We start from the raw sequence: 118,007 nt of genomic DNA on the forward strand, positions 1-118,007 counted from the left end.
AGGGGCTGTTTGTCCAGATAAAAGAAGTGACCCCAAAACAGGGCCAATTAACTCAGAGGGTAGAGACCAGTTGAATTGACTAGAATTGATGGCATGCGTTGTTTTGTTTAATGCAAGTTTGAATCGAAACAACACGGATTAGACTTTGTTTTACTGTGAATTTAAGATGTCCCTCAGTTATTTATTATTAAGGATGAGTGCACAGACACACACACACACACACACACAGGGCAAGTCTCCACCTGTTCTCCTCTCCCGCCTGAGGGGACTAGTATGGTAGATAACAGTTTGAGTGGGCCTGCTGCAAAACACTAATCAGACCTAACACTGCCTAATTAGCACAGAGTCCTCTGATTGGCTTACAGCAATAATTAACACAGGTGAGAATAATTAGCTCCCCATAGACCTGTTTGTGCCTGTGTGTGTGTGTGTGTGTGTGTGTGTGTGTGTGTGTGTGTGTGTGTGTGTGTGTGTGTGGAGGATGTTATTATGCAGTCTTAGTCCCCAGTGAGACTGAGGAGGCAGAGAGAAGAATCAAACTCATTACTGAAACCAGGCCAACCTGTGTTAGGTGCTCTTCTTTCCCACACCCAGAGAATTAGCCACAGAGAGAGAGCCACATCCCATCTCTCCCTCTTCATGTGTGTGCTTACTTTCTCTCTTTTCTTTCTCTCTCTCTCTCTCTCTTTCTCTGTCTCACTCTCCATCCCTTTCCCTTCAGCCCTTCTTGCCGATGAGTGAAAGTGCGTTTGAGGAATCTCACCGCTAGGTGAACCTGCTAAGATAAGATAAAACACAGGCACAGGGCATCTTTCTATCATATCTCTCTCATGGTCTGCTTCTCTCTTTTGATCCCCGCCCAGCCCACTTTCAATCTCTCTTCAGAATAGTAAGAACAAATTTGGGGAGTGAGGGGTGGCACTGTCTTCCTCTCCATATAAAAAGCCTGAGCATATAGCCTCTTCCTCTCCATAAAATCGTAAACCATACACTCCACGAACTACTACTTACCACCTGACTGTTTATAGAATATACTGAATCATGCTCAGCCAACGCCTCGTGTTGCCTTTCCAAGAGAGAAGGAGATAATGAGAAAGACAAGACAAAGAGAAGAAAAGGAAGGACAGTGTTTTGCTGAGAGACTGGCCGTCGTTCATCAGTCTGTAAGCAGCATGGTGTCCTCCATCTCACTCTGCCTGGTTATTTTTGCCAAAGTGCTGCTTCTTTGATCAAGCCAACATCACAGGGAAGAAGACGGGCACACAGACATTGAGAGGGGGGTTAATATTGGAACACAATTGACGGCTTGTCACTTTTAGCTCCGAGGCACCAACATCGCAGAGTAGTTAGTTAGGTGCCGGAGAGGGAAATAGAGGGGGGTAACACACACACAGACACACACACACACACACACCTCAGAGAGCTTTTTGTGCGCTAAATAAATAACAAGCGACGATGTAAATTGGTGTTTTCCTGGTGTGTGTGGCTGCTTCTGGGATGTATTTTTCATGTCAAGACATTTTAGAGTGGTTTAGGAGTGCAGGGTGTATGGATAATGAATTTAACCCCCACCCAACCTGTGCACAAACACAAGGACAGACAGTTTTGCTCTCATTACATACACATCAGGAACTCAAATATTCACCTGACCACAGGTGCATGGCAGCATCAGTGCGAGGCACATTCCCCCCCCACCTCCCTCTCTACACCATTGTTCTCCACTCAGCAGGGCCCGGGGAGGTGCCAGGGGTGACATCAGCCTAGAACCATACACTGGTAGAGACACAGTGGGAGAGGAAAGCTCATTGTTTGCTGACTGATCTCCAGTCTCGCACTGACAAGCCTCCCATGTACGCTAGATTTGTTTTTTCTTGTGTTCGCTCCTGGTAAACACTTGCCTCTCAAAACAGGCAGCTACTACCTCTGTCACACCGAGGCTGTCAACACAGCGCTCTCTTGCACTGCACTCCGCATCACACTGAGCTGTACGAGGCACAGACACACACACACACACACACACACACACGGAGAGATGTATATACAAGCTAAATGGATGTACTCAAAGGCAGCTTAAATGCATATAAGAGCTGTTAAAGCAGTGTTTATGGCAGCCATTTGCATAGTGTTCATAGCGCTTTCTGCCTACTGTCGCCTTCGCACACACACACACACACACACACACACACACACACACACACACACATTCATAAGCTGCACTTTTCCCCCTCGAATACTCTCAACAGGCCTTCCTGACTAAAGTAACAAAATGAAAGAAGGTTGATTGAGGCAAAACAAGGAAGGTTGTTTTTTTTCATATTTCCTGTTTCAATAATTAATATGCATGAGTTTTATGGCCGCTTAAGATGCGATCAATTATTCATTAACAGCATGTTAATTGCATCCACAGTCGTGAATATTTAACCAAACACTAAATCAATGGGGTCGAATGAGCAGCAATATGGACATTTTATAAGCTTTGCCAAAATTAGGTTAGGCTTTAATGAAAACGGCAGAGAACAGATTGAAAAGGGACAAATGTGAGGAGAGAACTGACTTCACGAAAGGATGGAGGCTTGTGTTTAAAGAGCAGACGACGTGAATAAATACGAGGTTGTTGATTTGTAATAGTACAGTCAATGACTCTTAGCCTTTTCTTCTGCTTTGTCTCTTTATTCTCATCTCCTCCTTTTTTTAAATGGAGAGGATGTAATCTCTTCATCTCTGCCCACTGTAGCCAGCCTTTCTTGCTCTCAAAGACTCCAGACTCCTTTGTCCTGGATCTGTGTGTACTTCTGTGTCTATGAAGCTCTACTTTGTGTGTGTGTGTGTGTGTGTGTGTGTGCGTGCGTGCGTGCGTGCGTGCGTGCGTGTCACAGCGGTGTCTGGACGTTGACATTTCTCTGCTTGGATAACCATCGCGCCCTCTGTCCCTCTGTCCCTCCAGCCATGACGCAGGGTAATGTCACCTGTCAGTCTGAGACTCCTACTTACAACCGCTGTCCCCCTTAACTCCCCCCACCCCACCCACATGGAACACCACCACCGCCACCACCAGTCCACCAACCTCTCACCCCGAACCTAACTGCTCCTCCCTTGGACCTGGGAGACAAAGCCCTCACAATCTCCCTCTTCCCACTTCTTTTGTCTTCCTCTCCAGTACCTCATATGACTTCATATCCTCCTGCTCTTTCGCTGCCTTATATCCAAATGGCAACCCAACCCTTCCTCTCCCCCTACATTTACCCCCAGGACTCCAGAATATGGAATGGGAAGACAGCACATGTAGTGAATGTGAAAGTCAGGGGTGGGAAGTTGACTTTTTGTCTGGACCCCAGTGCGTTCTGCGCCTGTTTTCAATTACTCTCCCTGCACAGGCAGGGTGGAGGTTTATGCGTTATATGGGAATGTAATTGACTATAACTGCCCTCTTAACATTAACCAGGTGTACTAGTTGAGTGTGTGAGATTAGGCCCTGGGTCTTGGCTGTTATGGTGTGTGTGGACTGTCTATGTGTGTTGTTGATGTATTTATACCCTGCTCCTGTGAGGTGGTGCCCATTAGCACCGCATTTTAATCTACCATTTTTCCTGTGTGTTTCTGTGCACACGTGTTTATGTGTGTGCATACTCCTACTACTTGTCCCTTTTTTGTATGATTCATCATGCATCTGCTTCTGCGTGCATATGAATGAAAGGGAAAGTAAAAAAGAGGCAGGATACAGATGCAGCCCGCTTCAGGGGGGGGGGCTGACTTTACAAGGACAAAGTCAAAATGGGCCCATTCACAAGGCTGACACTCTGTGATTTGTATGTATAGTGCTGTGCAGCCTGCGGGGCACTAGCCCAGGGGCTATCACTGACACCCAGCCCAGTGCAGGATCATGGGGGAGGTGGTGGAGGCGAATGGAGACTGTGTGTGTGCAGAAGGAGAGGGTTGTGCGTGTGGTGGAAAGAGAAGCATCAACAGGCTGTCAATCAAGCCCCGGCCACAGCCTGTCACTCCTTGATAGAGCTCAACTGGGGGAGAATGGAAGTCCCTGGGACCCTGAGAGGAGAAAAGAGGGGAGGTGGAGGAAGCAGGGAGGAGGTGACTGTCTGCCTGTCTCAGTGACTCTGGCTTGATTTGATATTTGATACCGAGCATGTGGCATTTGAATGCAAATCTATTTTGATTGTCCCACCGTCTGATAGGGTTAAGAGGAATCTATAGGGGATATGGATGTATTCATGTGTATCAGAGAGAACTGGTTTGGAGACACACACACATACAAAATGATACAGAGAATTATTCAGATGGATTATATTACTTACCAATTCACTTGCATTAGGCTGTTTTTCCCTGAAAGCAATATAAAGATATTTAATCAGAATAAATATAAAAGATAATGGGTCAGAGGTTACAAAAAATGTTTTGTGTAGAGGTTCTCGCCTTCTTGTTGTTAAAGTAGTTCTCTTTATGTGGAAAAAACTTGGCAGTGTATGTATGTATACATCCTGTGCATTACTGTGTATGGGTACGTTTGAAAATGTGAGCGTGTGCAGTATAATTATTTCCCCTACGTGCAAGTGGAGGATTGTGTTTAAAAACAAGCATGCCGAGTAGGTAGACAGACGGACAGATAGATGGGTGGATAAAGCCGGTATTACTGCAATATGGAAATGTGAGGCTCAGTTCCCTCCCAATTAGAGCAGGGACTTCTGAAATGCCATAATACCCATTAATTAGCAGGCTGCTATTTTCTCAGTGATATGGCTAATTAGTCTGCAAGGCTCTACACTATCTGGACCATTATTATTGGGTTGAAGCCATGCAGACACACTCGTACTTGTACACACACTCATGTTCGAGTTGATGCACAAACACCAGCGTGCTCTCGTTTATATACATACTATACAAGGGGGAGAGATGCAGCACACATTGCAACAATTTCCCACAGTTGAGTGACCCTAATTTAAGTGACACCATTATACGCTTCAGTAGCAGCATAGCACAGCATGAGAGAGTTAATGGTGAAGAAGGGGATGTTGATGAACAGTTCCAGACAGGCTGCCCTCTTCTTCAACTATATGCTCCTCGTAACATGTTATTATATACTGATAAAACCCAGCAAACAGCATCGCTGCCCACCCCCCTGTGGGAAACAACAGGGAAACGTTTCAGCCCCCTGAAATGACTTGGCACATGTGTGTGCGGCGCTCTCTCAGCCTCGACAGTCCATCAGTGTCTCCCACCGGACAGACAGGCCACTGACACAGCACCACGAGGCCTTGAAACCTTTTCAATCACTCCCTCACTTTTTCCTCTCTGTCAGGTGGCAGAAAGGGGTGATTGATCTGTTGTTTCTCCACGGCGGTAAATGAGTGGAAAGAAGTTGTGTGTTTTTTTAAAAAAAGGTCTGGCATGTGTGACAACCACTTTCATAAGTTTATTAATCATCTTCATCAATAATGCAGCCCTGGTCCTGCTGTTGGTTGTCATGCAGTTTGTGTGTGTGTGTGTGTGTGTGTGTGTGTGTGTGTGTGTGTGTGTGTGTGAGTGAGTGTGTGTTCACACTCTTCGCAGCCCGATGAACTTCATAAGTGTCCCATCACCACTTTAATCAAATTACTTATGAACCAAAATTGACAGTTTTCATTAATTATAAAGGATTATTCTAATTGCGATTCAAATTTATTCATTTAGAACAGACGGCATTCAGTAATGTTTCAGGAAATTTGCATATTAAATGGAGAGGGAAGGCCATTAGCTATGCTAATGTATGCATGATTCCTTATTCTGTGATTGGTGGGCCATATGTAGCAGGCTGGGGGTGTGCAGGTGAGAAATCTAGAAGGAGCTGTAATATGTTTGATAAACACAGAGGGATGCAAGGCCAAAACACACATGTGCACATGTCCACATGCACACACACAAACACACACTGTAGGAAGCCATACGTCTCTGTTCAGTATCAATCTCTTTGCCCCGTCACACACACTCTCTTTGTCTCACATTTTCTCGGCCTCTCCCTCTCTCTGCTTCCATAGTCCTCCCTCAAGACCCATTGGAGGGAACAACTTTTCACCCGAGAACAAACACAGCACACTAATTAAGTTTCTGAATTCTGATCCTGCTGCATTTGGAAACATAACCTTGAGCTTGTATACACTCACAGTCATAGTTATGATTTAATACGGTGCTTAAATGGAACAAAAAGAAAGAACTTTTGCAAGCGGCACATTCATCCCCACAATGTATGGGGCTGGTCTCAGGTTGACACAATGCTCTTTATCAAGCTATATATAGTCGATGCATTATGCATTAAGTTTAACATGTGCTTAAATCAACACTATTCAAAATGAATACATCAGTCTTCAACTAAGGTAGAGAGGAGAACAGTTAGGGTAAATGACTGCGCGGGGAGGCACGTAGGCGGGCAAAAGCACGCGGTCACACACACCCTTCGGCATCTACCCAGGCTGATGACAGGGCCATTATTCACTGGTCAGTCCCATGAGGGCAGGGCTGGGGCTGGACAGGGTAGCAGAGCGTCCCAGCATGGCAGGACAGCGCTGAGGTGAGAGGGACCAGGACCCTTCATTACTCCTGTGGTCAGGGGGCCTGGAGCTTTTCTCTCTCTCCCTCTCTCTCTCTCTCTCTCTCTCTTTCTCTCTCTTTGTCTCTGTCTCCATCAGATTAATGGGCCAGGCCCCGACAGAGGAAGTGTTTCAATCAGCACCGCCTGCCAAGCTTGTCCATCACCCAGACAGCCTCTTATTCGTCATGGCTTTGATAAACACATACACACACACACACACACACACACACACACACACACACACACACACACACATGCACAGATGTTTATTTGGTTGCATTATTTCCCCTGTGCTCTGGTATAAAGCCAGGCCACAGGTAGTGATCTTATCAGGCTACAAGTTGTTGAACCCAGTGCTGCTTTCTCCTACGCTGTTCCCATGCAGGAGAGATCTCATTGCCTGTCTTTCAATGCACGTTGAACGATTTCTCAGTTGAATTTTGAATGATCCTTTTTGGATGAAATGGATGAAACACAATTGGTTAAGTGTCTCTGGGACTTCTGTCCCCAAGCTGGGACTGGAGCTCCGGCTTCAGGGGAAGCGAGGAGCGATCTCCCCCAAGTGGGGCCTCTCCCTGAGCGGTGAAGGCGCAGCGCGGATCTCCCTTGACCCACCGTCTCCCTCCTCCAGGGTCCATTTGTTCTGAGAAATATTTAACAACGGGGGAAAATACTGCTGACATGACATGCACACGCATTGAGTAGATACAGACGAGGAGGAGGATGGGACGATGCACGGAGCGAGCTGAAAATGAATTTTTCAGCGCAGTGAGATGTTCTATTTGAATAAATCATGACACTTAAGATAGACATGAGGGCAATATAGAGGTGCACGCTGCTACTTTAAGGAGTAGCACTCCAAAGTAATGGAGCGAAATGTGTGTGTGTGTGTGTGTGTGTGGGTCTCCCTTTGGTCTGTCTACCCCCATGTTTCTGGATATTCGATATGTGATTTTGCATGTTTTCTTTTATGTTTTGTAAGTTATCTATCTATCTGATATTAGTATGGCATGTAGAACTGGATGTTTCTCTCCCAGTAAACTGGGCCACTGTCTGTTATAGCCTGGTGTCCGAGGCCCAGGGCCAGGCCCAATGACAGACCTGGTTCTGGATTATTAATGTTCCCCCCCTATGGAGCCAGGCCCTCCTCCCCCATCCAGTGCCCCCCTACACCCTTGGGGTCAGCCTGCACGGCTCCTGGTGCAAGACCCCCCTCATAAATCTCCCTAAATTAGTGTGTGTATGTGTGCATGTGTATGTGTGTGTGTGTTTCCACGCTCAAACATATACTGCAAGCCGGGAGACAGGTCACCATGAAAACAAGCCAGTCAGGCTCTTGGTTGAAGTGTCAGTGATGCATGGCGGAAAGAGCAATAGAAAGAGTTGCAGAGAAAAGAAAGACTATGAGAAATGAAACACAAAGGGAGGAAAAGAAAACACACAAAGCAGGAGTTCAGGAAGATATTTGGTTCTCTGAGAGCGCCAGACTTCACTTTTAGTTTGGTTGTCTATTTGTCACTCCTTTTTTTCCCACTGTTACATTATATTTGCTTACAAATAGTTACACTTAATTTGAACTTGTCTCTGACTTCATTAGGATCGATTTCCTGAACAAATCTTAATGCTTAATTGCTGAAGTGCAAGATCTTCCATTCCTCTACCTGCCTAGATTAGTTCAACATGTCCCACGGTGGTAACAGGCATGGGGAAGTGCTGTTGTGTCACTTAGTTAACCCCCGAGACAAATGGCTCCCCTCCGGAGCACAGTGAATTACACACCTCATGAAGCATATTAGAAGCCAGACACAGTGCTTTTCTTCTGGAGATGATCTGTACGGCAGAAATGGATGGAGGGAGAGGGAGAGGAGAGGGTTGAGTTATGGCATCACCCACAGCCATTTTTACAGCGCCTCGGCATCAGAACAAAACCGAGAGAGCAGAGTGAAGAGGGGCAAAGAATAAAAAAACGAGGTACAAACAGGTACTGAACTACATGTAACAAAAGACTGAAAAGATGAATAAACTAGAACTACCCAGGAAGATAAAACCACACAGTTCTAAAGTTATCCATGTTACATTTGACAGGGAAAACAACTCTTTACCTCATTTGTTGCTAATGTAGGAAAATTATTAGAAAATATAACTGAATTGTCCCTCGGAGGCTTCCTTGCTGTTAGCTAATCGCATAGACAATCTTTATCACCACAGTAATAATATTTAGATGCTACAGGGATTACTTAAAAGTTGTGTTATAATTGCTTTCCTTGTTTTGTTTTTTATGGGCAGAGGGTGATTTTGTGTTTAATTGCTCCAAAGTGACAAATAATGCCCGTTATGATATGATGAAAGTGTGAGATCATTAAATTACTACGGCGACCGGCTGCATGTGTTTATTCGTTCGTTTTCGCTGTTACAAATTTATGCCATGAGGCTTCAAGAGGCCAAGCAGTTATTTACACAAATTCACTTCCACAGCCATTCCTGGATTTGGGGGTAATTACGTGAGAGCGAAATAGTTTTATTTCATTTAATCCGGCCAGCACAGCAATTTGCCTTGGTAATATTTGTGGTTGTGGAGTGTACACAGTAAAACAGCTTTAAACCAGCGAGAGTCACAAATACAAACAAGGTAGAGGGGTAATCAAAACAAGGATTTGTATAAGAGAAAATATTGTCTATATTAACTGAAAATTTATATTTTGAGATAAGTTTTGAGACATAAGAAAGAATTTGAAAACACTGTATGCAAGGCCCGAGGCCAGAATATAAGGTATACTGAGGAGTCAAAATGGCTCCCCACATAAATGTTAGATTTTTAACAATTTTCGCACAATTTATTAAGTTAACTTTTAATCAATATTCTGTACATTTTATCTCACCACATCAATATTCTGTACATTTTATCACACCACATAATTATCTGAATGCTGTTCTAAAGCATTCTTTTTCTTTTCTTTTTTTCTTTTTTTCGGTCTAAAAAAACTTAAAATGCCTTCAAAAACAACACGTGTAATTTATGTATACAGTTGCTCCTAAGATTTTTAAATTCCAAAAATTGTACCAACCTGACCTCTGTGTCATGGGTATAGAGTCCACATTGGAAATAATGAAATATTACTTTGGCAACTCATTTATTGATTTCATTTACCGTTTTCTGCTTTAAAAACTGGTTGTAGCATTGTGTATAGTATTTGTCAGGAGGATACATGGAAACATCATGGAGTAGCTAATTAAAAACACAATTAGAAATTATGATTGGATTCAAAATACATATCCACTTATTTGTGTTTAGGAGGAAAATAAACATCCATATAGGATTACACCTTGTGTGACGCAAATCTTTAGTTCATTTTGTGTCACCTGACTGCCCAGTACATACTTCCTACGCATTTAAGGCATGCACACTAGTTAGCAAGTGAGCCGAGAAGTAGAGCTGAAAGAAATGGATACTTCAAACCTGACCAAAGTGACATTTTCAGACACTTTAATTGTATGAAAGAAATACTGTAATACTCAGGTACCAGAGCTCATCAGATGTGGGGGTGACAAAAAAGGTTGGGAACCACTGCTGTAAAGTTAACAGAGCAACAATTGTCAATAAATTATCTTGATCATTGATTAAAAAAAGCAAGGAAAATATGATATTAGAGAGCTGAACAGAGAAAATCTATCTATCTGTCCATAATTACTGGTCAGCTGTCAATCAGATTACCCATAAATCCTTATGGTAATCTCTTTGCTATTGCACACGCACTACCCCCCCACCCACCCCCGCACACACACACACACACACACACACACACACACACACACACAGTCTGTTGATCCATGAATGTGTGCAGCGGTGATTCCAGTCCCACAGCTCCCGGGGAGATGAGATAGAGCACTGAGGAATGAACATGCGACAGTTTTGTAATGTTTCCATGCGACTGACTCCAGACACCTTAAGTCATGTAAATAATGAATCAGATGATCCACGCGTGCAGGAGATGGAGGGGACACGCTGGTATATGGCAAAGTGAATGAAGCATGCTGACTTTCTGACTTACGGCCTTCATCTCTTTTTCGCCCTCAATATCTCAGCACACTCTCACTTTTCCTTTTCCTCACCCTCCTCTTGCTCCTCTCCCCAAACCAAACTATAATATTTAACCTCCTGATTTGGTCACCCCTGACTCTGGTGACCCTAACTTTCCTCTATCCACTTATTCATCATCCGTCTATCATGAATACCTCCTAAAAGGAGGAGAAGGACAGCTGGGGAAAGAGCAGATGAATTAAACAGGAGGTGCAGTGAGGAAGGTGGGGTTTTTTGGTGGATGTAGTCCACAGCTGTCTGCGAGGCTGCTCTCTGACCTCGAGGAGATAAGAAAGTTGGGAGACCCTCAGCCTTTGGGGTCCAACAGCCACAGTAAAAAAAAAAATTCATCGCTCTGCTTCATGAATTATTGAGATATTGGCCTACAGCTTCTAAAATATACAGGAGGGTGGTCTGTCTCTCCTTTCGAATTTCACATACTCTCTACGTCGACCCTTCTGTCCATCTTTCTATCATTTTTCTCCTCTCACTTTTCTACTTCCATCCCTCTCTCTCTATTTTTCCTTCCCCTCCTTCTCATTCAGAGTTAGCCTCTTGCTCCAGCGAGACCGTAAATCAGAACACAAACAAAGCAGAAGAAAAAAGAGGGAGAGAGAGCAGCAGAGAAAGACAGTTTGTTATTCAGATCATAAGAGGCTTTTTCTTCTTTACTTGAAGAAGAGCGTCTAACCACTAACCAGCTGTCATGCATTTAAAAGTTGTCAGGGATAAATTCACGAGTTCTTGTGTTACATCAGATGCTTGTAATGCGCACAGCAGTAGTCTGGCCCTTGAAATGAGACAGAACTCTGGTCCGTCCATTTATCTTCTTCGCTCTGTTGTTGTTGGGGTTTTTTTTCTAGATGAAGCAATTGTCCAAGGCACGCTGCTGCTTACTGTGTTTCTCTTGACATATCTCTCTATGTGAGCGCGTGTGTGTGTGTGTATTTGTGTGTGTGATGCGTTTGTTTCGTGCATGATTATATCTAAGGCAGTTGGCTCCAAACGCGCTGCCCAGTGCAGAATCCTAGCCATAACAAATGAACAGAGGGTAGAAAATAAGACATATGAAAGAAAAGCTGAGCAAAGGAGTGATTCTCTCTCTGGCTGGTGGAGATCTGTATTGTAAGCAGTTTCAGCTGTCAGCACTTCTTTGAGCTACCTCAAAGGGAGGAGGTGGAGAAAGAGAGAGGAGGAGGTAGGGTTTGTTGTAGTTTTATTTCCCCCCTTTTGAGGGTTCCTGTTTATTTGTACACGGCGCTGTTTATTTTTGCGGTTCATTTGATATAGTTTTTTTTTTCTTTTATTTTTCAGAGAGACAGACAAAGCAGAAGAGAGAGTAGAGATATGTACAGTACTGTAGTTTCAGTTGAAGGAGAAGTTGTCAGGCCTTGGGGTGGGGCTGGGGAATATATTGTCAACCGTCCCCTTTCTGCTTTTCAGGCCTCCGGTTCTCCCCCCCAACACTTCCCTCTTTACTCCTTCGACCCTCCCTCCTCCCTCCCTCCCTCATTAAGTATTGATGTGGGTAGCCATACTTGCCATCTCAGCCTATTAATAATGCATGGCAGGTGCTGTTGATGTGGTCTCTCACACTGAGATTGAGAGAGGCAGGAATGGCAACACTGTGCTGCATAGTAGCTACAGCACAACCTCCGTCACACGACTCTGCAGCTGGGGGGTGGGGGGTTGCGTCTGCTCCGGTGAGTTTATGGCAAGCTGTGACAGCAACTCGGAGATGGATATATACAAGGTAGCATCTTACTCGATATCCCGGAGCTGTTTTTACATAGAAAACTGCCTTTGTCATAAACAACTGATGGATGAGGGTGGGATAGTGTATGAGCCTTGTCTGCCACTGCTGTTTCATTTGTTTTATTTGTAGTTTGTTGTTTTGTTGAAGTAGCTCATGCTGGACTATCAACAACAGACAGCTGCTCTTTCACTAGCTCATTTGTTTTTCTCTCTGTCTCTCTGCATCTGCATCTGCAGGTTCTTCCTCAAGTTCTTCCTGAAGTGCAACCAGAACTGCCTGAAGAATGCAGGGAACCCTCGAGACATGAGGCGTTTTCAGGTGAGGCAGGGTTTTATTTTGTTTGTTTGTTTGTTTGTTTTTTGCAAACACCAGACAATGACAACAGCATAACCTCCCTGCAGTTGATGAGAAACAAAGTATTTACAGGTTCTGTCTCAGTAAATGCCCTCTGTGCATTCCCAGTCCAGAGAGAAAGGAAGCATAGTACGCACTAACACTGCAAAAGGGACAAATACAATTCTCTGTCATATTTTACAAAAGAAAACATCCATGCATAAACCTGCATACCTGCACTTGGAGAGAAGCAAAGCATTCACAAAGCATAAATACTGTCTGTGCTTTGGAAACACCATGAGCAAAGTTACAAAATCTCCCATACTAGTCAACGGTCCCAACAATAAACGCGTTACAACTTACACAGCAGCCCTGCCATCAGCATGCCTCAGCAAACTTCTAATTAGCAGATGTATGCATGAATTTAATATTACACTTATACTACCAAAATGTACATATGTCTATATATTCACTTGACACTTACTAAAAGGAACTATAATATTATACAACAATGGGTCAAATGACTGTGAAATGGGAAAGGGAGCGTTTGTAGCGATGAACCCACAGAGAATTATCACCCAACTCTGCAGTTATCCTCAGCTCTGTAAAGCACTTTAGCATCTTTCAGCTCATTGTTTTGATTCCAGCCCGCAACTGTTGGTTCACTACCACAGCTGTCATAGTCGTTAACGGCTAAACTTGGAAAAACCTGCCCAGCACCAAACTGCAGACAACCAAAGTTAGCGACTAGCAGAGTTGAGCATTTAGCAACTGAGGAGCCAAATATTATCTTCAGGAGTCAGTGGAGACTAAAACAGAGCTAAAAGGAAAGTGAATATTGGACTTGCATTCATCAGGTGGCCAGAAACATGAACACTATTGTTGCTCTGTGTCTTCTGAATGTAACAGGCAACTGTTTGGTAACAGGTTTGCCATATCAAGCTGCCAGCAAATCTTTTATTGCAGGTTTAAAATAACTCAAAACACAGAAAGTAAACAGAGATACTATCCCAGGTAAAAGAATTTCTAATACCCTTTTCATAACAACACACATAATTTGCAGGTGTCTGTATCAAAATGAGGCTTATTGTAGTTTACATCGGTCTTTCTCAGGTGGTTGTGTCGACTACGGTGAGCGTGGAGGGTCACGTCCTGGCCGTCTCCGACAACATGTTTGTACATAACAACTCCAAACACGGGCGCCGAGCTCGAAGGCTGGACCCCTCGGAAGGAACACCGTCCTACCTTGAACACGGTATTAAAAGCAGGAACAAAACACCCAGGCTCTCTCGCCAAGCTTTCTTTGTCTTCCTCACTTTCTTTCTGTCTGTTCAACTCCCCTCCCCTCCCTCCCGCTCTCACCCCCTTCCCCCCTGTCTGGCTCCGCACTCAACCCCTCTTCTGTCTCCGCTCTATCCCTCTCAAACCTGCTCTCTTGCTTTCTTTCTTATCTCCCTCCTGCTTCCTCCCGGATTCTCACTTTTTGCTCTTGTAGGGTTTCTAACTCGAACTAAGAGAGGAGAGAGTGGTAGCTCGTGAGTCTCTCGTCTCTCCCTTGTGGCTTGCTCCCCTCAGGTCTCTGCCTCTGGGCCTCCTGCTCTGCCTCGCATAAGCACTATGTGTCTTATGAGGTCTGTTCTGCTTAAAGCCAACACTGGCTTTATTTCCTCGGAGACCTGCTTTTATCCTCCAGCCCTCCATCACTCCCCATCCCTCAGGTTTTCAAACACACCCATCCAGACACTAAAAAGCCCATGTACACACACACACTCGCACGCACACTCAGACCCAAACCTTTAATACTTCATAATGACATGTGCACATGATTTAGGAGCCCGCACTGATTCCCAAGTCCCTAATCCAGTTATTTTCTCATTTCGATTTCCCAGACATTGAATAAGAGAAACATATTTTTTTTCTTTGAGGAAAGTCAACCTCAGGGATGATAATGACAAAAAACTAAGAAGGGATTTACATGATGGCCTACAGTAGATTGCATTAAGATTGAATGTTGTGGTTCAGTCTTTCTAATGACTAGTCTCCAGAGGTAAGGTGGACCACTTGTCCCTGCAATTGGTCTCACAGACAATTAGAAAAGTTAACAAAGACGGGACATATTGGAGACGTCAGCGAGACTTGGATCTTACACAGAACGAAGAGTACACACACTGCGCAAACAGATGTTCCCTGTGTCAGGGAGATTTGTTTGGGAATTTCCTCTTCTCTGATTTTTCTGTTCTTCTGATGACGGGGTTGGAAGGAGAAAGAACAAAACAGAAGGGGGGAGATGGAGAGATGTAGGCGCGATGAGAGCAATGGGTAAAAGTGCATGATACTATAAAGAAAAGATGAATTCATAAGGAATAAGACAGCGGTTTCTTTTTGTTTCGAGTGTGTGTGTGTGAGTTTGTGTGCAGGATACACAACTTTGGGGGCCCATTTCAGGCGGTAATAGATGAGCAGTGCATAGAGTTGAACAGATGGCACCGAGGAACACCCCAAAGTATAATCCTATCACATGGATTCACGTTCCACCATCTGGTTAATCCACACTCACACACACACACGCAAACACACACATCCACACATGCACATGGAGCGCACATAATATCAGCGGCTGTGAAAAGGAGGCATCTTAGGCCGTGATTACGGCCACAGATTGCTGCTTGGTGAACGCTGATCTCTGCAGGCGTATCAGGGGGCTAAATATCATTCCAGCTTGTTGGGGAGGATCAACAGAACAGGGAGTCAGGCAAAGAGCAAAGGCTAGGCTGCAGGGAAAAAAGTCAGCCTAGTCTAAAGTGGATTATGCCGCTTTACAGAATTACAGCATGTCTGACAAGCTGCATATCTGTTAAGGAGAGGAGATTTAGCTTGTATAAACATGTATTTTCCCAATGTTGTTCTTTTCTTCAATCACATCCAGTAATCTCCGAGTCCATAATACAAACAGATAAGGTCAAAAAGCACATTGAATACCAGTTATTGAAAATGTGGTTTATTGTTGTTATTCCGTGTACTTTGTCCGATAAGACATGAAGAATATGCTTTAGGAGAAAACATTGAAAGCTTACAAAACGCATTACAAATGTCCAAGCAGGGGCTGAAATGACCCCGTGTGGTCGCGTGCTCAGTGGCCATGCGCTGAGATAGCTACTCAGATATATGGAGCAGACAGCTGAGCAAGAGCTATGCGCTTGGTTAATGAAGACGGCGTATTCATAGGGCAGAGCTACTGTTGGCTCTGCTCTGCTCCCCGGTCGCGTGGCCTTTGATCAGACACTCAGCACACCTGACATTTACACGCCAGGACGCTTTGCCACGTGTCATAAAACAAGCGCACCACCGCTGCCCTCACACACAGGGCAGGGGTGATGTTTAATAACAGGGTGAATATAATCACTCTGATTAGTATTCCTCACTCGCCCCCGACCCCCAGGAGAGAGGAGAGAGGTGATGTGTGTGTGTGTGTGTGTGTGTGTGTGTGTGTGTGTGTGTGAGAGAGAGAGAGAGAGAGAGATGGAAGGAAGAAAAGGGGACTGTACATGGCGCCAATAGCAAAGACCTTCATGGGCTGTCACTATTTTGTCTGTGAATCTTGCAGCAACCCCCAGCATCAAAGCCATCAGCCCCAGTGAAGGCTGGACCACAGGGGGCGCTACTGTCATCATCATTGGGGACAACTTCTTTGACGGCCTGCAGGTCATCTTCGGAACCATGCTGGTCTGGAGTGAGGTGAGTCCCCATCTGGTCACCTGAAAGAACAAGTGTTTTTTAAGTGTACAAATTATTAAGACGCTTTTCAACTATAAACCAGTGGTTCCAATGGTTTTTTTGAAAGCCATGTAAAATGAGGCTCTGTTTGTGACCCCTTGTCCCAGGTTATGGTCTTGGTGTGGCCATGAGTGGTATAAAGATGTGAAAGTATGCAATATTTCATTTGGAGAAAAAAATAGAGAAAAGTCAGGATATATACATCTGCATAATAACAGAAATATTTCAACTTCTTAATTGTGAAGATTTTCATCAATAGGTATTATTATTATTTTTTACATTTTACAGACTAGAAAATGTAATCAGGTAACTGAAAAAATAATAAATAGATTCATTAATAATGACAATGATCATTAATTGCAGCCATACTGTAAACCCATATCAAACATATTTCATACTCTGAACATCCTGCTTTCTTATTTCTCTCTGTAGCAGTTCTTATTTTTGTCATGTCTCTTTTCAGCTCCCTTCCTGTCTTTTATGATGTTAGTATCTGCCTTCTTGGAATATGTGCACACAGTGTGTACAGTGTGAATCTCTTTGTAAGGAGCATCTGCCACATGACTAAAATGTAAATGTAGTGTATGTGTGAAATTGAAGGTCAGTGAGCAGCACAGCTAAACAGCTTTCTCTTTAGTAAAGGAATAATTCTATAAAAAGCTCTTATATTATCTCGCTGAGAGGTGAGTGGGGCCAGACAATGGTAGAATGAAAGCGTAGCTAAGTGAGCAATGAAAGGGACAGTTAGAACAGCACACACAAACACACATGCATGTGTATGTACACGAGGCATTGGCAGCAGCATTGATAGCTTTTGAGGGCTGCTAGCTTTGAGTGCTAGTTCACTATAGTGTGTAGAAAATGAGCACTCAGTGAGGTCTCATCTGTGTTTTGTCTTGTTACCGTTTTCCTTCAAAGACCCTTCAGCATACACACAGACATACATGGCGAGTAAGCTCATCAACCACACTAAGTGAGCCTGTTTAAGACACAGTGGTGCTTTAATGTGGCTAACGGGAGCTAGACATTCTCAGCTGACAGACACAGAGACAGGGGCAGCAGAGATGAGCATATTATACGTTCACTTATACTGTGTAATAGACAGAGGATGGTGTGTTTTATTCATAAACAGATAACTGCTTTTGAACCCCGCTTACAGAGTCCATGTCAGCACTGATAACCATCCTAAGCCTCACAGTGACATTGCCTCAGGCTACGAGGCCACCTGAGGGCTTTAGCGCTAACACATCATTTTCAGGCTGATTATACAAAGAAAGAAAGTCAAAAGCTGCAAAGGAAAGGTCTGAGGCAAGCCGAGAATAGTCCCCTGAGCATTTGTTTAGATATGAAGTTTCATTTCATTAATCTTTCTGCCCTCTCTGCCTCTCCATAGCTGATCACCCCCCATGCCATTCGTGTGCAAACTCCACCCAGACACATCCCCGGGGTGGTGGAGGTCACGCTGTCCTACAAATCCAAACAGTTCTGCAAAGGCACACCTGGACGCTTCATCTACACAGGTATTACCTATGCACTAACACTTACTAATGATGCTCATTTACAGTGCAATCTAAGGAGATAATGAAGCCCCCATCTGCCTTCATCTGCTGACTTTTCTCATGCAATTTTATCCCAGATTCTCTCATTTTCTACAAACAACAACTTGTCTTTAGAGGAAAAATATAAGCTATAATCACATAAAAAATGTCACATAGTTGCTTTATTATTTATTATTTATTATGACTGTGTATTTGGTAAGATGTCATTTTCCCTACACTGTTGCTGGAGAAAAATGTGCATGCTAAACAATTTAAAATTCATTCAATAACATGACTCAATAATTCAGTGAAAATGCCTACTGATCAGAGAAGGAAAAGTGCTTGCCCTCTTTTATGAAGCAGGTGAAGGTCACAGCGTAGGTTTAACCTTTTGATTAGTGGGATTATTGAGATTTAACCCTGTCGAAGGCGTGACTAACAAAGGAAGAGGTCCACGAGGAGAGTGTGATTTTTGACAGTGAGTGCAGCGGTATGAATAGCTGGAGTGTTACACCAGAGTGTATCAGCGCAGAGTTATAGCCATGTGGTGAAAAGAGCGGCAGAGAGAGTGAATGTGAAGCGGTGATTAACCAATGCGAGGCCACAGGTCCCCAGGGAGTTGGTGAATCACATAAATCTGTCTGTAATCTCAACCACTGATAGACTTAGGCTGTAAGCCCCGGCTGGAATTGCCAACATTTGACAAAATCACAACTGAGAGAGAGCGTGTGCGTCACATCAGCGGCATGCATTTTCTGCATCTTGTATGTGTCCTAATTACTGTGCATGGAAAGAATCCATGTCCATGGGTTATAATTATGACTCTGTGTTTGTGTACTTACGGGAAAAGGCTGCGATTGGCTGACTGTGTTTGTTTGTACGTATGCGTAAATGTACTCCAAGCACACACATGCACGTTGACAGTAACTGCATTACTAAGACAGAGGGCAGATGGGTGGGCAGCCTTTGCCATGCCAGAGCTGTCCAACAGCCCGCACTCTGCCAAACCCATAGAGCTGTGTGTATCTACGTGTGTGTGTGTATATGTGTGCGCAGCCTTTTAATGTGCCAGACATGTGGGAACCGTATGCATAAACGCCCTATCTCTTCCCAGTCCCCCACTCCTTCCCCTTGTCACATTCACTTATTCAAAACTTGCTTCTTTGAATGAATTCATCCCCCCTCTCTCTCTCTCTGCCTCTTGGCTTCTTTGGAGGCACATAGAAGAATCTCAACAGGTGAGAGGTAGCAAGGGGTCATCCACTGGGAGCTGAACACACACAATGCGATGCTGCTTGCCAAGCGCTGGTGCCTTCACGGTAACACAGTCAACCGTGTCGAGGCATAGATCCCAGTTCTTCTCTTCACACACTTCACTTCAGCCACTGCTCTGTACCCTCAGTGGGTATTTGTACCTCTTCCACAGCTCCCTTATCAGCCCCCCTTTTTTAATGATCATTTTACGTTTTCATAGCATGGAGGAACCTGCTCACATTCGGTATCTTGAATGAGAGGCCAAGAACAGCGATAGCATGAGCAGACAGAGTATTTTTCAAAAAAGCAATTGGTGAGAGTGGAGAGCGAAAGGGGAGGATGGGAGAGAGAGATGGAGGATTACCATGGACCATGTTGCCCTCCTGGGTCTGTTTGGCACCAGTTTGAGCCCAGTTGCCAGTGGGTACTAATCATGGAGGATTGGCAGCACTGCGTGGCAGCTGGCAGCTAGTGCATACACACACACACACACACACACACGCATCAGCACAGCCCCACACTCATAGACATGCATATACTCATATATTACTTGTGCACGCACAGTCACACACACATGCACACACTGAATTACATTGGGGACAGCTGGCTTTGCTAATCAACTTCAGCTGAGGAGAGGAAAGTGAGCAGCTCACAGACCTAATTAAGTCACCACATACCCAATACTACTGCTGCTTCTACTGCTACTTTGCAAACATACCCAACGAATACACACACACACGCAAATAACCTGTCTATAGGCTTACACCCCACCCCCCACCCCCTCCCACCTCCTTCTGTGCATGATCACTGATACTCCACTGCTGCCCATTGCTGAATGGAAACATTCCAGCTGTAGTTCAGGACAGAGGAGACAGGCAGGGGACTTTTGGTGCAGAGGAGATTCGGCGAGAAGCTATTACAGTAATGTGTCCTCTGCTGTCTCTGAGGACTCCTCTGCCATTAGACTTCAGAAAGCTCCAATTAGACTCATCAAAGGCAATTAAGCTCTCCACTGATAAGAATAAAAGAATGTTTTTTTTCTTCGTTCTCTGCTCTTCCTCTGTCTTTTTATCCCCTTATCCTCCTTCTGTTCCTCTCTCTGCCCTCTGCCTTACCCACCTCTGGGGCTGAGAGTGTTCCCTAATCTCTCCCCCTCCCTCCCTTATTATCAGGTCATTGCCCCCCAACCACCACCTCCTGTACAAATGCATCTCCATGTTTGGTTGAGTATTACCTTTTACTGGATTGCTGCCTTTGTAACATTCATCAGAGAAGCTCTCCCTTTTCTTTTCCCTATGCAATATAGAGTGATAATACTCTCTGCCAGTAGGTCCTGTGTGTGTGTGCGTGTGTGCGTATGTTTGTGTGTGTGGTGTGTGTGTGTGTGTTTGTGTGTGTGACACAGGGATACAGGCCATAGATTGGGGGAGTTGATGAATCACCCTTGTCGTTCAAAAGGCAATCCCTCCCTCCTCAGTATGCAGCCTTGTCTGCTTAGTGCTTCCTCTACAGCTTCTGCTGATATTAAAAGGCTCTGCTGGCTCACATTAAGGCCGGCACCATGCGCACCGACAGGCATCCGCACACACGCACGCACAAACATTAGGGGTAGTTTTTCAGTGCTCAGTGCAGATTAGGTGTGTAGGAAACATCACTCAGTTGCTGGGAATAGTGAGGGGAAAGACAAAAGTCAAGAACAGAATTTAAACCAGCCGGGATGCTGCTGACATTTCCCTCCATCTGTCTCTGCCTGCCTCTGTGCTCCAAATTAGTTTTAGGAGTGGAGAAAGACTGTCAGTTGTCAGTCATTTTATACACTACAGACACGGGAGTGAAACACAGACGATGCCACAGTATGTGTTGCCACAGCATGAACATGCTCTGTAAAGTTTCGATTTATTTTAGCCCTTTTTAAACTGTTCGAGATAGTGGTGAAATCTTCTTGTCCCACACACTGAGAAAGATTATTTTACTCAGATGCTGCCTGAATACTTCAAATAAGTAACATATCTGATGCTGACTGTGTTGATGTCATGATGTTGGCGCAATTTACCAGAGAATCTATTTTTCTACAGAAACAAAGTTAACATAGACATATATATTCTACATTATTATGCACATGTGATACACCTACATTCATGCTTGAGCACATTCACACATCCAGACACACAAATGCAGCATGAAGTCATCTGGCAATAAAAGTGGGGTGCAACCACGAGCTGGTCAATTACTTGTCTTGCTCCTATTTGTGAATGCTGTCTTTTATTGAGCTTGGGTGGAGGCCTGCTGTTGATTAAAACGGCTGGTCTCCAGCTGGAGACGGGGCCAGCTGAGATAGCTGCACACATTCACATTTACTGCGTCTTAACAGTGAGGAAATTCACACCTCTATTTGAGATTGAGATTAATTTTCTGCACCATGTGGCCTGTCTTCCCTCTTTAGCATGCTCCATTCTTATTACAGGAGCATCTGGTCCATGATGATGATGTAAATGAATTTCGAACGTAGATTATTTTATACCCCGCTGAAATGAGCGCCGTTCACCAGGGGAATGATTTCTTACATTTTCTTAGGTGTTAATTCAAGCGTACAGTTTTCTTCCAGATTTGCAGAATTTATATTCTCCCTGTGTGGATCCGTGCTGTCAGGTATTGTTAACTGTCGACATGCACTTTTTGCAACAGATAATTAGAGCTTAGGTTGTAGTAGCATCCATACCTCCATTGATTTGTAGAATTTCTTAGCACCCCACCACCACCACCCCTTCCTCTGTCAGCCTCAGCTTCTCCCTTCCTTTAGGAGTAAAAAGCTCTACTCATCTGTTTTCTGTGTATGAATTTCCAGCCATGCATTAGTCTCTCTGACATGTTCAAGCGATGCTTTATTTAGCTTGTCGGATTCTGCAAATAAACGCAATCTCTGGGTTTATGGAAAAATGGATAAAAATTAGATTGTAAGGTATTGATCTGGATTGTGAGTAGTCGGTGGGGTTGTTTTATATGTGTGTGTGTGTGTGTGTGTGTGGTGGTGATGTGGGGGGGTTAGGGGGTGGGGGGCAGCTCTCATCTGTGTGTGTGGAGGGGGGGAGAAATGAAGCCGTAATTCAGAGCTATTGAACCCCCTGCCACTGGCGGCATCGATCGCAAGGCAGCGCTTATGAGATCACACCTGAGCACTGGAGACTGCAGAGGGGAGGGAGAGAGGGGGGGAGGGAGAGAGAGATGTGAGGAGGAGGAGGGAAGACGAAGGAGTAGAGAGTGAGAAAGAGAGAGAGAGAAACAGAAGGTTTGTGATATGATCAGCTCCTTACCCACTGTCTGAGGGCCAGTTAAGGTGTTAACATCAAGCCTCAGAGCCAATTACCTAACCCTGCAAGTACACTGCCCACTCACCCTCCCACCCACACACACACACGCACACACACACACACACACACACACACACATAGTGTTGTGACACAGGAGGAGAAGGAGACAGGGCTACCGGACACTTCCCTCCTCCTCCATCTCTCCTCCTCCTCTCTTGTGTGGACGACTCCACCGTACTGACCTCTCAATTATCCCTCATCCCCCCACCTGCTACTCTTTGCATCCCCCCCTCCTTTATTCCTCCCCTAAAGCTCATACCTCCAACACCCCTCCACCCTAGCCTTCTCTCCTCCTTCTCCTACCCCCTCACCCCTTCATACACACTCCCCCTGCGGCTCTGTGGGTTATTATAGTGAAATATGAAGCGGTGTGGATTCTAGGCTTCATGAAATTTCCATGAGCATTGATCTGATCTGATGTGGGTGATTGCTAGGTGAATCCCTCCAGTCCAGGGCTGTTGCTCATCTATTCATTTATTTATGGCAGTTATGTTTTACTGGCTTTGATTTGCTCTTCTGGAGAGCGACAGCTAAGGATTATAAATATACCTGTATAGGAGAGTGTGCTTTGAATCCTGGAGTGTACCAGCACACCACTCCTCTTTCGAGGTAGGACAGTTTTTTCTTTTTCCAGTACTAATTCCTGTTCTGAAATGTGAGATATTGAGCATAGATATAAGAGCGTAAAATACCAAGATAATCCCCAAAGAGACAAAGCCAGGTAGTTAGTGGTGCCGTTGTCCCCCACATACTCCTCTTCTGGTTTATGGTCCTTGAAAACGAGCAGAGACAATATCACTTCCTCTCTCAATTACCAAAATTGTCTCTTTATTTGTAATAGGGGGTATCGCTCTATGTCTTGGGGTTTTTATGCTATTGTTCACTCGAGGCTCATTTGGCGCATTGTGGAGAACTGATAAAAAATTCATCATAAAAACAAAAGCCTTTGAGACGAAAGAGAGGATGTTGTCGGAACAATCCCCTCTTCAGACTGCAGGCCTAATCCAGGGCAAATCCTCCTTAAGGCTTTAGAGAGATCAGAGAATAGGGAAGTAATGTCAAATATTTGTCCTCAGAAATAATTCATACTTTATTTGTTGCATGTGATCATCTCATTGTTTTGGCTTATTTTATCAGTGGACCAGCTGGTGTGTCATTCTTCAGAAGTTGATCCTGCCTCTGGCATCTCTACTCCTACTTTTTTCCCCCTCTGTACTGTCTTTGCTTCTAGCCATTCACCTTTCCTTTCTTTCACTCTTATGGATTACTGGAACGGTCCGCTGGGAGAGCTGTCCAAATACGTTTGTGTTGCCAAAACAGAGCATCACCCATTCCTGCTCCTTTGCTCTTTTTTGGTTCGTGTGATTGAGTCGAGCGGCTCAGGAGGAGCCATGGTGAAGACACTGGAGGTCCAGCAGGACAGCTTGTACTCATAGCCTCTAGGGGCCTTTTTCTGGGGGCCGCCTAGTCAGCCTGGCTGCTCAGATGTGAGGCAAGCAGGGCATCAGCCCTCAGGAAACGTCCAAGCTGCGACCCACAGGGGAAACAGACGGACGGCACAGACACATACAGGCATTCCTCACGCATAATGGCTCCTTCTCTTTAACTTTTGAACACATACAAGTACGAATACAGGCATGTTCAATCCACAAACTATACACAGAAGCAGCATCTTATAGGCTGTAGCCCAGAGAAGTAGTGAAGACTGTTATCTATGTATGTGCATTGACTCCCCAGGCAACCCACAATGAGACACAGGGGGGAGGAGGGTAAAAGACAGGGAATGGAGAGAGAGTACATTAGGAATGAATTATGTGGAGAGAGCACTTATCCAACAATCCTCCTCTGAAGTGTTTGTACTATAAGCCTCAGATCTTCATTGTATTTATTCTAATGTTTAAATATTCATGGTAAATCTTCTCATATTCAATTACTGTAGCACGACCACAGCATGCCTAGAGAGTGCTTTCTCCCTGCTGCTGACTGTGTGTGAGTGTGTGTGTGTGTGTGTGTGTGTGTGTGTGTGTGTGTGTGTGTGTGTGTGTGCGTGTGTGAGTATATGCGACTGTCTCCGTGTGTGTGTGTGTGTGTGTGTGTGTGTGTGTGTGTGTGTTTTTAGCTTGTTCCCCGGAGCGATCAAGCCTTTGTTATATTGAAACCAGGCTCTGTAATTGCTTATATTAGTAGCTGATCAACGCAAGACCACAGGACACACACACACGCATGCACACAAACACACATATACTCTGCCTGATTCCTGACAGTCTTTTTATTAACCACCAAAGCAGGCGACAGAGAGAGATTCATTACATCACAGACAAACAAAGACACACACCAGACTTAATAGAGAACACCCACATTTTTGGCATGTTAAGTTTAATGTTGAAATATTCATGCAAACCTGTGCTTCATTCAGTCATTTCTACCGTAGGAGAGAATCACTCGTTTCTCAAGCTGGATCTCTCAGTTGCCTTTGAACAGTAGGTGTTTTCATTATTAAGAATCAAGCATTCTCTCTTTCTGTTTGTGCTTAGCACTGAACGAGCCAACCATAGACTACGGCTTCCAGAGATTACAGAAGGTCATCCCCAGACATCCCGGAGACCAAGAGAGATTACCCAAGGTACGTGCTTCCACTCCTCTCATGTGTCTGCGCTCATGCTGGTTGCAATTATTTTATAGGAATTTGTCTTGGTAACACCGGTACAGAGAGGTATTGACAGCTCCTAGAGTTTCATAGCATATATGGATATACATGGCACAAGGGCAGCATGACCTCACATACAGAGGAATTACTGTTTGTTATAGACAGTAGGCTATACATGACACTACGCAGCATGCACATAAACATTTTTATCATATGTTCATGGTCATTTTCTGCTCAAACAAACACTTTATTTGCATGGCAAACGCACAAGCCACTCTATTCATCCTTCCACTCAGTATAAGGTCATTTAGACTGGCAAAGTGGGAGAGGAAAGGGATAGATGGAGGGAGGAAAGGAGGTTGAGGGGAGAGAGAAAGAGAGCAGAAGCAGGTTAGGTGATCCATCATAGCTGTCCAGTCTTACCTCCTGCTGGGTCAGTGGATCGAAGTCAACCCCGGGTGGACTTTATTACTTCCAGCATACACACACACACACACACACACACACACACACAGACTTTTCTGTGCCTGTACGTGCGCACACATACACAGTCAGTGGAGGGAAGTCACCATGAGGCAGAGATGGAGAGCCCAGGTAGATACAGAAGGAAGATAGAGAAATCACTTGTCCTCACTGTGTGTCATGTCTGGTGGATACAAGACTTGTCCCGGTGAGTTCTGGTCTTTAGCCCATCAACCCCCTGTATCTCTCTAAATATCGTTGTATCCATCCATCTCTTCTCTTCTCCTCCTCTTCCTCCATCTCTCTGCGGTGTCTCTTTCTCTTCTAAATGAACAGCGGTAGCTGGCAGGCCCGGTTGTTCATTTCAGCTCTATTGATTTGTGCCTTTATTGAGGTAATAACAGTTTGTTGACCACCCTTCTCTCAACTGTTGGCCTCAATCATGAGAGAGAGGGGCACACACTGGCAACTTCTTGTGCTACAAATGTCCATTCATGACTACTTTGGCAAAACCTCTTTTCAAGTTGTCCCTCAGTCAATTTTTAATAGAGACTAAATTGATTGGGAATATAATATATTCCATTCTTGTGGCACATTTTTCAAGGGGATTCTTAATGAGCACCCCCCATACACACACACACACACACACACTGAGAAGGGAACCAAGCAGGATATCTGCCAGTGCCTGTTCTATCTCTGTATGTTGTGGTAATGGTCCAGTGTCCAGCTGAAAACAGCCCCCATTCTGTGCTGTGGCTAATAGTCAGGCAGTCAGAGTGAGGAGGGAGTGCTGGGTAGCTCAGACACAGCCAGACTGCAGGGTGTTTAGCTAAGGCTGTGGTGTAGCTGGGGGTCTGGGGCCAGCTAATGAGTGACCGCCCTGCCAGACGGGGCCAGGCTCTGCTCTGGATCAGGTTCCCCTTCCTGTTGACGTCTCTGTGGGCCTGACTTTACGGGAAGAGACCCTGCGCCCAGGAAATGGTCTCCCCTTACAGCAGCAGAGCTAGGGAGGCAGCACGGCGCTAACCACATTTATCTGTTTATCAGAACGACTCTGGAGCGCTGCCTAATCGCGTTTAGCTACTGGACAGATCCCTTTGCTAACGAGAGACTGATAGGTACAGACAGGGCACAGGACCACGAGAGAGTGATTAATGGAGTGAATGGGGGAGAGGAAGGAGAGAGAGAGAGACAAGAGAAAGTAGTTTTGAGACACAGGTGAAGAGAGAAGGAGATTAGAGATGGAGATGCACAGACAGACAGTACAGGTCCTAAAGAGATGGAGCCGAAAGGCTATGTGACTCATAGCTGGTGAAGAGAGAGGCAAAAAACATCTTTTAGATGAAGTGACTAAGGTTTCACGTGTCCTACCTGAACACCGTTACACTCCAGCTGTGGATCTGTTTGAGTCCTAATGCCTCACACTTCCCTCATTTCCTCCTCCTCCTCCTCCTCCTCCTTCCCTCCCTCCCGTCATCCATCCATCTACCTATCTAGCAATCCCTGGGAGGCATGGGGAGTCGAGGAAAAGCAGAGAGAAGGAAGCGAGGAGCGGTGCATACATACTAAAGAACCACTTACCTTCCTAGGGCCTCTACATCTCTCAATCACCGCGAGCAGGCCTCCTCTCTGGTCTCCCCTTTTTCCATCTCTCCCCCCGCGCCTCCCTCTCTGCCTCCCCCAGATAGTGCTAGTAATGGGAGGTTAACACAGAGGCAGCGCTCCCATTATTGAGTGAATTTAGCACCTCGGACAGCGCTCTACAATCTTTATTGCTTTGCTGACCCTCTCGTCATGTCCTGGGCGTGCTCGACAGCCTCCACATGTGCGTGGCTGCGTGGCTGCGTGTGCGGTTGCGTCTGTGTCTGTGTGTGCATGTGTGTGTGTGTGTGTGTGTGTGTGATATGAGGTCTGATTGAAAGGCAGTGTGTCACGGAACAGAGAGCACACATGCTCCAGGGCTTGTTCACAGCGAGGGATACACTCAGGAGGGTATAGCGCTCAGCGTGTGTGTGCGCGAGTGGAAGAGAGGGAGGGAGGGAAAGAAACGAGGGGAAGGTTGGAGGGGAGGGGGCAGCAATTTTCTGGTTGTCGCGCCTCCAGCATATATCCTGGCCCCGGCACATTAACTTTTAAAAAGGGTTTCGTACGGCTGTAGGTGTCTACATCACACACACACGTATAACGACTGCCTGGAGTCACACACTCATACACTCAGGGAGAAGAATAGAGACAGAGAGAGGAGAGAAAGGAGGGTAAGTGGTGGAAAATGAGCACGGAGAAACGGCAACACCACGGAAGGATAAATGTTTGATGTGGGAAATTCCACTCGGCGGTTTTCACCTGAGCAATGATGTTCTACATTTATCACACAAAGTGGATGCAGGGCTATTCACTTGGATCATTACAGGGTTAATGCAGGGCAGGAGACGGGTGTGTCCCAGTTGACGAGGGGAGTTGTATAGCCGTCAGCCTGATGATATGTTGTGTTAAATGAGATTGATGGGTGATCATGTGTGGTAGATTCATGATCCAGCAGTGACAGTAGGGAGGAGTAGACGTGGAAGATGGTTGACTGATAAAGAGATATAGGCTCATGTTTTATTCACAGATAACAGTATCTTACCTCTGCTCTCCCAAACTGCCCCGGCAAGTAACAAAGTGCTGGGACAGGCCCATTTCTCTTCGTCTCCCTTCCTCCGTCTGCCTCCTTCCTCTCTTACACTCTCTGTTCTGCATTCACAGCATAATGTAAGATGTGAAATGTAATAAAAGTGACCGAACTCTTTGAGCCGCCACACTCGTGATCAATCCCTTCCCTCTGTCTGCGCTCGATTGTAGGAGGTGATCTTAAAGAGAGCAGCAGACCTGGTGGAGGCTTTGTACGGGATGCCGCACAATAACCAGGTAAACACTCACACAAAAAGCATGTACACAAACATCAATATCTGTTCTTAGATGAAATCATGTTTGTAGGTTCGGACCACTGGCAGCATCAAAGGCGGCGTCTCCGCCGGCCCAGCAGCACCCTGCTGTGTTTATGCAAGATCTGGGACCCACAAGCACACACAAGGGAATAAGTTAGCGCTTTTATCAGCTCATATGTTGAGGAGGAAAGGAGGAGAACTACAATGAAAACTAAATGTAGAGGGAGGAGAGGGGGATTGGAAGAATACAGAAGCAGATGAGGAGGAGGAGGAGAAGAGAATGGAAACACGGAGAGGAAGAGGCAGGCTAAAGATTTGATGAGTCTGTTAATGAGGCTTTCCTCCATTTACTGGAACTAATCCCACCACTCCCAGTGACCACTGATAAAAACCTCTCAGCCTACTAGGTTTACATGCGCAGTATTTCAAGTGGAAATCTAGCATTCTTGTGAGACCATAAAGCTTGCATAAAGGGCATATTTTCTCTACTTCTCTTCTCTTCTCTTCTCTTCTCTTCTCTTCTCTCCTGCCTCTGTTGCTGACCACAGCTCTTTCTCTCTTCTCCATTGCCAGGAGATGATTCTGAAACGAGCAGCGGATATCGCAGAGGCCCTCTACACAACAGTGCCACGAGGGCACAACCAGCTAGCCAGTCTTGGCAGCGGCTCCGTCCATGCTGGAATGATGTCCGTAAACTCCTTCGCTGGGTCAGAGGTGGCACAAACAGCCAATCAGGGTGAGCGAACTCAACGGGGAACAATTAAAGTCTATAATCACTGGAAATGTGCTGGTGATTTATTTCTTTTTCTCTTTTTGTTGAAAGAGGGATGGATAGTAAAGAAAAATTGTGCGATAGGGACATTTTATTCTTCATGTGGGAAATCCAGAGGTGATTTAAGAGCATGGGGCAAATAAAGAAGATTCTGAGAACAGGAAGGACAGGAGGAGGAGGAGGAGGAGGAGGCGGCAGTAAGAAACAGGGAAAACTTGAGACGAGGAAAGAATGAAGGTGAGAGAGTGAAGAATGGAGAAAAAGAGAGCCATGGATGGAGTACGATGGAGAAATATGAGTGGGTCCTAGGGGTGTGTATATTAGACTGGGGTCGGCCCCTGTCTGACAGAGAGAGATGTGGGTGCAGTCAGTGGTGATTCATCACATGTATCAGGGGAAGGGGAGGGAGAGAAGAGTGGATGGACCGGCCTGTGGATATGTCTCAATACTTGCAACGAGCTTCCACACCTCTTCCTCTGTCCTTCGTCTTCATCTGGAAACATGTTCAGATGTGGAGAAAAAAAACACAGATATCAGCTGCGTGACTTCTCGGCTACAGTTTGCAACTCATAACAGATGAGGATGGGGAATAGGTGGCACCTAATTATCAAGAAGGTGGCTACTAGAGTAGAGAAGTGCAGCCCTTGTTGCACTAAGCAGAAATTCCTGATGTTCAATTCCAGCTGTTCTTTTTTTTCTCCAGTGTCAGCGCGTTGGACCTGAGATGTATATTTATAGTCTTCTTTCCATCTTGTCCTCTTTCTGTTCACTGCCCCTGTAAAGCATAAAGGAGAAAAGGGTCCTGTCAGAAATAGTGGCTTCATTCTTCATAAATTGCAAGAGAGCTGCAGAGGCCTTTTAGTGTTAATTGCCTTATCAATATATCTAATTTTGGAGAGGAGCCAGTAAGGTTAAAGGCCTCTTGTTTCAGTGGTTGGATTGCAGCTAGTTCCCTCTCATATGATTTGTTCCCAGCTTTGTTCTTTGCTTTCTCGCTTTGCCATATGCTGTCTAAGATTTTTTGAAAATTTCTTTTGGCTTATATTGCCATGTCCATTAGCCGTGTAGGGGAAAGAGCATTTGGCAGCATTGCATGTAATCTTTCTCATTTTGTTTTGTCTGCCATCTGCCACACCCTTAACACCTATTTTCTCTCCGTCTCCCTCTCTTTCCCTGTCCATAGGTTTCAGTAGGAGTACAAGCAGTGTGTCCCCACATGGTTATGTCCCCAGCTCCACTCCCCAGCAAAGTAGCTACAGCTCTGTCTCCACTAGCATGAATGGCTATGCTAACTCTGGCATGGCAACATTGGGCACCTCGCCCAACTTCCTCAATGGATCTGCAGGCAACTCTCCCTATGCTAGTGAGTAAATACACTACATCCCACCTCTGAGACTAAGAGAGGATGATAAAGTCAAGGCAAGGAAAGGGAAAACAATTTAATCTGAGCCTTTTGGACATGAAAGAATAAGTATTTGCCAGGAATTGAGAATGGGGGGTGGAAGAAGTGACACACACAAGGAGAAAGTCGTGCAATTCAGCTGGCTCATCTGTTTCTTTAAGAACAGAGTCAAACGCAAATCCCCACTTTATTGGCCAGGGGAGCAGATCACCTAGCAACCCCCCCGACGCATACACGCCGCCACCTCTGCTCACACACACACATTCACCCTACATTAAAGACCCTTGATTAAATCAATAAACTAATTGCTAGAGAAGCAATTCCATTTCAGCGCTTTGATTCCTGGGTGTTAACAAGTATTTTAACAGGCTCATCGGCCCCACACAGACACTTTCAATCAATGGCCCCTCGGCCTGCCTTTGTAGGTCCAATTTTCATTAATTGATTAGTTAGGCCCCTTCATAAATGGATTATGACTTTATTGCGAGGATTTGTCAGGAAGAGCCATAAAAGCTAAGTGTTGGATAATAACAACAATAAAGGCAGAAGCAGATATCAGAGGGCAGGTGAAATACGACTTGGTTGATTGTAAAATCACTGAGGGGGAGAATGCTCTTAGTGTATTAGAAGACAAAAGACAAACCCACAAGAAGTGGATGGATGGGATGATTTTAGAGGGAGACAGGATTTGGGTTGTGAAAATAGCCTTCTGGTCATTTATGTCTGTGGATGAGTCTCACGATTGTGACCCACAGCAGGCGGCAACTTGTAGCAAGAGCAAATCCAGCTAAAAGCTATCTTGTATAAAGTTTTAAGAACCCAAATATTTCAAATTTTTTTCAAATAATGTTTTATGTGTACAATCCAGAGCTCGACTTACGATGTGAGAGCTTCACAAATTCAAGGCTTTAAGTCTATTCCAGTGGAATCATGTGCTTCATACCAAATCGCATACTTTTTCTTTTAACCTTCAGTACGTACTGCAGCTGCCCTTACAAAGTATGTACTGTTTCATCTAGTATGCATGCAATTGGGACGTACTTTGTTATAACATTGCGCCTTGAACTTTGACCCTCCTGCTCAGATACAGAGGATTGTGGGTCAGAATAACCAGAAAAGCATGCCGGCGTGCGTACTGTAAGATGCGACCGCATGCAGTTGGATGTTCTGGTATTTTTGGCATACTGCATTTGACATAACTACTATCTATTGAGACATACTCAAAATTTTTCTGACTATAATACCATACTAAATAGTATGGTGGTATGAGTATTGGAACCCACCCATAGAGATCACTGGAGTTCAACTTTTGGTGAACTCTGACCGACAAATTTGTGCCATTAACCAATAGCAAGCCATCTTGACAATGCTGACCTTTGAATGAACAGATAATCCAAAATGGAGGAAGCTATCATAGTTTATTAGATTAAAGTTATCATCAAATTTTGTTCCAACTTATCCGCAACAAATATATGGTTTACCAACAGTTATGAAACAGTCGATGGTACATTTAACCTGTAAGGAAAAACTGTGTGACCTTATTGTCTAGTTAGTGACTGAGCTGGTGAGCTAGTGTATTTACATAGTGTTTTACGCTAGAGTTTTTTTCCTCTATTAAATAAGACTAGGGTACAGTCCTTAGAAAAAAATGACAGGGGTGAGTCAACGGCTTAGTAAAAAGAAAATAGAAAGAAGCATGTTCCTGCCGGCTAGGGGGTTAGCAATTAGGTGGCTGCTGAATTTCACTGTGCCACTTTCTGGTGTGACTGGGCCTTTAGGCTTGATATTATGACACTGATTAGCGGGCTGAACATATGACCAATAACTGATTAAACCATGTTTAAGGAGATGGCAGCATGGCAATAAAAACACAAAGAAGCAGTGATTATAGTGAAGCAAATGTTATCCACCCAATGCGTTGGATTTTACTCAAACCACTTGCCCTGGCTGTTCATTGAAATCTTTCTAATATTAGCTATGAAAAAAAGGTGATCTGAGAGGGCCTTATTTGTAAGTTGCCCCGAAAACAAATAATGAGTACAGCTCCCCAAGATAGCGAGGAGTTGTTTATCAAGCCATTGCACCCCTTCAGCAACAGGATGAGTCATCAAAACAGACTGATCAGAGGCAGAAAATGCTTAAGGCTATTTTCGGTGCAAGTTTCCAACTAAACACATTTTTGTCTTAGCTATGGAATATCTAATTGCCAGATGATTGCTTAACTACAAAAAAAAGTCTGAGCCAGTTGATCTGAGTCCAAAATATCATCCCTCCTGCCATCATCCATTGACCAGTCCCTTTCTGTTCGTCCCGTCTACCCGTCCTCTGCCCTCGGCCCTGTCTCTAACCTCATCTTTCCCCTTTCCGTCTTCATTCTCCCACCCCTGTCATTCTTCCCTTACGTGCTCCCTATGACCCCCCCTAACCACCCTTTCCTACCCGTCTCTCTTCTCTCAGTCGTCCCATCAAGCCCCACCATGGCCTCGTCGACCAGCCTGCCCTCCAACTGCAGCAGCTCCTCTGGTATCTTCTCCTTCTCTCCAGCTAACATGGTGTCCGCTGCCGTCAAGCAGAAGAGCGCCTTTGCCCCTGTTGTGCGACCCCAAAACTCCCCTCCGCCCACGTGCACCAGCGCTAATAACAGCCTGCAAGGTAACCTAACACGTATTTTACATGGTATCTAATGCTACTGGTTTTATGTGTATTTATATATTAAGTATACTTCTCAAGATAATGTTACTGTCTATGCCTCAAGCTTTGATCCTGCTCTTCTTCGCCTCCTTATAATAACAATTTCTCACTTTTACTCCCACTTCTTCCTCCAATTTTTCTTTTCTTTCTCCTCTTCACTCCCCAGATTCACCCTTCTCTCCCCTCCTTGAACCCCTCCACTCTCCTTCCTCACTGTAGATCAGTCTTTTGTGGACTCTAGCAAGTACTCATCAGCCAACTCTCTGCAGGGCCTGGCCTTCTCCTGAAGTATGTTATCCCTTTCTTTCATTTCTTTGTTTCTTTATATCCCACACCGCTCATTTGTACCACCAGCTCATCCTGAGCTACCCTTCTTTCTCCTTTCTGTTTTTATTTGTCACTCTTGACTTGTCAGAGGGACGGCATGTCACACCATATGTGTTCCATTTCCTGTTTCACTTCCTGCTTCCTGCCTGTGCTCCAGTGGGTGTCTCTGTAGGGAGGTGATGGTGGTGGGTCCATCAGATGTAGCACGGGATCTGTCTGTCTAGGCAGGATGTTGTATGGTGTTGAGATCCTGAGAGAGAGAAATGATGGATGGGAATCTTTATCAGAGCCCCAAGCTAAGCACTTCCTCACTTCCTCTGTCGGCGTTGATGAGCGCTGACCATGGTGACCCAAAGGCTGTTGGCCACTGCACGCTGATCAGGCTGACACACACACACACACAGCCGGAGACACTTAGGAAATAACCAGGGAATTAGTGGATTGAAGAGAGAGGGGAATCAATAGGGAGCCAATATGTTATATGAAAAAATCCTCACTGTGATGGCTTTGTAAAAATGGGGGGAAGGGAACAGGGTGAGAGGCATATGGGAGTGAGGAGGTGAAGATGTGGAAGCGAGAGGAAAGCAGAGCATGATATAAGAAAGTAAAAATGTGAATAAAGCTCCCTATAAAAAGGCTCATGGATTCCCTTTCCATGTTCAAGTGTTAAGAGCGTAATTTCATCACCTCACCAGCCCACGTCACTGCGCCTCTCTCTCATGTTTGAATTATGCTCCACGATGTACAATGGGCTTACACAATGTAACTGCTAACAATTAACAGTGGCAGCTCTTGCGTGAAGCTATTCAGAGAGCCTGCGAAAAGTTGAATGATGTTGTCACTGCGCGCCAAGTTAGCAGCGCAGGGGGAGAAAAATGTTTTGATTTTGGGGCCTCGGAATGAAGAGATAATGAGGGAGAGTCGTCTTTGTTCGCCAGATGCTGGAGCACATTTCTGTTATGTGACTGTTGTGATGACAGATGAAACCCAGCAATCACATGACTGACCTCTCTCTCTCTCTCTCTCTCTCTTTTTTCCTTTCTTTACCCTGCTCCACCATCTTCCTCCCCCTCTTTTCCCACAAAACAGCGATTCCCGGGATGATCGTTCCACCCATGTAGAGGATATGGGATAGCTGGAGATTTGGGAATGTTGAGAGGAAAAGACACAGTAGCAGAGTCTGGCGAGTCTCTGTTATGCTCCAGAGCTGAACTTAAGGAAGTCAAGATAAGACGCAGGACTCTGTTGAACTCAGGCCTTTCCATTGGGATTTCATCTGGAGGGATAGGGGAGGAGAAAAAGGGACAACACAAACCTTTGTGATGTTATTTCCCTCTTGATTGAATTAGTGTAGCTTCTCTGACACCACGTTGGATGGAGTGTATAGAGACTGATAGTTTACCCACAGTGTGACACTGACCTCATGAAAAGAACATTTATTTATCTTTATGTTTATGCCTGAATGGTTTTGGGTTTGATTACTGGAGGCCCCACGCCGTCTTGCAATCCGTAACTAGCACAAACAACAGCGAAGTGTTGGTTTGGCCGTGAAGTTTACGTAACCTCTGTCACAATAGAAGATGTTTTCCTTAGCTCAGCCTGCTTGCTAAAACCACATAACAGCACATTGGCCAAATGGAACTAAGGTCAACAAAACAAAAAAGCAAAGAAATACAGAAAATAACAAAAATCAACCCTCAATTTTTGCTGCTAATTGTCCCATAAATTTAAAAGTGGTATGACAAACTCACCCTATGCTAATTCAACATCAGAAAACATGCCTTTCTTTGTTTCTTTTTTGTTTTCATTTGGTTTGTTTGTTTTTTAATAAAACTGTGAGGATTGAGCTGTTTGCAATATGCTTTTCTGCTTGTCATGTGAAGAAAAGGTGATGATTTAGCCAAAATTGACATTTTGTCGGAGACTTGAAAAGCCAGAGGATGTGTGCGTCCAGCCAGCACTGTACTGAAGGAGTCTAGCAAATATCTAATTAGTATAAAAGCGTGATATATGTGATATATTTTTGTATATAAAAAAAGTTGAATTTTTCATTTGACATTTCTTTTCTTTTTGCGATAGCTATAGTTTGAAATGTAAACATTAAATGTCTTAAGGCAGCTTCTCAGTACAGAAGATAGATTTACTGTGTGTTGTCAATATTTCACCTGCTAAACATGAGCAACATGGATTTGGATACAAAAAGGGGATTCCTGTAAAATATCCTATAAATAATGTATTTATCCCTTGTATTTGTACATTGCCTCGCCCTCGTTTAGTTGTGTTGTGTAAGTTTAATACAGTAAGTGAACATTCACAGTGTTTTGTTTCATTATTTACTGTTGTCTCTCACTATTTAAATGTGACTTTTTTTATTATCTTTTTTTGTTTTGTATGTTGATTGTTTTGCATTGGTATACCATGCTTTCATTTGTTGATTCAAAAACATGCCATTGTCTATTTTTGTATTATTTGTAAGTTAATAAAAAAAAATTGAGTTTTTTTCCTTATGAAAATGTTTATTGTACGGCAAAAAAGTAGCATCTTATTCAGAGTATTTGGTTGAAGTAGATTTTTTAAGAATATATACACACATTAATATATACTGTAAATCTATATCTTTTTGTTTGAACTCTTTGAGGCTTTCAGATTGATACTGTTCTTGAACTGATAATATGCATGGGTTCTTCTCTTGAGTGACACTTTCTTTTTTTGCGTGTGGAAACCAAGAGAACTAAGAAATTGCTCTGTGTTTTTCTTTCTTTGAGTTCCTCTTTTTCCCCCCTCTGTTCTTTTCTTTTCCTATGTTATTTATGCCTGCTTACATACTGTATCTATATACTGTTTCTTTTTTCTGTCACTGTAATCTTTACCAGCAGTCTAGATGCCTTAACAATGCAAACCCATTCTTCATTCAATCACGTGTACAGTTTTCTACCCTCACCACAATTGTCTATTGCCACAGAGGAATTCATGGGAACTTGGGGACAAAGCACAAACCCACTCTGTTTGGTGGTGAAGCCAGACTATAATACAAAGAGCCATAATTCAACAATCACACACACACCCTGATGTACTATAATACTACAGCAATGGTATACTTTGGAGGACAGTCGACGCTGAAAGGTCTGTCTCAGCTGTGCATCGAGTCTTGGTTTTTTTTGTAGCGATTATGTAGCTTTTTTTGATTAATAAAATAATTTCAAAGGCACGCCGGAAATATTTCTCAATAACCACAGGATCACACCAGTGTGACAACACAAAGCTGTTTTAATTGTAGTACAAAGGGGTGCACAGTGAAGACAAGCACTGTCACAGCACAATTTCAATCTCACACATGGAATCGTAGGTCTGACTCCAGTATCTGACAGTCGATCCCCCAGTCCTTCTCTCCCTGCATTAGCCTTTGGACAATACAGCTTCATTACAAGCTAAACAGAACAAGAACAAGTGAGGAAGCATGAAAGGGAGCTCCTTGGCCCCTCAGCCATTTCTGTAGTCTTCTCTTTGTGTCTGCCGTGTGTCTTCAAGCTGTTGCTGGACAGAGAATAGGGCTTTTCTCTCTGCTTTTCTTTTCTAGAGCCTGGTTTTGTTAAGTGGGTAGAAAGGACTGTTTTAACAGAGGCGCCTGCTGACAGACGAGTGTTTTTCAGGCACTTGTGTGCCTGTGCTGGTTGGGGCAGGGGCAGGAGGGGCCGCGCCATATCTGTTTCAAATGAACTTCAGAGGTCTGTTGTCATACAATGGCTTCTTTGTAAGCAAAGTTCCATCCTGATTATGAATATTGGTAATGGGTGACAAAGTTTTGTATTTAGGTAACAAACAACAAAAAAAAAGATGCAAACCAAATAGCTGGTGTCTATTTTTTCCTCTGTTTTGTCTTTGACTGCAAATACACTGAACAGCTCTATGATATAAGGGAAGAAAAAAATTCTACTGTATAGATTGTTATTGTTTTTGATGAAAATTGAGCTGTAAGATAACTTTTGGACTCTCACAATGTTGAAATAAAGTTACCTCTTGTCTGTGACTTTGTCAGTTGTCATTTTGTTACTCAAAAATATGACATGTTTCAGATTTCTGTGACATGATCACGATTAACATAGAGTTTGATTCACTTAACACGTGAAAGATCAAAAAGATGTATCTTTTGTGACTAAATTCTCTTTTTTTGACTACAAACTTCATCTCCAAACAGCTGCTAAGCAACTAAGAATAGTGGGGAACTGGCCAAGACTAATTCCATAGGTCAGAAACAGGCCTGCATCCCCTTCCCCCCGCTAGGCTCCTTTCTCTAATGAATCTAATTCATTAATGCATTACTGATGGCATGGTGAACATGGTTAGCCTGACAAGTTTCCTCCTAAACATATTAGTTAATGATGATTCCAAGGTTATTAATTGCGAAAGCACCAGCCCACCATAATTGAGTCATCATTTGCATACCCGGTCATCAGCAGAAAATTAATTTCTTTTTTATTTTTTGCATATCTAATTTAGGGGGCTGCGATTGGATTAGCTTGTGAAAATAGCAGATCCCACGATTCTGCTGACCTCATACTGTTTCAGGGTCTCCACGGTAACTGCAGGCTTCCGTAACGCCAAGGGGGGGGGGGGGGGGGGGGGCAAGACGACCTGGAAGTACTGACGAAATAAGGACTCGTAAACACTGCGTGTGCTCGTGTGTGTTTGGCTCCTTAATTGCCCATAGGTTTGTAACTGCACTGGGCTTTTTCTCCCATACTTCTAATAACAGAGTTGATAGTTTGCTGACAAACAGTAAAGTGGGTTGTAGTGTGCACGATTTAGCAGTAAGAGGTGGGATATTGAATTATGGAGGTTACACACTCAGTGCTGGGGAAAATGAGTCCTGGAGCCTAATGTTTTTGATTAGCGAGCCGAGCACCGATGCCGTGTTGCACTGCACGGCTCCAGGGATTCTGCTTCCCCAAACGCACACACATTCAGATACACACACACACACACACACACACACACACTCATAAATCATAAATATATACAGACAAAGGTGAACCCTTTTTGCTCTTTATTTCCAGCTGCCTTTCAGGCCCAGATAGACTGGTCAGTGTGGGAGGAGGACAATAGGAGTGGGAGGCCGAGGGCAGCGTGGAGCCAGCAGACCTCAGCCCTCTGGAGACATAACATTAAAGACGCTATTCCTGGAGAGCTATACTCCTCTGGATACAGACGGCAGAGCCTTCACACATCAAGAGAGCTGCTGTTCCGAAGATTCTGTGCTACTAGTATCCTAATGAAATATATTAATGCACATATTCCTCAACATCTCGCTCTCCTCCTCCTTCATTTTCTCATTCTCCTCCCTGCATGGACACATGAAGGAAGAGCGGAGAAGCGTATTTGAAACAAAAACAGGAGTCCCCATGGGGATCCCGCATAAAGAAAGGAGAGAGGATGGGAGTGTGGGGAGGGGGGTTTTCAGAATGGAGGCAGTCCTAGACAGTGAGCAAAAGACAAGGAGAGTAGGAATGCATATTAATAGTACTATATATTGGAAAAATGGTCACAATGGACATCATAGAGAGATGAGGAGAGGCAATGGGAAGTTCCATTCCTGGCCTTACCTAATGTGTGGGTATTCGCAGGTGCACACCAGTCACGTTTCTGCATCTGTGCATGCACAAATACGCCTGCCAGTAAGACAGAGCATATTTGAGTACCTAGAATGAGTGTGCACTCACATTCAGGTTTGCGCACTCGCTTACGAGGGTGTGTGGTCGTTTCCCACAGTAATTATCCCGGTGACTGTGGGTGTCTGTCTATGATCTGTGTGGTACCTGTCAGAGGGAGCCCGGCAGAGCCTATGCTTTATATTCCCTGTAATTGCTGCTGCTAATTTACTGTGCGTTGGCCTAATGAGTAGGGAGGTGAGGGGCTGGGGTATGTAATGGATGTTAGAGAGATAGCGATAGAGAGATGGATTTCACTACTGCCGGCAGAGAGAGGGAGTAGGGGAGGAGGCCGGCGAACTGTGTGTGTTAAGCAAGCATGTAGAACACTTATCTTTATTGTTCTACTAAAATGAAAAAAAACAACAACACAAAAGATAAGCAATTTGCCCCCCCCCCTTCTACTTTCCCTCTCTCTCTCTCTCTCTCTCTCTCTCTCTCTCTCCCCCTCTGTCCTCCACTCAGCTGACAGTACAGTGGTGACTGCAGTGAGCACATTAGACAAGCTTTTTGTTATGTTGATTAATGATAAAAGCAAATCCATAAATAATATAGATTATTTATTCCATTTATTCACATGCTAATTACAACTGGAAGCAGATATCTCAGAGAGATGGCCTTTTTTTTTCTCTCCTCATCTGTTCCATCGCAGCCAGATAAACCAACTGACATACAGACAGAGGCAGAGACAGTCACATATTAATGTCATTCACACTTTGAAGCACCAATGGTATCTTGTGATGGGGACACGTCCACCCTTCATTTCTCCCTAATGAGGTCATGATAGAGGCCAGTGGTTTCGACACACACACACCCTCTGCTTTTACTCTTCGGCACGCTCTTGACGAGCGCTGGATTGACAGGGTCGTCTTTGATTGATGCACCGCGGTTCCTCCACATGTTCTACAGCTCAGTCATTTAATTATGTTTCCTAAGCATCATTAAGTACCATTATATTCTATCATATTCTAATGAGAGAGGTGGCCAGTCGCAGGACAAGCTAATTGGTGATTAATGTTGTGTATCAGTGAGAGACAATGCAAGATTGGCCATTTAATGACACAACACTGTATTTAAGTGCTGAATACGTAAAAAACACAAACTGGAAGGGGGGGTCTCAAAACAGATATTGGCTCTTACAGGTCTAATCTCTCCCTTCTTGGCCTCACACCCACCTCACACACACACACACACACACTCCTTGCAATATTCGAATTGTTCACCTCTTAGCCGCATTACACACACTGACTCAGATAATGCTGGAAACCGTCTCCACAGGCATAACTCACCTGCTCCTCGAGATTAACCACTAACTCAGCATTGATGAACTGCTTCACAGGTACGTACGCACATGAAAGCGTACACACACATACACACACTGCACAGACACAAACATCCTCATCTGGTATTGACATGCAGCGCGGCTATAGGTGTTTCCATTTAAGGTCAGTCGATTGCCTTAAGTATGTAATGTTAGGAGGGGGTCCGTAAACATGTCAAATTAGGAGTAATGAATGACCAGGCACCGGCAGAGGGAACTGTCAGGGTGCACAATACATTACCCTGAGTTATCCTAGTCTGCCCTCCTTGTAACACACACACAAACTAGTCGGACCCATTCAGCGGTCACACTCTCTGCTTTAATGGGCTGTGTGGCTGATTGGTGTTCCAAGGGAACACATGGTCCAAGGGATGAAATAAAAAGACTTGAAATGAGAAGTAAACACATTGTTAGAGTATAGAAAAACATCATAAAAACAATGTTAAAAGACTGACACACACACACCAGGATGGTAGGGGATAAAAAGTATGAAAAGAGATAGAGAGTTAGATAGAGGACTAAGCTAGAGGGAGAGAAAACAAACTGTGGTATTTGTTTTTTCTTCTCAGTGTTGAAACAGGAAAAGGACCTCTGGTTTAATAAACCATGAATCCTTTCACAGAGGGTTTGTATGTTATTCTACGGAGAAACAGATACGTGAGGAGGGAGGGGGACACAGAGAGAAAGAGAAGCTGAGAGCAGTGGGGGGAGAAAAAAAAAGAGATGCTCCGCAACCATATGAATTTCGTTCTCCATCTCACCAATACACAAACACACACACACACACACACACACACACACACACACACACACACACACACCCCTACATACACACTCCTCAGCCTACTTCCAGGCGTATGTTAGTTTTGGGTTAGAAGTGTGTGGGATTTGGGGTGGGGGGGTGGGGGGGGTATACATCCTCCTCAGTCCAGCCTGAGAGGGAATGAGCATAAATGAGAAGATATACTTCCCATCTGTAAATGATTAAATCCTTCTCCTCTTCCTCTCGGCATTTGACAGTTTGTGAAAATAACTCTCTAACATATTCACTCCACACAGAAAATCCTCAGCTCACCACAACAATGCATGTGTATCAGTATGCGGTGCATACATAAGCAGAAAAAAACTGTCCGCTTGAATTCTTAAACTTGTTGTTACTGTATGCACTGTGGATACGGCGATAAATAAACATCCACGCAAACATGAACCTACTGTCGCTGTATGTTGTCTCCTCGCCTCCCACCCTCCTCCCCGTCTCCTCTCGCTCCCTCTCCTTCCTGTAACAAAGGTTACATTGATCATGTTTCTAAAAGAGACTCTGTATTTCCACATGGCCCTGCCTCTGATATGTTTTTCTTGGCAGGTCGGACTTCTACTTTTGTCATTCACTCAGCATATTTTAACAAATTAGAAACATTAGAAACCAGGATCGCAGCAATGTTTTGGTTTGGTTTCGAAACTCTTACGGTCCCCACAATTATATTTCAAAACACGGGCGAATTGTTTGACAGCTGAGGCGGAATAAAACCCTGAAACAACTTTTTTATTAGAAACACATGCTCTCGCAATTAGAACCTAACATTATGTTAATGTGTGTTTGCGCTGGTCCATTTGTTGTTGTGTGAATGATGACGCCGTGTGAGTGTGTACATGTATGTGCTTTTTTACGTGTGAGTGACTGTGTGGTTGCCTATGTGTGTGTGTGTGTGTGTGTCTGTGTGTGTGTAAGGGACAAAGGGACACAGTGCTCCACATAACAGCATTACAGATGGCTGTTGTGAGTGGTTGTGACAGTGAAAGCGAGTGAGTTCCCACTCCATACAGATGTACTCTGAGTGACCTTACAAACACAGTGGAACTAAAACAGGCCCCCTACCTCTCGCTCTCACTCTGGCACATACTGTCAATTCTTGCTCAGCCCTTGCGGGGCACTAAAAGTTGTTTCCTGAGCCAGGAATACATCAAGGGCCAAGAATATGTAAGCAGGGAGCAGGAGAGATACATAGCTAGAGTCCAGGAAAGCATAACTTGGACTATGTAAATATTGGACTGAAGGATTAGTAGCTTTTGCCACCTATAAAAGCAAGACAGGTATGCCAGCTTGAGTTAACGACCACACGCTCCGACTTTAACCTGGATTGTTTTACCAAAAAGCTGCTGTGGACAAAGAGGACATTTCAACAAGTTCACTTTATGGAGGAAAAATGGGAAAAACTAGAAATGACTTTACTTAGCTGAACAATCGCCCCCTTCCTTTCACTGACTTAGGGACTGTCCAAAAATGATTGCAGTGTGTTTCACTTTATAAATAAGCAAGCATTAATGATTTTTTCTTTTGGACCCTCCCCTTGAGAATTATAGCAAACTAACCCCAATGCCAGTACCAAATTTGTACATTAAATTTTACCATTGAGAACTAACTGGGAGTAATCCAATACTATATATGTTGTACAATACTAATATATTTTGTATAAGTAGAACTAAATTTTACACATCAAAGTCTGTTTACAGATCTTGGGGGAGTAATGTTGCATATGTGAAAAAAGTTGGATCAAGCAGTTTGTGACTCCAGAGGGAGCTGCACAAATTCTGATCAATTCAACCTCAAGTGACATCACATGATGCAATGCCAGTTGGGGCTGAAGATAGAAAATCTCGGCTTGAGGCTAGCGGCTCACGGTTACATTGGCCACTATTAATAAAACACGTGACTCTCAGACCAAACTGTCGCAGTGTTGCATTATGGGGAATGTAGGTGCCAGGAATTTTAGTGTGACTGTGATGCTAAATCCAAGGACTATTGTTTTAAAACCCTATTTTTCACATATTCACATATTGCCAACATTTTCAGACATCACCCTTTCTGAATTGTGGCGCACACAAATGTAACTTATAAAGAAATATTGAAATAGAATACATCAACCCATACCACCAGTAAAATGGCTGTATAGGTCTTCTGTGCAAGCAGCTTAAACAAGCACCCTGGAGACAGGAGCTTGTGTTCATGCAACAGTTACTTACATATTACATACATACTTATTTTAACCCTATATATATATACTGTAAGCATATATTGCTAGCCTTGTAAACATCCAGGACACCGTGTTATAGGACCCCTCTAGCCTTCCCAGGCTTTCCTCCTGCTCGACTCCGAAGCATCAGTCTAACGACACTCCAGGGGCTTCGAGTCTCCCTGATACGGATCTCTTTCGGCGGACAGTGCCTACTGACACTGTTGCATCTCCTTCACCGGCTACATCTCCCACGCTGGGCCGCCGGTCTGCCGCTGGGCATGATCGGCGGCCGTCATCCCGGTCAAAAACCTCCGCTTCCCGACGTAGGATCCTGAAGGAGGCTGTGCTCAGACGCTCTGGAGGCCGTCTCTACCCTGCACCGTTGGGTAGCCCTTCTCTCAGGTATGTTACTGCTACTCCAACACAACACTCGGCAGCTCACACACTCCATCCTCAGTCCGCACGCAGTGTTGAAGCAGATTCTGCTCAGTCCTGCTCTGGAACCACACAACCGGCATCTCCTCATCCCCTTTTCTCCCCAACCACACTAATAATTGGTGAATCCATAACCAGAAACCTCCGTTTCTTTAACTCTACCACTCACTGCTTCCCCAGTGTCACCACAGCTGACATTTTAAAAAAACTCCAGGACCTAATGCCGTTGCTCCCGTCCTCCATCACAAGAGTGATAGTCCATGTGGGAACAAATGACACAGCTCTTCAGCAGTCTGAGCTGACAAAATCAGATTTTAAAAGTCTTTTTAACTTTTTAAAGTAGTGTGGAAAGTCCGTTTTTATCTCTGGTCCCATTCCCACAGTTGGTCGCGGTGCTGGCCGCTTCAGTAGACTCCTTGGCCTCTACGACTGGCTCCAGTCCACCTGCAGGGCTCACCGTGTGTGTTATGTGGATAATTTTAATATTTTCTGGCAAAGAATGTCTCTTTTTAAGACAGACGGACTTCACCCAAACAAACGGGGCTCAGAAATGTTAGCTGCTCACATACAGCATGTGGTGCGGTCCACACATGACTTACGTGAATGACTAATCATTCATGCAGTACACCTGGACACACCACCGGTCACTGAACAGATCTCTGCCTCACTGCCACAAACAACTGTCTCCACCTGCTGGCATGTAAAGCCGTCTGCTCCCAGCGTTGTTCCAAAGACTTCTATTCCTGTCATCATCACGCATAGACCAGTAAACCGAAATATGCACATCCCACACAGAAATATTAGTAATCTCTTAAGGATTTGGACAACTGCACAAACTCCAGCACCTAAAACAAACACATTTAAAATGGCTCTCTTCAATGTGAGATCTCTGTCAAGTAAGACTTTTATCTTAAATGATTTTATCTTGTCTGAAAATCTAGATTTTATGTTTTTAACTGAATCCTGGTTGCAAATGAATGACTATAGCCAGCTAGCTGAACTGTGTCCGCCTCAATATGCTTGTTTTAGTCAACCGAGGGTCAGTGGTCGTGGTGGTGGGCTAGTGAGCGTGTATAGGAAAAATTTAAAATGTCATCAAGTACGCTGTGATGAATTTAACTCCTTTGAAGTTCTCACTCAAGGGCTGCAACCTATAATATTTGTTATAATTTATCACCCCCCTAAAACCGCCTGGAGAATTTTTATCAGAACTTCCTGAATTTTTATCTACTCTGGTTTTAAATTATGACAGAATTGTTCTTTGTGGCGATTTTAATATTCATGTTGATGACCCCACCAATGTTAATGCAACTGACTTTTTAAATATGGCCACTTCTTTTAACTTCAAATAACATGTCAAACACATAACCGTGGTCATACACTGGACTTGATTTTTACCCTGGGTGTCAGCATGTCCTCTGTGGAATTAGTGGACATGACCATATCTGACCACAGATGTATTCTTTTTAGCTGCAATTCGCCTGTTACTCATGCCCGCCTCACCAAGCTCCGTGTGTTCTCGCATCTTTAATGAACAAAGTGTTTCAAAGTTTTGCACATTCTTTCAGAGCCAAAGCCAACACCTGTCTGATTCCAACACCAACAATCTGGTCGATCACTTCAATCATATCTGCTTGTCGTCACTAAATATTACTGCTCCTCTAAAGGTTAGGCCTACGTCTAAAGCTAGTAAGCAACCCTGGATAAATGACAGCATTCGCAGCCTCAAAAGGGAATGCAGGAAAGCAGAGCGCAGATGGAAAAATCCAGTCTCCAAGTCCATTACCTCAGTCTGAAGGATTTATTAATTAATTACAATAACATGGTTAAGGATGCGAGAACACACTATTTTTCTGAACTCATTACTACACATAAACACAATCCCAGGTTTCTGTTTAAGACTGTGGATCAGCTGGTAAACCCCACCCCCTCCTTGTTCCTCACCAGCAACAAGAGAGTTTTAACCAGTTTTATCCCATCGACTTGTCTGAGCTTTTAAAAACAGTATCACAAATGAGTGTGTCCTCCAGCCCACTTGATGTAATACCTACAAAGTTTTTACTGAAAGTAATAGATTCTGTTGGGCCTCATTTGATCTCTGTTTTCAACAGCTCCCTATCTGCTTTGTTGTGTCCCTGATTATTTTAAAACTGCTTGCGTGAACCCACTTTTAAAGAAATCTGGTTTAGATCCCTCCCTCCCACATAATTTTAGACCAATTTCAAAACTGCCTTTTATTGCAAAGATTCTAGAAAGAATTGTGTCCAAACAGCTGCTCACTGTACTGGAAAATACAAATACTGGTTTCAGGAAGTACCACAGCACTGTGACTGCACTGCTTAAAGTCACCAATGACCTTTTAATGTCTGCCGATGAAGGCATGTGCTCAGTCCTGGTACTCCTGGACCTTAGCGCTGCTTTTGACACCATTGATCACAACATTATGTTAGACAGACTGAGGCACTGGGTGGGGATCTCTGGTACTGCACTAGAATGGTTTTCATCCTACCTGTCAAATAGGAAGTTTTGCGTGTCTGTAAACAACTATGTCTCTTTGTTCTGTCCAGTTAAATATGGCGTGCCTCAGGGGTCGGTCTTAGGACCCATTTTGTTTTCCTTGTATCTGCTTCCCCTTGGACATATTATCCATAAACATGGTATTTCTTTTCATATTTATGCTGATGACACACAAATATACTTGCCCGTCAGATCCACAGACCCTGGAATGCTGAGTTCACTTAACAACTGCCTTTGTGAAGTTAAAAAATGGATGTCAAATAATTTCCTCCAACTGAACTCAGACAAAACAGAAATCCTGGTCATTGAGTCCCAGCAGATGGCAGATACTGCCATCTGCTGGTTCCCTAGTAAATCACATTAAGCCTGTGGCAAAGAACCTTGGTGTTTGGTTTGATAGTAATTTAAATTTCAAGCAGCACACCACAAAGCTTGTTCAATCATGTTTTTATCAACTTAGAAATATAGCAAAAATTCGATCTATGTTAACTTTTAAGGACACCGAGACCATTTTACATGCCTTCATCTCATCACGCCTGGATTATTGCAACAGCCTTTTCACCTGTTTAACCCAAAAATCTATTGATCGACTCCAGACTGTCCAGAACTCAGCTGCCAGGCTTTTAACCAGAACAAAGAAATATGACCACATTACTCCTATTTTAGCTTCATTACACTGGCTCCCAGTATGTTTTAGAACTGACTTTAAAATTCTATTGATCACTTTTAAAGCTCTTCATGGCCTCTCGCCTTGTTATAGTTCTGACCTTTCAGTCCCATACACACCAGCACGTACCTTGAGATCCTCGGGCAGAGGTCTGTTGTCTGTTCCAGAGTCTCGACTGAAAACTAAAGGGGACAGAGCGTTTGCTCTCAGGGCCCCAAGGCTCTGGAACAGCCTGCCCGAGGAAATCAGGTCGGCTGAGTCAGTGAACTCTTTTAAGTCCCTTCTTAAAACATACTTTTATAGAAGAGCCTTTCCCGATCTTATTTGACTTTATTTTATCCCTTTTATTTTATTGTATTTTACTAATTTTATATTTATCTTAAACGTGTATTTTAGTCTTTTCAATGTTTTCTTACTTTTATCTTGTATTGTTTTTGTATTATTGTCTCTTGGGTATTATTGTCTTTACACTTGTTAAAGCACTTTGTAACTTAAAGATTATTATTATTATTATTATTATACCCTCCTCAAAATTGAGTGCAATTCCTTCAGCAAAAATAATAAAACATACACAATCCTACACACTTCTGACACCCCTAATAATTTTTGTACAGTCCCTTGTTATGTCTGTCTCTTTTTAAATACAAATAAAATTTTCAAGAGTCTGTCTTGGAGCATTCCTCTGTTTTCTGTGATGTTGAAGCTGATTTTGATTTTTGTCTTTGCTTGCTCATTCTTTTATTCCTCCTCTGAGCCAGCTCTTTTCTGGTGGTGGATTGTGAAACAACAAGAATGTTTTTTATTCTCGTGCGGTCTCACCCACAACATTTGTTTCCCATTTGACAGATTTTGGAACAGAAATTCTTGGGAGAGAAAATGATGGCAGCATGATGGTTAAAAAATAAGCTCTTCACAAAAATCCTCCACATATCCTCAGTTCTCTCTCCTGTTGCTCTGGCTCTCTCTCCTTTACTTCCTTCACCTCCTCTCTTCTTTCCTCTGTTGGTTTAAGTCCAAACAAAGTCACCTCATCGTCTATTGTGGGAGAGATTGTAAAGTTTTCATTGAGCCCATGTGGAAGTGATTTAGCTGTAATCTCCAGTAATTGTGACTGTAACACAGAAACAGACTGGAACAGATTGGCCTCATATTTTTCTTCAGGGTCACTATGGGCTTATCTCAATATTTAGCGTCTTGCCTGATTGAGTTATCATATCACATTTGCTGTTAAGAGCTGAGTGATGTCAACAAATGTAACTAGAGAGCACAAAATGTTGCTTTAAATCACAAAGAGGAAGGTTCCTGTTTAAAGAAAGCGCACACATCAATGTCAGCGTGACCTGCCAAGCCCTGACTTTTTAAAATGCATTTTAGATGACATTTAAGAGCGGTGTAGAGATGTGAAACAAAAATGCTGTTAAAAAACCCACTATTACAGTGTGACCTATCCTAGATCTGAACCCAGTTTCCCCCGACCCATGTCACACACTCTCTCTCTCTCTCTCACACACACACACAAACACACACAGAAGTCAAGAGCACTCTAGTTGCTGCTGAGGTGCAAATGGTTTGTCTCTACGCATCACTGACCCAACGCTCCTTCATCGCCTCTCTCCTCTATCTGCTCCTTCTTGACTCTGTCCATCAATGCTCCACCTTAGTCACCTCTGTCTCCTTTGCACTTTTGTCTCTGCACCCAGCCCCCCCAACCATCCCTAATTTGTCTCTTTGTCCTCTGTTCGTCATAGTTTCCATTTTTCTGAGTCATGATTTGTTTTCTTTCTGCTCCCTCGGCCCGTGGCCCTCACTCACACATCCTGATGAATGAGTAATCTTGTTGTGTTGGACTCAGCCATCTTTGTCCGTGTTTCGATAATGGCTCATTTTATTCTTTGCTACTGGTGTTCAGCAGATGGCAGTGACAGAGAGCTGGAAGCCATGCAGTTATCATAAAGAGCATGTCAACTGCAAAGCCACAAAGCCTACAAGTGATTAAAACCCTTCAACTCGGGGTTACTTCATCACAATCATTAGTCTTTTCTTGTCCTACCTTCTGGGTGTTAAACCCACTGAGCCTCACCCTCCCTGTCCGTTAATAATATTCACTCTGCCTCTGATACATTAGCCATTGAATGATAGGGCAAAGCCCTGGCCTAATTGCTTTCTTCTTGTAAAGTCTCAATTCATTTTTGCTGAGGAGACACAGCGATGTGCCCCTATAGTGCACATATATGAGTTGACACACACAGACGCGCACACTTTCACACACTCACACACAACCCCACCTTCCCACTGCCGTTTTATGATGGATGGGGCTGAGGATGCATGGGGGAGGAGGGGAGAGAGAGACTATAAGACTGCATATGTGTGTGTGTGTGTGTGTGTGTGTGTGTACGAGCAAGTGTGTATGTTTGTTGGAAAAGAAAGAAAAAGGGAGAAGGAGAGAGAAAGAAAGAGAGAGAAGCTGAGCTGAGAAGCTCTGATTAACGACACAGAGAAGGGTCCCAGAGGAGCTGGGGGAAGAGCAAAACTATCTAGGGCCAGCTGAGAGAGAACAGGAGAGAGAGAGACTGTGCGTGTGTGTGTGTGTGTGTGTGTGTGTGTGTGTGTGTGCGTGTGGGTGTGCGTGTGTGGGTGTGCGTGCGTGTGTGGGTGTGTGGGTGTGTGGGTGTGTGGGTGGGGGGGGGTGGGGGGGCACAAAAAAGAGAGGCAGAAAATAGGGGGGCGGAGGAGGAAGATGTTTTCTTTTTATACGTTTCATTAAAACAGATTCACAAACACATGAAACTCTGCATATCCATCATCATCATCTGCAACTAGGAGTATGGGCTTTATCCCTGTTAGCCTTGCTGCTACACAATGCATTTCTTTTCCCCTACCTACCAGATACGACACACACCCTTCAGATTAAATCACCTTGCTTACCTCCCTTATGATCCTGGAGCCCGGTGCCTTGGGCCTCAGTTGACAGTGCTGTCAGAAAGGGGAAACAGGGTGTGTGTTGCCAGAGCACAGGCCATCACCTCTCTCTGATTGCACATGAGAGTAGAGGTAATGGGAGTGTAATAGCACCTTAAGTACCCTGCTCTCACTGACACTGGCTGTATAGCATTACCCCTTGGTCTGACTGTGTGGAAAAGTGTGTGTGTGCACGAGGGGGTGTATGCATTGGCATATGTGCAGAGTTTCTTGTGTTTCTTGTGTATAAGTGTCAATCCGTTTGTCTGCTGTGGATAAGTGTGTGGATGCGTGGGTGTGTGTGTATCTATACCGAAAGAGCTCTCACTGAGGTTTGAGTGTGTTGTGTTTTCCCTGAGGGTCGTCTGAGCCACAGCGATCAAAGAGAGAGATGGAGGTTAACTGACCAGACCTGAGAACCTCCACAGAAGGACCTGAGGGACTCCTCTCTGTTAGCCCAGGTACCAATCATCTGACACACACACACAAACACACACAATCAGTGGAGCGGTGAGTGTAGAAGGGGGCAGTTTGAGTGATCCAGAGGGATTTAAAGATCTGTAAGGCCCAAACTAACTTTGTCACTTCACTCACGTAGCCATAGCCTTTCACACAGTATCCATTACTCCAGATACATTCACTACAAAACATCAAATAGCTTTATCCCAACTCCTACCTCAGTGCTTTCTCAGAGATATGCCTTCCACTGATATGGAAGTCCTGTAAAGTGAGTATAAGTTATATAGCAGGGGTCCCTGGAGAGAATCTCAATGACTAGTCTTGTACTAGAAAGTTAGACTGTATTCCTGAGTCGCTCAAAGTAACGACTGCCGCTGAAGGACTGAGAGTGGCGCACTTCTGCTGGAAGTTAAGCTGGAAGTTGTGTTGTCAAAAAGAGAAGGGGTGGGGAGGAGAACAAGCACGTTCAAGTGTATGAACGTGTGCAAGTGTGCAAACGTGGAAGCATGAGTTGCAGGAGTGGTTGTGCAAATGTTCGTGGGTCTAAGCATGTGTGTGTGTGTGTGTGTGTGTGTGTGTGTGCGTGTGTGTTTGAAAATGAATGAGAGATAACCATCACAGGCAGCTGCCGTGGTGAAGAGAGACGACCAGCACCAGCTAGATGCTGCAGGGAAGTTGTCTTTAAAACAAAACTGAATACTTGTTGATTCCAGAGGCATATTACATTTTATTGCAGGAATCAAAAAATTTTTGAGAGCTTTAATTCCAGACAGCCTGTCATATAGAAATTCACATCACAGCGCAGCGGTGGAAAAGGTATTCACATCATTTACTTACTACATTCTTGCAGCAAAACGTCTGAAGTATTAAAAAGTACTCATTATGCAGAACGGCCTTGTGTCATTTTAACACCCAATTATTATTTCTGCTGCATTAAAATGTGAAGCAGCATTTTAAATGAAAGGTTGGCAGTATCCTATATTTTTCTTATTGTCAACAAATCCCATGAAACAACCAAAATCAACAATGGATTTATCCTACTTACAAGTTTAAGTAGCCAAAACCTGATATATCTTATTCCTGTTTGCTATAGAGCTCCATTGCTGTCCAAACATTATCAAAAACAAATCAATGAGCCACACTATTGCACTGGCTAATATGGTCCTTCATAACTATGAATACATGCTGCAAATACTCACTAGAGCAACAAATACGTATAAACTCCCCTGCTGGAAAAAGTCCCCAACAAAATAAACTATTAACTCCTATTAGAGTAGCATTTGGAATAAAAACTACAGTGTCCAGGTTATAGGGACTTTCTCAGCCTGGTGAAAAAAATAAACCATATATTTTTTAAGATGTCTTCTCGGCGTCTTCTTGTGAAATGTATTGACATCTAGAATAATTACTATTCTACTGCTGCTAAACACACAACTATGTCACTTCACTTGAGACAGTACTACACTATTAGGTGCTGTATGTACAGTATATTGCTTGCCTTGTAATTGCTTTTGTATAGTTTATATATTTTTTATATATATATTCTCATATTTTTTTATAAACTTCTAATTATTTATTTCTTATTTATCTGTACCCTTTTCTGTCCTTGTTCTGCTGCAACACCTTAATTAGCCCTCCTTGTATCAAAGAAGGCTTATCTTATCTTAATGCTAGCTTTAAGGATTCAGTATACTTAAAACAAACTAGGTTGTAACACATATCATCCAGCCATGTCTAAATGCAAAAGTGTTTATAATGGTTCTGAATGGCCACACTTAAAGGCAGCGCAAAAAGTGCTCCATCATAGCCTCCACCTGCCTGGACCCCACTGCCGCCGCAGTCTTTTTCCAGGAACAGTTGTTTGTTTCACATAATCTCCATGAAAAGTGACTGGAGTAGATGTATGAGACATAAGCTAAAACCCTGCCTTTACTCACATATTTTCACACACCTGGTCAGTCACTGCAGAAAGTGTGCACCACCCTATTCAAACATCGGAAAGGTTTCGGTATAGGAGGTTTTAGACACAGATGGATGATCCAACAGGAACTTTGTTTGAAGTGGACTGAGGCTCTCGTCCTTGGATGCTGGTCAGGGTTGGCTAATTTGAATTTTGGTGGATAGTCTATCTATTATTAGTGTTATTATTAGTCTATCTATCTCTATTATAGTGCAAAGCTAATCATATATTTTATTCATACAATCTTAATCAGTAAACTAACTACAGCTGTCAGTGGGGTAAAATGAGCTATATTTCCCTTTAAACTGTAGTGGAATAGAAGTATAAAGTAGCATAAAATGGGAATAGTCAAATAAAAAACAAGTAACTCAAAATGGACGTACGTAGTATGCTATAAATGTATGCTACATATCCTGTCTGTGAGGAATGGTTAACTGTCCTTGTCGTGGAATAAACAAAGTATATCCTCTTCACTCAAGTTAAACACGACCCGGACGATGACATTGAAGGCCAGGCTGTTTGGGTAGGTGAGTATGTGTGCTTCTGTGTATGTGTGTGTGTGTGTGTGTGTGTGTGTTTGTGTGTGTGTGTGTGTGTGTGTGTGTGTGTGTGTGTGTGTATGAGGAGGGGGTGGGGCACAGGATCCTGCTGCTGGGTAACATCTCTGTCAGGATGGCTTTGCTCCATCACCACCCTGCTTCCACACACACACACACACACACACACTCCATCAGCACCCGCTCAGGGCCCATCAGTCGCAGCGGAGCACATGTGGCCAGAGTATTCTAAACAAAGCTTTATAAAGAGCTCAACTAAGACGGCCCAATGTGACAGTCGAGGTACTAATGACGCCTGGAGACTGCTAAATATGCCACTGACAGACCAACGGCCTGCATGCCATGCACACACATATAACACACAGGTTTTAGTTTTGGCATGCACCGACAAACTCTCACAATCACTATGGCAGGGTGGAACACATGCTCACCGCGGCAAACACACAGATGCACACAAACTGAAACACACACCTTGTGCCCAAGGGCATCTGTCCACAGCCTAAGAGCTCCCAACTGTTGAGGAAAAACAGCTCAATTAGCTCAGCAGAGGAACTAACGAAATACATCTATACATGCACACACACCACCCACACACACACACACACACACTCAGAATCGCATTGATCCTTCCCCAGTCTGTGGCTCTAATTGGTGTGTTGATGATACTGTGAGAGTGTGGGATCCTTCAGGCAACCATAGAATGACTTCCAGCTCTTTATTTCTCATTTAAAGTTGAAATACACCCACAAACCTTTCCCAGTCGCATGCTGCAAACTATATTCTACCTGATATATCTTTTGAAATTCTTTTCTCATGTCTGGGTTTAATCTAATTTTTGCTCGTCTGTGATAATGCCATTCCTGAGATCACTCCAGAATCACAAAAAGCCAAAAAAAAAAAATAATCAGAGCATTCCAATGCCATAAATATCTAATGGCTTGATGATTGTGTTGCTCCCAGTAGATTGAACAGTTGTAAAAACCATCTATTCATTATCTGCATGTCCATTAAAACTATATGCAGACAAATGCTCAATGAGTACCTTCAATTCACATATACACAAACCCCCGCACACACAAACACACACACACACACACACACACACACACAAAATGTTACAGCAAGTTATTGAGAGCAAATGGGGTAGAGTTATTTCCATAAAGGGTCTCAGTGGGTCTCAAGGATCTCTACTCCCGCCGACTGGGAGCGATTTAGCGAAGCACACACTGGTATATTAGTAACTGAAGACGTCTGGGGACAAAGCTGCTCTCTCTAAAACCCTATCCCTCCACTATGACCTCTAGAGCATTCACAACTGGGACTGGGAGGCACTCTCCATCTTTTGCCTTCACTCTTTCGCTGACTATCTCAGTTTGTTCTCCTTTCCTCTTTGACTTTTGGTTCTCTTTTTTTTATTATCTTCCTTCTTTCTTGAGAGGATGGTTATCCTTTTTTTATCCATATATATATTATATTTTTTTCCATTCTCTCTTTCCATTCCACCCATATTCTACCCTATTTTTCCACATTTCTCTCACTCTCTCTTACATCCATCCTCTGCAACCCCCCCTAGCCCCCACCCTCCCTCCTTGGCCCCAGGGACGGACTGCTGATAGACTGTGTACACCAGCTGCCCAGGGGCTATTTTTAAGGAGCATTTGTCCTTCTCCATCCCTCTGGAGACTGACTCAACCCAACAACATCTCGTCCACGCACACTCACATGTGCGCTCAAACACACACAGGCATTAACACATGCACTCATTAGCCCATGAGCACGCATGCCCCACACTTTTTCTTTCACACACATCTTCCGTCCAAGGGCATTCTGTAAATGTAGGGGCAGCTTGTAGCGCCGTAGCCCACTGCTTAACTGCACAGGAGCCCAGGCGCTCCCCAGCCAGCCTCAGAGGGCTCATAAAGCTACCCTCCTCCCAGGTCCTGGCTAATACTCTCCCTTGTTCTAACCCTGCCTTACAATAGTTTGTAAAACAATACTGTAAAACACTGTTGCCGAGTATTGCGTCAGGCTGCTTTCATCACTAAACCCATAGCAGCCAATAGGGGCCCTTAAATAATGCATACAGGAAGTCGGAAGATTCAAGTTCCGTGGCACCCAGCAACCAGCAGCTTAACACCGCTGTAGTCTGTCTTATTTGTCCCTGCTTTCCCATCATGTTGGACAAATATAAAATTGACAGAAATAGACACCTAAAGCCTAAACATACTGCAAAAAGAGCAGTTAAATTTGCAGAAACAGAGAAGGAAAATGTTATGAATAAGTCATAAGTCTGCTCACTGCTAAAACAATCCTGAAAAATTCAGAAATTATTTCAGTTTTCATTTGTAACCTTGGTAATAATTGTAAAGGAATTTGTTAACAAGCTACTAAATTATGTTCAAAGCATAAAATCTAGGCTGTGAACCTTACTTTTGTGTTGTGTTCAACCACTGCAGCTCAAAGCAAATGTAAAATATAAAATGAATCCTCAAACAACTGCTCCAGCAACCTCGTTAAGACATTATTTACTTTCATCGTTAGCCAAGGAAGAGGACACTAAAAATCTGTCAGCAGCCTGAAACGCCTGCTCGAGTGTCTGAGCACTGTTTAATTGTGCTATTTATCAGCCAAAAAAGCCTACACACCCATAAATAAACACAATGCCCATGCAAAGGAATTATAAAAATGTCACGGCGAACCCACAAGTGAGGCCAGTGTTGATGCATATTAAGCGATTTAGTCAGTGAAGGAGTGGAGCAAAAATATGATGGTTAATTTAAGAGTCATTAAAATTGCATGAATGTGCATTGCGCTTGCTTGGAGTGGGATCTTCTCTGATCGGTAACGAAGAAGGAGAAAGAGCAATACAAGCTGCCACACATTGTGGTCTATAAACTCACTGATTGATCATGGTGGAGGCAAGCAAACCTGAGAGGGAGGCCCAATCAATGTTTCTGAGACTGGCAAGGTAGTGTGTATGTTTGTGGGGGGGAGCAAGAACGTGTTATTTTTGTGTACTTACATGCAAGTGTGCACTATTTTGCCTGTATATGTTTACAAGCTTGTGAGTTTCATGCATATTGAAGTGTATACTTGTGACTGTGTGTGTGTGTGTGTGCGTGTGCGTGCATGCGTGCGTGTGTGCGTGTGTGTGCGTGTGTGTGAGAACGAGAGAGAGAGAGAGAGAGAGAGAGAGAGAGATTGTGTGTTTCCCTCATTTGAGGAAAGACTATGTTCTACATTCCACAGGGGAACAGAGTCATTACCGAAGCAGGAACTGAAGCCTGGAGGCCACGGCTCTACATGTAGTGTGAATAGATCGAGCTAGTGTCTCGCTGAGACGTGCTGTAGAGCACACACTCCGCCATTACCTGTGCCCCGCAGTTCAAATCTCACTCCCACCTTATTTCAGCTGGGAAAAATAGGTAAAGTTGACAAAAACAAACAAGTATCTCACTGTGGCAGCTCTGAAGTGAAGCCATCGTTGGTTTAGGCGCAAACACCACAAGCACCCAAATAATTTTACATCAAATAGAAAATGAGTGCTTAGGGCATTTGTGAGGTGACATGTAGATCTAGGCAGTATGAATGTGAGTCTAAGTTTGAGCTTTTTGACCTGACTCTGAGGGACATGTCAGCTTCGAAGCCCTCTGCTGCCCTCTGTTGGTGACTGAACCTCACCCACAGTTCCCACACAGTGCAGGTATGGACATATGGCAGTTGTCTATCACTACATAACAGGTGTCTGATGTGATTCTTCCATCTTCCCCCGCTCTGCGCCTCTCCCTTTGTCAGTTTCCCTCCCAGCATAAAGCAGACAGAGTATGGCTTGGGTTAATTTCCCCTGTTGCTGACAAACACAGGTCGTTAGCATGGCCCACAGGAAACTATTGTTCCCTCATAATAGATGGCAATCAGAGGTGAGGTCTGATTATGCCTGCTGTCACCTGATGCTCCGTGTGTTTCCCTCTCTCTCGTTCCCTTCCTCTATCTCAATAGCTCTCTTTCCTTCTCAGTTTTTACCACGTGTTAAAGCACAAGTGCAGTTGCAGTGTGATGTACTCATACTCGCAGATATATTGTACATTTCACAGTAATTTGTTGTTTTTCTCTCCCCCTTTTCTCTTGTGCTCTTAGCCACTAAATTAAGTATGACATATCTAGGTTGCGATAGCCCTATAACACAATAGTTAATGCCTCTATACAGCACTGAATCTCTTTTGATAACACAAATGCACACATATGGCGCACACACACACACCAGCCACCAGCCCTAACACACACACTCAAAGCTACTTCCTTTTATAACCTCCATCTGTGCTTTTTTTTTAAATGGTGTCTTTCTTTATACATACATCCATGAACTTCCCATTCCATTCAGCCACATTTGAGACCCTTTTTTTTCTTGGTCCAGATTTCTTTCTGCAATTTCTGGCATCCTTCTAGTACTAACAATGTGTTTCCAGGACCTGCAGTCATAAACACTGTTACAGACTTCCCGTGAGCTTGATTTTGATTGACACCACTGGTGATGTGTAAAAAAATATATATGAATATTTACAGTATTAGTATTAGTCATGGTAAAAATTCCAGTCACATCACATACGTACACTTAAACCACCCTTGATCTATAAACAGACTGAGAATGAAGGGCCTTGATTGGCTGAGAGAATGATTGACAGCTGAACGAGTGGAACCTTTGAATGTGAAACTCAAAGGAAAGATGGGAAGCGTGTTTGTGTACGTCCCAAGGGAGGAAAAGCCTGGGTTTCACACAGGCATGCACACATACACACGCACACATTGTGATCTTGCTCTACTTTGGGCTGTGCTCCACATGAAAGCGTTGATGCTTCCTGCTGTTTGAGACGAGCTGTGTGTTGTGCTGCAGTAGAACACACAGGTCTGTATATACATGTAGACGGACAGGTCTGTGTCAGAGCAGGTGAGATTGTATCCATCTACAGTACCTTGGCCTTTGTGGAATATCTCTCTTTCTCCTCCTCTGCCTCATTTCCTCTTTCTCTCATCTGCTGTGTCTCTGTGTCTGTCTTTTCTGTCTTTTTATATTTCTGTCTTCTTCTTCTTCTTCTTCTTCTTCTTCTTCTTCTTCTTCTTCTTCTTCTTCTTCTTGTCCCCAGAGAGAAAATGAATGGGTTTCATTCACATCTTCAGATACACTCAGGTAACACAAAACAGCAAAATAACATTTTCCCATTCAGTTTTCTGCATGCATTTTGTTAATTTCTCATTTTATGATTCAAACATGAAGAAAAATATCCAGAGGTTTTACCTAAGGATTTAAATTACAAACAAAACGTGCAATAACAATCACATTTCTTTCTGTCAGCCTGCTACTGACTCATCATTCCCTCAGAATAATATTTAATATAGAAAGTGAAAGTATCACCGTGTTCTACAAATGGCACTCCGCAAATGTAGAGGCACCGTGCCCTTGACTATCCCCCTGCTGAAAGTAAGTCTTAGCCAATTAACAACGTCTTCCACTAGGTCTACACGCACACACACAAACACACATGTGCGTGCACTCACACACACCCAAACCTCTCAGCTCATGGGACCAAACCTCATTAACTGCTCTGAGACATACACTCTCTCTTTAATCAATCCTTTTCTAAGACTTGCGCACATGGAGGAACGGTGACAATACAACACAAGCACACACGCAAGCACACATGCAAACACACACACAAACACACACACATATATAAGGGGAAAGAGAGAGAGAAAGAGAGGTGTAGATACATCCACACACAGATCTCCCAGAGAGAAAAACATGGTCATTTGCCAGGGTGATTCAACTCTAAAACACCCTAATTACATCGACAAAGCCACTTTGTTTTGGTGCTGGATAAAATGTGAATGATTTAGCATATTATTATTATGCCTCTGAAATATTAACCAACCCCGAGGGACTTTATCTGCTCTTTTAAATATATGCAAATTATTTTATTTTGGTTTGGTTTGTTTCCAGTGACTTTTGTGAATTGTGTTTGGATAATTAAATGAGTGCGTGCAGATGTAGAATCGCAAGCAGTGCCTACACGATATGATGATCTGCCAGATTAGCATATAAAGTAGGAATGTTGCACCTCGACTACTAATCGACTAACTTTTGTTTTCGCTTCAACCTTGACCTGTTTGAAACATCCACCCGGTGTCTGGCCTTGGAGTGGGAATGTAAACACCGTTCCATGACTTTTTAATTGATAAGACTCATTTGATATTGTCCTTCATTCTGAAGACTTCTCATTTCGCTTGTGTCAGGCTCTTTCAGTTATGACCGCCCTCATATCTCCCTCTGTGCTTTTCAGCTCCACTGGATTCATGTTGTACTGGAGTTGTACTACAACAGGCACTGTGGCTCTGCACTGACTTAGCACTCTTAGCATTGCCAAATTAGTGGGTGAAACAGTCTACTTCTGTCTGAACCAGGTACAATTATCTCCTATCTGAGGTTGAGAAGTTCTTTCAAATGACGTAGTGGACCTGGAACAGTTGATGTGCAGAGCGCCAACATTTCAGCTCTGTCTTACTTCACTGATTGCCTTGTGAATCCCTGATGGGTTCCGCTTGGTACATAATCATTTCCCTAACATGGGATAATTTGATTCTATTACTCTAACAACAGCGCAAACAAATTGCCTACGTAATTTATTGTGCCAATAATAGCAAAAACAGATGTGGTAATGGTACTGCGGCTTTCCAACCTCACATTTATATGGACTTAAACCAAACTGGATATAATTGTTAAAATACATTTATGAACACCCAGCCTCACGTTTACTTGGAGCATTTTCTGTGTCCAAATATGCATAATTATGGTTTGGCAAAGTGGCGATCTTCAGCTGCTGGTTCTTAATTCGTGCACCCACACAGCTCTAGGTCTTTTTTCCCCAAAAAATTGAAAAAACAAAAGATAGCCGTTTTTTTTACACAACTTCCCCTCAGCTTTTCCACAGCTTTCTCTCCGCTTATCAGGATGGTTTCCTGTGAGGAGGTTCATGACACAAACAACATTGATGTGTCTTCTCAGTTGTATTATCTTTGCCAGTACTGCATTTCACTCCCATACAGAATCTCACTAGCCCTCTCCTGTGCTCTCCCCGTACGCTCTACCTCTCCATTCACTGGCGTTCCATATGCCCTCTAAAGCCCTCTGCTCTGTCCCATTTCTCCCATTGCCTTGGGTCCTTTTTGACACCCCTGGCATGTTAATGGGCCAATCAGAGACACTGTCCTTGAGAATCTCACATTGGCTCATTTTCACCCCCTCAGATTTATAACCTGTGCTGCTTACAGCTCCAGATGTTTTGTTCTCGTTTTTACTCTCTGTAATTGCTAATTCAATCTGGTTGTAAAGGAGCAGATGCTCTCAGGACTTGAGCATACCTGTGTGGGTTTCTCTGTGTGTGTGTGTGTAAAGTTTTCGCACCCCTGTACAAAGCAACAGGATTTACATCGTGACTCATAAACATAAGCCTTCACAATTACACCAAGTTCATTTCCTCGTGTAGGGGAATAATAAGACAACAACAGTTTCAACTCGCAAAGTATTGCACACGGGCATCCCCTTCCATATACCGAACGACTGTCACACTTGCTGATATTTGCTGGTTCAGTCGGCCTGACAGTTGGCTTTGGAGGTCAACACTGTGGTGGGAGCCTCTCTCATCAGCCTCCTTGTATTTTTTTTTTTATCATCTTCCACCCCTTTTCTCACCAGGGAAAGTGGCAATCCAGGCCGGTTTAGAGAGAAAAATAAACAGACCGGTCATCCACAGGAATGTGAATGCTACTTTAGTCCCATTAGGAACATCTGTGTGTGTGGTATGAGATCACAGCGGGTTGTCTGTGCAACTTTGACAAGTAGCCTCATTGTTTAGCATATTCAATATCTACATACTGTGCCAGATATGCTCGGTACACACAGATATATTTACTGCACATTTACATGCGCACACACACACATAAATGTGCACACATCAGTTCTTGCTTACATGCCCACACACAAGCACCACAGTGGACCTGTCATGTGTCATGGAGACAGGGGTCAGATATCGTGTGATGTGTGTGGGGGTTATATCGCTTGGGAAAAGGACTAAAGATCTTACCAAGGCTGCAAGAGGGCCAACAATAACAGCCTGAAATATAACAGCAGCGAAAGAACCCTCACTGACAGGAGGAAAGCTGGGCCCCAGCGAATGACTCCACAGATCAGAACCTCTTCTGCGGGCACAAAGATAGGCAAAGATGTGCAAAACAAAGAACATTGTTTTCTAATGACATTGTAAAACTGCAAGAAAAAAAAGCACAGAGTGTTGAGATTGAAAGCACATGTTTGTAGAGAAAGAATAATAGCGGAGTTGTAGAACGGGCGTCTTTCTTGTGGACATTCCCAAGTCGAGATGATGTTCTGACCACATTTGTCATGGGAACTTCAGCCATGTATACACACAGCCTCGACCCCCAGTGGTTACACTGACAGACACGCACACGCTCACGTGTGCACAGGCACTGAACGCACTCACCCATGTGCAATGCTCAGCAGTCTCCAGCACAAGAAAAGTCAGAGTGCCCCCTAGTGCTGCTTGTGTTAAAATTACATCATTCATCTGGCTTACTTTTTCATCTCCTTCAACTCAAAAGTTGTTAGTGACAACTTAGTCTAACCAGACCAAACTGATGATCAACCAAAGAGCAGGAGGATGAATGGAATGTGGTTATAAAATAAGAAATATCAAGGACAGGCTGACAGGTTTTTTTTTTTCCATATCCAAAGAGAGCATATGACTGTACAAGATTTCTTATAGACAATGATTTGCCAATTTCTTTCTGAAAATGAAAACTCTCCAAAAAAACAACTCCAAAGCGCACTTGACAGCACAATTTTAACTGCATAAATATTGTTTGAGATCAGATTTCTACCATTAAGCCTTCTGCCAGCTCGGTGTTCCCCCTACACCACACAGCACTATACTGTATTTAACACAAAGACTCACCCCATCCTATACATCAGTGTGCAGAATTCTGATCTTTAAGGACACAGGGGCTTTTCAATCAAAGCCTTGATTGAATACTTTGCCATCCTCAGCACTCACAAATACACACACATTGTTGACAGAGAGTGTCTTGCGCTACATCATTTACCACTTAGGCCCCTCCCCGAGGAGCGTGCCATTCTTAATGCGTGGCAGATAGGTTGATAGCTCTGGTTTCTGTCGAGAAGTGCATGTCAATCAACAGCTCGCGTCAACGTCACTGGGGCAAAGTGTTTCTGAAAGATCTTTTTACTGAGTGCCTTTCTGTCCAACCTCCTCAAACCCACACACAACAACACACTCACACATGCACAAACACACACCCACAGCCATTTCCATCTCAGCAATCACTTCTCCTAGAGTTCTCCTCTTCAGACGTGTAACAGTAATTGAGGTTGCTCCCTTGGGTGCGGTGCATTCTGGGCCGTTAAGTGCTGTTTCTTGTTGTTTTTTTCTCAAATGGGTTGTATTTTGGCTATTGTGTTGTTTCCTCCTGCTCTCCTATAGAAGCGTAAGCTGTGGGCCATATTTACACGTATCATTAGAGAATAGAGACCCTGTCAGATGGAGGGCATCTGAGGGCTCATCTTGCCCACTGGAATATCAATCAATACGACAAAGAGACTTAATACTTTTCATACACGCCCAGTCACAAGAGAATCAAAATCATTTTATCGAGAAGTAAGAAATGACGACTGCCAGTCATTTAACTCGTCCTCTACAAAAAGTAAATATGAAATACCATTTTTTCTTACTCATAAGCTTACTGTGTCTATTTAAGATGGCACTCAGCCAAGGGTGTTCACTTGCCATGCTGACCTCCCTGCTCGCCACATCAGCCCTGGCTTGGGTACACCCTATGACCTTTCTGTGCGTTGATGACGTTGTCCGTCCAGAAGAGGGAGTGATTGATCTGGATTGACACAAACAGCCAGTGCCCTGCGTGGCCTGTCACACAGCATCACTGGGTCATTGTAGCATGCCTGAATGCCAGATGAGGAGGGATGGAGAACACACAGGGTGGTGACCTGATGCTGGCTACTGTTCTGGGGGAAGCTGGAACACATTTGGACAAAAAGGACAGGTTTTTGCTATACAGCACAATTAGCAGTGTGCAGTGGAAGCCAAAGAATGTCACTACATAATGGAAATAAATAATAAATTGAGAATAAAACATTAGAAAACTGTCTGTTCTGGATAATATTTCAGGCAATACTAGATTTTTAAGGCAGATACAAAAATTTATATTTGAGAGTTTAAAAATATTTCATAACAATATGTGAACTGATATTAATTTTCTATATAAACACATAACACACATTTTATAAGAGTCTCTTAAATTGATTTGTTTTTGTTGTGTTTTCTTACAAAACAGGACACTGAAATATCAATTGATTTCACATTTTGCAATGTCATGACCATTTTGAAACTACCTCAAACGTATCCTTAGCATTTCTTCATGCATTTTCTTGTAACTTATTGACAGAAATTTAAATAGATTTCAAATGTAATATATCTGCAATAAGATAATGTTGAATATCAGTCAACCTGTACTGATAAATAGTAACATCATGCATCACCAACATGCATAAACCACAATACCATACTGTCTAGTCACGATCTATGCAAAGCCACATTTTGACTGCCTCATAACCTAGAGACATGTTGTTGGACTACTTTTTCCAACCAGGGCCCATTATAATTGGATGTTTAGTCATGGACTCTCATAATGTTTCACTTTTTTAATGATTAAAATGTATTTTTCTATTTCTAAAGGCTATTGTTTAGGGTTGTATTTGTTTACCAAGTTGACAGCTTTTTCTTTATCCATTTAAAAAGGCTAATGCACTCACAGTATTAATGGTGGTGCATGAACACTTTTTAAAAACTACAATTCCGAAGCAGCTTTAGGCAATGTTGATGACGTTACAGGGGCATTTCCCGTAGTAACCTTTCCTGTCTGCCTGGTGGTACGTTTGCGCCGCCTGTCTTGAAAGGGAGGTGAAGAAGAGTTTACTTTCCAGAGTTCAAGGTTTGGTTTCGTTGTTCGTCTGGAGTTAAGGGTTTTGCCGAGGCAGAAAGCCCCTTTTCACAGAGCCAAGATGATGAACATGTGGAAGGTTAGGGAGTTGGTTGACAAAGCGTAAGTATCTCCGAACTATATTACGTATGTTTCGCATTATTTGTGCCTGAAGTGTACCTGTTTGAAAGAGACACGTACCCAAAACTTTGACGTCACATCACTCTAACAAGTTAGCTAGCCTCTATGCTAGTAGCGATTTAGTTAGCCGAATTGGACAAATACCATTAACATACTATAAGTATGAGTACCTCTTTGTCGCAGTTAACTTGCCAGTTCTTTCGATTAGTGTAAGATAACATTTGCACTGTTATGAGATCACGAAGCTTGTTTGTGTGATTACTTCCGACAGTCCAAGCTAACGCACTTCGCTAACAAGCTAGCTAATTATCTAGCCTGCTGGCTGGTAGTTAGATAGCCGACCAGGCTAGCCAGCTATGCTAGTTTGACAGCTCCTGGGCTGAATTATCAGCGGCGAATGTTAACACGTTATACTTTAACGAACATATCGTCCTACTGTTGCTTGTGTGCCACTGTCTGGAAACATTTTTAAGACGTCTTTAGTCTCCGGTATGACTGTTAACGACACTTGTAGCTAAGTTAACGTTAGAGTTAACATTACTGTATTCAGTACAGTTAACGTTAGTAAGGTATCTATTCTGTAAATTAAGTTACACCACATGGTTGGATCACTTCACAACCAATGTTGTAATGTTTGTCTTACACCCTAGTTTGCTTGTTAAGTGAAACAAGTTAGTCAGACCACTTGAACTAAGTCCTGAAGATGTCAAAATGTCTAACGTGAAGTTATATCTCGTAAAACAGGATGCTATAAAAGCCGTTTTGCTGCTGCAGCAACTGTAACGTTACACTTTATTCCAATCTGCAATATTTAGCAATCTTACAGAAAACGTTTATTAAATAACTGTACATGGTAAGGCTGCCTTTTTTATCATAGGTAACACCAAAGAACAACGAGATAAATAACAGTGCCACAACAAAGCACGTATTAATCAGTGACCAGTGATCCTGCAGTGTTTTGCAACTTGTTTGTTGTCCAGCTGTTGGCCTAAGAGCAACAATTTGATTATTTAAGTTAAACCACACACATCAGTTGCTGTTTACCTTTCCACCAAGTTTTAATTGGATTTAAGATAGAGATAGTTGGGCAATTGTAAAAGGGATTGTGTGTCTTTTGTTATGCTTTGGACTGGTTTACTTTTAGCTGCTGACTAAACATAAGCACGCTGTCCTGTACTGTGGGGCTGTGGGAGGCTATTGCACAATTCTTCCTCCCTTCAAAGGTTCAATGGCTAATTTTGCAGACCCAGACAATAGCATGTTCTTAAGTCCATCCAAGAATGCATTCCTGTTGAATGCACCTGTCTCCCAGGAGTGTGGCCTCCTGGAACATGGGTTACTTTCATGGGAGCGAGACAAAAGGGGGAGGGGACTAGGGAGAGAAAGAAGGAAAGAAAGGTGCAGGTTTCAAAGATTAAATGTTAGGGAGTTGTTGTTTGTTTGTAGCATGTTTTCCTCCTGGTCTCTTTGAAATTCAAAGTGATGTAGCTTGAGTTTTGAGAGTTTCAGAAATAGTCACTGTTTGTATTAACACAAATGAAAAAATGGTTTCATAAAGTGTCACCAAGCTGTGAGGCATTTATGCTAACACTGTGACATGATGCAACATTCCTGTTATATGATTTTAAGGTGAGGTTTTTGCTGAGTCAGGACAAACAAACAAAGGTTTTATCCTGTTTTAAAAAGGTTTTGTGATGAGTGAAACCAACATGAATAATATATAGCCAGGTTTGTGAGACACTGCAAGGGAATATTTTTTGACAGATACAGCAGTCTAACGGAAATCTGTGTGATAATGTGGCACTGTGAGAGAGTATCACAACTTCCGTTTTATGTGGTTGATAACTATGACGGGGCCACCGCTGTGTGGAGATAAGATGTTGCATCTTGTGTTTTGCATGTCACCCATGTAAACATGAAAATTTGTGCAATGTCTGTAAAACATCTTGGGAAACATGCAGTTAATAACACAGCACACACAGAATAATTAGAAAGTCCTCAAACCTGCAGAAAAACATGATAGCCGCTTTCCTAAACACAAGTTAAGTCTCGTCCTGAACTGAACCGAATGTAAAATGAAGAATATCATAAGAATTGAGTTTGATAGAGCGTAAGGCTTGATGTTCGTGTAGGATCTCCCAGCCAGCACATAAAGTTACTGTAACTTATAGTCCAAATTGGATGCTGATTTTAATCAGCTGTAAAAAACGCACCTGGCATGGTCATTTTCAAATAATTTTGTTGCCATACATTAAAGTCAGACTGGTAACCATACTCTGCCAGAACCACAGAGAGGGTGTATCTCCACCTGTCATATCAATGCTGCTCTTTCAGGCCCTGTATATTTTATTGCTGATGTGTCAGTAGTGAGGGAGGGATGAGAGGTGCAGGGGTCAAATGTTTTGCCTCGCCATACTTTTGGCTAAAGCTGTGACATGGCTCACTTAATTATCTGGAATTGGATGCCTGTTTGTTATAGATTATACTTCTGCAGTCCTGTAAGAAACCATTCTTATTCAATGGAATAGCTAATGTAGGCGTGGCTATATGCTACACATATCTTAGGGCAATGCATTGGAAGGCGATACACTGCTACCCATGCAGCAAGCATTGTACAAATTGGCTGGATAACCAGTTTCTCCAGTTCAGCTGGATAGACATCAGATAATATATTTATCAAATCTCTTTTCACAAATCAGAAATAGTGCAGTTGAGATTAAAAATCTCTTCTTTCAAAGGAATCCTAGCCAGACCAAATAAAATAGTTGATGTAAATAGACAGTAGTGCAATGGAAATTACCCCACACACCATTTATGTTTCTAGAATGTTCTCTGCTTGGATAATCCTTTGTTCTTCTTAATGCCTTTCATGACACACCTCCTGTACAGACAGCACATTAGCTTGAGTTTCTGTCTTTTAATAAGTGCTGGTTGTGACACTGAATATGAGGACATATTTTAGACTACTAACAGAAGTTGCAGTACACTTCTGGGGCCTGATTGAACAGATGTGGGATAGTACTTGGTTTGGCTTAGTTTGTTGTGTAATCACCATGATTCTGAATATGTTCACAGCCTGCCAAACCTGCTAACCTCATCGAGGACAGGGTACATACGAACTGTTCATTCTGCTGGTTTTTGTATACCTTCATAAAATATTTGAGCCCAATGATTTAGAAAACAAACTTTCTGTTTACCCGAGAGTGCCACCATTTCTAGTGTTGGTTTGTTACGATTGCCTTTTTCTTTTCTAGTTTGTTATTGACATACTAAGAAACCAAGAGCTCACAACACAGTGAGCACAGCCCTGTTTCACTCACTTCCATTTTAGGTCCCATTTCTGTGTTTATATTGAACGCAGATTTGCATTTGCTTGTTTAGGCCCTTGTTTGTGGATTTGAACAGTGGTTACAAAGCACGCACACAAACATTCATTTTAGCCTATAAAAAGGAGTGTATGGGCATGGCTGTAATGAGAATATCTTTTATCCGTCACTGCCCACGTTGTTGGTCTAAATGGAGGCCACGTTTATTGAAATGCCATGTAGATTACTTTACATAGGCATGATTAATGAAATTATGTTTGTTTTTTATCCCACTGTATAGAACCAACGTGGTGATGAACTATTCAGAGGTGGAGTCTAAAGTCAGAGAGGCCACCAATGATGATCCCTGGGGACCATCAGGACAGCTGATGAGTGAAATCTCTAGGTAACATCAACACGCTGGGTTGTTCAACATATAGCGCTGCAAAACACCAAGGTTATTTGTAAATAAAATCAAGGAAAGTTTTTCGGAACTCAGGAAATTCAACTCCATTTTGACCATAGGAATTATTATTTTAAGTTTTGGTTCTGCCCACACAAGTACCTCTTTCCAAGGTAGTCTTTTTCTGCCAGCCATATGTAACTTTGTAGTAGTTTCATTGTGGTTACATATTAAAGCAGAAAAGGAACCAGACAAACACTGAGAATATCCTTGCTTGTTTAGAAATATACCTGCTATTTAGGTGTTTTTTCCACCTACATTAATTCAGATATATTAACGCTGCACAGCAGGAAATTGCAAACCACACTGACCCTGAACCACCTCTAAATTCACTGAGTTGTTGCCTTGTTGTGTGTAAAGTGACACATTTAATGGATGTCACTTATTTGTCTGATTTGCCTAATCCTCGGGATGCAGTGTAAACACCAACACAAATGTGCTAAAGGAACTTGTAGTTCAGGTAGACTCATTTAGTTCCTGAGGCTCTGCAGTACAAGGGAGTTTTTTGGTCAAAGGCTGTAGATGTCTTAAACAGTCCAGTTGTTAGCTATCATGCATTGCAAATAAATAATAAAGGCTCTTTCTTCTCTGAATGTTTCTGTAATCAGAGCCACCTTCATGTATGAGCAGTTCCCAGAGGTGATGAACATGCTGTGGGCCCGCATGCTGAGGGATAACAAGAAGAACTGGAGGAGAGTCTACAAGGTCTGCGACAGTACTGTTGCAACATTCCACAAACACACATGCTTGATGACACAAGGCTTGAAGGCCCAGGCACTAAGTGCGGTTTTGTTTTCACCCAAAATTTAAGACAAGACCTAATTCAAACCAGTTTGGCTTTGGTTTTAACCTGACTCAAGCTGAAACCCTTTTTAAAATAGGAATCTGTTAACATCAGCTTCAAAATTTATTCTCATTTCTTACAGGCAGGAATCTGGTATCAACTGTAAACTTTAATTTAAAAAAAAGAGCATCGGGTGAAAAGGGGTGTTTTAATTCATATTTTTTTTATAACTCACAAAACAAAAACTGTTGGCCTTGAATAGAAACCGTTAGATGCCTTGCATTGTTAACATGCTCTGAATTGAGGGAGAAATGTTCTGATGAATAAAATTTTACCCATAACTGATACAGTTAAAAGGCCATGCAAGAGAAAAACAAGTCATGTTGACTCCAACAGGATTCAAGAATAAAACCTTTACCACTTTTTGCTCTAACTACTGTTGTGTGTCTGTTTCTCAGTCCCTGCTACTGCTTGCCCATCTAATCAGGAATGGATCAGAGAGGGTTGTTACCAGCACCAGAGAACATTTGTATGACCTGAGATCATTAGAAAGCTACCACTTTGTAGGTAAGGTATCACTCTGGTCATGTCCTTCTGTACTGTTTCTCTCCTTTTTCTTTGCATGTTGGAGGAGTACCTAAACAAACGTGCTAAACAACAAAATACATTCCTTTTTCAAATATTGCTTTGATTAGGTGAGGCGATCCCTACACCTCAGCACTGTAGTGTTTGGTGTTTATTAACAATAGCTTCAGTGTGAGCTGTAATGAATGGAGGGAGGCCCTAAGCACCGCTTAGTCCACAAACCCTTAAACCACACACACACACACACACACACACACACACACACTGCCCAAAAGCTGCTTTCACTCTTCCCAACTATGTGTGCAGTTTACAAAACACCACCATTCAACTTTCCCTGTATGGAGATGTTCTTATTTATTGGCTGTGTGTGTGGAAGGGCTGCCACTGACCAATGATTTTCATTGAGGACTAGTAACTGTTAGTTAAGCCATTAGTCGACTAGTCATTGGCATGTTTATTATTAATTTAATTATTTAAATATTTATTTTTGAGACATCAGAAAACGCTTTGGGTTCCAGGGCTGAGTCAGAATGTTACTTTGTTAACGCTGTACTACATTACAGAGAAATACAAAACCATAATAAAATTTTACAACCGCACAAGCTGCCTGTTAACGACCATTTCAACAAAGTATATCATTGGCCCTCCCCTGTCTCCGTCAACTTTACCCTGGCTAACATCAAAGATTAATTAAACCTTTGTGGATCCTTTGGCCACAGATAGGTTAATAGATGATATACATTTACAATCTTCAACAAATGAACATTACCTTACAAAACAGATAGCACTTTCACGTTGTATATTTTACTTACCTCGTAAAAATTCCGTTTTTCTACTGTAACTCGGACAAAACTGATCGTATCGGTCTGATTTTGGGTTGGCAGAGATGGTCCAGAGGAAAGTCATATACATAGTCATCCTCCCAAAGTTATGAAGAAACTGGTAAAAAACTGTCTACAGCTACAACTGAAGCAGGATGCCATGCTCACATGGATTTATAAATTAAGCTGAACTCAACGTCATGTTCCTGACTTCTGAAAAGGTCTGTCTTGCAATCGTCCCTCTGATACTTTCATCCCAGCTATAACAACAAGACGCAGCTCCCGAATGGAGTTTAAGGTTTTTGGGTTTTTTTTCTGTAACTAATTGGCCAACAGAGACTTGGTGGTCTGTTAGGGGGCAGCCCTACTGTGTGGTTTCAATACATTGTAAAGTTAACCAAAAAAGTTGCCAGTTCATTAATGATGTTAATCTTTGTGTTTCTGTGTCTCTGTCTCTAGATGAGAATGGGAAGGACCAAGGTGTAAATGTGCGTCAGAAGGTGAAGGAGTTGGTGGAGTTTGTCCAGGATGATGACAGGCTTAGGGAAGAACGGAAAAAGGCAAAGAAGAACAAAGACAAATATATTGGGGTATCCTCTGACAGTATGGGATACCGAAATTACTGTAAGTTCTCATTTTAAAGGAAGTGATATAAACAGACTTATTATAGTTGGCCAAAAATGTGGGGTTTAAATGTAATTGATTATTTTTCCTCCTTCTCTTTTATTCTATTTTATTATTTTATTTTCCTCCAGCGGGGGACAGGTATGACTCCAGCGATAGTCGGGGAAAGTGGGACGACGACTGGGAGAAGAATAAAGGACAGTTCCCCTTCAGCGAGAAGTTGGGGGAGATCAGCGACAAAATCGGCAGCACTATTGACGACACCATAAGCAGATTTAGGAAGAAGGATAGAGACGACTCGCCAGATCGATTTAGGTTGGAGAGTCAAGTCATCCTATCATATATATATATATATATATATATATATATATATATATATATATATATATATATATATATATATATGGCGCCATATTGAAAGGCACAAATCATGTTATAAATATGAACAAAAGTGAAACCCCCACCACCAAAAGTCAACATAGAAAAATGAAACTTGGTATCACTCAGTTTTCAGTTATATTAGCACTGCTTGTAAATACAGCAGTAAATGGGCCTTTAAGATTTATTATGATCACATAAGAAAAACGCAATGCTTTTTAAATCTAAATCTCAAACATTTTAATTATATTATTATTATTATTAAGAACAGATTTATTTGGGTGCCTACAGTAGGTAACAACAAGATTTTATCCTGAACATGTTCTTGGTTCTTTTTGTCCCTTCATGGATATAGTGTGTGCAAAGAAAATCTTGACCAGTTTTGCAAGGACACAGTTATCTTACCCGAGCCGTTATTGTCTCCATAGTGACAACGAGGAGGACCGGGGTCGCTCGTCTTACAATGGCCAGTCAGGAAAAGACTTCAAAGATGAAGAGGAGACTGTCACCACCAAGAGTGTACACATAGTCCAAGCAACAGAGACTACAGCAACACGGAAGAGAGGAGGGGTCCCGTCCAGGAAAGTAGACTTGGGGGCCGCAGCCAACTTTACAGGAGACAAAAGCCCAAGCACCTCCAACAAACAGGTAACAAGAGCTCACATGAGCATGCAAGAAAGACTTTATTGATATGCGTATAGTTATATATGCACTGCGCCCTGATCTTTTTGTATATGTTCTTTATTCCAGCCTCAGCCAGCAGCCCCTCAGCCCTCTAGTACTGGCCTAGCTGACCTACTAATGGTGGACACAACACCGAGCCAGCCTGCCGCCACAGGTATAATGTCACTAACCTCAAGTAATGCCCTGACATTTGGTGAAATGTGCTTGTTTGCTGTCTTACCAGGAGTTAGCTGAGAATAATGGTATCAATTGCATTTCTGTGGTTTCATCATAGAAACAGCTAGCCTCTGTGCAAAAGGAAACATGTGCCTTTCAATAGCCCCAAATAAGTTTTATTTACATGTTGTATATTCTTAGCCAACAAGCTACAGCAGTAAATCCAAAAATAACCTTTTTGTCCGGCGATGTAACATTGTACAAGAAAGAAACTCCACAGTGACTGCAGGACTAGACCCTGTAGTAACAGTGCCCAGCTGCTGATGCTAGCTTCAGATTTTGGGGACAGCAGGGGGAGGGAGTTGATGTATAGGAACTAAGTGCACCAGATGTTTTTGGAGCAGTCCCTTGTGAATGGAGAGGGTGTGAATGCTGAACAGATGTTTGGTCTTCTCCACCTATTCACTGCCCCCACCCCACCCCTCTCTCCTACACTTCTGACACTGAAGGAATGCTAACTATGGTAGAATGACACCTGGAGCTCTCTTGTTTGAAATTGATGTCTTTATGTCGGTTTCTCACTGCAGACCTGATTGGTGGATTTGCTGACTTTTCCTCGCCTGCTGCCTCCGTCGGCCTCTCCAAAGGACCTGGTTGGTTTCAAGACTTTTATTCTTTTTGCGTGTGCATGTGTGTGCTGTGCTGTTGCAGCCATGCTGCTAGAATATTCAGAGGGATGCTGGGAGAAAGACCCTGGCCATATGGAGCCTGCTACCTGCTCTGCATAACAAGAACAGACACACATCAACTCCTGTTATGGATGACAAGGAGACAGGGACAGAGGAAGAAGTTGATGGGGGTGGAGGAAGCTGAGAGAGACTGAGAGGAGGGATAGAGACAACAAGCTCGGCCAGTTCAATAAAAAATTTAAATGTGGCACCAGCGGTCACTGAGAATGCCCTGGATAAAGCTAGGCCTCACTGAAGACTCAACTGTTAATTCCTAATTGCTATGACAGGTTCAAGTTAGCTTTTTGCAACACCTTGCAATTATTTACACAGCTCACAATACAAACATCACTGTTTGGGTGGCAAAGATAAAAATTCAACTGTCTTGTTTTTTTTCTTGGTGCAGCAGTGCCAGCCTCCAGCAGCAATGGAGACTTTGGAGAGTGGAATGCCTTCCCTGGAGGTCAGATGCCAGCATCTGCTCAGACTGTTGACAACAGCGGAAGTGACCTTTTTGGAGCCATGGCAGCAGGTCCTGCCGCTGCCCCGGCCCCCGCCCCAATCTCGGCTTCAGGCTCTGGTCCTGCCTCAGCAGACCTGTTTGACTTGATGGGGCCAACTCAGTCCCTCACCTCGTCCCAGAGCCTCAACTTCAGCATGAGCAGCACACAGAGCATGAGCACCACAATCCTGCCCCAGTCTAGGTCACAGGTGTGCATGATTGCACTCATACACACACGCATCACACACACACATCCTTTGTAAATAATTTATTGATATACATATCATTACAAGGTTCGTAAAGTAGGCTTTAATATGTGGAAGCAAAATATCCTCAGGGAAATAATGATACACTTTATGATTTCAGAGGTTGTGGGATACAGAGCTAGACTGTGGTAGTGGAAAAAGTACTAGATAAAATAAATTAGTACATATAGAAACCCTATGGTTACAAGCTTGTTTATCGGTCAGTATGCCTGTGCGATAAAGACATGCCTTGTGTGATTGAAAGATGGAGAGAAGCATGATGGTAGAGGGTTAACATGGAACCTCACCAGATGCTCATCCCCCCTCAGAGACAGCCCACTAACCACCCACTCCTCCTGTTACTGACACACAGAATGAGAAGAATCCGTTCTGAGTTACAAAAACATTAAAAACCCAACAAAAGCCTGTGGATGTCGACTGTTTTTCCAAGTTAAAAGCTTGTTGACCTACTTAAAAAAAATCTTCCTGTTTCACTGAGAAGCCACCCACCACTCACTTCTACTCTGGTTACTTTAGATGGTATGTTATGATTTCAGAAAGAGACGGTAGCAGATTCCTCAGTACAGTATCAAGGTTAAGTGGGTCAGACAAAAGGTTAAAAAATGAACTATGACAAGGGACTGTATTTTTATTTTATTTCTTTTTACTGAAATACATGATTTCACTGTTGGAGCTTAAGTATCAATGAAATCTCTGTGACTTCTAGCATGAATTAGCGCTTTCTCTAACATTGTATGTCGTCTTTGCTCGCCCCTCCAGAACATGGGGGGTCTTCAGTCTGTCATGCCACTCCAGCCTGTGCAGCAGGGAGTGGCCTCTCAAGATGCCGGAGCCAAAGCGTCCCTCCCTTCCACCTGGTCAGACCACTCGGTTAACATCAGCCTGGACTTCCTGGGCCCAGGCATCCAGCCACCCAAGCCTAGCCAGCCCAGCCTCAACACGCTCCAACACGGTGAGAGGAATGGTAGATCTGGCATGAATTTAGTCAGCCTCTCCTTCAAAGCACACCGCCACTCGAACACGATTAAAAAATTGGCACTTTGATTCATTGAGTTTGTTCTGTCATTTCCAGGCAACCAGGTACCTGCCAACATGCTCTCCCAGGGATTTTCCAGTATGAGCCTTGGACCTACACCAGCCAGGCCGCCTGTAAATCCTATGATGCATCCTGGTGCTGGCATGGGAATGGGGATGGGCATGGGGATGGCCCCCAACCAGGGCATGATGGGGATGGGCATGACCATGGGGATGCCACAGGGAGGTATGACCATGGGGATGCCACAGGGAGGTATGACCATGGGGATGCCACAGGGAGGTATGACCATGGGGATGCCCGGTGGAATGGGGATGGGGATGAACCCTGCAATGGTCCAACAGCCCAAACACGATGCCTTTGCTGACTTCGGCAACTTTGGAAAGTGATGGAGCTGGAGAGCAAAGATTATCTGGTGGTGTCAGTCTTTCTCTCTCTGTCTCTCTCGCTCCCTCCCTCCGTCCATTGGTGAAGGATTGTTATGAGCTGCAAACAAAGAGTACTTGAATAATGTCATCTATCACAATATCAACACCCTGCAATCTCCTAATCTTTTTTTTTTTTTTTTTTTTAAGTAATGCTGTGTCGTGATATGGATCTAAATGAATGTGTGTTTGTGTTGTTTGAACCAATGATCTGTGTGGCCTGGGGCGATGGCCGTGTCGGTTACTTGTGAAACCATGAGAAGAGGGGAAGCCACCAAGAGAATGTCCAGGGGAGGGGGGTTGCTTTATAACCTCAGTCAAGTGAAATCACCAGATTAGCAAAAAAGATATATCTGTAGCTACATAATTTTTTTGAGATGCATTCTCAGTAATTTTGCTGAATGTTGCATTTAAATAACATGATCAGCCATTTTAACTTTCTAATGTACATTTAAGAATGACAAGTTACCTCTTTTTCTTTTTTTTCCCCTCCTTTGCTCTTCCTTTGGCCTGTAAATAGCAATCCGGAGCCCTTTAAAGGAAAATAAGTTATGAAGTTGCCCTATATGAGAGGAAGTGACAGTGTGAAGAGTTGTATCTTACAGAACCAAATCTGATATGAATTAAGACCTATAACGAAGCACATTGACACCTTCTCTTTGTACACAAGTGTCCACACACTCCAAATGTGGCCTGTTAAAGCTACAAAGGAATAAATGAGTGTTTGGTGTGAAGGTTATTGATTAATTTGAGGAGTTTCTCCTTCACCAGACCCTCATTTGTGGTCTTTCCTATTGCTATATATATATATTTTACTTATGAAGATTATAATCAGTTTGCATCCAAATGAGATAATCAGTAGGTAGAAGAAGCCTCATACAGGGGTTGTGGGTTCTTTTATTACAGCAGAGTGCCTGACAGACCTTTGCCTTTTCTCTTCAGTTAACCTCTTGAAGGAGACAATGTGACTGTGCTTAAGGTGAAGGACATACCTGTTTTGTGTTTTTTTACTTATGCCTCAAGTGTACTGACTGTGCAGGTATCAGATGCAATCACTCTGTTCTGTTTGTCCCATTTTATCATTTTCACTCTGTTCAGGGCAGTGATAACTCCAGAGCTCAGAAAAAACACCTTGGATGAAAATATATCGAGCTCAACTTAATTCAGCACCTCAAGTGTTGGTACAGACTGTTAATAGGTTGCGTTATGCGTCTGTCTGTGAAATTTTCAGCGGTGCGTCACAGTAAATACTGCCTTCTCGCCTTGTATTTTTTTATTAATGTTACACATTAAAAACAGCAAATCTTGAAAACGATGTTGCTCTCATAATCGTCATCAGTCCATGTCTGTGTCTTTTGCAACTTACCAGGACTGTGTGAGAGGACGCAGTTTGTGGACGCCCAGTATGTTAAGGTGGTTGGATGAACATGTTGTGGGATATGCGCCTAACGAACAAGCCCATTCAGAAGTACACCGGCTGATTGACCTGTTAGACGTACAAAACATTGCTCTTCAGTGTTTCAAGTGCCTGCCGATGGTTGCCTCCTGACCCTTGTAATGAGTGACTGATAAGTCAATCTTGGCCGCCTGCCTTTTTTCTTTGGTTTGTCAACGATTGGATAAATAATTCACCGACTAGAGGAGAGGGCGGCGGATTCTGTGGTCACAAGAGGATTGCACTTGTGCTTTCCTGGTCTCCCAAGGGCTCAAGAGGCTGAGCACACTAACACATAGTAGCCTTGCATCGGAGTCTGAAGCATTAAAATGACCAAAATCTGTTTGCTGTTTTAAAAAAAAATAAATAAATATCAGTAGAGGTTGTTTTATTCATTTTTTTCTACTTTAAATTGTTTTGATCTTCTCTGAAACGGGATCATTACTGAAACACTAGCTTATGCAAATGTTAAAAAAAGAAAATCCTTTGAGAAAATGAAATTTTGCATTCTTCCCATTTTGATTTGATTTACACATCAAGAATCTATCTACAACATTAAACAGTTGATTGAAATTTGCTAATGGTGTGTGTTATTTGGTGTGCTGTGTCATTAGCCTCATTCAAAAGAGCTTCAAGCAGCAAAAGTGAAGCCACTGCGCTTGACTTTGAAATTACATTCAGTTGATGCGAGTTTAATTTCATTGTTTGAGGTAATAAAGGAGGGCCTTCAGTAAATATGCACATTTACAAATTACATTAATAAGGCAGGAAGCAGAGAAGACATGTAGGTGGTGTAAACCCTTAATGCATGCAAATCAGCTGATAAATGAGTGTGAGCACCAGATTCATAGGTCACCACTGCTGACTGCATCACAGTCTACATAACATACTAGATCAGAAAGCGTAACAGCAAACATGTTTTTACTGGAATAAGACTGATTCTTACTGTGACAGCTGCAGAGGTCAAACCCAACAGATGTTCAGAAATCTCAATCCTTCGTTATTTTAAGCTTTTGTGTAGCATTCTATGAATGATTTAAAAAAGCTACTAGTGTTGTATTTAAAGAACTATTTACTTTGTGTCCTTCATGCTTCGATAGTTATTCAACTGATGAAATGTACAGTTTGTCCTAATGAGATAGACGGCCTGATTACTCTGCTTTAATACGCTTGTGTCGTCTAATTGTGGCCCATCTCTTCACCACTGTGCCCTTTTAATATTGTGTGAAGGTTTGTTGGAACACACTGGTGTGACAAACACCACTAAAACACAGTTTGCATTAAACAATTGACCCCATTTTCACTCTCTGGAGAGCACCACTGTTAAATGGGCTACACTAATAATATTCTGATACATTATGTGAAACATTATAGTATATGGATGAACTACAGCTGCTAGAATCTGTCCTATTTATTGCATAAAAATATATAGAAAGAGGGTCGATTAAACTCTCTGCAGTCAAATTGGGGGGGGGGGGGGGTAAAATCCAAAGATTTAGAGGCAGAAACGTTATAGCAACATAGAATAATTCTGTGCCAACCATCATCCAAAAGTAACCCCTGCCATTTAAAACAAGAAAAAAAAAAGCATCTTTACAACTTCCATGAGATGCAGTAAATTGTGCTTTTATGGGTAATGTGGCCATTAAAGAGTAAAAGCAATCTGAGACGTCAAGACAAATGACAGCTTTTGAGTGCCATCTGCAATCTCTAGCTTCACAAACTCAATTATTCATAATGCATTTATGAAGTCCGCTGAGACTGCGCTGTCATTCCTGTTCAAACTAACGGGGAAAGGCAACATAAAGGGACAAGCTCTTGATGACAATGGCCTCACAGACGGCACTAATGTGTTTATGCTGCCACCTCCTGGGTAATAACAATAACACAAACAGTTACTAATGCTGTGTCGACCTGCGTTTCCTTTAGCGGCTGTCAGACAAAAGAGAACAAGACAAGAAATTACTATAATTAGAACTGAGAAGCTTTATTCCTCAAAATTAAGATCATTTCTCTGGTGGGCAGAGAAAGACCTCCATATCAATATGATATAACAATAGTCCTTGTTTGATTCTTCTGAATCTAATTAAATCATGTCTGTCTGGCAGTTCATCTACAGTATTTCACACCTATCAGATGTTAAGCGTAAAACTATACTTAAATGTAACTGATTGTGGTCATAGCACACCTTTCTTTTATCGACCAGAAAACAAAAATCAGAGTGGCTGTGGGTTCACCAGGATGACGTTCTCACCCCGGATGAAAAGCTGGTTGATGTGGCGTGTATGGACCTTGCCATACATCTGGGAGTCTTTCTTCTGACAGCCCTCTGGACCCGGGGCCTTCAGCGAGACTGTGTGTTTATCGTGTTTTGTTTTAACCGTGTCTGACAGCTTGGACTTTGTCCTGCTGTGCCCTCCCTTGCAAGTATGGTGAGCAGACAGGTCTTTTGGGTTTGCAGGCTGCTGTTTGCTGGCTGTTTCTCCGGCTTCGCGCTTTGCTGGCTCGTCACCCGCTGAGCTCTCCTGGAGCTTCAGCTTCTCGAAGAGCTGCACACAGATTCCAGTCATGTTAATATGAAATCAAACCCCATCAGATACCATTTATTGCCATACTATTCATCGCCGTTAGCATTTTTCAGCAACAGCCACACAAATTTACATTCTGTAATAACCTATCTATATAGTAATCATTGTTATTGGCGGGTCCACCATTCCCACACGTGATCCAAATTACCTTCACATGAGTGCAAATGCAGTGGCTGTGGCTTAGAAGTAGAGTGGGTTGCCTAATCGGAAGTTCTTTATTAAGATACTACTAATGCAAACAACATTTATACAGCTAATTCATATTGAAAGTATTTTAACTGGCAAAAACACACAGGGCAGCTTTTATTGTGAAGCAGTCATAGGAAAAACAATATACGTTAGGATGGCGCTGACAGCAATTGTTTTCAACGCTGCATCTACAAAACAAGACGATAGTAATCTTTGACAGTGGATCAGTTTTAAATATTGGACAGGCTGTACGCCTCCAACTCCTCAGCAAGGTAAAGTTTACTGCATCCTGCTGTTTTGCAGAAAATTGAATGTGCAGCATGAAGTCAGATCAGATTGCAATTATTTTAGATGGACTTCTATATCTAGGACTGAAATCTTACAGATTGTAACTTTAACTCAGTAGCAAATATATGTTTCAGTCAATGAAACCTAGCACCTACCCGTGAAATAGTGAGGGCCTTCTCATGGTAGAATGCTTCTCCAAGCAGAGGCTCCCTGTATGTCTCATCTACGTCAACCATTGCCTGACAAAGAGGAATAAAAACAAATGGTGAAAGGCCAAAATAAAGGCATCAAATTCAAGGTCAGAAGTAGATTGTGGATTATTTCAGATTCAGAATATGGCAGTTTACAAGTGATTCAGTGTGAAAACATGAGTGGGAGAGCTCACCATGTTCCAAAACTTGTCAAAGGCAACCACAAAGCCGGAGCACACTCCCCTCAGTCCCTTAAAGGTCCTGATGTGAACTTTGACCCTTATCCTCTCCTCAACACATCGGTACAGCTCCCCCAGTGGACTGCCTTTACATACTGAAAACACATGACATATAGGTTATACAATTTTCTACAGCCTATTAATTATAGAAGGAATTCAGCTGAAGCACAAAAAGATTTCTACCAAAAAAATGGCTAAACACGTTACTACTAGGTGTGTGTGTGTGGGGGGGGGGATCGATACAGCATAGTATCGCGATATTTTGCAAGGCAATATCGTATCGTAACACGAATGTCAAGTATCGATCTTTTATTATATAAATTGTACATGAGAAGTTTGTTTTTTGGCACTAATAAAATTGCTTTTTCAGTCCACTAGAAAAAGAATTTTACTTTGGGGACACAATTTGAAGTTGGGAAAAAGATAAAATATTGCAATAAATTGCTATATGTTTAAAATCGCGATAATATCGTATCGTGACATAAGTATCGTGATAATATCGTATCGTGGGGCCTCTGGTGATTCCCACCCCTAGTTACTACCAGATTTTAGATTAAATTAAATTAACTTCTCAATGGGATGATGTACAAATGTGATAAATCAAAGTGTGTAGGGATGCACATGCTTCCAAACAGGGGACTGAATGGGTTGATGAGAATAAAAACAATGTTAATCTTTCGCTTTGGCCTTCTCAAACACCACATTTGAACCCAGTTGAATCCCCATGGGGAAATCCTGGACCCACATGTTAGACAATGCTTTCAACCGCCACCTTTAAAACCACTTAACATGAACACCGTACATTCCTCCAGTAGAGATCCCGAGAAAGGCAACAGAGCATTGAAACTGCTGGAGGCTTGCGGTGGCAAGACCAAACTAGTCCCTAATATTCAGAATTTACCATTTTTGTACCATTGTAAAGTGAATATCTTTGAGTTTTGGACCGTTGGCTGAGCTCTGGGTAATGCTAATGGGATTTTACATGATTATCCCATATCTATAAGCATTTACTCCTAAAAATGTATTGACAAGTTTACCAACCATCTTTAAAAGCATTGTAATAATTATTTTATCCCTTAAAAACCACAGGTAGCTTAGCTCAAGTTACTTTCAGGTTTGAGAAAGGATCTGAAATGAAAAATATTCTCGTTATTATTATGTGAGAGGCACTATACAACTTCTGTGCAGTAGTTGCAGGCTCCAAGTGAGAGCATGTTATCAAACTAATCCCAAACATTCAAAAGTATTCCACTGAATGGTCCCTCTAATGAACTCCTAACAAAACACATGTACTGATGCTGTAGTTAGTGGTTATTGAACTTACAGGGCATCCTTGACAAGACATTTTTCTGTGGCTTCTGCCTCTTTCTCTGCGGGGTGCGGCTGCTCTCCCCCTCCTCCTCCGTTGGCACCGGGTTGTTCACCATGAGCTTCTTCAGCCTTTCTATGCGCTCCGGGTCCGCCACCCCTTTCATCGCCTTCTGCCGCTTTTTCTCCACATTCTCCGGCTTGGCTCTTCCCCGGCCGCCCTTCAGAAAGCTCTCGTACTCTGACACATTGTTGAAGCACTTGATATTTGGGAAAGGAAGCGGTACAGTCGGCGAGTACAAGGCCAAGAGCGGGTCGAAGCTTTCCGAGCAGACATCTATTTTAGCCGCGTCAGTGTCCCCAGCTTCACGCTCTGTCTCCGGTTCATGCTCCGGTACTGTTGGCGCACTCGAGCAGGTTGCAGCTGCCGTTTCTTTAAGGTCTGGTTTAATATTAGTTCTTTCCCTCTCCTCCATGTTTGAAACAACCGCAGAGGAGCACACAGTGCAGCAAGGAATCCTGGGAAAGTAGTTGTCGTCGGATGACGCTGAGCTTTCACTCTGCGCCTAATTCAAGAGACTTTAAAGGTCATAGACTACATAGAGTATGTCATGTCAGTCAAGTCAAGTGGCGCCTTTAAATCCTGGAAACGTCGGGTTTTTTATCCCGTTATTTGTTATTTCCCATAATAATTTTATAGTAACGCTCACTTATGTATACACACTAAAAGAACAACGAACGCCCTCAGGAAATAGCCTAGCCTGCAACTGGACTATAAATTCCGTAAGATCATCCTCACAAACGATCTTTGGTCGCAGTACCCCTCTCAAAAACACCAGATGGCGTTAAAACACAGAGCATGTCGGTATTTTCTATGTAAATATGTTTGCCTTAATAGATAATCACATGCAGTAATACAAGAAGAAATTAATATATGAATGTGTTTTTTTCAAGAGGGCTAACAAGAAACTGAGAACAAGTACCTATTTGTTTTTAATGCATTGTTTGCTAAATGCAGGCTTGTGCTCCGGAACCAGTGTCCGTAGTGTCTGCGGTACTACTACGACAGAATTCGTTGACGGACTGTATACAAACCAGCGTGTGCGTGACCTGAAAATTGTCTTAGAATAAATGTAAATGTCAATTGATAACAGCGCTCGTGCAGCTTACCAACCGTACTAAATACATTGATATTTGTGTAGCTAACGAAATAGCTAGATATTAGCGCTTCCAACTGGGCTAGCTAACTCACGGATTACTGCCACGTTAGGTGCAGGGGACACCACATATGACATCCAAGTGTAAGTCCTTTTGTTTTGTGTGTTTTTATTTTATTGCTGCGCTCCTGTTTTGCATGAAAATATTCCCACTCCATTCTTCTTGGGAATGTGTTGTCTTACTATAGCTCCCTCATGCTGATTGGAAAAGCCTGCAGATTTGGTGGACGTGTCAGGTCTTGCGTAGTCAAATCCTTGGTCCGTCTTTTTACCAGTTCCAGCAACATGGCAAAGAGCAAGTTTGAGTACGTCCGCAACTTTGAAACAGATGACACATGTCTAAGAAACTGCTACATTGTTGTGAGACTGGATGGGCGCAACTTCCACAAGTGAGTTTCCTTCCCATGCTACACACCTGTCATCTCTGAAGACATGAGTGATCGGTTTATGCATTATTAGAAACCATGCTGTTGTTTTGAGTGTCTGCACTGATTTTGTTTCAGGTTTGCAGAGCAGCACAAGTTTACAAAGCCCAATGATAACAGGGCGTTGGGCCTGATGACCCAGAGTGCACGCTCTGTCATGGCAGAACTCGAGGATATTGTCATCGCTTATGGTCAAAGTGATGAGTTCAGCTTTGTTTTCAAGAGGACCTCCACCTTGTTTAAGAGGAGAGCCAGGTACTTAGGTTTTGCCACACTACAAACCAATGTCCTTCTCACACGTGCATGTTCTTTTGTCTGATATTATTTCCCCCTCTTTCTCGTCTGGCAGTAAGCTCATGACCCATGTGGCCTCCCAGTTCTCCTCCTCATATGTGTTTTACTGGAAGGAGTTTTTCGGGGAACAGCCCCTCTTGTACCCCCCAGGTTTTGATGGACGTGTGGTCCTGTATCCGAGCAACCGCAACCTCAGAGACTACCTCAGCTGGAGGCAAGCAGATTGTAAGAACATACTGTGCTCTTAGCTGCTTAACAATTCACACATTAGACTTCTAGATTCATTGTTGTTCATTAAGCTGAAGAGAGTTAAAGATGTCCGACTGTACATGTGTTTTTGTGTCTCTCAGGTCACATTAATAATTTGTACAACACAGTATTTTGGACATTAGTACAGAATGGAGGACTCACCACAGCCCAAGCAGAGGATCGCTTAAAGGTGAGAGCGAAACGCAATCTTAAGTTACTTAAAATGTTTGCTGTTATTCTTTTTGAATTTCCATAAATAATAGAATAAGAGACAAACAATACCATCTTTAAAAGTTAATAAACAGTTCAATAAGGAGTAAACACCTGCATATTTAGATGTTATAAAACATGTATACATTTATTCAGACATAACACTTTATTCATGATCATCTGACATTTAGTCCAGAGAGCTTTATCCAAAGCACAGGTACATCTGATTCCAGTTACCAAGTTCAATTCTGTATAATAAATAAAGCCAATAAATTTACTTAATTGTTGAATTTTTAAATTATTATGACTGGTTTGTGCAATCAGCCTGATCTCCAGAGCATCTCCCAACATAAAGCATAGAACATAGCTATATTTTATTTAATGTTTCAATGTTGTTACAGATAAGATACAACTTCTCCAAAGGTGCACAAATACTACTCTGTGTACTGCGTGTTTTTACTTGTAAATCACATCAAAGAGTGATGCCTTACCACTGCCTTGTGATGGACACTAACAGTTCTCTCATACTGATTATTCCTGGTGAAGGAATTAGGTGATTAGTCAGTCAGTCAGTCACTTGACAAGAAATAAATAAATGACAATATTAACAATCGTATTGCATAAATAGACCAAACATTTGCATTTTTAAATATTTGCAAGCTTTTCTCCGTTTAAAGTCATTATAAATTGAATACTATTGTGTGTTTTCGCCTGATGCCAGCTGGGATTGGCTCCAGCCCCCGCGACCCTGTACGCAGGATAAACGGTTGACGATGGATGGATGGATGGATGGATGGATGGATGGATGGATGGATGGATACTATTGTGTGTTTAACTGTTGGCAAAACAAAACAATTTGAAAACTTTGGCCCAACAGGACATCCTTAAATTTGAGTGCTGACTTTGGGATCTGATAAGGTTCGATGGTCGATTATCATTAGTTTTGACTTTTTGTCATCTTAAATGATGAGTCAATTAACCTAAAACATAATCAGTTTGTGAATATTATAGTTTATCGCAGCTTTTGTTCCAACTTGTGTATCTTAAATTTCAACTGCCTCTGTATCATATTATTTTCTTTTTGTGATTAAAAGTACTTCTGTAAAGTTTGATTTAACTTTTTGTTGTTACCAAGATTTTCTTAAGGTTGCAGTTGCATGTATAGTTGTGAGTGGGTTTCGTTGGCCCGTCTTTTGTGTGCATTCACATGGTCACCACATTATTTACTTCTGGTTTATTTCCATTAGACATGATGTGGTTTTTAACACCACAAATGAGTTTGTTGTCCCCTCTCAGTTTTGGATGTGATGATCAAAATGCAATACCTACAATGATGCACAGGGTAATAATAACATCTAATTCAACAGAAGCGGTAACATCTTTCTATAGAACATCAGGTCTGTTTCTGTTTGTGGCAGCTGCCGCTGACTGACACAGCTGTTCTCTGGAAGTCAATCCAGTGGCCTGTGAAGTGAACTCTGATGATGTGAGGACAGCTGACGAGTTGTGGAAACGTTTATTCTGGCTGGATGTTTCGGCAACATGAGTCATTCACAGCCCATCAAACCTTTGTGCTTCCTATGTCCTTAATCACTATATAAACATTTCTTTGCAGGAAAAAATGCCCAAATCAAATATAATAGCATCAATTTATTTCCTAATTCAAACAATAAAACAATAGAAGAACCAGTGGGGTCTCTACACCCAGTGAAGCATCTCCTATGAGCTGATTTTTGTATGCACACATGTTATTATGCATGCATTTGTCTAACCGTGTAATGTCTCCTTCTAGGGAACATTAGCTGCAGACAAAAATGAGATCCTGTTCTCTGAGTTTGATATCAACTACAACAATGAATCTGCCCTCCACAAGAAAGGCACCACTCTCATCTGGGAAAAAGTAAGCTGCTAAAAGGGGTTTGAGTCTGCACAGTTATTACAGAAAAAAACTCGATTGGATAACTCCTATGCTGTTTGACATTTTCATTTGCAGAAAATGTTGAGTCTGGAAAGCTTTGTGCACTTGTTTGCAGTTTGTGGTTTCGACTGCAAAACAGAAATTTCCTGTTGATATTCTGGGAAGCTGAAATTTCTTTTCTGCCTGTTCATCTACTAAAAGTAGAATTGTCAGTTTTTTGGATCAAAGCTATTTCATTGTCATTGCTTGCGTTAACACTTTCAAAACTCCAACATCGCTGCATTGACAGCCTTTTTGTCCATTCAATTCTTTGTTGCATTAAAATGGTTGCCATTCTGCAGCTGATGTATACATTTCAGATATGTTGCTTCAAAGATAGACTTTTCAACACGTCCCTGCTCGTCCTGCGTTACCAAATGCCAACAATGTAGCTTGACAAAAAATAAAGGTGACAAATTGTTCACTATATAGGAATACATATCTTAAGCAATGTCCCAAGTTTTTATTAGTAGATCATTATACCATATCAAATGAAAGAATAAAAAAATAATAATCTGCCTGGCAGGTTTAGAAATTGTGGCATGCTCCAAAAAGTGGTCTGCATTATTGTAAATTTTACAGGACTCTATTGCAACAGTGCTGCATATACATTGCCTGCATGTGACATTGTATTGTGGGTTAGTTGTTCACAAGAAAAATACATTAACAAACCAGAAAGTCAGAAATGCAAGATGTGTGTTAAATTGCGCTTAAGTGTAAAAGATGGCTTGTTTCTGTAGTTGTATAAAAAGATTGCTACCACTCTCATAGCTGCCTGTTTAATATGAAACTACATCTAGGAGGCCGTTAGCTTACCTTAACTTATACAAATTTTATTCCTCACTCTTTGCGTGCAGCGAGACGAAACTGTCACTAAACGCATGAAGCTGCCAAATGAAGAGGAGAAGGACGTGCCCGTGACTCGCAGCAGGAGGAGGGTGCAGGCCTACCACTGTGACATTATAGGGGACCAGTTCTGGGAGGAACACCCAGACATCCTGGAGGATGACAACTGCTAACAGGAGGACAAATGCAGAGCTGAGTCAAGCCAGGCCCGGGTTGAAGTGGACCCATACAAGCAGTGGACAGATGATAAAACAGCTTGATAGTGACTTGTGTGTCAAACATGCTACCCATGAAGCTTAGTATCTTTGAATCCCTTGAAAGAGCATTTCCTGAGACTGAAGCCCTTGACAGTTGACTTTGTATGATGACTCTCTCACAGCCGGAACACATTCTGACGTTCAAATATTAAACGTCTACCATAACTTTCCTTTAAAAAGTAGGAAGTGTTGTGCTTAAAGTGCGTGATGATGACTGTCATGTTCAAATAGTGTCACACTGTACATGTCCTCATTTGATATCATGAATGACATTTAGAATACTACCATCCCTTGAGCTTTCAGCATGTTAAACATGAAGCCTCTTGGCCAACAGTTTTTTTTTGCTGAGGGGATTTTATTTTAGAATTCACTGTTTGCAGTCGGACTTCCCGAATCAATAAAATTCAGAGTGTTAAATATCACATAGTAGTAATAAAGAGTGTATCTAAGGCAAGAATAAGCAGAGTAAAGCAGAAACTAATACCTTGGCAGTAACGAGCGGCCTTGTCCTGCAGCCAGGACACCATTTAGAGATGTGAATGGATTCAGTGCTAAGAATACCACACACACCCTGCGTACACTCTATCCCTCCTGACATGTGCTCTGTGGCATATTTATCATCACACTTATAAGTGACCGGCTCAGTATGAATGGTTGCTGGAAGCCTGAAGTGGTAGAAGCCTACTGTATTTTGTTACTGTAGTAGGCTCGGTTACTGGCTGTATTTTTGGTTTTGTGACCTCCTTCAAACCATGTGGCTTCTGTACTGGACTTTATGTAACCAGGATTCGACTCTTCATTTGCATTTGGGATCACATTCTTTCGCAGAAGGCTGTTTGTTTTAATAAGACGTCTATAATGAGTTAATGAACAATTAGTCACTTCACTTCAATTAAGAGGAAAAACATTATAATGCTTATCTTAATGACAGAAACCGACTTGACATATGGCCTTATAGTATAAAAGCCTGAGCACGTTGAGGATAATGGTATAGTTATTTAAAGACATGTGTTTACATGCAGGGCCTAAATTTGAGCATGTTGGGTTACTAAACAAGATATAAAAAATGAGGAAATGAGATACAACCTCAAGAAAATTGCAATTTAATAGTTCTTTTAAAATATTTCCTATACCCAGTTCTGCAACAGTTACATAGCCACTGAGATGTAAGCTGCGTTCACATCATTTTGTTCAGACTGCAATTACAAGCTGCCAAGTGGGAAAAATGTTCATGTAAGCCTCTGGGATAGTGTGTATTTCTGACAGGGACAACATCCCCCACTCGTTGAAAAAAACTACAGAAGTGTCAACAAACTGGTGCCGACATGGCTGCAAAGCAACCATCACTATCAGTTACAACTAAGTCTGTTGTACACTGATACAATCGATTCAGCTAATGTACAAGGAGATACAGACTGTATTCACTAGTTAAGAAACAGCTCCAAATACTTAACAAACGCAGTAGCTAATTAAAGTAATTTAAACGGTGCGAATAATGCATGAACAATGTTTTTCTCATCCTGTTGATAGTCAGTTTAAAGCTGCAATCCATCAGTTCTAAACATAAAAATTGTTGAGGAGTGCTCATGCGGTAAAAACGATTGAATGATTTCTTCAGTGGCTCTGAAGGTGCTTTAAAGGTTCAGTGTGTAATATTTAGGAGGGTCTATTGACAGAAATGCAATATAATATACATGACTATGTTTTATGTATGAAGACCTTACATAATGAACCAATATTTTTTTATTAGTTTAGAATGAGCCGTTTCTATATACAGTGGGTACGGAAAGTATTCAGACCCCTTTAAATTTTTCACTCTTTGTTTCATTGCAGCCATTTTATTTCTCAGTAATGTACACTCAGCACCCCATCGTGACAGAAAAAAACAAATTTATTAAAAAAGAAAAACTGAAATATCACATGGTCATAAGTATTCAGACCCTTTGCTCAGTATTTAGTAGAAGCACCCTTTTGATCTAATACAGCCATGAGTCGTTTTGGGAAAGATGCAACAAGTTTTTCACATCTGGATTTGGGTATCCTCTGCCATTCCTCCTTGCAGATCCTCAGGTTGGATGGTAAACGTTGGTGGACAGCCATTTTCAGGTCTCTCCAGAGATGCTCAATTGGGTTTAAGTCAGGGCTCTGGCTGGGCCATTCAAGAACAGCCACGGAGTTGTTGTGAAGCCACTCCTTCGTTATTTTAGCGGTGTGCTTAGGGTCATTGTCTTGTTGGAAGGTAAACCTTCGGCCCAGTCTGAGGTCCAGAGCACTCTGGAAAAGGTTTGTCCAGGATATCCCTGTACTTGGCCGCATTCATCTTTCCCTCGATTGCAACCAGTCGTCCTGTCCCTGCAGCTGAAAAACACCCCCACAGCATGATGCTGCCACCACCATGCTTCACTGTTGAGACTGTATTGGACAGGTGATGAGCAGTGCCTGGTTTTCTCCACACATACCGCTTAGAATTAAGGCCAAAAAGTTCTATCTTGGTCTCATCAGACCAGAGGATCTTATTTATCACCATCTTGGAGTCCTTCAGGTGTTTTTTAGCAAACTCCATGCAGGCTTTCATGTGTCTTGCACTGAGGAGAGGCTTCCGTCGGGCCACTCTGCCATAAAGCCCCGACTGGTGGATTGCTGCAGTGATGGTTGACTTACTACAACTTTCTCCCATCTCCCGACTGCATCTCTGGAGCTCAGCACAGTGACCTTTGGGTTCTTCTTACCTCTCTCACCAAGGCTCTTCTCCCCCGATAGCTCAGTTTGGCCAGACGGCCAGCTCTAGGAAGGGTTCTGGTCGTCCCAAACGTCTTCCATTTGAGGATTATGGAGGCCACTGTGCTCTTAGGAACCTTAAGTGCAGCAGAAATGTTTTTGTAACCTTGGCCAGATCTGTGCCTTGCCACAATTCTGTCTCTGAGCTCTTCAGGCAGTTCCTTTGACCTCATGATTCTCATTTTCTCTGACATGCACTGTGAGCTGTAAGGTCTTATATAGACAGGTGTGTGGCTTTCCTAATCAAGTCCAATCAGTATAATCAAACACAGCTGGACTCAAATGAAGGTGTAGAACCATCTCAAGGATGATCAGAAGAAATAGACAGCACCTGAGTTAAATATGAGTGTCACGGCAAAGGGTCTGAATACTTATGACCATGTGATATTTCAGTTTTTCTTTTTTAATAAATTTGCAAAAATTTCTACATTTCTGTTTTTTTCTGTCAAGATGGGGTGCTGAGTGTACATTACTGAGAAATAAAATGAACTTTTTTGATTTTTGGAAAATGGCTGCAATGAAACAAAGAGTGAAAAATTTAAAGGGGTCTGAATACTTTCCGTACCCACTGTACATGCACCCCGGGGCCTCTTACGTTGCCATGTTGCGCTGCCATGTTTCTACAGTAGCCCAAACGGAGAAACCGCTCTACAGAGCACATTTCGTCACAACGATGAAGAGGTACGAAGAAGAAGAAAAAGTAATGTTAGTAATAGTAGTCGTCTGGTTTATTAGAAGTACGAGTAGAAGTGAAATTTGGAGAAATAGAAGAACATACATATTATTTAGCACAAGAGCTGACAGAGCACGTCGACCACCATAGCTTCTCCTGCATGCTTATAAAGAAAGGGACGAACAGTGACTGATGGTTCATTTATGTGGTCTTTATTGCAAAAAGAAATAATGTGTACATGGGACAAAAAAGTATACAGAACTATGATTCGTGAAAAATCACATATTGCAAACATGTAATCTGTAATATGGTAATAACGGTTAGTTTGCTGTCCATGTAGAGTGAACTAGATGTCTGCGTGTATATGTTCTGATCCAATACATCTTTGCAGTAGTGTTCATATTTATTCCACAGTCTGACTTAAGAGTACATGAACACACACTGTTCGGAAGAACGACTTCACAACTCGGGAAATGGGACCATCTGAGGGGCACGTGAATGCACCGCGAGCCGCTGGTTGCAATTCGCAACCCTCACCACTAGATGCCACTAAAACTTACACACTGAACCTTTAACTCTAAGAAGACAAACATGATGATTTATAGAATACGAATAAAAATTCTAGTCTACAAGGATATTTTTTTCTTTTGCAGTGTCTAAGATTAAGATAATGCTCCATAAAGTGGTCCACAATAGCCTCTTTGCATTTCTAATATGATTATTTCAGTGTCTTGTTGCTCACTCGCATCTTTTTTATCACATCCTGGCTTGTTTTGCCTCACCTCGACAGCTCACTGCCCCTCCTCTCCATGAGTGGATTACGAAGGGGAGGAGAGAGAAAGAAAGAGAGATGTGAGCCCGGTGGTTTGCAAGCATCTCATCCAGACGATCAGCAGCTATCGCGATGTCACACCGGCGGCGTTTTCCCCGTCTGTAGTGAAACACCCAGGCGAGTTTATACTGCACATTTATGTCTCAGTTTAGCAAATTCATTTGGAGCCGATTGTTGTTAGAATGCGTCCAGGAGCGCGTCCTCCTCTCGACGCTGTGCAGTCCACCCTGTGTCTGTGTCTCGTAGTTTTCCTGCACTGTGTTGAGGCTGCTGGATCTGAAGGCGCTGTTTACAATGGTGAGTCTGGTTCTTTCTCGCAGTGATGAAATTAGATTTTTGCATGCCTTGAAAAAAACTAGATCGGTGTGTGCATTGCATTGGTATGTTGACACCTGTTTTCAGTTCACGTGTACGTTGGCCATGCATAATGTCAATATCAGTATTTAATATTTTTATTAATATTAAGTGAGTCACCCAATGCACAAATAAAAATAATATAGACTATATTTAAATAGGCCACAGGTGCACGTTTTTCTTTTCTCTTACTATGTTTATTAAAAGCATTATGCACCCAAATACCAAGGGAAATACCTTATATGTGAAAACCTACTTGGCAGTAAACCTGTTTCAGATTCAGATTATTTATTTTCTGTTGGGTTTTTTTTAGGAGAAAATAAGCAGGGGTCACTGAGGAGCATCCTTGAGCATGTACAGAGTTATGAGATTACTTATCCCATATGGCTGCATCCTCACAGACACAGGAGGTCTGCCAACACAGAGGTGAGTCATTCTATCTCCATTTGGCTAATAAACATATTTAAAGAAACACACATTTTAAATCTTGATATAAGTCAGCTCATGTTTAGTGACCTCCTGCAACCTGATAATCAATATGTGTTTTTTTTTTATTCTTTTCAGCATCCTACAGAGGCTCAAGTTCTGATCTCAGCTGAGGGCCTGGAGCTCAGACTACACCTGGACAAAAATGAGTAAGTGATTAAGTAGAATAAGGTTGCACTACACTGCAGTGTTTCAGACAGGACATGTCCGTCAACTTTTGGTGAGTTTAGAGTAGCAATGCTTCTAGGGACAGGTAAAAAAAAAAAGGATTCAAAATAGTTACCTGTATCAAATTATTCCAATCTGATTAAATCAAGTCAGAGCATATTAGTCCCGTGTATCCTAAGATGTCCACAAGATGTCCCGGCTAGCCCTGTTTATTTGACCAGATGTTAGCTGTCACATACATTTATAAGGTCAGTGCCCCTGTGGGTGCAGAGAGGGGGATGAAGGGAGGAAAGGAGGGTGATGGGTTTGGACGACAGAGGGTTGACATCCGATCTGTGTGCCTTGGGCAAACAGGAAGTAAGTCTCTGCCTCTGCACCTAACATCCTGTCCAGTAACAATGGGATGGTGATAAGGAAGGGATTGGAGTATCTTGCTCATTTTAATGGACAGTGGGATAGCAGGGGGGACTGGAGCTGACTGGAGATATCAGAGCTGTAGTTGATCGCTTTGGGATTTGAGCCAGCACACGGGAAGAACGGGAAGCTTTTATGAACATTAGAAATGAAGTCAATTTTTACCATGAGACGCATGCTCTCACTGTCAGGCACACGCATTAATGAACCATGTCTCCACTGTGTCTGACTGACCGTCCCCTGAAGTGATTGCGCCCCCCCCACCCCCCACCTAATGCCCAGTAGGTGGTCACACTGTTAGGGCTGTTGGGCAAGGTATTTTCATCAGTCACACAAAGCATGTGTGGTTAACAGAACGAAAAGAGAGAAGGGATGACAGATATTGGTAAAGATGGTATTAACTGATGTAACTGACGTGTGTGTGTGTGTGTGTGTGTGTAGGTTGTTCTAAAAAAAATAGGAAATAAAATTCTGTAGAAAAGTTAAAACATCCTTTTACTTATTAGCAAGAAAATATATTTTGAAACTATTTTTTGTGCAACTTCTCAACCGTTTCCTGGAACAGGAAAGTTGTGAACATTTCATCATGGTGTTATTTCTGCTACAGTTTCAGTAGTGAGGTGATGTGAAAACAGGATGGGTATTGATATGATTTGAAATTCTAGCAATTTAAACAATTGTAAATTGTCGTTTTAATGGTAAAGCATGCACAAGGAATTGAGAAATACATTGTAAATGTTAGTAACACTTTGCTTTTGCTTTTTTAAACATTGAATGATGAGGTTCAGCCCTCCACCCGACCTCATAAATCTCATACAGTCCCATACAAAACTAGTTTTACAGCTTTCAAAGTAAGAGCTTGCTGTCTCTCTTTGTATACCTGTTATTTAATCTGAGGTTTCCATCATTCTCTCTGTCATTTTTGCCCCTCTCTCTAAGCCCAAACAGCAATTCCCATTTTGGGTTTTCTGTGTTTTGATTTGTCCTCTGTTGGCCTAATGTGGAGACAGCTCTGGCTCTGTGAGACTATTGGGGGGGGGGGTCAGGGACAATCAATGTCTGATTTTGGAAAGAAGCCAGAGGAAGAAGCTACCCGTGTCCATCTTTGTGTCCTGGCTACTCCCCTCTTGTCCTCATTGCCCCTGTAACTGTTACTCTGACAGTCAGCAGATAAGGGTGTACCCAAACTAGCTGTGAGATGGTCTTTCTGGTTTTCCTTCTACAGCATTTTACATCTCCTTTTTCCCCCCTGCTCTCTTCACTTTATTTCTAGTCCACCTCATCTGCTCTCCACTTAATGTATCACTTAAGGAAAGCTCGGAGAAAGACATTGCTGTGAATTTATGTGGGCATCTACTCCCAGTGGCTGAAGTCCAGACTCAATCCATTTTCGTCCTCCCCAGTCATGCTTGTCAGTGTACTCATGTATGTGTGAGCATGGGTCTTTTCTTTGATTTTTACGTGCAGTCGGTGTGTGTGTGTGTGTGTGTGTGTGTGTGTGTGTGTGTGTGTGTGTGTGTGTGTGTGTGTGTGTGTGTGTGTGTGTGTGTGTGTGCGCCTGAGCTTTTATCTTAATGAAAGGCTGTGGTTCGCCCGTAGAGGGTTGATTTGGTTAAGAGCCAGGCAGGGTCTAGTGTGCTGACTCAGAGTGCAGGAAAAAGGATGTAAAAACAGAGTGAAAGGCAGAGGGAACAGTGTAAGAATTGAACGATGGACCGGAGGAAAAGGGTTGAGGTGAGGAAAGTCATGGAAAGAGGAAAGCAGAGACAGTTGGGGTCAGTTTGGGTGTGAGTTATGTGCATGTGGTTCCGATATGAATCGTGTAGATATTCTTGCTTCCTCCTCTGCATGACTTTCTCTGTTCTTCTGTCCAATGCCCTTCCTGCACACCCTTAAGTGCATGAACTAGAATTAAGCACTCCCTTGGGAAAAGCACACATCATTGTTCCTCTTTTTCTCTCCTTCTCCTCACCTCGTATGTCTTCCACTGTCCACTCTAAAAAACGAGCACCCCATTCTTTCTCATTTCTTTCCTCCCCTCACCTCGTCTGATATTCCCCAGGCCTCTAGTATAAATATACATCTCCCACGCCTTTCTCTGCGGTCAGGGTTTGGGAGACTGCGGCCACCCGCAGACAGGCGACACACATACACACACACACACACACACACACACACACACACACACACACAGCAGCCCAAAAGAACACAAACAAGACTACAGTGCAGACCTGATAGATCACAGGTCTAGGGAGCGGAGAGCAGGGATGCGTTCGCTTGCCCATGTTTCTATGTTTAGTCTCGCAGTGGCGCGGCCGTGTCTGCTTAGATGTCTTAATCTAGGCCTCTGTGTTGGCCTGTGTGTTGGGGAAACACACATAAACACACGCAGGGCTTCACAAAACACAACATTGGCCTCCCTGTGCAATAAAAGCCTATTCATCATCCATTGCTGAGTGGTACTTTGACTTTGCGTCAGCCTTCTCCCTCCCTCCACCCGCGTGCGGTGATGTCATCTGATACTATGAGAGAATGCGACCCACTGACCCTAATGCACGTCCCCTTCTCCTCTCTTTCTCTCCTTCTCTGTCTCCCAAGTACATTAGCATTACTCCCCCACCCTGTCTCTCCCCTCATGAGGCTGAACCAAGCCTTTGTCTCAGCCTCACTGGCAGACAGTCCTGATTCAGGCAAGTTTTGCGCTCAATCACAGCATCTGTCTGGACACTGGACGACATCCAAACTCTGTGCAGCACTCCCGCCATCACACAGAGGCTTTTGCAGTCTTGATTTGAAAGCTTTCGCACCATTTACCAGAATGCAATTAGACTCAAGGGTCTTGGATAACCCAAGGGTGTTGGTAGTTTTAGATTTGTTGATTTAAAGGAATAGTGCAACATTTTGGAAAATGTGTGATTCGCTTTCTTGTCAAGAGTTAGTTGAGAAAATCAATTCTACTTTTACATCTGTAGGGTAAATATAAAGCGGCAGCATGTTAGCTAAGTTTAGCAGAAATGCTGGAGAAATGGGTGAAACAGCTAGCTCTGTCCAAAGGTAACATGATCCTTGTACCAGAATCTCTAAAGCTGATTAACATGTTAAATGGTCTGTTATGTCTGACTTCCTGGAGTCTTTGCTGCCATGTAACCCCTGTAATGACACAAATTTACATTTGTACACTTCAGTTTTTATATGGATTACCAGCTAGATGAAATGTTTTTATTAGTGAGCTTTACAGGTACTGATAGATGTTGTTATCATTGGACCAAGGACATAGAATTTGGTAGGGACATTTCAGGTTTTGAAAGATTATGTCCTCCCCCCTCATATGCTTCAGTGGTTTGGTTCACTGGCTACATTTCTCAGACCCTCTGCAGACTAGTGACTAGCAACAAATCAAGTGAGTTATTCAGGCCAACAAGGGGAAAGTGAGAAAAATACCAAGATCTATTATATTGTAGGCTAATTTATTCCCCTATATGTTGCTCAGAGTAATCCCAGTTAGTGTCTCTCCCTCTCCTCTCGCAGGCACGAGTGAGAGTGAGTTACTATGGATATGGGGACGCTCTGCCTGAGAGTTTTGTTTGTACACCCCCCAATGATGTATTTGGCCCACTCCTAAACACAGTTGATGATCCATTTACCTGAGCTTTTTTCTTTCTTTCTTTTTATTTGGAGACAGTGTTGAGGCAAATTGAAACTAACGCTTTGATCACAACTGCAGACTATTTTGGGTGGTTGTTTCATCATGCTGGGTGACAGTTGCATTGTTTCATCTTTCAGTTCTTTACGGTTTCAATAAACTGCCATCTGGTGTAACTACCAGTGGCTATGGCATTTCAGTGCCTGAACAAATAGAGATTTAACTGCATCTTCAGCACGAGACAGTAGCCATGTCTGAATGTGACAAATACATTACTAGGTATGGACTTTTCATCAGTGTGACAAAGCTAAATGCTTTCAGTAGTAGCAGTGGCTTTGTTAATGGCATGCTGTGTCTATGTCACATGACTCAGGGGGTTATATAGCCAACAGTCTACTAGTGTATACAGCTGCTGACTGGCATGTGAGAATAAGGGTGAATGGAGCAGAGAAAGAGTCAGTATGTGTGTGTCTCCTCATGGGAAAAGTGATTGTCCTTCCTGTATAACGACTGTGGAACAGCAGCCGGGTAAAGCTTGGTCAATCATCACCCACTCCGCCATTAATTCTGCCTGTTAGAGCAACAGAGAGGGTTACAAAAATGAGAGGCATGGTGGGAATATTTGGGAAACTTAAATTTGGAAAACTAGAGGAAGGCCAGTTATAAATGAGGTTAGAAGGTCAAATCACAACACAGCGGGGGTTACCCCAATTGGGGTGACATCAGCCGGATACACCACTGACTGATCATGTTTAAGCCTTCTCTTAGACTGTGTGTGTTGTGTGTGTGTGAGACAGAGTCACTCACCCCCCCCTAACCCCAGCGTGGTAATCTGTTAAAGGATGAAGCAGCCGTTTTCCGTCTTTGACTTGCTTTGTGGCTGATTGCATCAACAGGCTGCCATTGTTTCAGTTGTCTCCTTCAGGGCATCTGACGGAAGAGAAAGGAAAAATCCCCATCTTCCCTTCATTTGTCTTCATCATCCCTTTAGGATGGAGAGGTTTGACATTTGGGGAGATGGGCTTATTTGCTTTCTTGCTGAGAGTTAGAGGAGAAGATCGATACCACTCTCATGTCATGCTCTTAATTTGAAGGTACAGCCAGCAGCCGTTTAGCTTGGTTTAGCATAAAGACTGAATAAAAGGGAAAAGAGTAAGCCTGGTTCAACAGTAACAAAATCTGCCTACCAGCACCATTAATAAACATGTTACAGGTAATTTTTTATGTAATTTGTATAAAAGGTTGCGCACACACATAACCCCCGCATAAAACCACATCTTGTTAGTTATACATTGTAGTATTTGTATGGATTAAACAAAAGAGATACAACCATAGACTGTATAGGGATACAACATGTTAATTTGTGAGCTTTAGAGATGCTGGTAGGTGTATTTTTTACCTTTAGACAGAGACAGGCTTTAGTGTTCACCGGCCAATGCTGAAAGTCGTGTAGTCTGCACAAGGCATAACTGTTTCCAGTCTTTATGCCTAGCCACCTCCTGACTGTAGCCTTAGGTGAGATATGCAGTTCTAATCCAATGACATCTTTTCGTCAAATTGATCGAATATTACAAAACTATTCCATCCATGATTTGTTTGTCAGGAAACGTTAAATTACTTGCCCACAGCCATTCAGCTTACTGACTATTTAGTCGAGATATGCTGTTGTTGGGATGTTGTATTGCCGTCTGGAGCTAGAGTGCTGGCTCTGGGAACATCCTCTCTGCATGTTAACTTTGTAGCAGCAACTGTAGCCACAGTTTGCTAACCCACACCCAAGCTAACATTACTTATAGTACTTGCTTTGTTGTTGTTCGCTTTATATGGTATTTTTCACTGTTTATAGAATTGCACCTTTTAAGGGACAGACATGATAGTGGTATCGATCTTCTCACCCAACTCTCAGCATCAATAGAAATAAGTGCCCCAAATGCTGAACTATTTAATTAACTTCACCCAACTGATTTGCATTCATTTTATCCATCAAAGATGAACAAGGAATAAGACTTTATTCACTTGTAAGATACAAAGCTATTATTATCCTGAGGCGCAAGCTGGCTAAGATAGAAAATACATGTATACATGAGTATGACAAATAATAAAATCATAGTGGGAGTAGTCAGTGAGGAACATCTTAGGTCTGGCTTGTGTTTATTTGAGACTAGATAGAAGCATCATCAGTAGATGCATGAAGGTTTCTCTACAGCTTGATTTCACTGCACTTAACAGCCTCTTTGATGGATCCGAGTATGACTGTGGGAGGAAGAGATGTGAGGAGATTTAGAGCAGAAGAAAACCAGCTGTGAGGCAGATAGACTTTATGAATGAAAACAGGAAGATGGATTGAGTTGGAAGGAGAAAGACGGGAAAACAAGCATTTGTACGAGATGTAAATATTGGGCCAGAAGTTTGACAGAAGCAGCCCACGTCTGTGGACACTCAGTCACACACACACACACACAAACACACACACACACACACACACACACACACACACAAACAAACAAATGGAGAGTAACAGGAATGTATTGCTTTACCACAATTACATTAACGTTTCTCTCGATATGTGCATGTTTCTCTGATTCATCACACGCTCCTTTGCAGTCTGTATTGTATACTGGTGGAGAAATTCCAGCAACAAATAAAAAGATCTAAATTGGTAGATAATAGCCCTGTCAAACAAATGCAGTCTGAACATAACACCAAACTTACACTTTCATCTCCTACTTCAGATACTCTCCACAATGTGAAAAGGGTCATTTGGGATAGGTACATATGGATTTTATTACAGTCACAACATCTTTCCACATTATTATTTGGATTTTCTCTTATCTCTGAGAGGATATTTGTCTAAATCTTTAAAGCAGTCTGGTTTCGTAGAGCGTCTCTGTCTGAGTAAATGTTTAATGAGCTGTGAGCCGCTGGAGAGAATCTTCTATTGCCACTTTTTCCTGCAGCTTTTACTTTGTATATTATTTTTGTTATTCCACTATAGTGCTGCTGTTTCAGAAGATCGAATGTCCGACACTACATACCGTGTATTTTCTCTTGCAAATTGACTCTCAGTTTGTGCTGTCTTTGACCAGGCAGCTGTTGGCCCCTGGATATCAGGAAATATGGTACACTCCTGATGGAGCCCGCAAGTCCTCCTCTCCTGCCAGCACTGTAAGTCTGCGAGACAGTTTTATGTTCTTAAACTGCAGTGGAGTGCTGTCAATGATCATTGAACAGAAAGAAATATCAATGCAGCTGATCAAATCCCATAGCATGAGGAAAACAGGGACCAAATGATTTTCTTACATAACAAGGTCCCCTGGTTAAGAGACAGTCTCTCTTATCGCTGCACCACTGAACTGCATGTTGACCTTTAATTGTTTTTGTCTTCCAGGGACACTGTTTCTACCATGGGAAGGTTCTGGGCATGCAAGGCTCAAGTGTTGCTGTTAGCACATGCTCAGGACTCAGGTATATAAAACTCACAATGGGCTTTTTTCATAAAGATTTCTGATATTTAGAGTTGATCCAAATGGTGAAAGACATTTCTTAGAATTCTAAGAAGTCTCCCATGACTAAATACCTCTAAAAAAGAAAACACTATTTATGAAGACAGCTCAGAGTTTCTTCTGAAAAGGAGTACAGAACAGCAAGAAGCAGAGCTAAGAGAGACATTTTCCCGATATTCAAAAGCAAGGAATTAGTGCTGCAGATTATATTGTATAGGGCTGATGTTTGTGATTAATCTTATTACAAATGTATTTGAACTGCTAGGCCAACGAATTAAAGCTATTAGCTCTATTACAGCCTCAGTTTATGTTTTCCAGCTGACGTGCAAACGTTTTGGGCCAACAAAACAGAATTAATGGATGCGTATCAATTTACTCAGTGTTTTCTAAGTCATTGATAGAATACCTACATAACTCAATACATTAATTACTGTTGTCCACCATTTCCTATTTTAGTCAACTTGCCAAAATAGAGGAGGTATTTTTTCAAAATGTGCCATTTTCACAGCTCTGAAGAATAAAATAGTTATTACAGAGAGAATTTAATTCCGTTATTTAAGTGCAAATGCACTGGTTGCCATATTATACATACATATACATACATGAAGATGCAAAGATAGTTGGGCTATTTTCACGAAGAAAATGTATTTTGTGTGCTAATGTGTGGATTTGGAATCTTTGAAATGCAGTGATTTTCTCTATAGATTGGTGGCGGTGTTAAAATCTCAACCACACCTCCTATGAATTTTGAGGCTTACTTAAGAGGTCTCAGAGAGCGCCCTGAGATTGTCTGTGAACATAATTTTGTAGATGAAAAGAACCAAAGCCTGCACAACTGGTCAGCCTGTGATCAAACCATGGCTGAATAGACAATGTGACAGGAAACAGTTGTGTGCACAGTCTTGAGCAGTCCAGTAGATTAGTAGGTCATTGGCTTCAGAGTTGGTTCATTGAGTACAGCTCAGTATGGAGATCCTGTGTTTTCTCCTGGTGTGGCTCCAGGGCAGCAGAGGAGGAACTGGCAAGCACTGACAGAAATCTCAGCCATATGTGTGTTTTTGTGGGTTCAGTGCTCTGCATCTGGAGGACGAGTGAATGCATACCTCTTCCTTCTAATGTAGATTCTCTGGAGGAATGCAGACACAGCATAGAGGGACATTGACAAGTGGGCGTCTGACCTCTGCAGATGTTTTCTACAGCTGCTTGACCTGCTGCTGTGTGCATGCTCGTGTGCTTGTGCATCGACGTCTTCGCTCATAAGGGGTTTTTGCGAAGAAGCCAGAGGATTGTGTATTGCTCTGTTTGTCCCAGCTGATCTTCGTTTATAAACGGCACTAAATCACCTGAGACACATCCTTTCTTCTCCATCCATCCGTAAAACCACTACAGCCAAATGAGTCCATATCTGACATGCAAACATATGGTTTAACTCACACCTCAGATTTACATTTAATCTGATGTTTTAAGGTTAAAAGGTGGTTTTTATTTACAATATATGCAATACAAAACATTGATACCCACAGTGTGCAGATAGACAGCAACATCACTGATCACCCTTTCATTTCCTTGAGCACTTGTTAGATGGAACCATCAATGGTGTCTTGTTTCCCCAGGGGACTGATTTCTCTGAACACGAGCGTCAGCTACCTGATAGAGCCTCTTCCTGTTTCCACGGATGCACAGCAGCAGCACGCTGTGTTCAGAGCCGAGCATCTCCATCTACCCAGAGGTAGCTGCCTTCATCACCATGGCGACAAGGAGCGTGAGGGGGGGCTTGATGATTTCATCCATGGAATGATGTCACCACGGAGCAGGAGGGTGAGTTCGGACGGTACCAAACTGCCTGAAATCCTTGGCAGGTTTTACACAAAGCGCAAAAAATTGTGCCCGCAAATTGTGTATTTAATCTGTCTCCATTTTTAGGAAAGAAGGGACCTGAGCCAGAATATGAAGTATGTAGAGCTGCTGATAGTGGCAGACAAGGCTGAGGTGAGGACATGTTTGTGGACGTCGTCATATTTGGCCATACAGGAACTATTAAATGTTGGCTCTGTACGTGAAATCAGCTCTGTAGACAGAATTAAGTAGCATGAAGTCATGGGAATTATATTTGTAACCAGTATAAAAAGTATATTTCTACCTTACACAGTATTTTAATAAATTTAAACCCAGCAGACTGCACCCATTGCTCTCTTTAGAGCTAGCTGAGGTAAATATAAAATTCTAATTCGAGTCCTGTTTGTTGTTTGAAAAGTGAGAAGTCCCCTTTTGAGGTTTTTGGAAAAAGCAGAAGAGTGTAGGTGTGTCTGTTTCTGAGAACAATGTGGTTTATGCCGTTTGCAGTTTGAGAAGCATGGGGGTAGTCTCGAGAAGACCAAACTGAAATTACTGGAGGCGGCCAATTTGGTTGACAAGGTAACATCTGATATGAAGCATGAAACCCACAAACTGACACTCAAGTCTGTCACACCTATATTTAGTAGTAACAGTTCCTGTCCACACCCACAGTACTACAAGGCTTTGAAAATCCGTGTGGCATTAATCGGTCTGGAGGTGTGGACCAGCCAGGACATGATCAACGTTTCAGACAATCCTCACAGCACTTTGGCATCATTCCTGTCCTGGAGACGCAAACAGCTCCACGCTCTCCCCAACGACAATGCTCAGCTCATCACGTCAGTCACTCTCTCTCATCTCCAGCTAGTCCTCCCATTTGTCATTCGTCACCCTGTACCCCTATCTCCTCTCAACCTCCTGTCCCGTGGGGAACATCTTTCAATTGATTTTATGTTCACTGTGTGAGACAGTAACCATCACCAGTGGGCCCTTGTCCAGCTGGAACTAATCACCGGTGTGGTTTTGTGTCTCCAGAGGGAGGGCGTTCCAGGGCACCACCATCGGGCTGGCACCTCTCAAAGCAATGTGCTCCGACTACCAGTCTGGTGGAGTGAACACGGTGAGAGACGAGAGACGACACAAACATGAATCTTCTGCATGCACTCGAGTGGAAATGAAAGCTCATATCCTAGTTCGATCCCCAGCTTCTCCTGTCGTCACATGTTGAAGTGTCCTTTAGCAACACACTGAACCCCAAATTGCTTTCCTTGTGCGTGTGGGGAAACAATGTAAGATGCTGTATTAATATAATGTAAATAATAACTTGTATGATTACCTCTCTGTTTTCTTTTACAAATGAAGATCCAATAAGGCTCTTGACTTAAAGTTTTAATTATTTTAGGTTAGTTTATTAGTTAGTTATTTTAGTGTCCTGTGATGACAGGGTCTACAAAATGCCATGAGAAATGTATGTGACTTTTCCATATTTAAGTAATGTTTGACTCTTCTTTTGAATAGGACCACTCAGAGTCAGCTGTGGGTGTAGCCGCCACCATGGCACACGAGATGGGCCACAACTTCGGTATGAGCCACGACAGTACAGGCTGCTGCCAGGCGAGGGCCGAAGACGGTGGTTGTATCATGGCTGCTGCTACTGGGTACGATACACAAATGACACATGAACGAATAAATTATAGTTATCAACCTAAGAGAGGGGCGGCGCGGTGGTGCAGTGGTTAGCGTTGTCGCCTCACAGCAAGAAGGTTGCGGGTTCAGTTCTCCCCGTGTCTGCGTGGTTTCTCTCCGGGTGCTCTGGCTTCCTCCCAACCTCCAAAGACATGCGGACTAGGTTGATTGGTGACTAAATTGTCCTTAGGAGTGAGTGTGAGTGTGACTGTTTGTTAATGATTCATTTATATTTTGTTAAATAAATCCTTAGTTAAAAGTCATGTGTTGTCCTCTCCTCTTTGTCTTCCCTTTGAGCCAGACTGTGACAACTTCAGACAATAAAACTGTGTCACTGTTCCTGTGCTTCTTCCTCCCAGGCATCCATTCCCACGCGTGTTTAATGACTGTAACCTGAAGGAGCTGAAGAGCTACCTGAGCTCTGGAGGAGGGAAGTGTCTCTTCAATCTGCCAAACACCAGATCCATGTATGGAGGGCAGCGCTGCGGCAATGGTTACCTGGAGGATGGAGAAGAATGTGACTGTGGAGAAGAAGAGGTCTGCGTGTTGTGTCTCTTGAATGGTGCTGTATATGTTTTTCCACTATGTTTTTGACAGAACTCATGACTCTACACTGTTTGTGTAGGAGTGTACCAGTCCCTGCTGTAATGCCAACAACTGCACTCTAAAAGCTGGTGCTGAGTGTGCCCACGGCATCTGCTGTCATAACTGCAAGGTACTACCATTAGAATTTGATGGTCATCTGAACAAGAGGAAAAACACAGAATCATCTCCCATGAATGATGTGCCCCCTGGGCTAATTGTAGCAATTGTATTATATCTCTGCATTTATTTCTTCCTTTCTCTGCTCAATTCAGTTTCTTTCCTAAACTTCTCTTTATCCCTCTCCGTCTCAGTTGAAGAGCCCAGGTGTGCTGTGTCGTGCTCCCTCGGGGCCGTGTGACCTAGCAGAGTACTGCGATGGGAAGGCAGAGTCTTGTCCTGCTAATTTCTATTTAGTGGATGGTACATGGTGTGCAGGCGGGCAGGCCTACTGTTACACCGGCATGTGTCTGACCCTGGAGCAGCAGTGCCTGTCTCTTTGGGGACAAGGTGAGTAATCTGGACGCTATAAATCCTTTGTTCCAAAAGGGACTATATCTTGTATTTTGATCAAATACAGCATACATTGTTGTAAATGTAGCATATTTTAAACATGCATATACAAGTTCTAATTTATTGGATACACCTAGCTAACACTAATGCAGTCTAATACCCCTTTTTATATCAGTGAGGTTTTTTATGTGCTCAGCTGAAAGTTATACAACCCATAGTCTCTGAAATATATTTACAAATTAAAACAAACTATTGATACTGTATTCCAAATATACAGATTGGCATACTCAAGAAACTTTGGATTCACTTTATAAATGTTTTTAAGTCCTGTATAACAATAATAAGCTATATTTCAGCCATCAAAAAATCTCACATTGTATCTTTAAAGCAGCTAAACATCCAGTGCATGTTGAAGCAGGGAGGCTGGATAGAGTTAAAGAGGAGTCCTCAGTGGGTCACAGGATTAGGGATTGTTATTGGACAGTGTCCATATTCACGTTGTGACAGAGCCTCTCTGGGGAGCCTTTGTTGTACCACAGGAGCCACACAGAACAGTAAGGGATGCCATCTGGTCTGCATCAGGTGGTCACATAACACACTGAGCCTGCATTTACTGCATGTGTGTGTTATCAAGTGTGTGCAGCCATATTAATGTCTATCTGTTTGTGTTTTTGACCACAGATGGCCGGCCAGCCCCTGACCTGTGTTTTAAGAAGGTAAACGAAGCTGGGGACATGTATGGGAACTGTGGCAAAGATCTGTTTGGGAAGTACAGGAGCTGTAAGGACAGGTGAAGATCACAACTATTTTGGTTCATTTACTCCCTCAGTTCAAGGAGAGTATTTACATTTCCCGAGAATGTTAAAGTTTATGGCCTCTTCATAGTCATTGATCAAGCTCAAAAAATCTGATGATGCCCTTTTTACTATTTCTGCCAGGGATGCTCAATGTGGGAAAATCCAGTGTTTAACTTCAGCCCCCAAGCCCATTGAGAACAATGCTGTTCGCATAGAAACCACTGTCAGTATGGGCAACAAGAAGATCAAGTGTATGGGAACACACGTGTACAAAGCTGACGAGGAGGCACAGGGCGACACTCTGGACCCAGGCCTGGTTATGACGGGCACCAAGTGTGGTGATGGCTCGGTGAGACTCACACATGCGTGGAGATACACTAAATGGAATTTATTGTGGTGGCAGAGAGATGGTTTTTTTACCTGTCAGAGAGCCACATTTAATTGTTGTCATTTACAAAACGTATGGCTCCAATCTTTGGGATTTTCATGAACTAAATTCTACCACTTATAGGAATCACTCGATTCTCTAACCCCTTCTCCTAACAGATTTGTTTTAATGGAGAATGCCGCAATGCATCTTTCCTCAGAGCTGATGAGTGCAATGCCAAGTGCCATGGACACGGGGTAAGTTTCTATGCGTATGGGGAAGGTTGCCTGGGAGTGCTTGGGGAAGATTTGGCCGCTAGCCAGCAATTATGGAAGGCTGGCAGTGGTGCAAAGCTTGTTCAATGTCAATACACTCCAGTGCAAATGAAAGCCATGCAGTCCAAGTCTTACTTAGGTAAAAGTACAGAAGTCCATCCATCCGTCCATCTGCAACTGCTTATCCTGCGTACAGGGTCGCGGGAAAGTACAGAAGTATTAAAAGCAAAATGTACACACGTTTCAAAAGTAAGAATGTACATGTACAGAACATGTATGCAGCAGCATGGTCCCTGTTATCTTTATCTGCAAAGGGACTATAGCTGTCAGATAAATGTAGTGGAGTAAATAGTACATAATTTTTTATTTCAAATGCAGTGAAGCAGAAGTATAAAGACGCAGAAAATGGAAATAGTCCACTAACTAAGTACCTCAAAATTGTATTTATGTACAGTGATTGAGTAAATGTACTTAGAGTAGTTGCTTTCCACCAATGAACCGTAGTCTCTTTTCTACTTTGAATGATGTTGATGTACTTCTGTAGTCCTGAAATGTCATTTACTCCTATACCTGCATGTCATCATAATGAATATAAACATTTATGTTGTGATTCTGATGGGTAACGTGTTTTTTCAGCTGTGCAACAACAATCATAACTGCCACTGTGATGCGGGCTGGGCTCCCCCTCTGTGTGACCAGAGTGGATCAGGGGGTAGTGTAGACAGTGGACCTGTCATCAGCCACAGTGAGACACTTTCATGTGTTTTCCATACAGTTTCTTGTTATTAAATTGGGCAATTCTTTTGACTTTTCTCTATTTTACATTCCAACAGACAATCTCCTTCCAGTCCTGCTGGTGCTCCCTCTGTTTCTTTTTGTACTTTTGGCTGCTGTTGGACTTTGGTGCTGCTACAGACATAAACTCCACCCACTGAAAACCTCTGCTCCACTTCCAGTGCCAACGTGTGTAATTCTGAAGTCTTAAATACTAATACCTTACATTTTAGTGAGCAGCAGTTTTCTGGCAAAGTACTTTTGTTTTTGTCTGTATGTTGTTTGGATGTATAAATGATGAGTCTGTACTTTTCTATTTATGCTTTAACCCTCAGTTGTTCAGTTCCGGTCGAGGGCAAGCCTCTGTATGCTGGCGGTCATGTGAGCGGTCATGCTAACCCCGCATTCTTACTAAAAACACAGGACTCAGACCACTTGGTAATGAAGTCCACGGACAGTGCTGTCATTCTCTATTGTTTTTGAATATTAGAATAAACCACTGAACCTTGTTATGGTTGTATTGTTCCACAGGGGAAATCCTCGCCTCGTCCGAGCCCGTCTTGTCAAACTCGGTCAAGACATGCTATTGTACGTCCAGCAGTGAAGCCTCCTCCTGTACCTGCATATGCTTCCGAGCAAAAAGAGCAGACTCCTCAGCCCAAGATCCAGCCTGAAGCTTCTACAAAGAGACAATATTCTCCTCAGACTTACACTTCACCTACCGTTAAAAATGCACAGCTGGCCGAGCAGAAACGAAACCAGGCTCCTCCACCACCTTCAGGGCCTCCACCTATACCTTCCCTGGAACTCAAATCCCACTCACAGTGTTCAGCAGTACCCAAACCCCGACCAGACCCCCCAAACAGACCTCCACCGCCTTGTCCTGTCAACAAGCCATCAGTGGTGAATATTGTATATGTGTATATGTAATATTTGTATGTTTTTAATTAAATAATCACATTTGGCATTCGTGAACTGACTGTGTAATGTCTGACTTGTCATTTTGATGTAGGACCAGCAAAAAAAGAAAGGCCTGCCCATTACCACAAATTCCCTGCAAAGAGGAAAAGCTGCTTTGGCGCCATCTGCAGGACAGAAAAAGCCAAATAGGTAATTCATCTGGTGGCGTTTTCTAATGGATATCTATGCAAACATCCTTGTTAACTTATCTTGTTTTTTGTTTCTTTTAGAACCTAAGAGCTCAGGGAGACGTTGCAGACCACCACTTACATCCAGTAATGGACTGCCTTTTTTTGAATATTGTCAGCTGACCATGAAAATGTGGCATGGAGAGATATAATGAATACTTTTACACTGTGGGTCTGTGGATTGCAGTGTATTTACATGGATATGTATTGAGGAATGGTAGAATTACAGCAAATCATATGCCGCGTTCCAGACTGCTTGGAACTGGGAAATTTCCAAGTTGAACTTCCAACCTCAAGGCGTTCCAGGTATATGGTGGTACATGACGCCGAAAGTGAAAAAAAACATGGCTGACTGTGACAAAGTGTACACACAGTTGCACCCTCAGCAGTGCTTTTGGTGTTAATTAAAAGGATGGCAGTTTAAATGCAAACAACTGACATAAATAGCCTATACATTACTAGTTAACTGTGTACCCCTCTAGCTGCAACAGTTGGTAATCCTCAAGTCAGTCAGTTTTGTAGGTTGCATTTCCTAACGTTATGCATTTTTAACAATAACTTTTATGCAGAGAAGATGCCTTTATGAGATTCTTTACTGTAGCCAGCTACCTAATAGGCCTAACCTATTTCTACATCAATGTACATGCAACAGGTTTTACTATATGATTGTATTATTTTAATTTAAACACATGCAAATATACTTTTTGTTGCCTTTTAGTTTATGGTTTACCATTTACAATGTGTGCTTCCATGGGTGCTGACATTGTTTTGTGATATAATTCAACTGCTACTCTTGAAGTCAGGGTACATATTTTTTTCTCCGAGTTCACAAGTAGTCAATCCGACTTCAAGTGGCGTTCCAGGATATTTCTAGTTGGAGGTTGGAAATTTCCCAGTTCCGAGTTGCCTGGAACGCAGCATTAGTACATGTCCCAATAAATATGATTTAAGTGTTTAGTAAATTAGCACTATGTGTCTGCTTTAACAATTATCAACAGCCAGAGCTGTGAATTTAAGAACTTAATGGAAATGTGAAATAGTGCAGCAGTGTTGAAACACTGTTTCCAGGAGTATTTATTCACCAAGAAAAATGTTTACAGCGTAGCCTGTGTAATAAACATAGTGTCTCTTAAAGAGCATCAGCTGGAAAGGGATGTCTTATATTAAGAAAAGATGCCACTATTGAAGTGCTTATGCTTCTTATGTGTGAATAAGAAAGGGTTTTAACTGGATTAACTGGGACCAGTAAAAGCCCATCATGCATGCTGTAAGTATATGCTTATGATGAGAGATACAGGTCTGTGTAGCAGGAAGTGTTAGGGATTTTTCAAGTTTTTTTATTACTTTTGTTTGAATGATTTTATGTTGTTGTAGTGTTGCACTTTGAGCAATCCTTTTGGTATTTTGGTATTCACTCCCTTAAATGTTACATCCTTCCACAAAGTACTGTCACTCTCACAAGAGGTGAGTATTTGATAACAAAAAGAAAGAAACAACACTAACTTTTCTTTGGTAGCTCTGTCACCAACAGTCAGTGATGAAATTGTCTTTGCCCAAAGCAACATTTGAAATCATTAGAAATTGGGAACAAAAATGAGCCAGCTTTATTTACATGTATCAGTTAAACATCTCAAAATAGCCCCATACATTTGAATAATTTTGCATGTTTGTCCAAAGACTAAGACTGTTCATTGGGAGTTCCCTCATGACCAAAATGCTAAAAAACTGCTCTGAGAAGAATGACTACAGGCTACAGTGATAACGTTGGCATTACTGTAAGGTACTTTTACAAATTGTGGTCCATTTGACTGCCTAGGGGATGATGTGATTTATCTGTAATATGGAAATACAGTCTGTCAGCTGCCGTGTTTTACCTTCTTATCCGACCTATGCAAACCCTGGCACTGTGCAGCACTGGGTCTTCAACTGGAATTTAAATAAACGTGAAAAAATAAAAAAATAAAATTATACATTTTAACTTGTTGTGATTTTGTTCATGATTTAAACAGGTCTAGCACTTCTAGATTAAAGAGCATGCTTAGTAGTATCTTACAGAATGATTACCATTGCAATTGTTCAACCTAAGTGGCAATTCCTGCACAAAAGGTACAGTGACCTTTAATCACAATTGGACAATGGATTTCAGACATACAATAGTTCTGCCACATTTTATACAGGATCTGCTACTGCTCCTCACAAAAATGCAGGGATGTTAAAAAAAAATGTTTAAAAAAAACAGTATAGTTTGTTTTTAAAAATAAGATACACCTATAGTCTTGCCCCATAACTTTTAGCCACAAAGGTAATTCATTGTTTGTATGTAAAGTATGTTTTTCCATTCTAAATACTCTACTGTGAGATGCTTGGTAAAAGTAGGTGCATTGGGAAACACAAATGATATCCATGCACTATCTTTGTTGTATAACTCTCATAGAACTGCACAGCAACACTGTAAAATGTGTTTTCAGCTCCACACCAATAGGCCACAGGTTGACTAGCAAATGTCATTCATGAATGATTATATAGGAATCCTAATCATGTTTTTTTTCCCCCCACACTTGGCGAATATTTCATCAACTTTGTGAAAAAGGGAGAAAAATTTAATTAAATTCATATTACAGACACTTGGGGGCAGCGCAACAACCTGGAAACACACCAGTGGATGCCTCGCATTATTAAGTTGATTTGGCAAACATAAGCAGTGGCTTATTTGAATGTGAAGCAGGAATGCAGTAACATTAGCATTCATTTGGAGACCTGTTTTATTGCCACCTGAAGAATGTAAGTCCATTATTCACTCTCCTTTTGGTTCTGTTTTGGTGTCCACAAACTACTGAGGGAAATATATGGTTTAAATGCTCCACTGTGTCACCAGCTACTCAATAACTTTGTCCTGTCTGCTGTTTGGTGCTGGATTGAATGGATTTATAAGAGCTTTTTCACTGAAAACAGCTGTGTCAGAAAATGACTTGATGACCAGTAAAAACTGAACCAAATTAGCATAATTGTGGGTCTAACACAGTGAGCTAAAAGACAAAGCCAAAAAACTGTGCACAGTTGAGAGGAGATGCGAAGTTGGGTAATTAATTATCTGTGGGTTCATAACTACAAGCAAAATCTTTTACATTAGGCCAACATGTAGTCATTTTGTCCATTGTTATTATAAAACTACTGATTTATAGAGCAGTTTTAAATTGACTTAATCTGCTGAAGACATAAAACTGAGTGGAACGATGACTTGTATTTTAGCCTACTGAACAATTTGTCACAAATGTGTAACGATGATCAGGTGATTCTCAGAAAGTCTATTTACTCTATTGTGAAAAAACAAAACACTTGTCATTCACTTTAATGTGAACAGCATTGCCTCTACTTTCAAAAAAAGTTTTAATTCAATAGTGTATGTATAGGTTGAAATAACACTCCCTCTTAGCACTGCTGGAAATGCTGAAAGGTGCCTGCCCTTTAGATCTCCACATCCTTCACTGAGATGAAAGCTATCTGATTTATTCTAATCAAAAGATTGCTAAATACCAAGGCCAGACCCCCTGAACCAACCTCCCTCCAACACAAAAAAACACACAAACACTTCCCTGGTCGGCTCTGCAGACTGGAGAGCCAGGTGATCTTCCACGTGACCAAAGGGAGGCAAAAGTAGCTGTGACTCAGAGGGAGACGTGTCATTGGAAGGTAAAGGTTTTAGCATGTGGTTTAATTGCAGCCAGCCTCTCCTGCTGAGCATAATTAGTGTTAGCTAGCATGTCACTTCCTGTGGAGCTTCATTTATTAGAGATGATGATTGGCTGAGGGATAAAACGCAGGGGTGACACCCCCGCCTCCCCTCACAGTGGGAGGAGGCACAGCCAGGAGGGCAGTAAAGGGAGGATCTCACCTGCTGAAAGCTCCCCTGCCTTGTATAACGACCCAATTAAGCTGGAGTTATTTTTCCACATTCATAACGTTGATTATCACATTTGTTTTTTTCACCATTTTTCTCAGTCTGTCCCTGCTTTCTACTCAGATTTCCTACATTACCATATAGCCTATAGGGGAGAGCGAGGTGAATTGAGCCAGTTTTTACTTGAGGTGTCTTTAAAGTGAGGACATGACAGTAATGTCTCCAACTAAAATATGTACATATATTTTAGGATGTGGTGCATCCCTGGGAATGATCAATTTGGATCTAAAATAAACTGTTTTCAAAATATGGTTTTCCAAAAAAAGTAGACTCTTTGCTCAACTTGCCCCATATGAGGAGTAAGTTGAGCCAAGGGAGGGAATAAGTTGAGCCACATGGGGGTCGGGGACGTCATTTCATCGTGCAAACTCAAACGCCAGGCCCCAACATTCAGTTGCACTTAGATAGTGATAGTGATTGTCAAGTGTTTCTTTTAACTGTGAGGTGTCCACACTTGAAAAGGACCAGACTTCGGATTTCACTCAGAATAATTTATTTGAATAATTGAACAGGAGTTGAACAGTATAGGTGAAAAACCTTTAAACACAGAAATAAAAAGCATTTTGAATAAACAGGTATTTCCACAGTAAACACAAGTCAAGGTAAATATTTCAAAAACGGTAAGTATATTTAAATTCAATATTATTCTTCACATTTCACCAAACTAATTATGCATTTTAATTAATCTTTAACAAAAACAATTTTGGCTTACTATTTAAGCATTCATTTACACAAATTAGGTAGAAAACCCACCCATTTTAACCATATATATCCATGCATTTGAACATAGTTTCTCCCTCTCTTCAACCATGCAGCGACAACTTTAACACACCCATATTAACACCTAAACAGAAAAGATTTAAACAACATTCAAGTGAGCTTACCGATAGCCCGTCAAATCAAAAGTCTCATTCCCCGCAGTGGATGTGTGCTGCTCATTCCGTCATGTCAGTCCCTTTCCACCAGCCAAATGACTGCGTTATATGCTCCCGCTGATTGAAGTGTGTGCGAGCTTCTGATTGCTCAATCTAATTCACCTGGTCGAGGGTGCGCCAGGGCGCGCACGCACGGTCACACGCGGCTGCCGATGCAGAGCGGGGCGGCACGCAGGTGAGACGGCATGCAGAGGAGGCGGGCACACGGGAGACAGGCGCACCTCTGCCAGATCAGCGCGACACCTCCCACTCGATCTTTACGTGGCGGCGCCCGGAAAGATTGTACTCTCAGGTGGGCTGGTCTCTGACTTGATCCTCCCATGGTATGAGGACCACAAGGCGCCGGACGTCCCGATGCAGTATGGTACTTGATCCAGGATCTGTGGCACCAGGTCTTGAGCTTCTCACAGAGATGCTGGAACTTGGGGAGACTCTCACATGAACATCTCGAACGACACCTCTGAAATCAGGATTTGCGCCGATGACTCTTGCAAGCCTGAACTGCCCTCTCAGTGCATTTTGGTCGCAGAGCCAAACTATGTCTCCAATGGTAACGTTCCTTTCAGCAGTATGCCACTTACTGCGAATGAACAGGTTCGGGCCAGCAAGTTGGCTCCAGGACTTCCAGAAGTTGTTTACTATCGTTTGCACTTCTTTGAGCCTCTTGAATGGGTAGGTGGTGTAGTCGACAGTTTTGAAGTCTCCACTTTGTGTAGCTCGACCAAGCAATAAGTTGTTTGGCGTGATGTACTGGATGCGCTCTTCTCGGCTTTGGACTCTGGCGTCAATGGGTCTCTCATTGGCAAGATTAGCAGCTAGCTGGAGCACTGTCAGGAACTCACTGAAGGTAAGACCTTCTACATTGCCAAGGCTTTGGAGGGCTCTCTTGGTGACTCTGACAGCAGCTTCGGCGGCTCCGTTTCGGTGAGGTGAATCGGCCGGGAGGATTTTCCACATCCAGGTCGTCTCATTTTTGGCAGCATACTCTTCAAGTGACTCTTTGCTCTGTTGATTCAGGTAAGTGTACATCTCTTCTAGGACAGGTCTCGCTCCGACAAAGTTCGTACCAGGATCAGACCAGATTTTACGGGGATGGCCTCGGACAGCGGTGAATCTCTGGTAGGTAAGCAGGAAGCTCTCTGTTGATAGTGTGTTTGCCAGCTCGACATGAATGGCTCGGCTGGACATACAGCAAAACACGACGCCCCATACTTTCATGGTCACTCTCTTTTTGACATCATCCTTAACATGGTAAGGTCCAAACAGGTCAACGGACGTAAACTCGAATGGTGCAGCAGGACTAGACCTCTCATCAGGTAAGTTTCCCATTATTTGCTTGCAGGTTCTTGCTTTTGCTTTCTTGCAGACATACACTTGTCAACGACTTTTTGGGCAATGACCCTTCCTCTGATGACCCACGCCTTTATCCTCATCCGCAGCAGGGTTCCCGCCACACCTTCATGTCCCTTACTGTGTGCTTCTCTGGCTAGCAGGGTAGATAACCAGGCTTGGAAAGGTAGGAGGGGAACAGCTCTGCGGTCTTCTTTGAAGGTCTGGATTCTCCCACCACAAACTAGAAGTCCACTTGTTTGGTCTCTGTAGACGACTAATCTGTCTGTTGTGGTGCCTGGGAAGTTGACGCCCTCTTGTGCTGCTAGGCAAAGGTCTCGAAACACGTCCCGTCTCTCTCTGACTGTAAGGATACCCGAGGATGGTACTGCCTCCCACTTTTCTTGGTCTCTGGTTTCGGCACTTAAGAACTTTTTAGCTGCTCTCCAGATCCAAGCCACAGTCCCAATCAGCCTTCTCAGGTTGCTGAAGCGCTTTCCATCGACTAGATGCCGGACTGCTGCTCCTGCTGGTGGTCTTTCATACTCTAGCTGGGCTGGATTTTGTGCCGTTTTCAGGCGACATCTGGAGAGTAGTGCTACAAATGTTTTTTTCTGGATCCTTGTGACTTTGTCTCGAGCTTGGGCTGCGACGTCTCTGGCGGATTTCTTTGGCCACTCATCGTCAGGAAGTTGGAGGAACTTTGGACCCGACTGCCACTCGGAGTCCTCAGTTAGGGCATCTGGACTGGCCCCTCTAGTGATGATATCTGCGATGTTTGCTGGCCCTGGAATCCACCACCAGTCTTGGACGTCGGTACTGCTCTGGATCTCACCAACGCGATTTGCGAAGAAAGTCTGGTAGCCATAACTCTCACGCTGTATTGCACCCAGGACTGTTTGACTGTCGACAAGATGATACCATTTCTTGACCTGGAGTCGGCAGTGTCTCTGGAAGTAGGTCTTGAGGCGGGCTGCGAAGACTGCTCCGCATATCTCAGCTTTACAGGATCCCCTTTGTGGTCAAGGGGGGTCAGCTTGGATTTGGATTCGACCAGTCTCACAACGACACCACGGCTGCAACTCCAGCGAAGATACATCACTGCGCCATATGCGTGTTGGCTGCCATCAGAGAATGTGATTGCACTGGGCTCTGCGCAGAGATCTGGTGGAGTCAGGGATCTGGTGAAACGAAGTTGGCTCAGGTCAGCATATTCTTCCAATAGCTTTATAGCGTCTTCTCTGAGACCTTCAGACAAAGCAGCATCCCACGAGTCTTCTAGCCAGTATTTTACCTTGGCTTCTTGAAAAGCTCTCCTGACCAGGATGGCACCCTTTTGTTTGACAGGAGTCACAAGGCCGAGTGGGTCATACAGGCTAGAAACCTGGCTTAGCAGCTCTCGTCTGGTGAGTGGATCAGGTGTTTGATTTCTGACCTCCTGTCTGAGCAGGTTTTGACCAAGGCGCATCTTTCTCCTTTTCTTTGAGAAGTTAACTGCAACCATGACATGGAGTTTGTCGTCATTGATGGTGTAACCAAGGCCAAGGGCTTTGTTGTCGTCTTTTGTCAGCTGGTTTGGTAGGATCATAGTCTTTGGTATCTCATCCTTGGGTTCTTTCCTCCCACCTTGAATGGAGTAAACCCAGGGCTTTATGTGGAATCCTCCAGCTTTCAGGATGTGTTTGATGTTGGCTGTGAGGCATTTCAGATGGTCAAGGTCGTTATGTGAAGTCAGGATGTCGTCGACGTATACATCTTCTCCCAGCACGCGTCTCTCTTCCTTGAAGTGACTGAATGAAGGTAAGTTCGCAGTTTCTCGCATGGCGACTTGGGCTATGCAACCGGCAGGTTTGTCTCCGATGTTGACTCTTGTTATGGCAAAATCTTCTATTTCGGCATCTTCACTGTCACGCCACAGGAATCTGTGCAGGTGGACCTCTCGATCTTCCAGCCAGACAGAGTTGTACATCTTCCGGATGTCTCCAAGGGCAGCGTAGACACCAGTTCGGAACCTCAATAAGACAGCTCGGATTGGGTTCAGGACATCAGGACCTTTGATGAGGATGTCGTTCAGACTGAGACCTCTGCACTTTTGGCTGCTGTTCCACACTAGTCTGACTGGGGTGGAGACTGAGTGTGGGTTTAGTGCAATGAGATGACTTATGTACCACACTGGCCCGGTCCAACTCTGCAGAATGTCTTTGGACAGCTTCATTGCGGCCCTGCGGTTCACCATCTCATGGATCTGTGCAGCGTAGGCCGCCTTCCACTCAGGTTCTTTTGATAGCTGCTTCTCAGTTCTGAGGAATGTTGCCTCTACTGCTTTCCTGTTGTTTGGCAGGGTTGCTGGATCTTCTGTCCATGGATACTTTGCATGCCAGTGTGGTTCGGTGCTGTGTACATCTCCAGTCGTGTATGTCAAACCATTTCTTATGATCTCCATCTCCCTTTCTTCTGCAAGAGTTATCTCCTTTCCCCCTGGCTGGCAGTTCCCGCAGCGACACCCTCCACATCTCGGCTGACAGGCGGCTCCGATGCTCTCCCACCTCCACCACTTCAGAAAGTCTTTGCTGCTGGTGGCTGTGTTAGACTGGGTCTCGGGGTGGTCGGGATACTGGCAGGAAATTGGGTCTGTCTTGAATTCGAGATATTTGACTGCTGAAGTTCTCATTGATCTGGCGAAGTGAGTCTTGGACGAATGGGCCATCAGGGTGACTTCCTCAAAGAGGTCTGGATGCATGCCCCCGACTGTCTTGCCTAGTGGACCCTCCCAGAGCACCAGGTCACCAATTGAACGGATTTTTTGGGGCACCAGCTGGCCTTCTTTGTGGCTGATCAGAAGCTGGATTTCTCTGGGTCTGATGAAGTCTTTGAGGGGAACATCAGGAAAGATTTTCTGCAGCTTGTCAGGTTGAACATGTCGGTGCACCTCTGCAATTTTGTCAAGTCCGTAGCAGATCAGTTGGTGAGACTTCAGAGTTCCTTTTGGAGTCCTGACTCTGATCTTGAGGAGGTAGCGCTTTGTAGCGACAGATACTTTCATCCCTCCGACGCCATGGACGACTAGTGCGACATCTTCACTGCGAAGGTTCAGCTTGCTTGCAGCTCTGTGGGTTATGTAATTTGTGTCAGACGCCAGGTCAATAAGTGTTCCGATTCTTTGCCCGTCATTGGCAGTGACGTTAAGGAGCATCAGGATCACAGGGTACTCGTGCAGACCAGTCTCCTCCAGAAGGCCTCTCTCTCCTCTCTCTGCTGCAGTGGAGTTGTATGCTCGAGATGCGATGTTGCAGAAAGCATTGCGACACTGCTGCGCTAGCTCAGGTGAAAGTTTGGAAAGAAACTCTTCCTGGGCCTCGGTGTAATTTTTCCCCTCAGCTCTCACCGGACCAAACTTGGGTCTTTGGGACAGCTGTCTGGGTAAGGGACAGAGAAGGTAGTGGTGTTGGTCTCTGCACTCTGGATTCCCACACAGGTAAGTAGTTTTTCTGCAGGGTTCATTGTGGATTTCGAGGCACCTCTTGCAGGCTCCGAGCTGTTGCACTGCGTCCCTCTTTTCCTGGAGCTTTGTGGTGGTTCTAAACCTCCTGCAGATGTAGAGCTTTCTTTTGTGTTTTGGATCTCCGCAGATGATGCAGCCTCCTAATTCACCGCTGGATTTAGTTGTCCTTGTTCGGGCATGCTTTGTTTGAAACCTGGTCTTCTCCTTGGCAGGGTCGATGTCTCTCAGCTGTTCTAACTGCTCGTAGATAGACTCTTGGGATTGGAGGTATGCCAGTAGCTTGTC

At 43.0% G+C, this 118,007-nt stretch overlaps 5 protein-coding genes across 8 annotated transcripts in view; 4 read left to right on the plus strand and 1 right to left on the minus strand.

Moving 5' to 3' along the window:
• The window catches only part of ebf1a (EBF transcription factor 1a), a 55,025-nt gene extending 17,092 nt beyond the window's left edge, over positions 1-37,933 (plus strand). The window contains exons 7-17 of one of the 2 annotated variants that reach the window (XM_038699920.1): positions 12,648-12,729; positions 13,858-13,999; positions 16,349-16,479; positions 17,912-18,038; positions 25,213-25,301; positions 28,629-28,694; positions 29,288-29,450; positions 30,670-30,849; positions 33,346-33,540; positions 33,799-33,867; positions 34,996-37,933. In XM_038699920.1, coding sequence (XP_038555848.1) covers positions 12,648-12,729; positions 13,858-13,999; positions 16,349-16,479; positions 17,912-18,038; positions 25,213-25,301; positions 28,629-28,694; positions 29,288-29,450; positions 30,670-30,849; positions 33,346-33,540; positions 33,799-33,866 — 1,243 coding nt within the window. In that variant the 3' untranslated portion in view covers position 33,867; positions 34,996-37,933. The remainder of the gene's footprint in view (positions 1-12,647; positions 12,730-13,857; positions 14,000-16,348; positions 16,480-17,911; positions 18,039-25,212; positions 25,302-28,628; positions 28,695-29,287; positions 29,451-30,669; positions 30,850-33,345; positions 33,541-33,798; positions 33,868-34,995) is intronic. The other variant, XM_038699921.1, reaches the window with a different exon arrangement.
• Positions 37,934-64,532: 26,599 nt separating this feature from the next.
• On the plus strand, positions 64,533-77,488 carry clint1a (clathrin interactor 1a). Its single transcript, XM_038698814.1, has 12 exons — positions 64,533-64,704; positions 68,329-68,433; positions 69,099-69,195; positions 69,733-69,841; positions 71,140-71,304; positions 71,436-71,619; positions 72,111-72,330; positions 72,433-72,520; positions 73,110-73,175; positions 73,657-73,961; positions 74,778-74,970; positions 75,091-77,488. The coding sequence occupies exons 1-12, from the start codon at positions 64,664-64,666 to the stop codon at positions 75,438-75,440; spliced, it is 1,923 nt and encodes a 640-aa protein (XP_038554742.1). The 5' UTR covers positions 64,533-64,663; the 3' UTR covers positions 75,441-77,488.
• Positions 77,489-78,903: 1,415 nt separating this feature from the next.
• lsm11 (LSM11, U7 small nuclear RNA associated) lies at positions 78,904-82,235 on the minus strand. Its single transcript, XM_038698815.1, has 4 exons — positions 81,731-82,235; positions 80,362-80,501; positions 80,132-80,215; positions 78,904-79,460 (listed from the first exon to the last, which is right to left on the minus strand). Exons 1-4 carry the CDS (start codon positions 82,188-82,190, stop codon positions 79,128-79,130), a joined length of 1,017 nt encoding a protein of 338 aa, XP_038554743.1. The 5' UTR covers positions 82,191-82,235; the 3' UTR covers positions 78,904-79,127.
• Positions 82,236-82,657: 422 nt separating this feature from the next.
• LOC119888307 (probable tRNA(His) guanylyltransferase) lies at positions 82,658-87,591 on the plus strand. 3 transcript variants are annotated; one of them, XM_038698816.1, is made up of 7 exons: positions 82,658-83,015; positions 83,120-83,320; positions 83,435-83,611; positions 83,706-83,875; positions 84,001-84,089; positions 85,902-86,009; positions 86,924-87,591. In XM_038698816.1, the coding sequence occupies exons 2-7, from the start codon at positions 83,127-83,129 to the stop codon at positions 87,083-87,085; spliced, it is 900 nt and encodes a 299-aa protein (XP_038554744.1). In that variant the 5' UTR covers positions 82,658-83,015; positions 83,120-83,126; the 3' UTR covers positions 87,086-87,591. The 3 variants fall into 3 exon arrangements, with proteins under 3 accessions (XP_038554744.1, XP_038554745.1, XP_038554746.1); XM_038698817.1 differs by having other exon boundaries at positions 83,207-83,320; XM_038698818.1 differs by lacking the exons at positions 82,658-83,015; positions 83,120-83,320 and having other exon boundaries at positions 83,545-83,611; positions 83,801-83,875.
• Positions 87,592-91,173: 3,582 nt separating this feature from the next.
• Positions 91,174-109,976, plus strand: LOC119889117 (disintegrin and metalloproteinase domain-containing protein 19-like). The gene is made up of 23 exons (XM_038699980.1): positions 91,174-91,749; positions 92,120-92,232; positions 92,371-92,441; positions 99,604-99,682; positions 99,906-99,982; positions 101,634-101,838; positions 101,944-102,009; positions 102,364-102,435; positions 102,529-102,695; positions 102,892-102,976; positions 103,375-103,514; positions 103,902-104,079; positions 104,168-104,257; positions 104,439-104,634; positions 105,319-105,427; positions 105,576-105,783; positions 105,981-106,058; positions 106,713-106,821; positions 106,910-107,039; positions 107,186-107,288; positions 107,382-107,753; positions 107,863-107,960; positions 108,041-109,976. Exons 1-23 carry the CDS (start codon positions 91,635-91,637, stop codon positions 108,045-108,047), a joined length of 2,868 nt encoding a protein of 955 aa, XP_038555908.1. The 5' UTR covers positions 91,174-91,634; the 3' UTR covers positions 108,048-109,976.
• The last annotated feature ends 8,031 nt before the right edge of the window (positions 109,977-118,007 follow it).

Source organism: Micropterus salmoides, unplaced genomic scaffold, assembly GCF_014851395.1.
Source record: "Micropterus salmoides isolate LMB-PRFRI ecotype aquatic unplaced genomic scaffold, ASM1485139v1 Ms_hic_scaffold_5, whole genome shotgun sequence".
Taxonomy (NCBI): domain Eukaryota; kingdom Metazoa; phylum Chordata; class Actinopteri; order Centrarchiformes; family Centrarchidae; genus Micropterus; species Micropterus salmoides.

Excerpts from the sequence above, each read along its gene's own strand:
- clint1a (XM_038698814.1), top strand. The coding sequence starts at position 64,664 with ATGATGAACATGTGGAAGGTTAGGGAGTTGGTTGACAAAGC. Across the intron at positions 69,196-69,732 it reads ACTGGAGGAGAGTCTACAAG|TCCCTGCTACTGCTTGCCCA; the intron begins GTCTGCGACAGT and ends TCTGTTTCTCAG. Across the intron at positions 71,620-72,110 it reads GACTCGCCAGATCGATTTAG|TGACAACGAGGAGGACCGGG; the intron begins GTTGGAGAGTCA and ends TTGTCTCCATAG.
- lsm11 (XM_038698815.1), bottom strand. The coding sequence starts at position 82,190 with ATGGAGGAGAGGGAAAGAACTAATATTAAACCAGACCTTAAAGAAACG. Across the intron at positions 80,216-80,361 it reads TTGACAAGTTTTGGAACATG|GCAATGGTTGACGTAGATGA; the intron begins GTGAGCTCTCCC and ends CCTCTTTGTCAG. Across the intron at positions 79,461-80,131 it reads AGGCCCTCACTATTTCACGG|CTCTTCGAGAAGCTGAAGCT; the intron begins GTAGGTGCTAGG and ends ATCTGTGTGCAG.
- LOC119888307 (XM_038698816.1), top strand. The coding sequence starts at position 83,127 with ATGCTGATTGGAAAAGCCTGCAGATTTGGTGGACGTGTCAGGTCTTGC. Across the intron at positions 83,876-84,000 it reads CAGCTGGAGGCAAGCAGATT|GTCACATTAATAATTTGTAC; the intron begins GTAAGAACATAC and ends TGTGTCTCTCAG. Across the intron at positions 84,090-85,901 it reads AAGCAGAGGATCGCTTAAAG|GGAACATTAGCTGCAGACAA; the intron begins GTGAGAGCGAAA and ends GTCTCCTTCTAG.
- LOC119889117 (XM_038699980.1), top strand. The coding sequence starts at position 91,635 with ATGCGTCCAGGAGCGCGTCCTCCTCTCGACGCTGTGCAGTCCACCCTG. Across the intron at positions 101,839-101,943 it reads TGTCACCACGGAGCAGGAGG|GAAAGAAGGGACCTGAGCCA; the intron begins GTGAGTTCGGAC and ends CTCCATTTTTAG. Across the intron at positions 107,754-107,862 it reads CTGTCAACAAGCCATCAGTG|GACCAGCAAAAAAAGAAAGG; the intron begins GTGAATATTGTA and ends ATTTTGATGTAG.